The sequence below is a fragment of the Hippopotamus amphibius genome, chromosome 8 (genome assembly GCF_030028045.1).
Source record: "Hippopotamus amphibius kiboko isolate mHipAmp2 chromosome 8, mHipAmp2.hap2, whole genome shotgun sequence".
Lineage (NCBI taxonomy): Eukaryota > Metazoa > Chordata > Mammalia > Artiodactyla > Hippopotamidae > Hippopotamus > Hippopotamus amphibius.
In genome coordinates this window covers 88,131,952-88,241,243 of record NC_080193.1, presented here as the reverse complement: position 1 = coordinate 88,241,243, position 109,292 = coordinate 88,131,952, and the positions used below count along the sequence as shown (strand labels likewise).

The window sequence follows — 109,292 nt, the reverse complement described above, 5'->3', positions numbered from 1 at the left end:
AAAGAGCAGGAGCCGCAGAGGGTGGTGTCTGCCTGATGACCACCTTCCAGATCTTTCACACACAACTGAGGGGCGCAGCCCAAGTCCCGCCTGGAACTCTAGCTTCAAGAGGGTCTCAGGACTGTAGTTTTTAACTTTTCCAGCCTCTTCAGTACAGGAAGCCAACCACAAGGAAAGTGGGTTGGCATCGAGATCCAATGTACCATAACACAAGCCTGAGACGTCAACAAATTCCAGTCTCAAGGAGGCCCAGCCCCAGTGGGAAATTTCTGCTGAGTCATTGAAAACTGAAGTAGAATTTCTTCTGTCCGTGGGGATTTGAGTTTGAGCCTATTAAAAAAATCACGTCATCACCCCAATTAAAATCCATCCATGGTTCCCCTGGGTCCTGAGGCCAGGTCTGAAGCCCATACTGTGGCTTAGAAGACTCGTGTCCTGGCACCCTGCCCTCCACACTCCCCCACCCCCTCCACCCTTTCCACAGCTGAGCCCGAATTCTTTGTACTTCCCTGAGCACATTATGCTCTTTCCAGCCTCAATACTTTGTACTTAATGTCCCCTCTCTTTGGAACACCCTCTTCAACAACTGGCATCTCAGAGAGCTTGCTCTTCCTCAGGACTCAGCTCAAATGTCACCACCTCTGCAAAGCCTTCCCTGACCTCTCTGGGTGAGGGTGAGCACTTCCTCTTGTGTTGTCCCCATCCACACCCTAGAACTGAGCACTCAGGGTGTTCACCGTGTTGTAGGCCCGACTTTCTCCCCAGCCAGCTGGAGACCCCAAGGAAGGCACAATCCCAGTGTCTAGCACAGAGGTAACCAAGGTAATGCATAAATGTTTGTTGAACGAGAAGAGACTGGAATAGGAGGAAGGGAAGGGAAGGAGAGAGGAGGCTACAGGGCTTTCCATATTGAGAAAGCTGGAGAGAATTAGGTGGGATGCCTGATTATAAGGCCATGGCTCTCAAACCCACTTGTGCAGGCATTCACCTTCAAGAGCTCCATAAATGCAGACAATGGGGGCTGGGCACTGAGGGTACCAGGATCTCTGTCATAATGTCAACCAGAGCAGACTGCTGCCTTTCCCAGTGTGCTGCTCCTTCAGACACCAAGGGTGCACTGCCCAAGCCACGTGAACACCTCTATGCTGCCACTGTGGGTGGGGGGAAGTCTGTGTGATGTGGCTTGGGACTGAGGCTTTGTAGCAGCTGTCCAAGAGTGTCAGTGTTCATGGTCTGCAGCTCAGTTAATGAATTTATAGGCTAATATCACATCAAAATCTATGAAGATCTTATATATCCAAAGGCTGGACTATTATTCAGCCATAAAAAAAAGGAGTGAAGCACTGATTCATGCTACATCAGGGATGAACCTTGAGAACATTGTGTTCATGAAAGAAACCAGACACAAAAGACCACATCTTGTATGATTCCATTGACATGAAATGTCCAGAACAGGCAACTCCATAGAGACAGAAAGGAAGTTAGTGGTTGCCGAGAGAATGGGGAGTGATTGTTAACAGGTATGGAGTTTCTTTGGGGTGATGAGCGTGTTCTGGAGTTAGATAGTGGTAATGGTTGCAGAACTTTGTGAATATACTAAATGCCACTGAATTGTACACATTGAAAGAGTGAAGTTAATGGCATGTGCATTATATCTCAATTTTTAAAAATCAGTGAAGATCAGTTTGGTAAGATTATTATAGAAATAGCTGCCAATGGAAGCCATATCTGCAGAGGCACCACGGGAAACTGTGAGGCAGCAGTTCCCTGCTGTGCATCCATAGGGGCTAACATCCAGCCTCTAACCAAAATCACAAATGCAGAACCAAAACAGGAGCTCAGAGGATTGGTGAACTAATGATGTCCTTGTGAGGATTAATCAAAGAGCAGGCTATTTCCCCTTACATTTTGATGAGGCACAGCCTCAGAGGCTGCCCCCAGAAGTGACAAGTGACATGTTGTGCTCTAAAAGATACGAGCTGAAGAGCTATTAACGCAGCAATGAAACCTTGCCCAGAGGTTGCTACTGGAAAGCCCACAGACACGGCTCTGGGAAGAAAAGAGTCAAAGACTCTGACTCAAACAGAGAAAAACAAAATATAGCATAGTCAAAGAGGTTTTCTCTTTATACCTGAGGTTCTTTAAAAAAAATCTTTCTTAAAGATGCTTATTGAAATACAGTGTACCTACAGAAAAATGAATATGCCATAAGTGTACATGAAGTTCTTTTGCTTATCTTGGGAGCTGAAAATAGCCTCTATCAGTTTATATTCCATCACATTGCTGGGACAGGACTTTATTTATTTACTTATTTTTTGCTGCATTGGGTCTTCATTGTTGCGCACGGGCTTTCTCTAGTTGTGGCGAGCAGGGACACTACTCTTCATTGCAGTGCGTGGGCTTCTCATTGCGGTGGCTTCTCTTGTTGCAGAGCATGTGCTCTAGGCGCACGCGTGTCCTCAGTAGTTGTGGTGCACGGGCTTAGTTGCTTCAAGGCATGTGGGATCTTCCTGGACCAGGGATCAAACCTGTGTCCCCTGCATTGGCAGGAGGGTTCTCAATCACTGCACCACCAGGGAAGTCCTGGACAGGACATTTAATGTAAATGGAAAAATTACTTTCTTTGGCAATGATTCATTCAAATACATATAATAGCTATAGGATACAATATTATAAATCAGCTATGCTTTAATTTAAAAGCCCAAGATTTAGAAAACACACACACACACACACACACACACACACACACAAATAGCTATAGGATGGATGTGATATAATACATGGGCTCTTTCCCTTGCAACCTTCTCTCTGGAGAGTGAAAGCATCAGCCCTGGTTTGAGGGCTGGCACAAAGGCCATCCGTGGCCAGTGATGGGGCACATTTCCAGGGCCTGGGGGCTCAGGTACTCTGTAAGTCACAGTGCAGGGATGTCTCATTGAGGCTCCCTGATAACCCACCTGACTTTATAAGGAAAGAAGACTAGGACTTAGGATAATTGCAAAAGCGTAGACATTAATTCAGCACAGCGGCGATATCTTTGACTGAAAAGAATATACACATCTTGCTACTCTTATTCCTACTAATCTGAATTTGTTGGCCAAATTAGGCTCCATATTTTTAGGTATGACTTTGAGAAAACGGCTTGTTTTCTTAAACAACTAGGCGGCACTCCTAGGAATAAAAATAGAGTATCCAGCATTTTCTGGCTATTCATATAAATGCTTATGTATTATAAAAGTTTTAGCCCTGAATGTATGTAGGCTTGGGAATATGAGTTTATTTTCAGGTCATTATTTATGATTCCGCTCTTAGTATGCATGTCCAATAAAAACTTGCACAATTTTCTTCATGGAATGGACCATAAATGACATTGTACTGAATTATTCTGCATTTAAGGATGTTTGAAAGAAGAGTGGTGAGAATACTAACAAATTGTATATCTTTTATGTTGTGCCAATGCTCTTAGCTGGTGCTTCTTACAGATCTTAGTCATAACAAATAATAGATAGATCCAATAACGTGACAAATGATTTTACTAATCACGAGAATGAGGCATTCTTATTTCTCAGCACGCTGTCCTGCTCATCGTGTTATTAATCATAAATCTCTAATTTCTACAGAAAATAAATACAGTTGCCCAGGTCCCACCCCCAAGTCAGGAAACTAGTATTTCTAGGAACCAGGGGCCCTGGAATTTGTATTTTATAAAGCTGCGCAGGCGATCCTGTTGCACATCCAGGGTTGAGCACGACGGAGAAGCAGGGAGAGGAGAGATGGGTGATGCTGTGGAAGCTATGGGAGTCTAACCCGAAGGCCACGGAACCTCGGAGGGACCTCAGAGCCCAGGGGAGGAGCTGGAGGCATGATGCCTGGAGAATTTGATCAGCACAGGTTCACGTGCGTGAGCAGACGGGACTCATGGGATGGCGGGGGCGGGGGAGGGGGGGGGCGGGGTTCACGCATTCTGAGCTTGGGTGGGAGTGGTTGCAGTTCCCTGGCAACTCTTGGCTTCTCTTCTAGCAGCCATGGCCAGAGGGCTGGGCAGGAGCTAAGGGCTGGGCTGTGGTCAGAGCAGGGGGTCTGAGACAGGGGGGTGGTACGGTCCCTCACAGAAGGGCCTGAGGGGGTCAACTGCTGGGTCTTCTGGATGGGGGGGTCCAGGAGGGTGGATATTTATCTGTTTTCAAGGGGAGCAGAAAGGGGAAAGAGTGCCTTCCTCAGGCTGCCCTTTCCACCCACAGCCTGTGCTGTGGCCGCCGAAGTTCCGTTCACACAGAGCCCCCCCGGGCACCGCCTCGAAGACTGACCCTACCACACCTTGCTTAGGGGTGGTGGAGACAGCCCTGAGGGCACCCCCATCCCATCCTTTCACTTGAACCCAAGACCCAGGACCTTCCCAGGTAGGGCCAGAGCAGAGCCAGCACTGACCCACGGGTTATGGCAAAACTGGAAACAGAAGTTGAGTGTCCGTGAGAAAATGCCCTCCCTTACTGCCCGACTCATCAAGCACAGGTGGCCCCACTGTTGCGCTGTGAGGTAAATGGGGTGGGATCATATTTTAGAAATATGAACCTACCCTCTCCCCCCGGATGGCGGACCTGCAGTGTCCATTATCACAGGGGAGGGAGTGACACAGCAAAGCCCAGTCTTGGCTTTGGAATTTCAAAAGCCTGACTCAACAGGGTAGGTGGCAAGAACCCAAGACGCATACAGTGGAAGAATATGTGATGGGTTGGAGAAAAAGGCCCCCTCTTTCCCCACTGTGTAAAGATTCCACAGGCTGGTGGGCATTGGGGAAGTAAACAGACTGTAGGTATTTGGGAGGGCGCTGAGAAAAGGTCCTGACAAGGGAGCCGTGTCTGAAGTGAGAGGGGAGTGTGATAAACACCCCAGAGAGGGTTGGAGATGAGGGTAGAAGAGCCCTGGGCTCCATGTTTCCTGGGTAGAGGCTGGGACAATAGCAAAACGCAGGGTAACCAGATCACTTGCTGTCCGTCTCAGAAGACGGGCTTGGGAGAGCCCAGAGGGGTGCAGGGCCAGGACCTAGAATGTCCTTATGCCCCAGGAGCAGGCGGGTCCAAAGAGGCTTTGTGGCAGGGAGTGGGGGAGCACCTAGCAGGGGCCATGTCCACTGGTGACCGACCAAGCGACGACCACATGGGGATGGGGCTGTTTCAGCAGGTGCTGGCATAGATGGATGATGATGGCTGAGGAACAAAGCCTTGTACCACCTAAAGCCCCCCCATCACTGAACTGAACCCCAAGAAAAAGCGGGAGCAGAACTCCAAATTGACTGAGATTAATTTCTACCACCTGGTGAAACGGAGCTGATAAAATAGAAAGTACATTCACTGTTAGAAAAATTATGTTTCTTACAGATTCGAGATTATGGACTGAGTTGTACTCAGTATGTAAGTAGCATTTTCTTTATAGTTTTGTTATAAATAAAAGTTGAAAAAGACATTTCAGTGGAATAACACTCCACAAGCAAAAGAAATGCCACTTGCATCATTTGTCAATTACAGATTTTCCTTTGGGTGTTTTTGAATCCAGAAAGGACGGGGATCTTGCCACAAGTTCAGATCAAATGACCATAGTAATTTCCAAGTGAAACTTATAAAATCTAAGTTCACGGGTTGTTCTTTTTCTTTCTGTTTTCTCAGTGGGTCATCCTTAGTGACAGGCCTTCCCAGGGGACTGAGAATACAGCTCTCTGGCGAGAGCTAAGGATGAGAAAGGAGGGGGGACCCCACTCCAACAGGCCGCTCTACAAAACTGCTGCTCCGTGGGGACCCGCAGGCAGCCCTGAAACGCAGTGCTGGGGGAGCAGGAGGGCAGTGGCAAAGTTGTAAGGAACCACTAGGGCAGTTTCCATGGGGGAAGCACAGCTGGGACTCCCAGGAGCTGGGGGCGCTGGTGCCAGGTAGTCCAGAAGCCGAGGACTCCAGAGCCCCTGCCTGAACCCATGGACTGGGGGCTCCCCACCCCACCGGGGCCAGGTACAGGAGAACGGTGTGGGTGGCACGGAGCAGTTAGCCCTGGGGTAGTCCTAGTGCCTCTGGTTCTGAGAGCTTCAGGCTTGACTCAGCTGTTCTCCTTAATGTCATCATCTGCAGTGCACCGGGCATTCCTGAGGACTTCTGGGAGCACAAGCAGGGCAAGGGCAACTGGGGAGGGCTGGAGAAGCCTGTGAGAGAAAGAAAGAGGAAGATTAAACGGGGAGGGGGAGGTAGCCTTTCCCATAGGGGAACCTCAGTCTTGCCATCCTCTGCCAAGCAGGGGGAATCTGTGCCCCCGCCCTCTGCAAACTCCTAGCAAATGTGCTACCAGGAAAGAGTCTGAGATCATGTAAAATTGACTGCGATGAGTACTTAGAGAAAAGCTCTCTCCTTTCAGCCTTAGTTCTCACCAAGTGTGGAAAACCCATTCAGCCCAGGTTTAGTAACTGGCTTCCTTCCAGTGGAAGTCGGTCCAAGCAGGCGGGAAGTGAATTGTGAAAGGACAGGTTAATCTCCCAGGAGCCCCTGAAGTCACATCACTGCCCTTGCTTTGACTCCAGTGCCTGTGCACCCCTCTTATGAGGGCCTCCATCACCTCAGCTGAGAGTGGGACAAAGCAGTGGCCCTGCAGTGAGTCCTGACACTTGTAGTTTTCACGAGGTTGCTCAGTTCTGAGCTGGGGCACTCCCATCCTCAGGGAGCCCCAATCTGAGATCTGGGTGCCCAGGGAGACTGAGGGGCTGGTGCTGAGGTCAATGGCCCGGGGCAGAGCCTACCTGAACAAGAGCCAAACCAGCAAATGGGGGTGGGGGGAGGTGAAGGCCGAGTCCCCGGCTCCCTTCACTGGCTCCCGGGTGTGGCGGGTGGCCTGAGAGTGAAGACTCCAATGTTCTCAGGACCCGAGGGCGTCAATGCCAGCAGGGCTGAGCACCAGGGCCTGAAGGAGGTCAGAGAGGGACACCACGCCCAGGAGGTGCTGGGTCTCGTCCACGAGCACCAGCCGGTGCACCTGTGGGTCCACAGAGGCTCAGTGAGGGGGCAGCGCCATGTGGCTATGGCAGCCATGAGGCTGGCCCTGAGAATCAGGGGCAACAACTTAACATAACTGGGGAAGCAAGAGAGTGTCTTTTAGAAACCAGTTAGCAGTGGCTCTGCCTGCCCTGGGGTGGTCAGCCGGCTGCAGCCCTTGGCCCGGGGGCCCCAACGACAGGACCAGTCACCAGCCAGCGTGGACACCAAGAGCTTGGCCATGAGATGGGAGGACAGGGCAGGTGCTGATGGATAGGGCTAGCTGGAGCTGCTCATGAGAAAGACTGGGCCCCATGTGTTGGGAGCATGTACAAAGGGATCTGGGGTACCTGCTCCCGGGCAATCCGGTCAATGACTTCCCCCAAGGTCTCGTGGGGCTGGCAGGAAAGGACTCCCTCCAGACACAGTGTCCTCTGCCTCAGTGCTTCTCCCACACTCATGTCCAGGTGGTTGTACGTTTGTTGGGCCGCCAGGTGCTGGGCAGGGAGGGAGAACCGCTCTTAGTCAGCCCTCGGCCAGGCTGCAGCCCCACAGATGTCTCCCCCTACATACTTGTAAAGGCCCCGCTGGTCCACAGATACTGCCCCCCATCGATCCTCACACCACAGCCTCCCGTGACACCCCCAGCTCCCCTCCACCCCCCTAGACACTTACAATCACATCAAAGCGGGAATAGAGGCCCACGACCTGTCCTGCAAGGGTTTGGGGGGAGCAGGGAGGAAGGTGACAGAAAGACAGGGGAGACAGGTCAGGACCAGGATGCTGTGCAAGGTCCTGGGGCAGGCTTTCAGAATGAACTCCTCCACATCCTCCCTACTCCCAGGTCGCTGGCTTTATAAGGAGGCCTCAGGCTGCCACCACCCTGAACCCATAGATCAAACAGCTTAGCCGAGAGAGCCACTTGACACCATGCCTCTTGACGTGACAAGACATAAGTACATGGCATTGCCTCTGAAGTAGTCTAGTCTCAAATGTATAGCCTGAATCTGATGGAGCCTTTATATCTAATTTCCAGTTTACAGGAAACACAGGAGTAGAGGAACAGTGTAAAGGCCACCTGCAGAAAGCAAACAGACAAATCTCTGGAAGTGGGACATTCTGCAGGACAATGGACCCAGGCTTCTCATCATCAACGTCACGAAAATTAAGGGGGGGAAAGAACTGTTCTAGATTAAAAGAGACTTGAGGGACAAAAGAAGCAAATGCAAAGCATAGACCTTAATTTGATTCTGACTTGAACAAATCAACTAAAAAAATATTTGGGAAAATATGGGGAAATAAGGCTAAGGATTGGATATTAGATAACATTAATAAATTATTCATAATTTTGTTAGGTGATATAGGAAATATACTTATTTTAAGGGATGCAGATGACGTGTTAAGGGTTAAATGACATGATTCTATAATATAAGTTACTTTAAATTACTTCAGTTAAAAAAAAAACAACTGATTATGGCAACCTGTTAACCGTAGTTAATCCTGGTGGATACGTGGGGTTTGTCATACAGTTTTTTCCTACCATTTTTATACATTTGAAATTTTTTATAATCAAAAATAAATTAAAACACTTCTTGATTTCCAGCTTCATTATGGTGATTTTTAACTGTGAAGCGGTTTACAGCCGTGGCTCCTTTAACCCTTTTTCAGAGCAAGACCTTGCGGTCCAGCTCAGAGAGGCTAAGCAACGGATCCAAGGCTCAAAGCAGGCAGAGGCTTCAAGCCGTGACTCCCTCTTGGGCCGCGAGCTGATGTCACACAGACTCCCGCTCCCCACAGTCCCACCCCAGCCAGAGCCCCCATCTTGGGTGTAGGTACCAGCTTCGTTGACTACAGGCAGCGCAGACACGCGCCGGTCCACAAAGATGTCCAGTGCCGTCAGGATGGGTGCCGTTTCTAGCACCACGGCCAAGTCTCGGAATGTGCCAATGCCCAGATCTTGGATGGTGCGGGAGAGGAAGGAGGGCCGGGGCAGCAGGGTGCCCTGCTTAGGTTGGGGACGGGTAGGGATCAGGGTGGAGTAGCCCCCAGAGGGCTCCCGGCTGCTCCCTCCCCAATCCCTAGGGCTGAAGACTTCTCCGCCCCTCGGGTTGTCCCCGAGGCTGCACCCAGGCTCACAAAGATGTGCAGGAACTTGAGCAGCCGCTTGTGTGTGAGAATGTGGAGCACGGCGCCTGAGACTGGGTCCAGGACTGGCAGGCGGTGGATCCGGTTCTTGATGAGGGTGTAGACGGCTTCGAACAGGCTGCAGAAGTGGGAGCAGTGAGCCTAGGGCAACCTGGGGAGAGATGCCCTTCATCCCAGCTCCCAGAAAGGAGGACAGTGTGCCAAGGCTGCTTTGTCTGCAGTCCGCTGAGGGTGAGCCCGTGAGTTGAGAACTGAGGAGCTGGGGAAGGGGTCTGTGCAGGGCCAGGAGGCTCAAGTGGGTGGCTGGGGAAGCTTACCTGTCACTGGGAGAGATGGCGACCAGAGGCTTGAAGCATCCTTGAAGGTAGATCTCTGCAGGAAAAGCCAGAGTCAGGGCAAGGGAGCTGGCCATCCTGCCTCACCCAGCAGCCCCCAGAATATCTCCCCTCTCTCGGGACCCCTGGGTTCCCTCTCACCTTTCCCCTTCTCCCTCCAGGAAATCCCCAGTGCCCATCCTCTACTTGAGTTCCTTGGCCCCATCCTCACCCACACACCCTCAGCCCCTTTCCAGGCCCCCACTCACCCCTCCAGGTCTCAATCTTATGTTCTTCAATCTCATATATCTGGACCTAGAACATCAACAGAACTCTCGAAGTCAGATGAGGGCCCCCTGAACTCCCTCCACCCCAGCCCAGACAGGTGCCGCCAGGACCCCCAGCCCACGCCTCACCAGGGGGGACCTGTAATAGCGGTGCAGCACCAAGATGAAGTCTGTGATGGTGAGCATCCCTGCGGGGTGGGAGGGGGAGGAACGGGGTCAGCCTGGGCCTTGTGGCAGGAGGCAGGTTGAGGGCTCAGTCCCCCTCCCCCACCCTGCCAGTGTCCTCGGACTGAGATAAAAGTGGGGTTTTGGAAAGAAGAGAGTAGGGCAGCTCCTCCCGTGCCTGAGAAATGGGGTTCTCCCTTTTACCCTTCCCCTGTAATATCTTTCCTTCCCGCCCCATCTTTTCTATTCTCCACGTTTCTTCCTCTTCCTGTCCTCTTTTCCTACTTAGCACCTACGACATGGGACCACGGGGTAGTGGAGCTGGAGGGGGCAGCTGGTCACAGCTGTCCCACACATGGGGCCTCCCCGCCAGCACCACGAGACCAGGATCGGCCGTTGCCGCCTCTCTGGGCCCTGCTCTGCTCAAGCCTGCGGTGCGTCAGAGCTCGGCCCCAGAACCGCCCCACAAACTCCCCGCTTTGCCTTCCCCACCCCTCCGCCTCTATCTCCCCAGCCCCTCCTCACCCACAAAGCTCTGCTTCTTGCTGTCCCACAGAGGTGCCGCCCGGACGCCATTGGCCACCAGGGCGAAGAAGGCCTTCTTGATCTGAGCGCCGGAAAGAACAGTTGAGGGTGAGTTGCTCACTGCCCCTCAGGGTCCCCTGTCCCAACCAGGGTCCTTCCACGGGGCCTTCTCCTGGGACCCCGCTACATGAGCCTGCCTGGCCCTCGACATGACCCTTGTCTGCACATTTGCTACAGAAATAAGGCTGCTGGCGGCCAGAGGCGCTGCGGTGACCCCTTACCAGGCATACCAGGGTGTGGGAAACTAACTCAGTGTTTCTACGCCAAAGTCATATGTGTACAGAAACACGCAGGATAGTTTTTGCTAATCTAAGTACTAGAGGTGTCATTATTCACATGATAATTACAAAACATTTTTCTCTAAATCAATTTTACATTGCCTCATTTTGGCCTCATCCTAAACAGTACTATCTATACATGCTGGTTGTATTTTTCTAATCATATCACAATAAATACAAAGCTACTAAATTAAATGTATTTGTCCATATACCGCTAGAATCAAAGAGTGAACTGTGGACCGTACGTACACCCTGCTTCTACTCTACACTACACACTGCTCCCCTATGCATGGCGAGGAGAAAGGGATCAGGCGTTTAGCAGCTTAGCCTAATGGATGAGTGGGGACCAGAGCTCATGTTATTTTTTTCTTATCAAGAGCCCCCTGCTCTTTGTCCTAAGCCACCCTGCACTGTTTTTCATACAATTCAGGGTGTGCAAATGCTCCCCACTCATCCTGGGTTGGCCCAGGAGTCCTCTGAAACTTGTAGGGTAAAGCAGGCCTTTCTGTTCCCATTTTAGAGATGAGGGAAGTAAAAAGACCAAATCCATATCCTACAGATACAGAGTTGCAGAGCTGGGATGACAACTAGGGGGTGTACACAGAGAGCAAAAGTCTCCGTGGTACTAAGAAGGAATTCTGGAAGGGGCTTGCAGCAGGGCAGGGCTGGCAGGGCAACCCGGGGGGCTGTGAGGATGGAGGTGGGGCAGAGCTGCGGCCTCACCTGCAGCGTGGTGTCGAAGATGACTAGCTTGGAGCTGGTTGCCATGGCATCGTAGCAGGTGTGCTCCTGCATGAAGTGCATGTAGACCTGGGCCCCCGGCTTCCGCAGCTCGTCATCCCAGCCCAGCCTGGGGAACGGCACCTGCGGGGACGGGCATGGGGCCGGCCTCTCTTCCACCAGGCCGAGCTCAGCCCCCCAGGCTGCCGTGGCTGAGAACGCTATGCCCAGATCCAGATCGTCTGCGCTAGAGCCGGAGGCTGAGGCTGCACTGTCAGGGGGGAGGATGTCCCGCTCTGCTGTGGGGGTGCCCACCCCGGCCAAGGGAGCAGCCTGGGCCAAGGATGTGGCCTTGGGGAATGCGGCCTCCAGCCCGGTGGCAGCAGCTGGCCTGGACTGGGGACCTGTTTGGGGGGGGAGAGGACAGTAACTCCATCTTCCAAAGCACTTTCTCATCTGTGAGGATGTCTCTGTTGCCGCTCACAGCAGCCTTGGGAAGCCTGGATGCCGAGGCCGCCATTTCGCAAGTGAGAGAGCTGAGTCTCAGAGACGCACACCAGACTGTGGCTCGGTCCTGAGCTGGCCGTGCTGGGCCCCTGGACCAGCAACGCAGTCGTCCTCTTCCATGTGGGGAGACTGAGGCCACGCGTGAGTGTCTGTGTTATGGAGGGCAGAGCCTGGCCCCAGGTTCGGGGACGTCCCACTGCCCCCAGTCCCACCTCCCCAGAACTGGCCTTGGTCTTACCTTCCCCCAGGCCTGGCAGCTCCCCTTCCTCTACATCCTCCTGCTTTGTCCATCTCGAGACCTTGGTGCCCTGTTCCCCATGACTTCTTCCTGAGCTGGTGGTCATGGCTGGTGATGGCCATGAAGTGCTATCTCCTTGCTCTAAGAAGCTCATCTCTGGAAGGGGGAATGGGGCCTGTTTGGTTAACGCAGAGTAACACAGCAAGTCAATTACAGTGTTATGAACAACACTAATTAATATTCGCAAGCTTCCAAAGGCTTTTTCCTCTAACATGTTTCTCATTCACACCTCATTGCAATCTTATAAGGGAGGCATCACTGTCACCCAACAAGGGACCTGAGAGTAGAGAGGTTAAGCAGTTTGCCACAAATCACACAGCTGGTAAGTGGTAAAGTCAGGGAGGTCCAAGTCTTCAGACTCTAGATCCCCGCTTCCTTCTTCGGAAAGAGGAAGGAGGAGGTGAGGGAAAAGAAAGAGGAAACAAAGAGGAACAGAGAAGGAAAAGGAGAGGGCGACAAAAGCCAGGCTAGTGGAGTGGGGGAGACTGGAGGCCTAGAGACATGGGAGAAAAGGAAGAGGGAGGAGAGGCTGGGCCCATAAGGAGGGCAGCCCCACCTACCTGGATGCTCCGGTCCCCCGAGGCGGCTCCAGGTGGGGCGCTGTGTGGAGAAGAATGGCTGAAGTAGTGGGGAAAACGCCCTACACTCTGAACCACAGGGAACTCCCCTTCCCATCACACATACACACACACACACACACACACACCCCACAAACACATAAACACACACAACCTACCCAAACACGTATACACGCTCAGAAACCCACATATTCAAGCCTTCCCAGACACGCACAGAACCACATAGACGCGCACAAAGAATATCCACATGCAGACACCCTCATGCTCGTATACACAGAAAATCCTGGCCAAACACACCCCCACGCACGCACACGCGCACACATCCGCGCGGTGGTGTGCGCTTGGCCCTCTGGCCTCCGCTGCTCCAGCTCCCGGCCCCCCTGGACCCGGGTACCCTGCGCGGCGCGTGCTCCAGCTCCGCCGGCTCCATGAGCAAGTGCGCAACACTGTATCTGGGCAGCACTATTCTGGGCCCGGCTCCTGGCACCCTGCCCTCACGGATCGGGTTCTCTCTGATTGGGTGTCGGGCAGCGGGGAGGAAGGGGTCCACCCGTCCAGCTGCTCCAGCCCGGCAGCCTGGGCGCCGGTGGGGAGGGGAGGGGTGCACATGGCATCTTGATGCCTGGTCCTGCGCTGCCTCCTGGGTCTCCAAGGGCAGGAGAGGAGGACCCCGCTGCGAGGGAAGTGGCTGGGAGCATTTCAGGGGCCCTGGGGTGGGAGGAGGTGGGCTCTCAGAGTCCTGGGTTTTTATTCTCTGAGGGCCTCTCTCATCTTTGTCAGGGGCCAAAGGAGGAAAAACAGGCCGGTTGAGCTTAACTCTCTTCCTTGTACAAACTTCGGTGGTGGGTGGGGTGGTGGGTGGTGCTGGAGTTAGAAAGTTGCAGCCAGCTGGGAGGCTGGGGATAAGGGGTTTGTGGTGGTCCCGAAAGAGTGGCCAATGTGTGTCCAGATGTCTCCAGCTGAGTCCCAGGAGCCTGTCCCTCTCTTTGGTAGAGGAGTTGGAACTGGATGGTGTGGGCAGGTGGGGAGTTGTGAGAATGGCCTTGAAGGCGTGCCGTGGGCTTGCGTTTGTCTACAGTGTGAGAAACACCTATTTCTTCCTGTGACGGTAGATCCAGGTGTGCAGAAGCCCCAGTCCCCCCATCCTGCTGTGTGTGCTCTCCCCACATCTCCTGGTGCCAGCAGGATCCCAGCTGGCTCTGGTGGCTGCCCACCCCCCTTCCTTGGCATTCCTGGGGCCTGAGTCAATGTCCACATCGGGAATGCTGACCCAGCTGCTCTAGCTCCCCTCTCTGCCCCTCCCTTCCTCTCCTCCTTCCAGCCTCTTCCACCCAGTCTCACCACGGAGCAAACAGACACTCGGTAGTGGGTTACTGGATTTCTCGTTGATTTAATGAACACATTTCCCATTATCCCTCAAAACCCCTGTACTGCTTATGGGGACAGTGAAGGAGAACAGAGCAGGCAAGGGGCTTGCCTTTTATGTGTGTCTTGGATAGTACCAGATGCGGGTGCAGCTCTCCTTCCTCAGGGTCTCTGTGGCCTGTTCCTGTCTGGTCCCAGATGATGGAATATCAAAGGCGCAGCCAATGGGACACTTAACATGGGGGAAAAATCAAGTGGCCCACCCCTGGAGACACGTGGTACCTCGGACCCGAAAAGCCCCACCCTCTTATACTCCGGACCACCTTCACAGCCAAGCCAGAAGCAGAACAGGCCCAGCTCATACCACGGTCTTCTCCTGCAGTACCCCATTCTCGCTGCCACCTCAGACATGTTCCACCTACAGGACCAGAAGCAGGGGCTCCGCTTTAAATAAAGTCCCCCTTGATTTCATCCCCCTCATTGCACTGACCTCGTTATAGCCACGTTCTGTGTGCATATTTCAGTGTACACTGAGCTGGCACCCACATAACTATTCATGTGTGAATGCCTTTTATCTCTTAGTAAACAGTGGGCACCTTGATGACCAAACGATATTGGCTGGATGTGATGGAAAATCTGTTTTGGGGTCGGAATGACCTGATTAAGATCCGTGCTCTGCCATTTCACCTTGGAAAGCAGTGCTTGTTTTTTCTGAGCCTGTTTCCACGAATGTAAAGTGAGGATAAAAACAGTCTGTGCCAGAGACTGCCAGTTGCCTCCCAATATCTATTTCTCTCTTCTTCTTTTAGTAATAGAATCATTTGAATTTTAGCTAGAATGGCTACCTATATTAAAGACCTAAATTCCCAACCCTTGTAGTTAAATATGGCCTTGTGACTTAATGTGGTCAATGTGAGTGGTAGTGATGTGAAAAACTTCTAGGTCAGGTCTTGAAAGAAAGAGGCATGAGTTCACCTCTTCCTTTTCCCCTTCTGATGGCTGGAATGCTGATGTGATGGCAGGAGCTAGAGCAGCTATCTCATAGCCAAGATGGAAAATGCTTGTTAAAGGTTTCAGAGTCAGCCTACCAGGTTTAGATTGTCTATAGACTGTTACACGAGAGAAATAAACGTCCCTGTTTAAGTCATTCTTAACTTTGCTGAGTCTTTGTTACAGCAATCAAACACGTATCCTAACTAATGCAAAATTTGGTATCTGGAAGCGGCACTGCTTTAAAAGCCTAAAACAAGTGACATTGGTTTGGAAATTGGACTGCAAGTAGCAAACTATTGTACACTGGTAATCTGGGGACCATTGCTATGTTACAGCAAAGCATGTGACATATCTGTCATCTATGATGCCTTGAAATGTCATCATACACTAACAGAGCCTGTAACTCATGGAAACTCATCTGTATTGGCTTCTGCTTGCTGCTACCAGCAAAGTCCCACAAGAGAAATGCACTCGGGCAGTGAGTTATAAGTGGTGGTTTGGAAGAGGCAACCTTAGCAAGGGCTGTACCTGTGGGCCCAAACCTTTCTCAAGCACACCCAGTTCTGTAGACAGTGGAAGCCAGCCCAGTGGGCAGAATAGGGACGTTCTCTTCACAGCCAAGCATATTTTTTCGGATGACCTCAAGGTAACCACCAGCAGTTTGAGAGAGAACAGGAAGAACTCCAAGTCCAGAGTACTCAAGCATAAAATTGGTGAGACCATTGTCTGTGTTTACACAAATATGAAATCGATCAGATGCCTTGGGAGATTTTGAGGGAGTTACATTGGCAAAGAAACTATAAACCTGGTCAGCAAAGATTGGTTTGACCCCCCCCCATTTATCCCTAGCCCCCCAAATCTGCACCAGCAGAAAGAGGGCTGTGTTAGCTGTAAGGTCTGCAACGACGGTCGTGGTCTCAAGGGCGGCCAAGGGGATGTCGGATGAGAAGTAACTTCCCAGGAGGCAATGCCGGAGGCCGCAAAGGAGAGTAGAAAGTTTCCCTCCCAGAGAGCAGGACCAGGGGCGGCTGGATGAGCTGCCCCAGAACGTAGTCCACTGTGGGGAAGCCGCATTGCAATTCCTGTCCAACTGGATTTAGTGACTGCTAAATGTCAGGTAACTGCCAGGTGTTTGCCATTCCTTCCTGCTCTGAAGTGTATCCTGTTCCTGCTCCACTGTTATCTCAGGGAGGCAGAGGGCCAGATTGCCTGCCTTTCGGTTCACAGGGCTCTAGACTCGGAGGATCCCATCCATACCCAGGCCCGCAGAGGTCCTGGGCCCTGAGCTGGAGCTGTGTCCTGATGGAGCTCTGCCTCCCCTTCCTTCGAGGGGTGCTAGAGTGTGCTCTTTGTGAGCGTGGCCAGGCGGCGGGCTCTGGCAGAGCAGCATCTGTCCTCCCCTTCTGCCTCTGCTAGTAATTCCCCACAATTTTAACGAAGTACAGGATTATATTTCCCAGTGTCCTTTGCAGGCAGCATGACCATGTGACTAGGCTCTGCCAATGGGATCTGCGCAGCAATGTTCTATGCAAACTTTAAGGGTGCCCTTAGGAGGAAAGGGCAGATTCTCCTCCTCCTCCTGACTGGAATTACGATATGGTGGTGGGAGTTGGGTCAGCCATTTGAACCCAATGATGGAAGATGCAGGTTGAAAATAATAGAATCTCCTCCATTCCCCATCTCTGAACTGTCATTTTATAAAGAGAAATAAACTTCTATCTTGTGTAAGATAATCAAAGCTTTGCTATAGCAGCCAAGCCTCTCTCTGACTGATGCATTTACATTGCGGGATCAGGGTAGAGTTAGAAATTACAAGTGTATATAAGGATGCGTCACATTTATGCAGAGCTGAGTATCGACTAGACACTGCAAAACACATTGTGTTCAGTATCCCATGTAATCCCTCACAACCCTATGTGGTAAATTCTTTTATGATTGTGATTCTACAGATCAGAAGATCAGGGCACAAAGGGATTAAGTAACTTGATCAAAATCTCAGAGCTAGTGAGATGAAGCCCAGGGTCAAACCCAGTGTTTCTGCACGAGCACCACTCTCTCAGCCACTAAGCTCAATGTAAATGAAGCACAGGCCTGGCAGGTAATATATGCTCAGTAAGTGGTTACTATAATGATTACCTCGCCACCTGCTTCCAGTCCCCCTAGACTTCCAACTACAAGATTCTGAAAGCAGGAAGGCTGGGGGCTGGGGTGGGACGGGGGCTCTGACTCTCCAGTAGTCACTTCACGGCGACATCAAGGTTGGGATGGAGGAGGGCTCAGCTGGGGCAGACGCCCGCGCTGTCTCAATCACCACTAAAATCATAGCGATTTTCCCGTTGTGAAAAAGGAGCTCCCACACCTGCTCTTGTGGCCAGCCCAGCTCCACCCATCCTCTTCTGCAGCGCGAATCAACAGAAGGTACTGGCTTTGGTTGGGAAATGAATACTCCTTGGGTGTTAGAATTTTGATTCTGGTCATGGTATCAAATTTCTTGAAACTCCACTTCTCAGCTTGCTCTCAAAACTGGGTATAATAAGGACACTGCCCTCTGACCCTAGAGTGAATTTGGATGCCATCTCTGGGTAGCTGATTTGTCTGGGACGTGGGGTTGGGATCCTGTTTGTGTTATTTTTATATCAGAAGGAGTAAAGCAGCTTGAGGAGGCCAAGAGAGTAGCCTCGATGAGACCATAACCGATAAATCACAAAGGGGGTCCCCCATGCCAGAGTGGTTGGGAGGCTGTGAGATCTCCAGCTCCTGTCCTGTCTGTGTGTGGCTGAAACCTAGTAGCATCTATGCCAAGTGTCCCAAGGAGCTGGACAGAACCAGCATGTTGTTACTGCCGTCTAGTCTGCCCCACAGACCCCATTACGGAGCCTTTTTCTGTCAGCTGTTGGAGATTGAAGTGGACAGATGGTGCTTCTGTCTACCCAGGATCCATTTCACCCATCTTTTGGCAACCCCCAAATGTTCCTTCAGGGAACCACATCTCCTCCAATCTCAGAGCACCTGATTTTCAGAGGAGATTAACCATGGGTTCCAGGAAGTATACATCTGACTCAAACTTAGCCAATGAGCACATCAAATTCCCCTGGCCACAGTGAGGGGGGCATTGACCAAATTAGCCCAATAGGGGTGAACCCTGGAACTTTTGCTGAAGATAATAGGAACTCTTTCCCACTGAATTTGGAGCTGTGAGGATGTAAGTATAGAGATTCTGCTACCATGCAGAGTGGAGCTGCTTGAGAATGAAGACAAAACAGAGGGCAAAAGAACCACGACATGATGAGAAAGACCAGGTCCCCCTGACATTCATTGAGCCCCTGGATCAAACTGTACCTGAAGACCTTCCACTGGGTTTTTTCTGTTACATTAACCAATAGAACCTTTTTTGTTGTTGAGTGCAGTTTGAATTGAGTCTTCTGTCACGTGCAGCTGAAAAAGCTCTAATACCAGAATTAACAAAGAAACAAGACCTAGAAACTTGCAAAATCTTTTGGGGGTAATGTTCATTCACTGCACCTTCCCAAGAAAAAGTGCACATTTGAAAATGCTATTAGAGTAATTAACAGGGTGTCAGGGGATAGGAGGTAACAAGGTACTTTGATAAAATACAGTAAAAGAAGAATTGGAATGGGACAAATTTAGTGAACGAAGGTCTCCTAAAGAAGGTGAGTTTGGATATGGAAATAATCATGACAACAGCAACTATTTGTTGAACCCTAGCTATGCACTAGACACCAGGTTAAGCAGTTTACATATGTGGTGGGATAATATTTTGAAATAATATCCAAATTGAGGGGTACTTCTTTCTACCCTATAGCCCTTTTCTCATTCAAGTTAGAGCTTCCTTGTTTATTGTCTCAAGGAAGAAATGATACAATCTAAAGAAGAGCATCTTCTGGCTTTTGAGTTTCAAAAGTGAGGTCTTCTGGGAGGAAAGGGAATACTTTTGGCTTAAACAAAAGATTTGAGCACTTTGGCAGGCTAGGTTATTCAGAAAACATATTCCACTAAAAACAATTAAAAATGGTGAATAAGATGTAAGGAGTATCTACTGAAAAGACAAGCTAGTAAAGACCAGGACCAACTGAAAGGAAAATAGGCACACAGTGAAGTCAGTGAGAAAAGAAGTGGCTTTGCTCTAGGGCATCTGCCAGTTATCGCAAGAGCCATATGGGGCTAGGGAGGCCAAGGACCTATACAAGTTGAGAGTATGATAGGAGATCCCATCTATAAAAAACTGGAATCTCAAAGGACCACATCCTCAGAGTAAATGTAATCCAGAAGCAAACTAGCTTTTACATAGATTTACAGTCAAGGTTTTCCTCATCTGAATGATTCAGAGAGTATCAAAGTTCGAACTTGGTTAAAGGTGTTAGTTCAAGTAATGACCCCAGGGCCTGGCAGAAGCAAACCACAAATGTTCACTGGAAAAAGTTACCTCTTCCAAAGGCACAAAGTATTCCAGTGACATCCAGCACATAGTTGAAGATAATTAGATACGCAAGGAAACTAGGAATTGTGAACAAGAGCCGGCAGAAAATACACGTAGCATGAATAAGCCCATAGGAATTTGAGAAACTGAAACTATCAGACACTTTATTTATAACAAATGCTTCTTACATTTAATAAAATAGGAGACAAGTTTGCAAAAGCATGGAGCAAATGGGAAACTATAAAAAGCAGCAGAACACATTTTTTAAAAAAGCAAATAGAACTTCTAGAAATGAATGAAAAACACAGAAGTGAAAGCAAAAACTTAACAACAGATGAAACACAGCTGAAGAGAAAACTGAATGTTAGCTTAGAAGTTACCCAGAGTGTAATACAGAAAGTTTAAAAATATGCAAAAATACATATGAAAGAGAATGAGAGACATGAAGGTTAAGTAGAAAAGCCCAAAACATATTTAAATAGAGTCTCAGAAGGAGAGCAGGGAGAGAATGGGGTAGAAGTGCTCTTTGAAGAGATTAGTTGATATTTTCTGGGACTGATAATAACAATTCCTAGATTCAAAAAGCCTACGAGTCCCCAGGAGGATAAATGAAAGAAACCCACACGTAGAAACATCATAGTAAATGGCAGAAAACCAAAGACAGAACAAAATTGAAAGAATCTGAGGAAAAAAGGTCACTTTCAAAGAAATGACAGACTAATAGCTGACTTCTCAGTAGAAAATGGAAACCCAGAACTTAGTATTTTCAGAGTGCTGAAAGAAACTTCTGACTTACAATTTTATAAACAGAAAAAATTTACAAGGAAGATTAAAAAAATTTATTTTATGACAAACAAAAACAGAGAGTTCACCTCAGTAAAGGTAATTTCTAAAAAATATGCTTCAGAGAAAAAGAGAGTGATCCTACATGTTAGATCTGAGAACTAACAAGGAATAAAAAGAAAGTGGTAAAAATGTAGATACATCTAAATGAATCATAACTGCAAAAAAAAAAAAAACACATTAAGAATTATAATGTCCTGTAAAGGTTAGAATTAAAATACCGCCAACCATAACATACAAGTCAGAGGTGGTGAAAAAATGGAGTATTTGAAAATCCTTGTGTTATCTGGGAAGAGGAAAAAGTTTTGATTAACTTTAGATGTTGATATATTAATCATGCATGCTGTAATATGTAGAAGAAGCCCTGAAAGAGTAGAAACAGAGTCAGTAAATAGAAGGAGGCAGATATGAGAGAGAAAGAAACAACAGAACACATGGGACAAACAGAAAGCACAAAAGATTCAGAGAATAAATATGAAACAGAGTGAGACCTGTCTAGCCCCAAGAGGAGAGAAAGATCTGTTGGTTTGGCAGGAAGAGAAGAGTTAGATGGGAAGCAAGAGTAAGCAGATGTGGGTCCCTGAGGAGGGAGAACCTGTCCCCTGCCTCCTCCCCCTGGCTGATTCGTTTGGTATCTGAGAGCAGAGGTAGCCTGAGTCTCAGTTCCTGGGTAAAATTCAAAGCAGAAAGTGTTACATGGTGTATGTGGGGAGATAGGCCCTCAGGTCACTTTACAGAATTTCCCCAAACCCCACATGATAAGAGCAGCATCCCTTGGATTGCTTGAATCTTAGCATCCAATATCCATGCAGCAGGAGACCAAGCCTTTGAAAGTCACATGACGTTTCCTTTGACCTAGCCTAGCACCCACACAGCGAGAATGTTTACTGTGTGCCCAAGAGTGGGACAGAATTGGAGAGATAGAGAGAGAGGATGAGGATGAGGGACAGCACGACAGCAACATGTGTGGCCCATCAGCTAAGGACCAGATGGTGTGATGGATGCCTCAGTGGATGCCAGGGTGGACAAATGATGACTTAGAACCAATACCTACTCTCACACCCCAACCTCAGCCTCACACGAGTACTCAGGAACTTAGACACAACCCCAGGGGAGTCGTGGAGACCCTGAATTCACTGAGATTAAATTTCTCAGAAGGCAGGCTGTATCAGTAAGTATCAGGCACAAGTAACAAAAAACTCAATTCAAATTGGTTTAAACAAGATGAAGATTTATTGGTTCACCTAACAGGGCATCCAGGGGCAGGCTGGACTTCCAGTTACTTTGATCCAGTGCCTCTGTTATGCTTTCCCTTGACTGTCTTAGCTCTGCTTTCCTCCATTGTCAGCTTCAAGTACTGAGGTGGCAGCAGCAGTTCTGGACTCCTTATCGATGCCCAGCAACATCCAGAAGAAAAGAAACCATCTTTTCCTGTACTTTCTTTTGAGAGAAGGAAACACTTTCCAACAGCCCTCAGCAAACTTCTCTTTGTATCTCATTAGCCCAAACTGAGCCACGTACTCATTCCAGAACCAATTCCCGTCACCAGGAGAACACGTCTGACTTAAGACTAATCAGGGCTGGGCTTCCCTGGTGGCACAGTGGTTAAGAATCTGCCTGCTAGAAACAAAAACACTGGTATAGAGAACAAACATATGGACGCCAAGTGGGGAAAACGTGAGGTGGGGGTGGGGGGCATGAACTGGGAGATTGAGGTTGCCATATATACATTACTAATAAGAAAAAAAGTATCAAATTGTACACTTTAAATATGTGCAGTTTATTATTGTATGTCAATTGTATCTCAATAAAAGTTCTTAAAGAAAAAAAAAAGCAGCAGCTAGCCTCAGAAGGGGCAGTCCCTCCTCAAGCAGCACACTTCTTAAGAGGTCATAAAATCAAGCATTATAAAAAGAGGAGCTTGGACTTCCTAGGTGGCGCAGTGGTTAAGAATCCGCCTGCCAATGCAAGGAATGTGGGTTTGAGCCCTGCTCTGGGAAGATTCCACATGCCACAGAGCAACTAAGCCCATGAACCACAACTATTGAGCCCATGTGCCACAACTATTGAAGCCCAGGCACCTAGAGCCCATGCTTCACAACAAGAGAAGCCACTACAATGAGGAGCCCGCGCACCGCAATGAAGAGTAGCCCCCACTCGCAGCAACTAGAGAAAGCCCGTGTACAGCAACAAAGACCCAATGCAGCCAATAAAATAAATAAATTAATTAATTAATTATTTTTTAAAAAGAGGTTTTATAAAAAAGACCTCACACCAGTTAGAATGGGCATCATCAGAAAATCCACACACAGTAAATGCTGGAGAGGGTGTGGAGAAAAGGGAACACTCTTGCACTGTTGCTGGGAATGTAAATTGATACAGCCACTATGGAGAACAGTGTGGAGGTTCCTTGAAAAACTAAAAATAGAACTACCATGTGACCCAGCAATCCCATCGCTGGGCATATTCCAGAGAACACCATCATTCAAAAAGACACATGCACTCCAGTGTTCATTGCAGCACTATTTACTATAGCCAGGACATGGAAGCAACGTAAATGTCCATCAACAGATGAATGGATAAGGAAGATGTGATACATATATACAATGGAATATTACTCAGCTGTAAAAAGCAATGAAACTGGGACATTTGTAGAGACATGGATGGACCTAGAGACTGTCATACAGAGTGAAGTGAGCCAGAAAAAGAAAAACAAATATTATATATTAACACATATATGTGGAATATAGAAAAATGGTAGAAATCAACCAGTTTGCAAGGTAGAAATAGAGACCCAGATGTAGAGAACAAACATATGGACACCAAGTGGGGAAAGCAGGAAGGGTTGGGGGAAAATGAACTGGGAGATTGGGATACCAAATTGTACACTCTAAATATATGCAGTTTATTGTAAGCTAAAAAAGAAAAAAAAAGAGCCCAGGATGCAGAGGTAGGGGTTGGGGATCAGAGTGCAGAAAAATAAACACATTTCAGGAAAAAAAATTATATGTTAAAATATTAAATACAAAAATAAATAAATAAATAAAAAATAAAAAACACGATTAATGCATTTCACAGTCCTCTGCCAAAAAATAAATATGAAAATCTTATTCTTTGAGCCAAGTTCATAAGTAATGAAAGAAAAATGCTGATGTTTATGCACAACATTTGAATTACATTTTAATACAGCTTGCAACATTGGACACTGTATGAGGGTGATCACAGCTTGATTAATCAGAAAATAGGAAAATACGTATATAAATAAAATCTATTGAAAGACATTAAAAAAAAAAAAAGAATCTGCCTGCCAATGCAGGGCACATGGGTTCAAGCCCTGGTCCGGGAAGATCCATCATGCTGCAGAGCAACTAAGCCTGTGTGCCACAACTACTGAGCCTGTGTGCTACAACTACTGAAGCCTGTGCACTGAAACAAAGAGTAGCCCTCGTTCTCTGTAACTAGAGAAGCCCACCTGCAGCAACCAAAACCCAATGCCACCAATTAATCAATTAATTAATTAAAAAAAACTAATCAGAGCTCATCCTTGACTGCGGTCAATTCTCCCAGTGGCATGACTGCTACAAAATGAGGAGGAACGAAATGGATATCGCAGAACAACCACAAGCACAGTCCTCCCCTTTATTTGCCCAATATTCACACATACCCTCTGTGCTGTGTTACACACAACTTCAGAAATGCCCATGCTTAACAAAATGCACTCACGTCCTTCTAAAAAAAAGTACCACCCAAACTTCATCCCATTATGTATCCAGGTGCAAACCCAGCACCTCTGGGAGAGGTGCAGGCCTCTCCATCAAGTCAGTTTCATGTGCACGCGGATTTAAAAGAAACCAAGTGGGGGAATGATGTGATAGTTTCTTGTTGTGTGGCCTTTGGAAAACTCTAAGCCTCAGTGTCCTCAGGTATTAAATGAGAATAATACTGTCTGCTATGCAGGCCGTGTTACTGATTTAAACTAAATAATGACAAAAGTAAACCAACACGAGCTGTGTGTATTCATTTCTCACCTGCTCATCATCATAAATGTGCCACATTTGCAGCTGATATGCCAAAATCACGGAGCTCAAAATGATGCCCTTTGATTTGCAAAAGACCAGTTATTTTCCCCTGGTATTAACCCCCTCCCCCTAACTCCTTCTTGGAGTTGGAGTCTGTTTCACACACAGTCAGCTCTTTCATGCTGGGCTACAGTCCCACCACCCTACTGCCCTCCATACTTGCCATCCTCTCCACTGGCTGAGGCCACCCCACTGTCCACATCGCTGCCTGTGCCATTTCCTTATTCCTCTGACCACAGACCTCTGAGGCTTCTGTCTCTCTCTTTGGCCAACAGAAACTTTCCATCTACTTCAGATCAGCTGTTTCAAAATGGGTTCCCATAGTTGATTCCCTTGTATCAGAGCCTTCTCCTTCCCAGAGTCTCAGGCTGTGGAGTGCAGACTAGATTATGGTCAAGTATAGCCTCACTTCCAAGCTGGATTCACAGCATCCTCCAGCATCCCGGCCCTGCTGTCCAGTACAGCCTCCTCTACCAGATTTCTTTCACACGCTGTGACTTTGCCTCAGGGGCTCATGAGCTCTATCGCTTTCCCCACGGACCCTTTCCCAGTCTACCTTCTTCAGGAAATCCCAGCCCACCAGCTGCACATGTTTAAATGCCAATGACAGGTCAAATTCTCTCCTGCAGAGCCCCTTGGTAGCATGCAAACTCAAGGGATATCTGTCCTAAGCAGCCCTCGTTTACCTAGAGGCACAGAGGACCTCTGAGAAAAGTCTGGACCTCAACAGAGCTTCTGCTCTGCCCAGCCAAAAGTGTCACACTGTGTAATTTTCAGCAAATCACTTACATTCTTTGAGCCTTGATTTCTACATCCCTAAAATGGCTCAAGTAGTACTGAGAGGGAAATCTATAGCACTAAACACCTACATTAGAAAAAGGGTGGAGGAGAGGACCTGCAGCTGCTAGCTCCCAACCCAGCTTCCCTGGCCAGCGGCGTGACGGGCTGCAGGAACTCCGCTGCCACCAGCGTGGGCATGGGCCAAGGCTCTGCAGGAGCAGCTCAAGATAGAACAGAAGAATCGATGACAAAAGATGAGAAGAGGAGAAACTATGGAGGGGTGTATACTGGTCTACCATCTGAACCTGTCAATTTGGTGTCCAATCAAAGACGATACACAAAATTAGAAGAAAATAATACCATGACTCAATAATCGAGAGCCTGCTCATCAAGATCTGGATGGCATTTTTACTGGGTGGGATGTTATAAAGTGCACAGACATTTCCAAGGAAATTCTAAACAGTGGCCCCGCCCCCCCACCCCGCCAAATTCTTAGTTTATAGTTAAAACCATGGGTACATATAGGATGTTGTGGTACTAGAAACAAAGTAGTTAAACAATACACTCATGTATGGAACTTTCTGTGGTCCACCTGCGGAAGACAAGCTTACAAACAGCGCTTGCCCAGCCAGCCACTGTGTCCCAGCTGCATTCTCACCCTGGCCAGCCCCACAGCGCGTGAAGATTGTGTCTTTTCACTGATACGCTTTTCATAGTTTTTATATGACAAAATCCTTAATCTTTTTATAACTGAAAATAATAAGGCACTATCAATGAATTACCCAAAGTCATATATTGTCTGTTCCCTTTCCCTATTTCAAGTTTTTAACTACTTCATGTTAATTTTTAGCTGTAAAATTGTTGAATTGACTCTTACTGTTACCTCTGTCCCTTTTTTACTATTTGGTTTTCAGCTTTATTTAAATGTCAGAGGAGTTTATTAGGAACAAAGTATTACATGGCAATACTTAAACTGCTGAGCTTTGAATGCCATATGGATATTTCGATTAACTTCCTATTTTCTTTAGTCAAAGGCTTACTTAACCACAAATACTTCATAGCCATTGAGTCTCCCATTCTACCTATGTATGATCAGAGCATCTCATCATGTTAATTCTACACTAATTTCAAGGACTTGTCACTGATGGTTAGTGGGATATTTGGAAAGTTCTTAATTTGATAACAATCGTGTATCCACTTAGCACTGCAATGGAAACACCCCAACCTACCACTATATTTCAACAATTAAAACATTTCTCTCTTAAAGCAAAGAAGGGCTTCCCTGGTGGCGGTGTGGTTAAGATTCCCTCTGCCAGTGCGGGGGATGCGAATTTGAGCCCTGCTCCAGAAGGATCCCACATGCTGCGGAGCAACTGAGCCCGTGTGCCACCATTACTGAGCCTGCGCTCTAGAGCCCTCGAGCCACAACTACTGAGCCCATGTGCTGCCACTGCTGAAGCCCGTGAGCCTAGAGCCCGTGCTCTGCAACAAGAGGAGCCACCGCAATGAGAAGCCCATGCACTGCAACAAAGAGTAGCCCCCCTCACCTCAACTAGAGAAAGCCTGGGTGCAGCAACAAAGACCCAACACAGACCCTCCCCCAAAAAAAAGTGGGGAGGAAGAAGATGGAAAAGATATTTTTAGTGATACAGAAAGATATTCAGGACACACTGTTAAATGGAAAAAACAAGATGCAGAGTGGTGTACATCGTATGCTAGCTGCCTTTGTATACGAAAGGGAGATTGGAATATACATTTTTATTTCTTGATTGTGCACAGAGAAGCTCTGATAGGATACATGAAACAATAAAAGTGGTTGCCCATGGGATTTGGCAGACTATGGGCTGGGGAATATGGAGGAAAGAAAGTGGGGTAGATGGGAACAAAGTGGAAGGAAGATCTCCATGCATATTTTGTAGAACGGCCCTGATTTTTTGAAACTTATAATGTGGTACTCATTCAAAAGAACAAGACATTTTTGTTTTTAAAAATGTAAAGCATAGGGCTTCCCCGGTGGCATAGTGGTTAAGAATCCCCCTGCCAATGTAGGGGACACAGGTTCGAGCCCTGATCCGGGAAGATCTTACATGCCGTGGAGCAACTAAGCCTGTGCGCCACAACTACTGAGCCCACGCACAGCAACTACTGAAGCCCACGTGACTGGAGCCTGTGCTCCACAACAAGAGAAGCCACTGCAATAAGAAGCCCATGTACTGCAATGAAGAGTAGCCCCTGCTCTCTGCAACTACAGAAAGCTCATGAGCAGCAAGGAAGACCCTACGCAGCCAATAAATTAAAATAAATGAATAAAAATTTTTTAAAAAGTAAAGCATAAAGATAAAAACAAACAAAACCATAATCTCCCCACCAGATAATCCCTGATGACATTAAAAAACAATAATATACACACATTGTTAGAAAATTCCCAAGCAGTATACAGAGGTATAAAATTGAAAAGTAAATCTCCATTTCCCATTGCCCCAAAGGTAGTGCCTGTTAACAGTTTCTTGCTTTTTCTTCCAGAAATTTACCCATTTATAGCATTTATCCTGGTGCACTGTTCTTGTTTTCTTCGTGAACATTATGTCTTGACCCCATCAGTACATGTAGAGATCTTATATTTTATGGTAGTATTTGCTATAATATAGGTAATTGTTTCCCCATTGATATTTAGATTGTTTACAGCTTTTTAAAACACCATTACCAGTAACATACTAATGAGCTGTCTTATTTAAACAGCTTAAAATTTTAATATTTATAATTTGAGCTCATATGAAGTAAAAAGGATGCATTTGAGTCTTCTGTGGAACATGATAATTTTCCATGATGCTGCATTTCTTTTCCTCAAGTACTTAAAACTATTTTTGTGAGGGGCAGGGGACAGACAGAGAGAGAGACAGAGACAGAGACAGAGACTAATTTTCAACACCCACTCAATAATGGAGGCTCCTAAAGGAAGGCAGTGCTGGAATGGAATGCTGCTTTTGAATACCCACTGGTTGGTCTTTAATTGCTATTAGCCCAGAGAGATAAAGTGCCCTGCCCAGAGTCAGGCTGGGACACCGCCTGCCCTGCACCCACCCAGAGCTCTTTCTCCTGAGCAGCCCTGCCCCTCCAGTCAGTCCCTCGGTTACCGCATCTCTGTTGGCAGCTGTCACTCTTCCTGTGCCACTGTGGCTCTCTCCGCCCTTTACTAGGTGGGTTGAAGGGTGCCTCGAATCTGCTCCTTAGGGTCTGGCGCCCTCTGCTGGCGTTGAGGATTCAGCACAATCGTTAAAGCCCCGCCCCACCTGCTCTGAACTTAGAGCTCATTCATTCCCACCCCCAAAGTCATAAGAGGAAACAGGCAGCAAGTGGGAAGTGATTCGCTCCAGAAAGCAAAGCAAATACACTTCTCCAACCAGAACTTAGGCCTTCTGACCCTTCTTCCAGCACTATTTCCAGCACACCATCGTTGGAAGGAATGAAGACGTAGGAGTTGGCCGACTGGACTCCCAGGCTGGGAAAGTCCGGCTTACACACATGTCCTCAGGAGCTCCCCAGGCGAGCCGAGGCAGGGGAGCTCTGGATCGGAAGGACTGAATGTTGAGCTGGACTTGTCCACTGCTGTACTCTAGAGCAGTGGCCCTACTGCCCTCTCTGGGATGCCTCATTTCTCCCAGCAGAGTGTGGATGGGTTTAATAATGCCCTAGGCATCATTTGCAGCTTCCTTCACAGATTTTGTCATATCCATGTGCCACTCAGACTATAATTTACTTAATACTTTTTTTTTAAATTCCATGATTCTGAACATTTTTAATAAGGTAGTAATCAATTTTTAATTTTAATTTTTTATTATTATTTTGGCAGCGTCAGGTCTTAGTTGTGGCATGCAGGATCTTTCACTGCGGTGCACAGGCTCTTCGTCAGGGTGAGCAGACTTCTCTCTAGTTGTGGCCTGCGGGTTTTCTCTTCTCTAGCTGTCGCGCGGGGGCTCTGTAGTTTGCGGCATGAGGGCTCCCTAGTTGACGAGCTCGAACTCAGTAGTTGTGGCACGCGGGCTTAGTTGCCCTGCAGCATGTGGGATCTTAGTTCCCTGACCAGGGATTGAACCCGCATCCTCTGAATTGGAAGGCGGAGTCTTTACCACTGGACCACAAGGGAAGTCCCAATATTTTCTTTAAATTGTCTCATTTTAAACTTAAAAGTCTGAGGAGATGCATCATCTTCCCCTCGGTGATGACCCATAGATGCATCTGATTCCCTAGGAATTGTCTCTCAGTCCTTATTGTCTTCATTTAGTGCAAGAAGACTTGATCCTCACCCTGAATTCTGAACTCAAAAAAAAACCATTACTAGGAAATGAGAACCTGGTATCTTTCAGGTACTGACCTTGCTCTGAGTCTTCACTATGTTATTTAATCCTCATTACAGCTCTGTGAGGGATAGCTATTATCCTCATGGGAGATCAAGGCACAGACAGGCTAGTTACTTGCCCAAGGTCTCACAGCTGGGAAACAGTTGAGCTGAATTTGATTATACTCTACTTCCAAAGCCAATTGATGTAAACTTACTTGTCTTTTGAAATTGAAAGTAAAATGACGCAGGGACTTCCCTTGTGGTCCAGTGGTAAAGAATCCATATTCCAATGCAGCGGACACAGTTTCTATCCCAGGTTGGGGAACTAAGATCCCACATGCCTCGGAGACAAGTAAGCCCACATACCACAACTACTGAGTTCACGTGCCTCATTGAGAGATCCAGCATGCGCAAACTACAGAGCCCCGCGCCCTGGAGCTCACACGCCACAACTAGAGAGAAGCCCACGTGGCTCAATGAAGATCCCGCCTGCCGCACTACGACCCGATGCAGCCGAAGAAAATAAATACATAAATAAATATTTTTTAAAAAGTAAAATGTTGCAAAACTATAGTTAAGAGGTAATGACCAAGGCAACATCTGTACTATGGTGGGACTCACTGTGCAGGCGAAAGGCAGACAGCAGATATATGAGTACAGTGGGGTAGGCCATGTGTGACAGAGGCACGGGCAAGGTGCAAATCCCGGCATGTAGGAGTATAGGAAGATCAGAGAAGGCGTGGGCCATAGGTCCCAGCAGTGGCAGCAGAGGGGGGAGATGGATTGGGTGAGAGGAGCATGCCAGGACCTGCTTTTCTGATGCCGTGGGGAATGTCACTGACACTACTGAGTACTCTGGGGCCCCTTCTGATCCCTTACAGGGCATCCAGTAACATTTATCCATGGGAGCTCTTCTCGAGGGGGTGGAACTGCCTGGGGCCTTCTCCTGGGGTAGCGCCAGGTCACTATGGGATAGGCAATCAGGACGGGGGTAAGGGTGCAGACAGAAGCACAAGCTGGACTCATAGTTCTACAGCTTGATGACTATGACCTTGGCCTCAGTTTCCTCATTTGCCCAATGTCCCATAGTAAACACAGAGATGCGCTGTGTCTCCCTTTCATGGACCAACTTGCTGCCCATCTGTGGGGAGCGGGGTCAGCCATCTCCAGCCGTCGGCTCCTCGAGGGTCCGCTGCAGAGAGCCCACTCTCCCCTTCTCGGGGCTGGCCATATGTCTGATGGCTGAGTGAAGTAGGGGTGGAGAGGCCCAGCCATTCTAACCCGGTGAGGGACACTCTGGTGGGCGAAACTCGCTCCAGGGCTGCTCAAGGCTCCCGCGTCAACGGAGGCTTTGCGGAGCCTGCGTCACAGTTCCACTTCTGCCTCTGCCCAATACTGTCTCCGTCTCCTCTCTTTCACAGGGGTTGATTCCAAATAAGACCTTTGCACCCCATACTCCATCTCAGAATCTGCTTCTGCAGAGCCATATCTATTTTACATACCCAGGGCCAAGGAGGCAGGCCACCAGTTTTGATGAAAAGAGGCTGGATGTGAATCCAAATGTGAGAATTGTCCAGCTCATTGGGACATCCCTTCTGACCAGTCCAAGAGTCATTATTTGGTGGAGTCACTGAAGGCAGCAGGAAGGTCAGGCAGCAGGGTTCGGTGACAGCCTCGCTGCATGATCTGGCCCTCATAGAACCAGGGCAAATCACTTGAAGACATAAGGTCTGAGGGGCAACTGAAGGAGGCTGCTTGAGAGAGAATTGTGCTGAGGAAGATGGCTGATATTTCCAGCACTGCATCACCTTAGGAGCTCCACAGACATTTACTGAACACGTGTGAGAGCTTGTGCCAGGAGGTGAAAAATTTTGGAGAAAAGCCTCAGGGAATGCCTCTAACCCTGACTGTCCCCAAGAGCTGTTCCCCAGCCCCATGGGCTTTGGACATTTTCCAAATCAGTTCTCTCCTTATTTGATTTCTTTTCACTGAATAGCTGAAGCGTCTATAATAAAAACGAGCTTCAGCCAAAGGGCAAATAAATAAACAAAAAACTCAAAATGCTTCTTCACTATTGAATAACATCGACTACTTCTCAGATTTGTTAAATCCTCTTCTGATCTTTATTGCTGCACCCACTGTTTCTACTGCATAGTCTTTATTATGAAAACAGCATTTTGGGTGCTCTTTTTGTCACTTGGCATCATTCTATAGACACTGTTCTTTGTTTCAATACAATGAACGTATTTGCCATTTTAATGCCTACACAATATTCTATTTTATGATCAGATCATAATTAAACTACACCCTATTGCTAGCTAAGTACTGCATAAGCTTCTAGATCTTCACCGACATAGAAAAAAGTATTTCTAATTACATTTGCATGCATAGAGTAAGCTCCTTTTTCCCTCTTAGGTAACTTCCACTGGATATCACCCCAGAGGTAAAATCACGCAGGTATATGATCCGTTCCGTCAGCATGCCCTCTGGAAAGCATGGTCAAACTTATAGTGTCACCAGCAAAACACAAGAGTTTTCGCCACACCTCTGCCAGTTTTGAGTTTTACTCCTTCTAAAATTTTGTTTTTATTTTAACAGGTTGATGTTCTTCTTGGTTCTAACTTTTAATTTGCATTTCTGTTTATAGAGACCTTTCAGAAAGTGTTTTCTCTCAAGGAACAGTGTCCCATCTTGCCAGGAGATGGCGCTGTGACTCTGTGCTTAGGCTTCTTTAGCCACCCTGTGCTGTTCTGGGTGGGCTGTGTATATGCAACAGGAGAGGGGATGTTAAGAAAACCTCTGGTTCCCCCTGGGGCCCCAAGTTCCCACCTGAGTTCAGAAGACCTGGTTTTGGTGAGGAGGTGACACCCCACCTGCTAAGTCTGAGTTGTCCTGCCCTGCAGAGTATCTATCACCCTCTCAAAGTTCAACAGAACTCAAGTTCATGAAGTATCCACTGCAGGCCAGACATAGATCACACCCTAAAACTCACAAGAGAGTGGAGGACAAACTCAATTCTAAATGCTGTACTTCCTATAAAACAGCTGCAAAGTGCTCCCTGTGATTGGGAATTGAAAAGATGGCATCCAATTACAGGTTTTTGGAATCTCGGAGGACATGGGGGCTGAGCTGGGCCAGCTGGGGCAGGAGCCAGCTGAGCAGAGAGTAGAGAGGAGGGAGTGATGGCCAGGGATTGGGGGCCTGACCAAGAGCCTCTGTCATCCTGGAGCTCTGGTGGAGACCACCAGGAAGATGAGGCTGGGGAGACCCCCAAAGTGCTGAACTGTGGTGGGGCCTGAATGCCATGCCAAGAAGCATAGACTTAGTTTTGTAAGAGGTGTGCTCATGGAAGTGTCACAGCAAGAAAACGGCAGGGTCATCCACATGCTTTAGCAAAAGCAGCCTGAGGTCTAACTGATTCGGTGGTCTTCCTCGTGTGTTCTGTGGACACATCGTCGTCCTCCTCCTCCTCTGACTGACTCCCAGGAGTGGTTGCTATGGTTGCCCGCTGCCCCCTCCTGGACGTGCTGTCTTTCCCTGGCCTCTGTGAAAGCACAATGCTCTGCCTCTGTGGCTCCTCCTCGGCCTTCTTTGCAGCTTCTTCTCCTTCATTCAGCCACGAAACACATGAAGGCTGCTCTCACTCTGCACTCTCCCCTGGGCGATCATGGCCTGCTCTTGGCTTAATTACACCCTATCCCAGGATGACTCAGCCCCAGCCTCCCCTTTGAGCTCCAGACGCATATATCCAACTGCCTCCCCGACAGTTCCTTATGAATCTTATGAAAGCATCTTTAATCCCAAACTCTCCCACTCAACCTCGCCTCATGATGGTCCTCTCCCAGCCATCCTTGAGTGGACACACCACTGTTCATCCTGGTGGACGAGTTAAAAATCTCAGAGGCATCCTGGCCACCTTCCTCTTCTTCACCCTATTTCCAATCTTTCCCCAAGTCCATTGACCCTACTTCCTCCACAGCGGTCAGTGCTGTCTGCTTCTTTCCTCACCTCTGCCATTCACACAGGAGGAAGCTACAGAGGCTTTTCCAGGCCACTTAGAGACACTGCTGAGTCTCCTAACTGATATTCCTGCTTCCACTCTGGCTCCTCTTCTACCTCTTCTTCACACTGTGGCCAGAGCCATCTTTTCAAAATGTGGAACTGACCATGTCACCCACTGTCTCAGTGAAATCTCTACTGTTTCCCATTTCTTAAAAAAATTTTTTTAATTAAGATAATACAGAAAAGAACATAGAACAAATGTACAGTTGACCACTCTTGAAACCAATTGCCATGAAAGGAGGCAGAACCTTGCCAGCCATCCCACTCCATGTGCCCTCAAAAGAGAACTACCCCCTTCCTCCACCCCCAGAGCAACTACTAACCTGACTTTCACAGTAAGCATCCACTGATGTTTCTTTATCATCCAAGCATGCATCCCTAAATACTAGAGTTCCCGAAATACTTTGCCTGTTTGCTTTTTTAATTTATTCTCCTGTAATCTAGACATTCCCTTCCATCTTTCTTTCTCCCTTTTAGAAAAGTATTTGTCTTATAAATTCCCATTGCTTTTTTTTTATAAATTTATTTATTTATTGTCTGCATTGGGTCTTCATTGCTGCACACGAGCTCTCTCTAGTTGCAGCAAGCAGGGGCTACTCTTCATTGTGTTGTGGAGCACAGGCTCTAGGTGTGTGGGCTTCAGTAATTGTGGCACCTGGGCTCAACAGTTGTGGCTCAACTGGTACAAGAGTGTAAAGCAATTATATTCCAATACAAAACAAATAGTTGTGGCTTGTGGGCTCTAGAGCATGGGTTCTATAGTTGTGGCACATGGGCTTAGTTGCTCCATGGCATATGGTATCTTCCTGGGGCAGGAACCGAACCTGTGTTCTCCTGCATTGGCAGGTAGATTCTTAACCACTGTTCCACCAGGGAAGTCCCCCCATTGCTTTTTACATTCCTACAAGGTTTTGCTTGGTCTGATCACACCCCCCCCACACCCCTACTCCCAGTCCCTCCAGCCTCACCTCCCACTAGGCTGCTTTCTATTCTCTTGTCAACCCCAAGCCAACATGATTGGGTGTTCCCCATCCCCACCCTCGCGCCTTCTCTATATCCCTGCAGGGCTTTTACAAGGCTGTTCCCTCTGCTAGAAATGCTCTTCCTTCCCTCTATCTCCCAGTTAAACCCCAACTTATTTTTGTATCTCACTTGGAGGGTTCCCTCCTCGGGCCTTCTCCACCTTCCCTGACTTGATCAAGCCTCCTACCTGAGCCTCTTACAACCCTCTCTCTTCTCCTCCACAGCATAGGTCAAGGTTGTGATTTTTCCACTTGTTTGTGAGATGATATGATGAACAACCACGGGCTCGATGAGGGTGAGGGTTATGTGTGCTTTTGTTCACCATTGTCTCTCCACTATCTAGCTGGGTGCCTGGCACACAGTACGTGTTGGATGGACATTTTGCTGACTGCTGTCCAGGGAGAGATAGCCAGCAGACACCAACATGATTAGGAGAAAGCCTGGGTCTGGAGACCCAGATGGAGGAGGCCTGACTCCCTGAGAGGTGAGGGCTGAAACAGTGGGGATAGGTGGTGTGACCTGGAGAAGAACAATGCAGTGAGAATAGGATGGGGGCTTGTCTCCAGAACCCCCGTGGCTATGCCAGGGTTCTTCTGCCCACCCCACACCTCTAATGCAGGATCCAGGCCTGGACGGGGATGGATGGAGGGGGTCCTGGGCCCAGCCACTCCCACTCGGGGCCACTGGGGCTGAGCTAAGTGGAAACAAATGTTCCCTGGCTTCCCCCCAACCCAGTCCTGGTGGGCGAGCAGCAGCCCCTCCCTCTCAGGCCCTGCTCCACACACCCCCCCCCCCGCCCCCTCATTTCATCTCCCCTGGGTTCTTTCTCCCTTTGACTGATGGAGTGATCGGAGGGCTGGGGGCGTGGATGGGGTTGAGAGATGTGAGGCAGGTGGGCTGTGTGGGGAACCAGGGCCTGGGGTGGGGACAAAGGCCCAGAGGGAGTCTCAGGGAAACTTGACCAGCAAGGCAGGGAAAGACTGGTTAAAGCTGGGAGCTAGGCATTCAAGTTCCCACTCTGGGCTGGAAAGGCGCATTGTCATGAATTCAGGTGGGCTGGGAAAAGCTGGAGCAGAGCATCTGGGATTCAGAAGGGCGAGGAAAGTGATTCTCTCTTTTTTCTATCATCTTTTTCCTTCCCTCTGTCTCTCTAGTGGGCTGCCTTTCCTCTCTCTGTTCTCTTGGGACCCAGAGACCCAGGGCCCTGAGGAATTCTCAAGTCCAGTCACCACCCTAAAGGAATGAGAATTAGGTCCCATTGCTGGGGAAGGAGAGAGGGAGGATGGGGGTGGGGGAGGAAGGAGAGAGAGAGGGAGGGGATTGGGAGGGGAAGGGTCACAGGCCCGAATTCCTGGGCTCCTGCAGCTTCAGTCATTCTGAGAAACAAAGAAACAGAGAAAGTGATTTAGAGACTGACACAGAGACCGAATTATGGAGATGGGAGAGACGCGAAACGACACACAGAAAGACAGTGAGAAAGAGAATCCAACAGACAGAGGGCTCTGCTTTCCCCTGCAGCGATTCTGATGTTATCTACCTCCAGCTGCCTCTCTCCCCCTCCACAGTCCCCACCTCTGCCCCTCCTTGCTCTCCAACCCCTGTCTTCCCAGACACCCCTATCTCTCCTTCTCTGCCTCTCTTTTGCTACGAGGCCTAGACCTAAAGCAGAGAGATGGGGGAAGACGTGGAATGGGCCCAGAGGACAGAGAGGGATCAGAGTGGCACCACCCCATTCATGCTGCAGAGGTGGTGTGTGTGTGTGTGGGTGTGGGTGTGGGTGTGGGTGTGCGCGTGCGTGTGCATGCCTGTGATCTCCAGGGAAGCAGGCATGTGTCTCAGCCTGAGCCAGCCCACCTGTGTGTCCATCCATAACTATGGGTGAAAGTTATCCAGCACTATCTAGGAGAGGTGAGGGCGTCCTGTGGTTTCCGTGGGGTTATCTGGAAGCCTGCGCCCAGCTGTGGGGGGTGTAAGTGTACATGCGTGTGCATGCCTCTTGATCTGTCTTTGTGTGCCCCTGTCTCCATCTCCTAATTTCCCAGCCCTGCTTGTGGAGGGTCTTCTAAGGTGACAGTGATGGACTGAAGCCTCAGGAACATCTGAACTCATCTGTCTGAAGGTTTGAGGGCTTAAGGGCAAAGTCATTGCTCTAGCTCTGACCAGATGCCAGCCAAACCCTAGATGGGGGTACAGAGAAGGCAGAAGGCAGTGGGCAGAGGCAAGGTTGCCCTTGGAACAGAGGCCCTGGGAATTGGGGCTTCAGGAGGCCTGCCCATCACAGACTGCAGCCCATCCCTCCCCTGCCCCCGTGCTTCTGCAGGCACTGTTGGGCCAGCTGACTCTGGAATGGGATTCTGGGGTGCTTTGGTTGGGGGAGGATGAGGGCTTGGGGTGTCCAGGGATGGCTAAATATTCTGCAAGGTCTGGCCAGAGAGAGTACTGCAGGAGGGGTGGGGCCTTCTGTGTGTGTTTGTAGGAAAGGTGGGGGGTGGGGGCAGAAAGGCCGCCTGCGGGGGAGAAGGCTTCTTGGCAAACGCCCCAGTTTCCTGAGCTGATCCCTGCTCCCTGCCACTGCTCCCAATTCTGTTGTTTCAATAACATCATTTTTATCCACCCCACAGAGAGACTGTGTCTTCGGAGGGGGAGGTGAGGGGCAGGGCTAGGGCATGAGGGGGGTGGTGATGGAGAGAGGCTGGGGTCTAGAGGCAGCAGGGGCTAGATTTGGGGCGCTCCCTCCTCAGGCAGAGGCAGGGCGGTCCCAGAGCCCTGGTCCCCTGATGACAAAGACAAATACATTAAAATTCTTGCCTCAGAGAAGAATGCAGGATAGGGAGAGCGTTTCATAATCTGCAATAACAGTAGCAGGCTGGGGGCGAAGGGGGGCGGGGGTTTGGAACCCAGGCAGTGGTTCCCAAGGGGTTGGTCATTGGCCACCTGCAGCCTCCAGGGACCCCCCCCTCCCCAGAGCCCTCCAGCCGCCTGTTCAGCACCATCTGGCCTGAGTGTGTGCCCAACCTGGGTATGTCATTGAGTGTGCAGAGTCTAGAGTTGGCACTGCCCTGCAGAAACAGCAACTGTGTACAAAATTGAGAGGTGCAGGGGCTGTGCCGGGCATCTGGATGCTATTAAAGGCTAAAACGGGAGGGGCTGCACTTGGGCCACGCCCCCCTGGCTAGCTCCCTCAGCCACTAGCCCCCTTCTCTAGAGCGCTCCAGCACCCTCACCAGAACTGTCCGTACCCAGTACAAGGAATTAGACTGACTCAAACTGAACCCCAGGGCCCTGGGGCGGGGCTCCCAGTAAACCCAGGGGCTTCCCTATGTGCCTAGGCCAAGGTTTCTCCACTTCTTTTCTCTTCTCCACTTGCTCATCCTTCCTTTCCCAGATCTGCCTGCTCCCCTGGGAGAGGCATCTGTGGTCTTTCATTGCATCCCCAGCCCATCTTGATCCACTTGTTCCCACACTCAGAATCTTGCTTTCTTTCAGCTCACCAGGGTGTTTCTTTCTCTTATCTCTCTCGGCCGTGGCCTCATTCCCCAAGTTCAGGTGCTACCCCCTGCCCCAGGAGACCAGGAGCTTTCCTCTAGGTGCCTGAAGTTTCTGCCACACGGCTTGAGGTCCTCCATCTGTCCTCTCCACCCAGGAGCAGCTTGATGGCTGCTCTGGATATTGGTGGTAGAGAGACTGGTCCTTGCTGCGGAATGTCCTGCACCACCTGTCCCTCGGCACCCCTGGGGCACACGGGGCCAGAGGGAGGAGCAGGGACTACAGCTCCCTGCCAGCCTGCTTGGTGTGATGAATGGAGCTGTCCTTCCTCCCCACGGGGCCTTTGATCTCCCCCCCCCCCGTGGGGAGGGGGCCAGGGGCATCAAAGACATTTTTGTGGCATTAGAGAATCAGATAAACGCCATCTCACCTGCAGCTGGCCCTCCTACCCCCTCTGGCCCCGGCCAAGTTGGGGGAGCAGCGGTGAGGCAGGGATCCACGGACCCACGAGGCCTGGCTGCAGCGAGTTCTGACCCTTCACACTCCTGAAAGACTGCAACCTCCACTTTGTCACTCGCTTACACGTGCCACCGCTGGATCGCAGGCCATAAAGAGGTTCCTCTTGCCGTCTGATCTCCCCTCAGCACCTCCTCCCCTGAACGCTGGCCTGATGAGGCGGGTGCTGGGGAGCAGAGCGGAGGCCGAGGGCTTCCTCCCGTGCGCGCAAGGAAAGCCTGAACGGGGGGCGTGCGGCGCGGAGGCGGGGTCTGGTAAGAGGTGACCCCTCCGGGGTGTGCCCATCGAGCCACGAGTTCGACACCCCTACCCGGAGCACCCAGCGCCCGGGGCCGACTTCCTCTCCTGGCCCCCGCTCCAGCATCCCACTCCGCACCGCCCCCCAACCCAAACTCCCTCATTCCTGGGAAGTTTTCTCTCTTTACAGTCAACAAACCTGTCAAACGTCTCCCTTCCAGCCCGTCCCCCATTCCTCAGCTCCTCTTCCTTCCCCCTCTTACCCTTCTCCACCCTACTTCCCCGCCCCTCCTGCCCCCGACTCCGGGCGGCGGCAGGGGGCTCCCAGGCCGTGAGAGGCGAGGTGAGGGGGCGAGGCAGGCGGGTCCCCCAGCCACGAGCGCGCTCGGGCCCCGCCCCGGGACCTCGCTCCCGCCCTCCGCGGAGCTCCGCGCCCGCCGCCCCGGGGCGCTCGGCTCCCTCCCGAGAGTCCCGCCGCCTGACTGTCGCAACTGCCACCCCACGGCCCCCCTGCCCCCCGCCCCCGCCCCGGCCCCGCTCCCCTCCCACCCCCGCCCCCGGCTCTGATTTCTTCTCCCGAGCGAGCTCGGCAGGAGACACAGGCGCTGGCTGCCCTGTCCGCTCTCCGCCTCCGCCGCGCCCTCCTCGCCCGGGATGGGCCCCCCCGCCGCCGCCGCCGCCGCCGCAGCCGCCGGAGCCATCGCCTCCCGGCCGCCGCCGCCGTCACCGCGCTCGCCCTGAAGCCCGGGCCCCCGCGTGCACCGGCTGGCCCCGCAGCCTCGCCCCCTGCCCGCACCGGCCGGCGGTAGAGCTGTCACGATGCAGCCGCCGGCGCCCTCCCGCCTGGGGCTGCTGCTGCTGCTGCTCCTGTGTCCGGCGCACGTCGGCGGACTGTGGTGGTGAGTGCTGCGTCTGGCTGTCCCCGCGGGGCTCCTGGAGCTCGAAGGTGGGGACCTCGGGACCGACAGTGGGGCTCCGAATCGCACTCCTGCTGCCTCTCGGCTCTACCTGTGCGCAGAGCCCAGCCCCCCAGCAGCTGGAGACGCGAGAGGGAGGTGCGTGCCGCTCCTGCCAGCCTCCTCCAGGGGCATTTCTCAACTGCCACTTAGACGTGCCCACACACCCCCTCTCCCCCCTTACATCCTATTGTATTTACTTCTCCTGTGCCCCACCCTCCCACTCCAGGTTATGCGCTCCATCCAGGTCACCAAGGAATTGGCAGATGGGTAGGAAAGATATCGGGGAGATGGGCGAGATTTGTAGTCTGAGATCCGAATAAAAGAGTGTGTGAGGAGGGCTTTGGATTTAGGGGACGAGGGGCTGGATTTGGGGGAAAGAGAGGAACAAGGTGGGTAGCCACTGGCAGGGAGAGCCAAACAGCTGCTTCTTCCCCGCCCCACTTCGCCCCCAAACCCACCAGCTTCTCTCTGGGCTCCTGAGTGGGAGGTAGGGGCGGGAAAGGGAGCGTAAAGGGGAAACTGAGTCAGAACCTTGGCTTTCTCTACTTCCTCCTCCCCGAGCAAAGAGAAGGAAAGGCAGGAAGGGGGACCCAAGCGCCTGGCCCTTCCATATGCAGGGGCCATAGATGAGAAAATGTGCAGTTCGGGACGTACTGGGAACCGTGAAGGGTCCTGGTGGAAGGGAGGGAGGCCTGGCCAGCCAAGGGATGGGGACGTCTTCCCAGACCCAGCCTCTCGACTTGGTCCTAGCTAGAGCAGACGCCTAGGCAGCTAAGGTTGCAGTAACTTCGAGTCTTGCGAGGTAGATAAAGGCTGGGGAGGTGGGTGCCCTGCCGGGACCGCTCAGAGATCCGGATCCCGCAGACTTTTTTCCTTCTCGGTCTCAGGAGCAGCAAAGACCCGCCCGAAATAGTTGTGTTTAGGGAGGAAGGACTTGGACAATACCGCTGGTGCAGCAGCCAATCCTAAGAAGCCAAGGTCTTGTCTATTTGCATATCGCCAGGTCATTGGCTGGATTCTCTACCCTCCGCTCCTCTCCCACCCCCGGATTTGGAAGAAGGGGTGGGGCAGGCAGATCCCTCTCTTCTAAGATAGCTGGATGCCCACACAGGGAGCTGCTGGCCACGATCCCACTTCTATGATGCGGGAGAGAAGTCCCTCAGGGTGTCAGTGAGGGGGCAAATCGAGGAAAACCTAGGTCCCGGCTAGGGAACACGCGTCCTTCGATTCTGACTTAGAATAATGTAGTAGCAGCTTTGAAATAGACAGACCTGAGATCTAATCTCCCCCATTTGTTAAGCCTGTGACCTTGGGCAGGTCACTTCTTCTTAACTGTAAAATAGGGAGTTAGTCCCCCTAACTGGCAGGCTTCATAGGAGGATTAGGTGGGATGACCTGCAACATAATCTGACATTGGGAGGTGCCCTTAAATGTAAGTCCCCTCCTCAGCACCCCAGGTTCTGCCCAGAGTCCCCATGAGTGAAAAGGGGGATTAATTTAAGTTTAGAATCCAGGGTCCCCAGCAAAATTTTGTAAAGGGATCTCTATCTCTTGTTCCCCATACACACCTTGCCTAACTTTGCCCTTTCTCAGGGTCTGGGGACAGGGCTCTCTCCCTGATGGCTGTTGCCTACATGTGCCACCCTCATCCAGTTAGTCCCAATTTTCTCATCCTTCCAGTTAAAAATACCACTTCCTCCATGAAGCTGTCCCTCTGTCTTCCCTCCCTTATCTTCTCTGTGCTCCCACTGCACTCCACGAATTGGGCAACTATACCAGTTATGCATTTTACTGACAACTCTCTCCTCTTGGGTCTCTTTTCCCTACTCCTGGAAGGCCGAGCCTTTGTCTTTAGGGACCTAAAGACTAAAGACGCTGGGGAAAGTTTTTTCTTTTTTTTTTTTCTTTTCTTTTCTTTCTTTCTTTCTTTCTTTCTTTCTTTCTTTCTTTCTTTCTTTCTTTCTTTCTTTCTTTATTATTTTGGGGGGGGGGTACACCAAGTTCAATCATACAATAAACTGCATATATGTAGAGTGTACAATTTGGTATCCCAATCTCCCAATTCATTCCCCCCTGGGGAAAGTTTTATGGAGTGTTGCTGAGTTCATCTCTCCGGGGCTTGTATCCATGGGGGTTCCTTTGTTTTGGAGGTGCTGCTGGGTGGGAGCCACGCCAGAGGGAGAGAGACCTGGTCCCTTGGAGACCAACCCTGAAGCTGGAAAGCAGGGAGTGGGGGAGGAGGTGAGGAGGGCAGGTGTGGGAGAACACAGAGGCCTTCATGACCACAGCTGCAGGGCGAGCGGGGTGAAGAGTGAGGGGTTGGGGTGATAAGGTGTCTGGTGACTGCCTCACTCAGATGCTTCTGAGAGACTCCTGTCACTCCTTGCCCTCACCCCTGAGGCTTCACCTTAAGTAAGAGCTTCTTCAGCAGCTTCCAGGCTGCTCCCTGATGTCTAGGACTGGTTTGCTGGACCTCTTCTCTCTGCTTCTCAGAGAAGCCAGGCCAGAGCTCCAGCAGTGGACAGGAAACCAGCTGGCTTCACAGCAGCCCACTGAAGTCCACACTGACATTCTAGCAGCAGCCAGGCTGGAAGGAGACAGGACCTCAGGAACTCTGAGCGACTGGACTGTCCTGGTTAGGAAACAAGGATCCTGGAGGGGAGTGGCCCAGGTCCTGGAATAGGCTCAGGGACCTGCTCCAGGTCCCAGAGAAGTTTCTCTTCCACTTTCTTTCCCCCTCCCCCATCTCCTGCGATGCAATGCATGCTTTCTAAACTCTGCCTCTGGCCTCTGTCTGTCTCTCTCCCATCTGTAACCATATCTTTGTGAATCGCAGAATCCCAGATTCCAGGACACTGGCCAGGCTCTCTTGAGGTCATCTTGTCCAGCTTACTGCCTCCAGGCCATCCAGCCTATGCTCTGGCCCCGACAGATCCTGTTCTAGTCATCAGCTCCCACCCCTCCCATCCTGCTCCCTGCCCCCCTTCCATCCTCCCCCAGGAAGTTCTTCTCAACGTCTGACCCATCTTTATTTATACCTTCAATCAGTGGATGCAGAAAATAGCTCACTCTCACAGAATAGCCAAATCAATCTCCCTTCTCCCTTCCTCTTTCCTTTTTCTGTTTTATATTTTCTATGAAAGAAACTAACCTCCCCTTGTTCCACTAGGAAAAGCACCACTCAGTTTCACTCCCTTCCCCCATCTCATCTTGCCTTTCGGTGGCCTTCCCTATGGAAACAGGAACCAGACACCCAGGACGGCCTTATTTCTGGTCCCTCAGGGAGACAGGGAATGGACCCAGGCTTCTTCCCGACACCCCGGTTTTCCAGTTGTGACCCCCACCACCCTTTCCTATCCTCTCTTTCTCCGGGCCTCTGACCTTTCGTAGGCACTCCTGTTATTGGCCCCCATGGGCTCAGGATGGGATGGGGGTGGGGTGGCCATCCAGTCCCCCCCCCCGCCCCCCTCCCCCCCAGCCTCCCGCCTTGGCAGCTTCCCCTGGAGGGAGACAATGGGGCTGTGAGCAGAAAAGGGCAGGGGCAAAAGGAGGCCGACTCTATCCAGGCCAGAGCATGCCCTGAGCCCACCAGAGTCCTGGCACTGTGACATTTCCTGGGGGGTGCAGCCCCCTCCTGCCCCATTCTCATCGGAAGCCAGGAGTTGGTGGGGGGAGGTCAGTGGGAGGCTTGATCACCAGGGCCCAGCAAGGGGGATTCCAGAATGTGTACTTTGATGGAGAAATGCAGCTGTGGAGGGCATAAGGCGAGGGAGGGGTGGGCAGCCAGGCTGCGGTCAGGCTGGCAGTAGGGCTCCCAGCCAGCCAGAGCAGGAGGCACTGGGGAACAGAGAAGCTTGTCCCTGGGGACTGGAGAGAGCGCCCTCTAGCCTGTGCCCTCTAGCCTGAGCCATCCTTCCTGCAGGGGGCGCCAGGCGGGGTAAGATTTTGGGTGCTTCCCCTGGACTTCCTAGGGAGGAGCTCAGGGAGGGAAAGGTCGCTGGGAGGGTTCTTCACCCGCTTTCCACCTGGCCTCTTTGGCTGGTTCCTCCAGCTCGGAGCCCTCTGTTTAATCCAGAAATTAGATCTAGAAAGGACTTAGAGATCATCTGGTTCAATCTTCTCACTTACAGTGAGAAGTCTAACAAAATTCAGGGACAGGAGGTGACTTGCCCAAGGCCACCCAGAATGCAGGGAGCTGAGGGTTGGGACCAGGAGTCCACCTCCCTCATCCTTGTGTGCAGTGGGGGTGGGGGTCAGGAAAGGGGTATGGGGCCTTCTACAGGCCCCTTCTGCTCCCCCATCCCCATCCTCACATGGTGCTCCCCATCTCAGTGTGGGAGAACAGAAGGCACATGATGGATTCTCCAGAGGCTATTCCATGGATGGCCACTGTGTCCCTGCCTTTGCCTCTCACAGTCCTGACAAGTAGGAAGCCCTGTTGTATGGTGAAATCATTCAGGGCAGGGAAAGCCCCTGCCTCTCCCAAGAGCAATGAGAAGGGGAGAAATGTGAGGAGGTGGGAAGGCCAGCACCCAGGACAGGGCAGAGAGACCCAAATTGAGCTGGGGTGGTGGAGTGCGGTGGAATGGGGTGGCTGGTGGGCGGTGGGGAGGCAGGGGTTAATGGAACTGGGGCATCACTGGCTTTGATGTGGTGGTTGGGGTGGGGGTAGGGACTGGGGGAGGGGGAGCAGTAATTACCCAGTTAGACAGAGCAGGACAGGACAGGCGGGCCGGGCACAGGCCCGGGCCTAGCCGCTTCAGCAGCCGTCAGGCAACATTTTTCTGCCCCTTCTCCACCACCCGCCTCCCCCATCCCTGTGCAGCCCCCACCCACGGCCCCAGGGCTCAGGGCTCCCTCTGCTGGCTCTTGGGAGGTGAGGGTCAGACTAGAGTGTGGGGAATGAGCGTGGGGAACTAGTGGGGGCTGGCTGTGAGACCCTTCCGCCGAGCAGACGCCAAAGCATCTGTGATCCTCTTGGCCTCAAGAATCCACCGACCAAGGGGCGCTCGATGGGGAAGGGGAGGGGTCCTGGAGGGTGTTCCTGGTCCATGGGCTGGGCTGACAGGGGTGGAGGAGACACTGGGACCCAGGCTGAGTATGACAGAGTTGGAGAAAAGCGTGTTCTCAGGAATTTACAAACGCTGCCTGATTGCCGTGCACTGTGCAGGCCCAGGAGATGATCAAGGGTGTGCATGGGAAGATAACACACTTGTGGAAGCCCGCTCTCTGGACAGGCTCTTTTCACATGTAACCTGGGAAGTAGGCAGATATTATTATTTATTTCCACTTTACAGCTGAGGACACTGGGGCTCAGAAGGTTAAGTTTCATCATCCATTTGACAAGTGATAAGTGCCAGCTTCCCCTGCTAGAGACTTGCTAAGGTCACAGAATCAGCAAATGGCAGATGCTAGATCCAAACCCACGTCCAATGGCTCTTCAGACCCCTGAGTGTGTTCTGCTAATGACATTATACTTCTTCCTGAGATCTTTGTTTTGAATGAGTTTACATCTAACTGGAGAGATAAGACAAGAAAACATGACAACATAATTATGCCACTGGCAGGATAACAAGCACCCCCCGAATGAGTGACACCTGGAGTGATGCGGGGGTGAGGTCAGTGAGGGCTGGGGCCCAGGGGAGCCTCCTTAGAGCAGGTGGGATCTGAGGTGAGTTTGGAGAGATGCTGGATGAGATTTTGATCACTTAAGGGTGGGGAGGGGGTGGCTCTGAGTCTGGAAATTTAGTGGTGTAATCTGGGATGGATGCAGAGTTAGCCAACCTGCTCAGAGTGAGGGCTGTGTGGAGGATGGTATGCGAGGCCACGCGAGGTACCAGGAGACCTCAGGTGGTTGTTTCCTCCAGTGCCTTTGGTTTTTGAAATATTCACCTAAATTTCTTGCAGCGGGGATCCCTCCATTGAGTGGCCGTGATCAGTCACCTCTCCTCTCATCTTGCTTACCTGTACAATAAGGGTGAAGTGGGTGGAGTTGGACTAGATAATCTCTGACATTCTCTCCTGCCCTCTGAATCCAGGGATGGAAAGGTAAGTTAGGCCAGAAACACATCCAGAGCTTAGATCTACAGATGTTGCCAGTAGGAACTGGCTGGCCCCTGATGGCACCTCACTTGGCTATTTATTCTACCAACCAAGGTCCCTGGGAGGGAGATCTTGGCACAGGCCAAGCCAGCTAGAATGGCCAAACCCAGGCTTGTCCCTTCTTGTCTACATCCTGATTTCTTTTAGGGCTAGCCTTGTTTTTTTACGCCCAGGAGTGGCTATTTGTTTAGGATCTCAGATCCTACATATTATATAATATGTATTTCCTACCACCACTGTGCTCCAGCCACCCCCTACCCCTACCACCAAACATGCAGATGCTCCCAAATGGGCGCATCCTCTCTGGGCTGATCTCAGGCCAGTGCTAACTCAGAGGCCCCTGCAGTAGAGTTCATTCCCCGAGGAAGCCGAAGGGAAGGAAGGAGGGTAAAGGAAGAAGGGAGATGGAGGAGTTACTTCTTGATGCAGATGGTGTTAAAGTTAGAGGGGATATTCAAGCCTCTCTTGCCAACTCATTTTTCTGAAGCCCAAAGAGGGAAACGACTTGCCCAGAGGGGCTCAGCTCATCCAGGGCTGACAGAGACCAGGGTACAAAAGCGGGTTCTGGTGTTTTGCCCAATGTTCCCCTGCCAGTCCCCTTCAAAGTTTCCTTTCCTGTGACTTGAAGATGGGAGTGAGGACAGGAGGGCAGGGAACAAGCTGGTCCCTTGGGATTCTAGCTGCTACTATTGCCCATCCCTCCTCTGAGCGGCTTGTAAACAAGTCTAGTTCCCAGGCAGCCAGCCAGCCTGGGGAGCAAGACCCGGACCAGAAACTGACTCTGGGGCAGCCCCTCAACCCTGTGCAGAGCCAGCCCCACCTCCTGGAGGGCCCTACCCTCCATGCTCCTCCTGATTCCTCTCCTATCTCAAGCTCCTGGGAAAAAGACAAGGTCAAGAGGTTTTTCCCTTTCTTGCTTGTGTACCCCGACCCTCTCCTACTTTCCTAGCACAGCAGAAGGGAGGGGAGAGGGATGGGGCAGAGTAACCTTGGGAAGATAAGGCCAGTCAGCCTTGGGAAAGTACAGAGTTATCAGAGGGCAGGATTGAGGAGGGGAGAGTGGGGAACATAGCAGCCTGGGGGTGGGGTGGAGAAGATGGGTTTGCAGACTCCCAGGTGGAGTTCTGGACATGCAGGTGGCAGAAAAGGAGCTGGACAGCTGAGGAGAGGCCCGCTTCCCTGTCTCTGATCCCGTTAGGGAAAAAGAAAATGTTTCAGGAAGCTAATTAGGAGTCATGAAACCATATGTGGACAGGGGTCTGGGCTCAGTGAGGACCTTCTCCTTAGATGACTCATTCATCCATTCAAAAACTTGTATTAAATGGTATTCATTGTAATCATGCATAACATGCAAATTTTCATTAAAAAGTTGGCGGGAAATACAAATTTAAGCAGTTAAAAATCTGCCATTGGAGACAAAAGAAAATGACAGTCTTAACTCTCAAGGTGCTTGCTCCATAGTCTTATCTACTGACCTTGTACAACCATGTTGGAAGCTTCCCCCAATCCTTTTTGTAATGAAGTGGGATAAGTAGGTAGAAAGGGGAAGGATAGACAGATGATTGATAGATAGATAGATAGATAGATAGATAGATAGATAGATAGATAGATAGAAAGAAAGAAAATAGATAGATAGATAGAGAGATAGAGAGAGAGAGAGATAGAGAGATAGATGACAGATAGATTACAGATAGAGACTGATCAACTTCTGAAAGTCACTGGGCCACTGGCAGCCAGCTTAGGTTTTCCTACCCTTGGCCCACTGCCCCCCTACCCCATCTATCACTTCTCCAGCGATGGGAAAGGTTTGGGGCTGGACCTTCCCAGGCTACAGTTGGAACACAGTGATGGGCTGGTCCTCAGCATGGAGGAAGGAAGGTCTGGACTATAGGTCTCTCCACTGAGGAGAGAACTTGGCTCCTGGACTACTTGGGTAGGGGTGATGACAACGACCTGATAGGGCAGTGTGTGTGTGTATGTGTGTGCATGTGTGTGTGTGTGCGTGTGTGGGGGGTGGGGGGTAGGAGTCCTTTAAGGGCTGAACTTACACATCTTCCTGCAACCACATCTTGAAGCATCTCACTCCTCAGTGTTGAGAAGTTCTACCTTAAGACCTAAATTCCTGCTGCTATTTAAGCCCATTACATCTCATTGTTGTGGGGCCAGAACATGCCTGGGCAGCCCATACTTGTGGAGCAAATGGGGACAGTGGGGCAGGTGTGCACTAAAGCTAAGTTGAAAAGTAGGCCACCTTGACCTTTGGCACCTATCTACCAACATTTTCCTCCATGTTTTCTATCTCTTGGTGCTGCTTTTTCCCACCTAAAATCTTATTCTGCCCTTTGCTAAAGGATTTTTGAGTAGTTTCAAATTACCCTCAGCCCCCAAGTGCTCTACCCACTCATTCCTACAAGACAGGGATCTCAGCTAAGTGTTCAAATAAGAGCAATCCAATGAAAGTGGTTCCACCTAGGTGTGAATACCTAGCCAACTTACCCTTCAGGGGTATGGTGTATGGCAACCAAATGGCCACACTCTCCTCAGATGGAACAAAGGCTGAGAATGGAGGGATTTCTGAAAGTGTGTGGAACTTCCCATGAGGTCTTTACCCACCAAGCCAAACAGTATCCCCTTCCCCAATCAGTTATGTTACGCAAGCTTGGCTTGCTGCTATCCTGCTCTGGGAAGGTCACAGACCCTGGAGCAGGAGAAGGGTCACTGTCACCTACTTCACAACAATGCTTCAGAGACTCAGACCCCAGTTCCTTCCTCTTGCTCTCTTATTCAGGGAAACAGGGCATATCGGGGTGGGAGGGCCCACTTTAGAGATCAAAGCCTAACCTTGCTATTTTACAGAAGGAGAAATTTGGGCTAGAGAGAGGGTGTGACTTTCCTCCTAGGCTCCATTCCCAAGCCACTCTAACATCCTGTGGCTTTCCATATCTCTGGAATCACCCCTACCTTTCTAGCATCAGGGCTGATCAGCTGATACACATCCAGCTTGTGGTCCACTAAGACCAGAGTCTTCTCTCGCACTGCCTACTTTTCTTTGGTATCTCTCTACGATATATACTTTCTTTTCTTTGACAGCTTTCTTGATATTCCTTCGGTTAATTTCCTCCTTGTCTCCCTTTTTGGGCCTGGCCTGTTGAATTTTAACTTTGGTCTACCTCATGCCAGATGCCTTCACCTTAAGTCAAATTCCTATAAGGATTTATTAATGAAGATATACACAGAAGGATAATACTGAATCTTTGATCTATAGCAATTTCAGTCTAGAATCTAGTTAAGGGGGGACACACACGTGGAATTGTAAGAGAACCATACAGGACAATCTCATTCTCAGTTGGGGGGTGCTGCTGGGGGCAGAGGCATGTCACAGCTTCTGGTTGTGGGCTGGGCAGGGCAGGTCTCCCTCCCCCCTCAGCCAAGCTCTTTGAGTTACGACCCTGATCTGCTGTTCTTTGCTTCCCAGGGCCGTGGGCAGCCCCTTGGTCATGGACCCTACCAGCATCTGCAGGAAGGCACGGCGGCTGGCAGGGCGGCAGGCTGAGTTGTGCCAGGCAGAGCCAGAAGTGGTGGCCGAGCTAGCGCGGGGCGCCCGGCTAGGGGTTCGAGAATGCCAGTTCCAGTTCCGCTTCCGCCGCTGGAACTGCTCCAGCCACAGCAAGGCCTTTGGGCGCATCCTGCAACAGGGTCAGTGTGGGGAGGAGACCAGGAGGGGGCTTCTTTCTCCGCGCTGAGGGATCAGAGGAGAGGGTGGGAGTCTGGGGAGGCTGCCTGAGCCCCACTTCTCCCACGGGCCAAGGGCACCCTGCCCTGATCCTGTCTCCCAGCCCCCCCACCCTCCGCCACACTACCTGGCCCACCGCATTCCCCCAGGACCCACCTTGGGTCCTGCTGTCTGACTGCCCCTCCCCGCCCCCGCAGACATCCGGGAGACGGCCTTCGTGTTTGCTATCACGGCTGCGGGCGCCAGCCACGCGGTCACTCAGGCCTGCTCCATGGGCGAGCTGCTGCAGTGCGGCTGCCAGGCGCCCCGCGGCCGTGCCCCGCCCCGCCCCCCCGGCCTGCCAGGCACCCCCGGGCCCCCCGGCCCCGTGGGCTCCCCTGATGGCAGCGCCGCCTGGGAGTGGGGCGGCTGCGGCGACGACGTGGACTTCGGGGACGAGAAGTCGAGGCTCTTCATGGACGCGCAGCACAAGCGGGGACGCGGAGACATCCGTGCGTTGGTGCAACTTCACAACAACGAGGCCGGCCGGCTGGTAAGTCTGGGCAGCGATGTATAAGGCTGTGTGTGTGTGTGTGTGTGTGTGTGTGTGTGTGTGTGTAAATATGCGTGAGTAGCTTTCAAAGGATGTGGGAGAGTGTGATCTGTGTGGAGCACTGAGTTTGTGGAAGTTGTGGGGAAGTGAGGGTGTGAGTGAGGGTATGCAGTGTGGGAGTTTGTAAATGTGTGGGGGGGAGCCAGTGTGGCCGTGGTGGGGGCAACTTGGGGAGACTGGCTAGGGGCCTGGATGGGCATGTGGGGGGTGAGGTGGCCAGACAAGAAGAGGGAGTTACTTGGCGGGCCTGGGAGGGCCTGGGGCTAATGCCAAGTGGGCAGGGTAGAGCGGGATCACTCAGGGAAGAGGCCCCCAGGGTTTAGGGACTTCAGGTAGGGAGGACATACCTCTAAGATAGGACAGGTGGGGCAAAGCTTGGGGTGGGTGGGGAGCTGGCTGCTAGGGCAGGGGCAGAGGAGGGAGACAAAGACTGGGGATGAAAGGAAGGATAGAAGCGAGGTAAAGGTATGGGGTCTGGAGACAGGGGAGCCAGGAGAAGTGAGGGAGGCCTGGAAACCGACTAAACAGGCCCAAGGGACAATGGGCTTGGAAAGGAGTGAAGGACAAGGAGTAGATCCTGATGGTAGGAGGGGGTCAGGCAGAGGCCAGGAAAGCTGTGATTGAATCTGGGCACTTAACTGGCTGCCAGGCAATCCCATACCAGTCCCTGTCCAGAGCCCTGGCAGCCTCTCCCTTTCCCTCTCTGATGAGGAGGGCCCCAGGAGCTCCTGTTTAGGGACAAGAAGCAGTCTGAATCAGATGTTTCCTGGAGGGGGTGGGGGGAAAGCGAAGGGGCCTGGGAAGGGAAGAGAGATGTACAAGTCTGCAGATCAGGTTGGCCCCTGGACTCTGAGCTTCCGGAAATGATCTTCCTGGGGCATCTGACTCCATAAATCTCTAGTGGGGTCTTCAACCCCAGCTTCAGATATAAATAGTAAATTTATATTATAACCTAGGACTCCTAGGTTCCAGGTCTCAGTAGTACATTCACAGTGGGCCCTCCCACGCTCTATGCCTCAGTTCTAGGGTGTGCTAGGGATCCCCCCCCCCCGCCCCCCACCCCCAACATCCAATATCTTCTAGGGTTTTGGCCTGAGGCGTTGGGCAGGGGGGTAAGAGGGGGACCAGAGAGGAATGTCCAGACAGGCCCACATACCTGTCGGAGAGGGTTGGGGAGGGGTGGTGGAGACAGAGCCCAGGCGGCCTGCTCTGCCTGGGGCCCTAAGGAGCAGGAATGAGGGGGCTGGCCTGGCAGGAGGAATAGGGTGCGACAGCTGCCACCTTCCCCCTCCCTCCAAGGAGAATCTCACCCCTGCTGTCCATTCTGCTTTCTCCCCCATTCCCTGGCTTTGGATCCTGGAATCTCTAGGCTGCATACTGTCCCCCACTCCCCACTTCTACTTCGCCATCATTTTTCCTCCTCCTCTCCGGGCTGTCGGGCCTTTGATTTCCTCCTCCCCACTTTGTGCTCTCCTGTTTTTTATTTTTTGTTGTTTTTTGGTCTGCTCTTTTTTTTCATCCGCCATCCTCCCCATCTTATTTTCTGTCGGTCTTCTGGGCCTTTCCGCGCCCCCCCTTCTGGATGTGTCCCCATCCGCCGGCTCCTCTGCTCCCCGCAGGCCGTGCGGAGCCACACGCGGACCGAATGCAAGTGCCACGGGCTGTCGGGCTCGTGCGCCCTGCGCACCTGCTGGCAGAAGCTGCCCCCGTTCCGCGAGGTGGGCGCGCGGCTGCTCGAGCGCTTCCACGGCGCCTCGCGTGTCATGGGCACCAATGACGGCAAGGCTTTGCTGCCCGCCGTCCGCACGCTCAAGCCGCCGGGCCGCGCTGACCTACTCTACGCCGCTGACTCGCCCGACTTCTGCGCCCCCAACCGGCGCACCGGTTCGCCGGGTACGCGCGGCCGCGCCTGCAACAGCAGTGCCCCAGACCTCAGCGGCTGCGACCTGCTGTGCTGCGGCCGCGGGCACCGCCAGGAGAGCGTGCAGCTCGAGGAGAACTGCCTGTGCCGCTTCCACTGGTGCTGCGTAGTGCAGTGCCACCGCTGCCGCGTACGCAAGGAACTCAGCCTCTGCCTCTGACCCGCCGCCCGGCTCCCCAGAGTGCGCGCAGAGCCGCCTCTCGCCACCTGCGGGACCTCTGGGCGCCAGCAGGGGGCGTTGCCTCGCTCCAGCTTCCCGTGAGAAAGTCCATCTCCCAGGCCACTGGAAACTGTGAGCGGTGGAGCTTGAGATGTACGCCCGCTCACTGAGGCCCAGGGGCACCGGAGGAACCCCCAAGAGGCACTCCCGGGGGCTTCTGGGGGAGTCTATACAGACCTTCTCTCTCCTCAGCCCCCAGATAGAAACCAAAGAGCCGGTTTCTAGGCCTCTGGAGGCGAGGCTCCTCGGAACTGCTGGCCATGGGGTGGGTGGGTGCGTTTAGTATCAATAAAAATATTTAAACCAATAGGACTGGGCCCGCGGTTTGGGAGGGGGGCTGGTCTCCTGCGGGCTGCCATGGGGATGGGCTCTGAAAGGAATGAGTAAAGGGAGATGATTTTGATAGAACTAGCCTCTCAGAGGTCAGCACCCTGGGTCCCTATCTTTCCCCTACCGGACTGGGCTCTCCTGGCAACAGTAGTGAAGAGTACCATATGTCTCCCTTGGCATTCTTCTTGTTCACTCTAGTACACATCTAGGGCCTGGATCTGCAAGCTGGGGGAGAACTAGGATCCCTCTTTAAAGGAGCAGACTGGGAGGGTCTAGGGAAAGAGGACCAGAAGCCTCTGGTGGCGTACTCAGTTCTCAGGTTAGCCCTTGTCCTAATTCTGGAGGGGTGGTACACCTTTATCTGTCTTTCTGTTTCTGTGGCCCCCTGTGGAATTCGAGGGTAGACTTTTAGGGCCACCTAAACTCATAGGATTAAAGCACTGTATAAACTGTAGAATGTGATGAAAATGTTATGAGTAACAGCAGACTTTGTTACCATCAAAACTAACTTCACCCCCATTAGCATTGAAAAAGCTGCCCAGAATGGCATTTCCAGTCACACTTAGAGGAAGATGAAGCAAAGTTGTCCCAAGGTTTCTCTCAGCATCCAACCACATTTCCTTCTTTCTGATTCCTCTCAGAAAGCTGATGGTGAAGGTAAAGGGATAGAGGAAGGATTTGGGGTTCTGGGTTCTCCAGACACAAGACACAGAACCAGCCAAAATTCAAGGGAAGAGGAAACAGACTCTACCTCTCAATGGGACAGTGTCAAAGAATATACCCTCACTATAATCTATCCACATCCTAACAGAATTCTGGGGAGGATTTTTTTGAGATATGCAAAGCACTTAGCATTTGACACAATAATATATGTCAAATTTGTGTTTACTAAATGGTCGTTACTGTGAGAAAGGGGATAAATAGCTGATGCTTTGCAGGCATCAGGCAGGCCCTGATTGCAAATGAAGATACCCAACTGAAACTAGCTTAGGTCAAAGGGAATTAATTAATGGCTCTTATACCTGGGAAGTCCAGGGGTAAGTCTGAATTTAGGCACAGCTGAACCCAGGGGCCCAAATTATTGATGTCATTGAACTCTTTCTCTCTCTCATCTCCTTCCCTAACCCCCATCACCATGTCTATTGTTTCTGCTTCTCTCTGTCTCTCTTTTCATACTGTCCTTATTCTCTCCTGCTGCAGATAGACTTCCTCTATATGGCAGACTTATGTCTACATTCTTGGTGTTGCCAATCCAAAAAAGAATGGCCTTCCCAGCAGAAGTCCTAAGGAAGCTGGGATCAAGTCAGCCTGGCTCACTTGCCTATCCCTGAACTAATAACAGTGTCCAGGAAAATGTACCACCATGACTGGGGTTGGCAGCCCCGCTAGGAGCACAGGGAATGGGGGCACAGGGAGAAGAGCAGAGTTCCTCCAATGAAACAAGGGGAGGGGAACTCATTCTGGATGTGACAGACTCTAACCATGGTTTCCATTGCATCTGCCTTCCCCTGACAAAGGCCCAGCATCCACCTGTATGACTTAGCCTGGTTCAGCCCTCAAAAATCACATGGGGGCCCCAGAGTGAAGCCTGTATGGGGAGGGGGTATCAGACTGCAGTTCAGCGGGAAGGCATCTGAGGCCTTCCCTTCCTGTCCCGTCCCTTCCCTTCCCTTCCCTTCCCTTCCCTTCCCTTCCCTTCCCTTCCCTTCCTTCCCTTCCTGTCCCTCTTCCTCCTGGCTCCCTCAAGTCAAATACCTGGGCTTCAGGGAAGTGTCATGGAGAATCTGGACTCAGAGTCTCTTGAACCAAGGGGGCTTGGCTAACTTACCAAGTTTGGGGGAGTGGAGAGTGGAACCAGAATTGTGGGCCACATGGTGGAAAAATGAAGCACTATAAGAATAGGGTTTTTATTCAAAGCTCTGCCTTCCTCACAGCTCCCTGGCTGGGTACAATACTTAGTTTTTTAAAAGTCTCCTGCACTTCTCTCAGAGGCCACCAGAGGGTGCACAGAGCCCAGCTTCCCTATCAACAGGGTCCACAGATAGGACCTGCAGGGCCTCAGGGAAACTCACAGAGAGTTGTGGGCAGGAGAGGGTAGGATGGAAAGAAAGTAAGGAGACCCACGGACAGCTTGGGTCAAGCTGCTAGGGTTCCAGACTGTCTGAAACCTCTGGGCTGACCCAGATTTAGGGCTGGGATGCCTGCCTCTGTCTCTACTGGCAGGTTCTGGGTGAGGGGGTGGTGGTGGTGGTGATATTGGGTGTGTAATGCTGGATATCCTCCTCCATGATGCTAGAGATGGAAACTGAGGCAGTTGGCAGAGACTGACACCACCCCAAGCAGGTTAAAAGAATGCAATGGAAGTAGCACGATACAGTGAAAAAAGGCCCAGTTTGCTAGGTTGACCTGGGTCGAGTCAGTTAACCTCTCTAAGCCTCAGTTTCCCCAGCATGAAATGAGGGTGCCTGATAGCACACTGTAAGAGTGCTTGCAGTCTTTAAACTGGCACTCATGTGTTAGTGTCCATCTTCTGTGACCAGTAGAGTCTGGGAACTCCAGCAGGAGTCTGGGAGCTGTGTTCTGTGAAAGATGAGAGTGATGGCCTGGAAGGCACCATTTTGACCATTATCCTGGTCCTCTTTAAGCTTAGAGATGGCTCTGCACTCTTGCACTGCTGCCTGGGAGGGGGGCTGGAAGCAGAGCTCAGAAATGCCCCATCACCACAACAACCCCCTTTGCTCACCCAGCTGCTCAGCCCCAGGCACAGTCTGAGCCATCGAGGTCCCCCACTGGCTGAGTGGTGGGGGACATGTGTAACTGGGAAGGTGGGGGAAGAGCACAGAGGCACTCCAGATGTGTGCGTGACCACATCAGGAACAGCTGGAACACAGGCAGATGGGTGGGGAGGCTGGGAGGAAGGCCCAGGGTCAGCCCAAGGCTGAGGGCTCAGGAAGCATTTCCCCTTCCTTTCAATGACCTAACACATAGGAGTCTGGGAGACTGGAGCTGCAGGATCTTCCCCTTTACCTTGCTGAGGGGCTGTGGTCCCTGAGGCCTGGACGGTAGGAGAAAGAGCTCCCTTATAAGTCTGGGGCTCCTTCCCTCTCTTCTTCACGGAGACAGCCTTCTCCAGCAGAGCAACAGGACCAAGCCCTGATGCCGAGTTGGGCTCAGCTGGGGTGGTGAGGGTCCCACCTGTTCTCACCCTGGTACCGCCCTAGCCCTCCCTTCCCTGCAACCTCCTACAGAGCCGCCACAGCTGGAACCATTCTCTGCGCTGCCTTTCATCCCTGGTGCTCCCCCACCCCCAGTGGCCCCTGTAATTGTGGTCTCAGGCAGCGGCTGCGGGGGCTGGGGCTGGGCTGAAGGCCAGAGCCCAGGGCAGGGCCAGGGCGGGGCCTGGGGTGTGCTGATGGGGGCTTGCCCATGGCATGGGTCCTACAGGGCTGGGGCTCCAGCTGCAGACCCTCTTTCTGGGCTTCATCTTCACACATGCCAAGGCCATGTGCCTACATATGCCCTCACCTCCCTGGGCTGAGGAGAAGCACTCCTCATGACATCAGGCCAGTACCATGCTTGAGTGCAAGCAAGGCTTGGGGATTGTTTGCTTCCTGGGGTTTTCAAGGAAAGGGTCTCTCCCTCTCCCATATACTTCTGTATTTCATGAACAGTGGAGGGTAGAGGGGCAAAGAGGCCATCCCTCATCTGATGGAGGCCGAAGGGGGAAAAAAAAATCAGCCACTCAACCAGGTCAGTAGTATTTCCCAGATGTGGTCCTCATGAAAATCACTTGGGACATTGGTTAGAAATGCAGACCCCGGGGTCTTGCCCCTGGAAAGGCTGATTCAGCTGCAGGGGGCCCAGAGTCAGAATTTCCCACAACGGCCTACCCCAGGGGATACATACGATGTATCACACATGGGAAATGTGGAGCACTGGATGCGGAGTAAGGAGGTCTGCAGCCTGGATTATGAACCCATTCCCTTATCACATGGGGCCTGTTCCTAAGCCTTTCTGGGCCTCAGTTTCCCCAACAGCCAATGGAAGTATGATTCCCCACTCTGGCTTGTCCCTTCTGGTGCCCTCTCCCACTCTGGGCTCATGCCTCTTTCCCAGGTTGAAACTGGTCCTGCCCTGACCCTCCCCAAACTCTAGATGGAAGCTGTCCCAGTCCCTGCAGCATGGTGGGGGAGAGTGGGGAGGGCAGGGGTCAAACAAGGCTCTGGCTGAGGCAGACTGCTTCTTGCCCCTGGCTGTTTTCCTGCTGTCCAGCCAGACTGCTCCCCCCACTGCCCTACCCCCACCCCCAGCAGCCTCAAGCCCTTAATTCCTGACAGCTGCAGTGGCTGCTGGCAGAGATGGGGGAAAGGAGGGGGAGTATGCCGTCAGCCTGCTGTTGCTCAGGCTGCCCCCACCACCTGACAGTCTGGGGACAGGGAAGGCCCCACCCCTCTCCTTCAGTTCCCCAGGGATGGGCAATTCCAGGAATGGGCCCCTTTTGTCTCAGAGCCCAGAGGCTCTGGTAGTTTATCCTTAAACCAGGAGGGGCTCTCTTCAGAGAGAGGGAGTCATGAGGCTGGGAGGGAGGTGTATGTATAGAGTGGGAGGTTTGTGCCCATTTTACAGAGGAGGATGTCAAGGCCACAGTGGGAGTAGGTTTCACTATCAGGGCCCAGGTTAGAACCAGAAACAGAAGTTGGAGCCTCTGTCCCCAACCCTCTGGCTCTCAGGCCCTTACCTAAGTGAGCCCAGTGTTCAGCTGGGGTGTGAGTACAGAAAGGGATCCCAGAGAGGAGTGGGCCTGAGCCAGGAGGCTGGTGTTGGGGAGCTCCTAGAGGACCAAGTACAGCTGGCAGGGCCAAGGTAAGACCTGGAGCATCTGCAGGCAGGGTCTGGGCAAAAGTACTCCGTGTTGGGGCCGTTTCTGCTGTGTTCAACTGGGTTTGGTTCCAGCTCTTCCACTAACTTGCTCTGTGACCTTGAGTAAGTCATGACCCTCTCTGAGCCTCAGTATCTTCTTGTGAAATAAAAGGGGACAAAATAAGATGACCTCAAAGCACACTTTTAGGATTAAAAGGCGCTCTAATCCCTCCTCCTAGGGTGTGCCACCCTAGGGTGCTCTGCTCCCAGACAAGCATTCACTGGCGTCCCAGTACTTTTACCTTCATTGGCTCCTTGACTAGATGAGGTTGGGCCCCATTAACCTCATTTCACAGAGGCAGAGGGTGGCCCAGTGTCCAGGAGGCACCTGTTGAAGGTCACACAGCGAGCAGGAGCAAGCTTCAGAGGCTGCCCAGCCGCTCCGCAGGACCCCACACCACCTCAGCAGCCACGCCCGGGAAGTCCCTCCTGCAGGTGGGGAGGCGAGCAGAGGGCCGGCCCCTCCTCTCCAGCCCCTGCAGGTGTGTATATGGGGCGGGGGGGGGGGGGGGCGCGGAATGGCTCCCCGGCAGCTGCGGCTCAGCCAGGCGCACACACCTCGCAGCAGCAACACACACCTTCCCACACAATCCAGCGAACCGGCTCGCTGGCACCGCCCTGCGCCTGATCGCACAGACCCCAACACCTCTCCTTCCCCCCACCCTCCGCACCACGGCGCCCACCCCGAATCCCGAGCGGACACAGCGGCCTCGAGACGAGTACACGCCTCTACCCCCTCCCCCGTCGTTGTGACGTCACGTGGGGTAGAGCCCTGAGACACGCTGGGGGTGGGGGGGGGGAGGAAAGGGGAGGCGGTGGAGCTCCCCGAGTCGGGACAGTCACTCACTCTCTAGGCGGTGGGGCCGGGCACAGACAGCGCCGCCCCCCCACACCACACCACACCCTCGCCCGCCTCGCACGCCCTCGGAAGCGCAGGCTCACCGCGCTGTGCTGGGGGGCTCCCCGGGCACCCCAGCCTCTCGTCCCTAGCCCACAGCACCTCCGGGCCCCCCTTACCCTCGAGAGGCACCGGGAGTTGTTGCAGGGGGGCATTGGGAAATTCCCCGAACCCCTGTGCCAGGAGGTGCCCGGTGCGCCCGCCCGCCCCCCCCCCCCGAGGGCGGTGCCCGGGGGCGCTGCCCCATGGAGCGGGGAGGCGGGCACCGTCTGCTCTCGGAGCCGTGACCCGAGTCGGAGCTGTGTGTCGCAGCCGCCCCGACCCCCGCGGATCATGCGCCGTCGCCCCTGGCTCGCCGGTCCCACCGGGCTGTGAGCCCCCCATTCCTGGCCCATCACGGCCCGCGCGCGATGGGCAGCACCCACCCTTGCCCCTGGCTGCGGCTCCGACCTCGGCCCCAGCCGCGGCCCGCGCTCTGCGCGCTCCTCTTCTTCCTACTGCTGCTGGCTGCCGCCGTGCCCAGGTGAGCCTTCACCTTATGCCCCGCCCTCCTGGAGAGCTGGGACCCCCAGCCACAGGGGCCTGTGCGCTTCTGCTGGGGCAGGGGACCCTGGAAGGAGGGAGGGACGGTGTTGCAGAAAAGTGCTGGTGACCAATGAAAGAGTACTTTCACAGGAGGGGGTTGAACTGGTGACAAAATAAGGGCAGTCCAGGGAGACAGGGCAGTGCCCTGGAGAGTGATGGCTGCTAGATGGGGAGATGTGTGTATAGGGGAGCACGTGCCAACCTGGAGTCCCTGCTATGCTGGAGGAATGCACCCCAGCCCCATCCCCGGCCCCAGGAGTAAGCTCAACTGCCTTACTCCAGCTTGGAGATCGCCCCCAGGCAGGGGCAGGGGTTGAGGGCCAAAAGAGGGTAGCCCAGGTGAGGTCAATGAGAGATGGCAGGGAGAAGGGTTCTCAGGGTGTGTGTGTGTCTGTCTGTCTGTGACCGAGTGAGCCCAGAAAGCTGTGTTGTAAACAGCAGTCTGTGTGCCGTGTGTGCACGTGTGTGAATGTGAGGGCTCATGGATGAATATATGTTAAGATGAACATGTGTGTGTACTTGTGAGTGTCTGTGTGTATGTATATAACTATGTCTGATGAAGTGTGCATGTGGGTAAGTGTTCCTGCATCTGTGCGTCCGCCTCAATGTGTGCAGAAGTGTGTCTGCATGAATGTGACTGTCTGAAACATGCCGTTGGGAGTGGTCCCTGGGAGAACGCTGCGTATGAGAGCATCTATGCCTGGGGATGTACTTATGAAACACTGTGTGCGCAGGCATACGGGATATGTGTGCATCTGCATGTGTTAATCTATGTGGGTGTGCAGCTGGGGGGGTTGTGTTGGAGCGGATGTTGGTGAGAAGGTTGAGGAAAGGAGAATGCTTTAGGGGTATACTGATGGGCTCAACCTGCGAAAGCAGGGGTTGGAACAGAGGAATTATGGCCTTTGGGACAGAGTGTGTATAGTTAGATGGAGCCCTCCCAGCCCCCCAAAACACTCACCTACCCCCACCCCACATGCCTACAGGTCTGCACCCAACGATATTCTGGGCCTCCGCCTCCCGCAGGAGCCTGTGCTCAACGCCAACACAGTGTGCCTGACATTGCCGGGCCTGAGCAAGCGGCAGATGGAGGTGTGTGTGCGCCACCCTGACGTGGCTGCCTCAGCCATCCAGGGCATCCAGATCGCCATCCACGAGTGCCAGCACCAGTTCCGGGACCAGCGCTGGAACTGTTCTAGTCTCGAGACTCGAAACAAAATCCCATATGAGAGTCCCATCTTCAGCAGAGGTAGCTGCCCCTTACCCTTGACCTCTGCCCACACCATCCAGCACCTCCACTCCAGAACCCATCTGCCAGCTGTCCCCTAACCCACTCCCTCAAGCTGGCAACCTCCCCAGGTGCTCATCTGCCAGCAGTGCTGCTCTCCTGCCTCTTCGTGCTCTGGGAAAGTCCATGAGGGTCGAACAGATGGGGTAGATGTGGCTCCAGGCTGGGCTGTGTGGGATGAGGGTGGCAGGTGTCACACCTGAGAATCGAACTCCTGAGTTATCCTGCCCTGAGACTGACACCGCATATCTCAGGCCCAGGAAATATCCACATCTGTCACCTGCCTTAATTTACCCTCTACCTAGTAAACAGCATTTAGGATGGAGAGCCTCTGGCAAAGTACCCAGAATCAACATGAAGAGGGGTCAGGGACTTTTGCCAAATGGTGTAGTTGAGGGAAGCCTAGGCAGGTAAAACTGTACTTCTGCAGAAGCTCTTCCCGGTGGGGTACACCACCAGCCTCTGTGTCATCCTTGATGCCCCCCCAAAACCCTCCCTGAATCAGAGGCACTAGGTGTGTGCCTGCCTCCTGCTCAGCAGGCCTGACAGCCTTGTAATTCCTCTTCCCCTCACAGCTCAGAGAAGCTGCAGCCCATTATCTGTCCCTCTCTATGGACTTCTGGGTGACCCAGGGCCCACTCTGACAGTCTCTAGAGTGGCTTGAGCTGGAGATGGCAGGAGGTTTTGTCTTTCATTTCCACTCACACCCGCCTCCTGCCCTGGTATCTTAGGCTTTGACTCAGGTCTTTTGGGAAAGATGGGGGTCCTGCCTCCTGGATGGGCCTAGCTGGATGTCTCTCTCTCTTCTGCTCAGCTGCTTGGGACAGTGTGGGGACCTGGCTCCTTGGGACTTCTACAGTTCTCAGGTGACAGTAGAGGAGGAGGGTCACCCCTGTATCCTGTGGCCTCGGGGACCAGAAGCTTCTGGGAGAGTTAGACTCTAATGTATCCAAACTTCAGAAAGAACTCAGAGTCAGGGGCCTTTCCCTTTCCACCAGGACCCTTCCTTGCATCCCCGGAGCCCCCAAGTCAGGGGCCACCCCAGCTTCCCCCAGCCCAGCCCCCGGCCGCCCGCCCCGCCCCCGCGCGCTCTCCCTCCTCCCTCCTCCGCGCGCCCGGGGCGCTGTTTCTCCCCGGCCGAGCCCAGCCCGACGCGTGTGGCGGCATGCAGCCGCGAACTAATCCCCGCGGGCCGCGGCAGACGACTCCGGGCCCCAGCCGCGCGCCTCTCAAAGAGGGCGCCCCCCCCCCGCCCCCCCGCCTCGTCCCGCGGTCCCGCCTCGCCCGCCCCGCTGCCTCCGAGCCCCTCCAGCCGTCTGCCCAGAGATGCTCCCCGCGACCACCAGCGGATCGGCCAGCTCAGCTCCGGCCCGGCGCCCCGCCCCGGCCGCCCCCGCTGCCGCCTAGCTCGCGGACACGAAGTGACAGGCCCCTGCATCTCTCCTGCCCCGGCCGGGCCAGGCCGGCGCTCGCCGCCGCCGCGCGCCCGAGCCGGCTCCGGGATTCTAGGTCACCCGCGCTCCCTGAAGTCCGGTTCTCTCTCTAGCGCTCGGGCGCCGGGCGTGCTCCGGGTTCCGCTGGCAGGGGGCTCGGGCAGGCGTTGAGGTTCTCACCCCTGCCGCTTCGGGTGAGGCGAGGTGAGCTCTTCATTCCTCTTCCCGGCCTGGGTGTCCCGTCTTTCCCTCTGGTCCTCCTGTCCCCTCTAGACTGAGTGAACCCAGGTGTCCCGATTGCTTCGCCCGGATGAGGCCCGTTCGGGCTGGTGGAGGTCACGGGGGCTTTGAAGCTTGAGGGCGAGTTAGGAGCGATGGAACCCCGGGGGGTTGGCATGGTGCCAGGCGCACCCGGGTTCACCTGCAGTTTAATAAGCGGGAGGTGAGCTGGGGGGACGGGTAGGGGGAGAGGTGAGGTGTGGATGGGGGAGACTTGCCGGGGCTAGCCGGCGCGGGGCGGCGCCCTGCGCGGGGAGGGGGCGGGACAGCGGCTCCTGGGCTCCCGCAGGGAGGCAGGGCTGCTTCCTTTGGCCTCAGAACACCGTCCTGCCTCTGTGGCTTCTGCCCGCCCCGCCCCTGCAACACCTCAGTTCTACCTCTCGCTCCTCGAAGGGGCCTCTGGGCTTCTGGAAAGAAATTTCTGCCCCTGCCCCAGGGCCACTGTTGCCGTGGCCTCCCTCACTCCACACTCTTGTGGGATCATTTTCTTGGTCCGTCTTGGCCCATCACCTCAAGGACTAGCTAAGTTTGAATCCCACAGAGCCAGTCTTGGTGGTAACCAGCCCCTGGACTGGATCCTTCCCCCCATCTGCCTTCTTTTCAAGCCATAGGTTGTCCATCATGGGGTCAGGTGACACCAGTTCCCCCCACAGTGGAATATCAGGATGTTGACCCCTCTTCTGATCCAAGCTGCCAGTGGGGCTCTCTTTAAGGTGCACTCTGCCATGTTTAAAATTCAGAGACTGGGACTGCCCTGGTGGCCCAGTGGGTAAGACGCCACACTCTCAATGCAGGCTGCCTGGGTTCGATCCCTGGTTGGGGAACTAGATCCCACATGCATGCTGCAACTTTAAAAAAAAGATCCTACATGCTGCAGCTAAGACCCAGCACAGCCTAAATAAATAAAATTCAGAGACTGCTGGGGGGAGGTGGTCCCCTAGGTCCTGAGATGGGTTAGGCTGAAGGGATGACATTCTAATGTAGGAGGGAGAGGGAAGGGTGGTTGAGCACCTGGAGTGGGTGCTTGGGAAGCAGGATATACAATAGGGCTTTACCCAACCAAGGAGAGGGATGTGGGGTGCTGGAACCTCGGAGTTGGGGGACAGGGAGAGGGGCCTCTAGGGGGCTAGGAAGAGTCCTAAATAAGCTGTGAGAGGGCCCCCAGCCCAGGGGCAGTTATGACAAGTGCTGAGGGCACTGGTATCCCCAGCTTTCTGTTCTGGGGACCCATAGGGTGGGTGCCTAAATGGGTGAGATGCTGGACAAACATTGGCTAGAGGGGGTCTCTTCATTGTGAGGACTAGAGAGCCCCTCCATCTCTTACTCAGGATGCAGGGACCAGAGGGAGATTTGAGGTAGGGGCTGCTTTGGGCTGGACTTGGTCACTGGAGTGAGAGGGGATAAGAGGACAGGGAGAGGCTTGGAGGAAGGGAGTGAGTAGATTCACACAGTAGATACTGGAGCATTCATGCAGTTTAGGTACTGCCCTCCCTAAGGTCAAGACCCATTCGGAATGGATGGAAAGAGGGGGTGTGAGGCTCTGCAGTAAGCCAGGCTCCCAGCCCAGGGCAACCCAGTAATTTGAGAGTCCATCGTCTGCTCTCCAAGGCCCTGGCACTTTGTCTTCCACCTCCCTTTTTTACATTCATCCTTAGGAAATCTTGGTTTTTCGCCTAGATCTCCAGGCTTGGGGTATGTGGTAGTATTCAGATGGGGAGACTGAGGCACAGGCAATCATATCCCAGAATCACCTATGGTCCTCTTATTCTAGTGGCACCCAAATTAGCCAAAACACATTAAGTACTTGCTATGTGCTGGGCACCGTTCTAAAGCACTTTATCTGTACTTTAGGATCCTCAAACAATCCCCAGGCAGTAGGTCCTATCATTATCCTCACTTTACAAATGAAGCTAAGAGAGGTTGGGTAATTTGCCATTAGTCACACAGCTTGTACGTTAGCTGTAGAGCCAAGGCAGGCCAGCTGTCTTTAGAGATTGCACTCAACCGCTTGCATACTGCCTCCCAAGCTACAAGGCCACCATGATCTCCAGCCATCTACCCAGAGGTGAACTGGCATAATGGCAGAATAATCCAAGAAGTGGAACTGACATGACATGCGCATGCGTGCACACACACACACACACACCTATCCATATTTGTGCAAATATGCAGCTACATCTAGTGTCACCCCTAAGTGTTCCCACATGTACACACCCTCTCTGTCTCCCTTCTCTGTCTCAACCTCTCTGTCTCCTCTGTCTCCCTCCTCTATCTCTCTCTCTCCCAGGCACATGAGCACACATAGATTATATGTGCACAGATTATTTGCACCAAGGGAATGGAGACCAGACCTCTCCCCTTTCCTCCCTCTTTGACTTGACTGGGCAGGGCTCAAGCTTCTCTAACCCCTCCTGATTCCCACTGGCTCCTGAATCATCTCTCCTCCACACTTCCCTACCCTCCAAACCTCCTCCCCCAGCCCCTTCCTGGCCGTTGGCTGCGTCCTGTAGCAGCAGCTGACTCCACTTAGATGCTGGCAGTCCCTGTCCCAGATCAAAGGCAGGGCGGCTAATTGTGCGTCTTAACAAGCCCCCCACCCCCAATGCTCCGGGCAGCCCAGCTGGCCAAGGTCCCACCCCTCTCCCCCTCCAGCTGGCCAGATGGCACAGTGCCTGCGTCTGCCCCAGACAGTTGGGGCCAGGACCGAAACTGGGGCCCTAAATGGGAGCTGGGGGAAGACCCAATAGGCTGGACTTCTCTGAGGCCTGAATGCTTGGATCAGAGGGTGACCACACACCCCCTTCCTGGTCACTCCTACAGTGGCTGCAACACGTGCCAGAGGCCATGGGATGGTGTCTTTAGCTGCATGGGGAAGGTAGGGGTGTTCTCTGTGGTCTGTGGGCTACATTTCTCCAGAGTCCTAGTCTAGGCCTGCCCCTGAATGTAACAGAGCCTGGAAGATGGTGTTTGGGTTGACCCAGTACATACCCCTGACTGACATCTTGCTCTTTCCTGGTGCCATGCATAGACAGGCCCATAGGACTGGGAACTGAACTACCTGAGTTTCTTGCTCAGCAGCAGGTCTTCCCCAGAGCCAAATGTCCTTCAGGAGAAGGTGGCCAGGCCTGCTGGCAGAGCTGGGGCTGGGCCCAGCTCAATAATCCCTGCGACCTTGGGCATCTCCCTTTTGCACAGTGTGTGTGTGTGTGTGTGTGTGTGTGTGTGTGTGTGTGTGTGTGTTGGGAGGGGTGCTTTCTGAGGTCTGGGCTGCCTCTGGAGGTCTCAATATGGCCATTTGTCCTAGCAGCAGACTGATGACTCCCCCAGCAATAAGTACTCAGGGTTTCACAGATAAAAGGCAAGGGATAAATACAGGGTGTGTGCCTCAGCTTGAGTCTGCCTTCCTTTCCCTTGGGCCCCACCTACCAGAGCATTGTCTACTCTTCTGCAGCTCTCACCGATTCTAAGCACCCCCTTTGAAGGCTGCTGCCCAATCCCTGTTCCTTCCTTTCTGCTCATAGCTGGGCTTTTTATGGAAAAGGTCCTAAGATGTCATGAGCTGGAATGAGAAGCTAGAGAGGGACAGTCTGCTTCATGGGCTTCTGGTAGCCCAAGTAATTTATTCTCAAATGGGCCATGAGCTGCTGGGCTCTGGTTCTGACCAGGGAAACAAGAACAAGGAGCAATAGCCTGAAATTGCAGCAGTAGTGGGTGAGGTCGGACAGCAGGAAGAACTTCTCAATAATATCAAGTGTTTATGTAGCCCTTATTAGGAGTAAGGTATTATCCTAAGCATTTTAAATTTACTAACTCATTTAATTCTTGGAACAACGAGACAGATAATAATAACCCTGTTTTACAGATGAGAAAATTGAGGCACAAAGAGGTCAAGTCACTTGGCCAAGGTCATATAGCTATTAACAGGTAGTAAGTGGAAGAGCCAAGATCAAAACCCAGGCAATTGGACTTCCTAGGTGGCACAGCGGTTAAGAATCTGCCTGCCAATGCAGGGGACACGGGTTCGAGCCCTGCTCTGGGAAGATTCCACATGCCATGGAGCAACTAAGCCTGTGCGCCACAACTATTGAGCCTGTGCTCTAGAGCCCGTGAGCCACAACTATTGAGCCCATGTGCCACAACTATTGAAGCCCATGTGCCTAGGGCCTGTGCTCCACAACAAGAGAAGCCATTGCAATGAGGAGCCTGCACACCACAATGAAGAGTAGCCCCCACTCACAGCAACTAGAGAAAGCCTGTGTGCAGCAACGAAGACCCAATGCAGCCAATAAATAAATTAAATAAATAAATAAATTTATTTTTAAAAAAACAAAACAAAAAAACCCAGGCAATCTGGCTCCAGAGTTCATACTTTGAACTACTACACATCTTTTTTTTTTTTTTTTTTAGGCTAGACAGGGAGAGGAGGACATGGCCTTGTGTTGCAGAGGGAGAGCATTAGGGGTGGGACTAGGTTAGGGTCTCTGTCCAGTTCTGGTTGGCTGGGGTCAGTGAGGCCTCTATGTCCTCCCAGTCTTTGATACTGATGTAGAAGGACCCAGTTTTTTCTTCTGAATCTCTGGTCTCTCCCAAGACGTCAACCTCCAGCTGGGTTCTGGGCTTCCCCCACAGGTGTCTATGACACGGTGGATTCTCTTCCTTGTGTGGGAGCTGTTATTGCCACTGCTCGAACTCTCTCAGGTTCAGAGGCTGGCCAGTGACCTGTAACAGAACCTGCCCCTTGCTGTTCCTTTCTCAGATGCAGAATAAGGAAGAAGCAGCTTGCAGGTCCAGGAGCCTGACCCTCCTCTGCAAGTAGGCCGCCCCCTGCCACAGGCCCAGAGGATGACTCAGGCTGGGAATGCCAAGGAGGAAAGCAGTGTAGACAAGTCCTAGATTCCTGAGAGTGGCTCATCAGGGAGTCTTTGCACCCCTGAGCATCTCAGGAAGATATCTACCTTAGCTAACCATTCCTTCTCAGTGCTCAACACCACTATGTGCTTAACCCCCAGCAGCCACTGGGCTCACCTCCAGCATCCCTCTAACGACCTCTTTGGCTGACCTAGACCGACCACAGGCAGGGTGCTGGGTGATGCCCTCTTTTGAGCAGACTTTCTGGGATGTCCAGACAGGGAAAGAGAAAATTCTGCTGGCTCTTTTCTCGCACTCTTGGCTCGACTCTCGCACCTGACCATCAGAGAGTGTTCTGTGATGGGCGTAAGGGGGTGACTGCAGGCAAGAAATCTTGGGGCGGGAACTTTAGGAGGACACCATCTCCTCTTTTTGCCCATTAACATCTTCTGGGGCCGCGAATTCCATCACTGGTAATTTATTTTTCTTGGGTTAAAATTTGCCTCTTTTCTGCAGGATTATCGTAAAATTGCAAATATCATATGAGAGGTAACAGCTTAAGTCCCTGTCCAACAGGAGAGATGTAAACACAAATTCTGAGCTTGTTAACGGTGAAGCAAGGGAAACGAGTTCAAAATGGAGAGCTTGGGGCTTCCTAGGTGGCGCAGTGGTTAAGAATCCGCCTGCCAATGCAGAGGTCACGGGTTCGATCCCAGCTCCAGGAAAATCCCACATGCCGCGGAGCAACTAAGCCCGTGTGCCAAAAAAAAAAAAAACGGAGAGCTGTGGGGGAGACGTCCCCCATCCCGTGAAGCGTGCGGAACTTCCGGTGTGATTTTTGCCCCCTCTTTGAGTCTATGCCCTTGTACCAGATTTTCCCACAACACTGGACCTCTGCTTCCCCTCAGTGTGGTGAGACGGTTGGGCAGAGGGATGGGATGTGGAGGCTCCTCAAAGGCTGTTTTCTGCATCTCTACGCGCAGGTTTTCGAGAGAGTGCCTTCGCCTACGCCATCTCAGCCGCCGGCGTGGTGCATGCGGTATCCAATGCCTGCGCCCTGGGCAAACTGAGGGCGTGCGGCTGCGATGCGTCCCGACGCGGGGACGAGGAGGCCTTCCGTCGGAAGTTGCACCGCCTGCAACTGGAAGCGCTGCAGCGCGGTAAGGGTCTGAGCCACGGAGTTCCCGAGCACCCTGCCCTGCCCCCTGCCAGCCCCGGCCTGCAGGACTCCTGGGAGTGGGGCGGCTGCAGCCCCGACGTGGGCTTCGGAGAACGCTTCTCTAAAGACTTTCTGGACTCCCGGGAACCTCACAGAGACATCCATGCGCGCATGAGGCTCCACAACAACCGAGTGGGGAGGCAGGTGAGAACCCCATCCCCTGGGCCTGCTCCAGACCCCTCTGCCAAGGGTCCCTCCCTTCCCCCAGCCTTATGTCTCCTCTGCGGACCACACGGCTCTCTCTAACTCAGCAACTTTCTTATTGCCCCTTCCCAACCCAGTTGTCAAATGTGTATTGGAGAGCTATTGTGTGCCAGGCATTGGGCTAGGCCTGGGGATGTGGTGACAAAACAGCCCCTGTCCTGGAGTAGCTCCGCCCCTGCAGAGCAGCCTGCTCCTCCCATTTCCTGCTGTGAGTAGTGGAGAGAGCTCTAGACTGCAGTCAGGGACCTGAGTCTAGGCCTACCTCTGCCACTCTGTCTCTTCCCCTGTAAAGTGAGAAGGTTACACTGGATCATTCATAAGTCTCCCCAGCACAGATGTTCCATGATTCTGTTTTCCTATGCTGAGACCCCCCTCCTCTCCCAGGCTTTCTATGCAAAAAAAGGGATTCCTGCAAAGGGAGATCCCTAGGGGCCACTGTAGTATTATGTTGTCATCCTCTTTTCTCCGCCCTAACCACCACCCCCCACCTTGAATGTTCATACTGCCTTAAAAACTGTTCATTTGTGGGGGGTGGGGGGGAGTGTGGAGAATAAGAAGAAGGAGAAAGAGGAGGAGGAGAGGGAGGGAGGGAAGAAAGGGAAAGTCATAATAGCCTGCATTTAATTTATTGAGCACTCCAGAGTCTGGAGCATTTTCCTACATATTAGTCTAATTCATCCTTACACCTACCTATGAGGGTTTTGTTATTAGCCTCATGTTCAGATATGGAAAGTGAGGCACAGTTAGACTAAGTAGCTTGACTAAAGGTGATGCAACTAGTGAGAAAGTGGCAGAGGCAGGATTCATCCCCAGGCTGCTGAGCCTTGAGCCCTTTTGTTCTATAGTGTAGTCTACACTAAGATGCCTCTCTGGCCCTCATGGTGGCTCTGCACCCTCTTTTCCTGTCTACTCTGCCCCATCCCTTCTCTCGGCCCTGCCCAGCCTGCTCAGGCCTTGTTTCTGGCTTCCCCTCACTCTGGCTGGCACTTTCTCCATCTCACTCCCCTTTCTACTGGCTTCTCAGCCCAGGCCAGTTCACTTTCTTCTTCCAGAAAGACTGGAGCTGATTCAGCTCTTCTTCATGACTTAGAGGTGAGGTAAACTGAGGCATACCCACCCTCAGGTCACATCCAGCTCCCACCCAGTCCTGCCCTGTCCATGCAGCTCTTTTCCCAAGCTTCGATACTATCCCAGCCCATACCAACAGTGCCTCCTCCTCCTCCTCATTAAACTGGTTAATTAATGGCTGCTGCCTGTGGGAAGCAGATGTTCTGGAGCTGTTGGCCAGGGAAGGCACTGGGCTGCTTTCCACGTGGTGCTGACGCCACAGGCTGCACATACAAGCTGAAGAGCCCTTTAAGACTTGGAGGAATGGTGTCCCCTCTCTTATGTCCCTACTGCCCAGGCTTGGGGGACCCAGATCATTGCTTTGTGTGTTTGAAGTGAACTGGAGGGGGGAGGTGAGCAGGGCAGTGGGGAGGAGGATGTGGCCAATTTCCTGTGGGGTCTCTGGTGAGGATAATGTGAAGGGGCTCTTTGGGGGGAGACTCAGACTCAGGAGGGCAGGCTGAGAGCCGGGCAGGGGGTGGGTAGGTTGTATTCCTGTAACTAACTCCCTTGGAGGCCTGAGAATCTCTCTCCACTTTCGTTGCCCTGGGGGTCTGGCTCTTTGGGTTCCCTTTGGTTCTGTATTCAGGTAGAGCTTTTGGCCCCTGTTTGTGCTGTTTGCTAGGAGGAATGGTGGCACTCAGCATTGGGCAGAATAAGTGCCAGGCACTATAATGGGGGGAGGGGAAGGGGAGTCTTCCCAGCCCCTGGCCCTCTCCTTAGGCTCCCTGCAAAGTGCTGCAGGGCCCAGAGGCGGAAAGGGGCTTTCTCAGACTCCCCACAGCCTCCGCTTACAGCCTGGAGTGAGGCCAGAGGCTTTGGGGCTGGGATGTAGTGGGGCCAGCACACCCCTGCTCCTGGTCCCCAGTGAGGGTTGGAAGGAGAGGGAATTTCCCTGAGGATCTGGGATCCCCCCTCAGGAAGTAAGAGCCTCCAGCCCCAAGAGCCCCCTGCAGCTGCTGGGAAAGGTGGTGGTGGGGGGGGGGAGCAGGAAGGAGGGAATTCCCCCAGGGTCTGCCCGGGTGGGAGGTGGATGCCAGAGCAACAGAAGAGTAGGCAGAACTGTTCTCCTGACTGCCTGGTTTAGGAGCTGTGCCACCCACCCACCCACTTCGGGCCTCAGCTTTTGCCTCTGTTCAATGGGAGTTGGTTTCCAAAGCCTCTGAGATTCTCACAGTCCAGTGTCTGCGTCGGGAGGAGGGCAGTGGGGCTGGCGGCGGGCGTCACCCCTCCCCGTGCCTCCCTCTGCAGGCGGTGATGGAGAACATGCGGCGGAAGTGCAAGTGCCATGGCACGTCAGGCAGCTGCCAGCTCAAGACGTGCTGGCAGGTGACGCCCGAGTTCCGCGCGGTGGGGGCGCTGCTGCGCAGCCGCTTCCACCGGGCCACGCTCATCCGGCCGCACAACCGCAACGGCGGCCAGCTGGAGCCGGGCCCCCCGGGGGCACCCTCGCCAGCCCCGGGCGTTCAGGGGTCACGGCGCCGCGCCAGCCCCGCCGACCTGGTCTACTTCGAGAAGTCGCCCGACTTCTGCGAGCGCGAGCCGCGCCTGGACTCGGCGGGCACCGTGGGCCGCCTGTGCAACAAGAGCAGTGCGGGCCCCGACGGCTGCGGCAGCATGTGCTGTGGCCGTGGCCATAACATCCTACGCCAGACGCGCAGCGAGCGCTGTCACTGCCGCTTCCACTGGTGCTGCTTTGTGGTCTGCGAGGAGTGTCGCATCACCGAGTGGGTCAGCGTCTGCAAGTGAGCGGACGGCTCCCCTCCCTGAGCCTGGTCCTCTGCGGCTTACGATCTTGGCGGGAAAGCGTCACCTTGGTTCTTGGGAGTGGAGGTTGGACCACAATATCTTATAGGAACCTCCCAGCTCTGAGATTGTCAAGGCTGCAATCATGGGACAGTTCAGGCCTGCCTGGACCCCCACTCACTTCTGTGGGCTCCAGGACCGATTTGCCTCCCGGCTCTCTGCCCCAAGCTCAGACAGCTCCATTGGGCTGAGGGTTGCCCCAGATTCTAGGGCAGTGTCAGCCAGGCATCCTCTGGGCCTGCCTCCTTTTGTCTCTTCACCGCTTCCCCTGGAGTGGGAGAGAATGAGTGGAAGCTGATGAGTAGGGGGAGGGGAAATGGACATCACTGAGCTGAAGTGATTCTGCAGAGGCCTCAGACACCCTCCCCCACCGGCCTCTGCCCCTCATCTTTCATTTAGCACATATTTATTTTGCACTCTTTGTGGCCTGGCACTCTGGGGGGAATGAGAGGTGCTGGGGATACAGATGTGAATAGGAGACACAGCACCTGCCCTCTTGGAGTTTACATTCTGGCTGGGGAAGATGGACAATAAACAAGCAAATACACAAACAAGGTCATTTCAGACAATGCTATGTGCCGCGAAGAAAATAAAACAAGGCGCTGGATGTAGAGTGATCTGTGGGGAGTGGGGCCCCTTTAGATAAAGCTACTGGTCGGAGGGAGACCTCATGCTGAGACTGCATGATTAGGAGAGCCATGTACAGGTTGAGGGTAAGGGCTTTCCAGGCAGAGGCCATGTGAATGCAAAAGCTCTGAGGTCAGAAAGATCTCAGGAGGAACAGCAAAGAGGCCAGTCCGATTGGAGTGAAGAAATCAAGGGATAGATTAGCAGGAGAGGAGCTATGGGGGGTGGGGGGAGGGAATGATCACATGATGTGTCCTTCTAGGCCAAGGTAAGAAGTTGGGATTTTATGTAGGAGAAATGGGAACCTTCAGAGGGTCTTAGGCAGGCAAGTGTCATGGTCTGATTCCCACGTGGACTGCTGTCAGGGGAACTGAATGACCAGGGACAAGTTGACAGCAGGGGGCCAGTTAGGAAACTACAGCCATCTTCTAAACCAGAGACAAGGCCTGGACTCGATGGAGGCAGTGGGGAAGCTGGCAAGCAGCTGGATCAGGAGCCCTGGATGCCAGAGCTCTAGCTGTCCACCTTGTTCCTGAGCCCTGTGCCACAAGCCAGGACGAGTGTCGGCCAGCAGCACCCGTCAGCAGAGACAGGAGGCACTCTGAGAGGAGTAATCCTGGGCAAGACCCAGCTCAACCCAGCCAGCCCAGCGCCCCAGGGAGCAGGTGGGGCTAGGAGGTGTGGCTGGGAGAAGGGTGGCGGGGGAGGGCTGGGAGACTCACTGTCTGGATTCTGGTCTCTCTGAGTCCAGGCAGGGGAGGCAGGGTATGTAAGTAAGGCTGGGGGTGGGGGGACATCCTTCCTGGGCCTCTTGTGCCCCCAGATCCCCAGCTCAGGGTGCCCCTTGGTGGGTCAGTCAGCCTCCCACCCATACTGCCATAAGAACACTGCTGAGCTGGCAGCCTGGGTCCAGCGTTACACTCTCCTTGGCTCTCAGATCTGATGTTTTTCTGGAACAGACCCTCAAGGAGGAGGTAGTGGAGAGGGAGCTGGGGTCAGGATCTCAGGGAAAGAACACTTCATCAACTTCATCCAGGCCTCCTGCTGCTCACAGCTGAGAGTTCTGCTGCCTGCCTCAGTTTACCCCAGAATGGCACTCTTCTGGATGAACCAACCAAGGATGAAGTCTTGTTCCTTTTCCCAGCTGCCAGCCTACATGCATCCCCATACTTCCCTGGCCCTGACTCATGTTCCCCTACCCCTGGGTAGGGGTGAGAAGGAAGGAGGCTCTCATGGTGATGCACCCCTGTAGGCCCACCACCTGGGAGATCTGCCCCCACTCGCTTGCCCTCAGCTCCCTTCCCTCCAATCTCCTGCATCCCAGAAGCTCCCAGACATGCCTAAGGCAGCAGGGCATTTTGCATGCTCAGCTCTGCTGCCTCTGTAGAGGACAGGGTTTCTCTCCCCATCCCCCCAAAGACAGCCCCACAGGCAGGAGGGTGAGAGTCCCCCTGGAGGAGGGGTGGGCAGGAGCAGCCAGACACACCTGCCTCATTCCTTTCCTCTTGTTCACCCAGGAGAGAGCTGTGGGGGCTGGGTTCCCTGCCTCCTCCCTTCCTCCCATTCAGGGTAGGAGGGAAGGGAGGGGCAATGAAGGCCTTGAGGGGGGCACTCCCACCCCCCAGCCCCCAGCAGTGTCCACTACGGCATTAGCTGTGGCTTCAGCCTCCTCTGCCTTCCAGGCTTTAGGAGGACAGATTGAAGATGAGAGATACAGGATGAGGGTTGGGATAATGAGGTAGGAGCTGTAACACTGCAGAGTGTGCTGCCTCTCTAGAGGGAGAGGTGGGCCGTGGGGTGGGGCAAGGGACTGGACACCAGGTTGTGGGGGACATATCCCAGTCAAGTCAAGTCATGCTGATGCGTTATATGCTAGCTTTACCTGTAAAGGAAGAGAGGAAAAGTTGGAGAAAGAACAAATAGGGTGTTGCCCACCTGCCATCCTCTCTCTGGACCTGAAGCTGACTAGAGTTGGAACCAAAGCTGAACCCCACATTGAAAAGGGGTGTGTGTGACTTGGTTAACCCTAAAGGGAGATGTGGAGGTGATAAGGGGTGGGAAAATGGGGCCCAAGAGGCACTGGGCTTATGCGCTCTGGCTGAAGAGTGAGGCAGAAATCAATGTGCTGATAGGAAATAGGGGAAATTGGGCTGAAATAAAGTGGGATGGTGGAAGTAAATGGGAGGAAGAACTTGCCAACAGCTAGGAGAGGACCAAGGTTCAGATTTGGAAATAAGAACAGAAGGTGGACCAGAGTTCATTCAGAGGGGGAGAAAGCCATCCCCACCCCCAACACATTTCACCTTGATGGACATTGGGCCAATTCCTTGCAGGAGATAAAAATAGCATGGAGCCTGGCTGGTCCCAAAGGGAAGAAGGGAGGGAAGTAAGAGAGAATGAGGTGGTGGATAGATGAGCAGGCAGTGGTGGGGTTAAGGATCAGGGAGAGGCAGCCAGACTGGGGTGGGGATCAGAACCCAGGTATCCTGCTTTTCTGTCACCCAAGGTCCCAGGGTCGGAAAAAAGAGGAAGGGAGAGGCAAAGGTACAGGCCTGGCAGCTGTAGGAGGGCCAGGTAGGTGAGAAGCAAGGTGAGGGGCATCCGGGCCCTCCCTCGCCTACCTCCGAATTCATGCGCCCCCAGCTAGCCCCCGGCAGGGGGCCTTCCACGTTGGAGCTTGGCCAGGCCCTAGTCGCGGTCTCCCTCCTCCGCTCCCACCCCCCCCTTCTCATGTGGTTGCCCGCAGCTGCCTGCGGTCGCCCCAACCCCTGCACTCAAGGCACGGGGACTTTCCAACAGGGGAAAAAATGACTTAATGAGAGTGGGAGCCGGGGGCGGGAGGGACAGGTCCCTGTAATCACCGCTCTGCTGTGGGGCCTGCGCGCCTCCGGGCCCTTCCCTGGCTTCCTGCTGCCAGCGCCCCCCTCGGGCTCTGCTGGGGGAGGGGTCCGGACTGGCGCAGGGGGATCCCTTTTCAAGTTCCAGGCTTTTGGGGGCCCTCCGGCTGCCTTTGCTCTTTAGGCTTGCCCTGCGTGGAATCTGGGACGCCCCATGATCCCTCTCTGGACTTTGTCCTTGAAGTTGGGTGGTGACAGTCTTTCCCAGGAGCCAGGGTCCTCTGCTGGTGGATTAGAGGGGTGCGGGATCACGGGGAGAACCCTTTGCCGCTTCGCAGCTGCGCACTTCCAAACGTCCCCGGTTGCTGTGGCAACCAGGGCAGTTGAGGTGTGTCCGCGGGGCTGGGAGGCGCCCACCCCCCCTTTTCTCTCGGCCCTCCGGGCCAGGCCGGGCCGCTGCTGTGAGCGGGGGTGGGGGTGTGCCGTTACCATGGCAAGGGTGCGCTAGGAGGGCACATTCTTCCCCAGGGTGGGAGCGCCCTAGGGATATGGGGGGGGGGGGTGACGGGGGCGGCCGAAAGGGGAGGGGAGAGGGTCAGAGCAAGGGAGGAGTCTCGGACAAGACGCTCCAGGACTTCTGGGGTTGGGATGGGGAGTTTGGAATCTGGCCTCCTAACCCCAGCTCTCCGGAGACGTCCCGCTCCTCTCGCCTCCCTCTCGCTAGGGTTCAAGCCCCTAAACCCCGTTTCCAGGGAAGGGATCCGAACTACCAACCCCGAAGGTCTTTTGGCTTCCTCCGAGGTCGGGCTCGCCGAGCTAAGTGTCCATCCATCCCCCTGCCCCGCAGAGGACGTGCAGCCCAGACTGCGACCCGAAGCCCTGCAATTAAGCCCCTCGCCCTTCCCTGCGCCGCCCGCCGGTCCTCTGCCAGGCAGGGCCTGCACTGCCAATTACAGCATGCACGCAGCAGCTGATTACTCCGGAGTCCGGGAAGCGGCCGGGGGTGGGGACCTTAGGCAGGTCACGGGGGCGGGGTCCCTGGGGTAGTCCCCGGTCAGGGGTCCTTAACTGGAGCTTCGGGCTGCGGCCCTCCAGCCCAACTTCTCCGCTCCAGCCAATATGGGGAGGAGGGTCTACTCGGTGCTCAGTCCTGCTCTGCCTCAATTTCTGCCTCCTCAAATGCACACTGCACCCAGGACAGAAAGAGCGCAGGGAGGGTGTGTGTGTGTGAATACGCAAGAGCTCAAGCCCTCAAGGCAGTCTCTCTTTCCCTCCGCAGACGGTTGCGTGGGTCTCTCCTGGCCCGACGTCCCGCCCGAGTGGACCCGGCTCTGTCCTGCTGAGCTAGCCCCAGGGCCGCTGACAGCCGGTACCGCACTTTTCTGGGAATCGAAAAACGGCGCCCCCTCTGGGCGGGAGGCTTCCGCACTTCTATCCCACAACGCAAGGCAGTCTGGGAGCCTGCAGGGCAGTGACGTGGGGTATTCTGCCACCACCTTTGCCTCTCTGCCATCCCGTCTTCCCTCTTCCCTCGCCTGCGGGTCTGCAGGGGTTAGGGTAGAGCTCGTCTCCCGTGGTCCAGCTTCCCACATCTGGCCGGCAGCTGGGACCCGCTCACTTCGAACCGCTGTGGACCCGGCGCCCTCTGTTGGTGCGGACCGCGGCGCACGAACTTTCGGGCCTGGACCTCTCGCTGCTGCCGCCCGCTTGGGGTCTCCCTCCAGTTCCAAGGATTTCGGGTTCCACCCATTTGGCGCCCCTTGCCCTTGGGTAGACCCCACCCTGTGCCTCACGTCGCTCCCAAATCCAACTCCTTAGGCCCTTTTCTGTCCGCCTGCCGTGGCCTCACTGACTTTCTTTCCTCGGTCCCTGCGTGCTTAAAACCTTGTCCGGAGACCTAGCTGTCCCCTAACCTCCCATCTTCCCTAGTCGTCCAGGCCTCCACCGCAAGTACTGCGGTTCGATCTCTCGGCGCCCAACATAAGAGTCCGCAAATAGGAACGTAATTACGTAAATCGCCGCCCATCTGTTCAACAGAATTCCTCTCAGTGCCCTTAGAAATGAGGTGGTTTGAAGTATATTTAGGGACTGAGACTGAGCGTTTGCTCTTTATCTGGGGGAGGGGGTATGCAAGATACAAAATAGCACAGGGAAGGATCCCTTCTTTATTACAACAAAAAATTATAGATGTGATTTGCATTTTAAAGTCTGAAATAGGCAGCAAAATGCTAACAAATTATTTTTGGATGATGGAATTATAGGTGGTTTAAAGTTTGTCTCTATTTTATCTACCTTTTTCATTTATCTATAATGAACATACATTACTTGGGCACAATAATAATTTCATATCCAGAATATTTTTGCCCAAAATGTGAGCATCGATTTACATCATTAGAATATATTAAATTTTAAAAAGAACCCTTTTAAAACTAGGAATTAGGGAGACCTCCTGACAAGAGCTAATATGATTATGTCATTGGGATTTTCTTCTTAAAATCATAATGCTTTGTAGGGAGAGCAGGCTTCCAACCTCTAAATTTCAGGGCCTAGGGAACTGAGAAGTTGTTAGAAGGGTCCACAAATCCACACGCATATCTGCTATTGTGAATGGAATAGCTGATTTATTTTCCATTGTACTGCATATGTATAAAGATGCTGTCGTTATTAACAATATAGAAAATAATTGTAACACCTTTGCTCAGTCTTGATCCTCTTTGATCTCTTTGCAACACTGCACATCATTAAATGTCCTCCCCTTAGATATATTAAAGCCTTTGGTTCATGTGTTTGATGTTGCACTGCCTAGTCCTCCTCCCATTCTCCACTACCTCAGAGTTTCCATTCACTCTTTCCTTGTCTTTTTTCTTTTTATTTGGTGTAACAGAGAAGTTACAGCAATAGGACAAAGAACTTTCCCCTCCCCTGAACCACTTGAGAATAAGTTGCCTACACAATGCCTCACCCTAATACTTTAGTTTATACACTTTAGTGTATAGTCTCCTATGTAACCTAATACACTACTCACAGTCAGGAAATCAACATTGATACATTAACACTAACTCCCAGACCTTACTGAACTTTAATCAATTGGCCTAATGATGAAAGGATCCAGTCCAGAATTATTCATTGCATTTAGTTGTCATGTCTTTCCAGTCTCCTTCAGTCTGAGACAGTTCTTAAGGTTTCCTTTATTTTTATGACCAGGATGATTTAGAAGACCACAGACGTATTATATTACAGAATGTCCCTCAACTTGGGTTTATCTGTTGTTTTCTCATGATTAGATTCGGGCTACACAGCTTTATGCAGCAATATTACAGATGTGAGTGTTTTACTCATTGCTTCACTATTTTGATGCTTCGAATTTCCCAGACTCGGCCAGCTGCCAGGCTGGCTTCTGTCACCACAATTCTTTGAGTACTTCCTTACTTTCTGGCACAACAAGATGTTCCAGGCTCATCTTGTACTTTCTCTGCTCAAGTTCTGTAATCAGCCATTTCTCCAAGGGACCTTTGTTTCCTTTAATGGAGAATGATATTCAGAAATCAAGATGTGGGTGCCAGGTGTGCTCATTGTTCTTGGGATATCAGTGCTTCCGGGCCTCTTATGGAGAGCGCTAGGAAATTTGTGTATGATTAAACACACACACATTATCTATCTATCTATCTATCCAGCTATCTATCTACCTATCATCTATTATCTATCTATCATTCATCAATGTATGTAGAAAACCATGTGTTCACACAATACCTTGAATTCCCATCCAACACTACAGGCTTTATTCTAATTTTCTCCCTTTTTATTTGTGCAACTTCCTTCTCCCTTCTTGTTGGATTAATCCCTTTGTAAGTAACCTATTCCTGGCTGCTGCTGCCACCCTATCCACTCCCCTTGCAGACATCCTCTTCTCCCATCTTGGCCTTGATAACCTATGCCAGCCAAATGTCCACCCTGCCCCTACATGGATGCTTCACTTTGGTTGGCCCCACTTCATGGCTTTTCGGCCACATTACTCAGAAAGGCGGGCAGGCAGGAAGGCTGGAGACAATTTTGCTCTCTTTTTAAAGTTTGGATATAATTCTTAATCCTTCCTATTCAGTAAATGCCAACTGATCTTCCTGTCAAAAACTCTGGAGGCATTGGACTCCTTTATTTCTCTGACACCTCACATCCAACCCATCAGCAGATCTTGCTGGTTCTCCTTCAGTTTATACCTAGAGTTTGGCCACGTGTCACCTCCTCCATCATTACCATCGTGGTGCAAGACACCATGGTCTCTTCCTTGAATGCTGCAGTTGTCTCTTAGTTGATCTCCCTGCTTCTGCCCTTACAATCTCCCAGTATATTCTATACACAGCAGACAGAGTGATCCTTTTAAAGTATTAATCATGCAGTGCACCTCTTCTGCTCAAAAGTCTCAAGTCTTCCTAACTCACTTCCTAACTCAGAACAAGAGCCAGAGTACTTACGATGACTTGCAGGGCCCTACAAGATCTGGCTCCCTACCACCTTCACCTCACCTCTTTCTCCTCTGCCCTTATCCATCTTTTTAAGCCATACTGACCTTCTGGAAGTTCTTTGAACAAAACAAATTGTCCAACCTCAGGGCCTTTGCACTCATTATTCTCTTTGCCTGAAATATGTTTCTGCTAGAAAACCACATGGATATTGCCTCTCTGCATTCAGGACTTCACTCAAATATCTCTTTCCAAGAGGGGTCTTTACAGAGCATTCTAGCTAAAAGAGCAGACCTTCTCTTACCTTTACCTTGCTTTATTTTTCTTCGGTGTATACATCACATACTTGATGTATTTGTGTATTTGTTTACCGTCTACCTCTGTGCTCTATAATGGAAACTCTGTGAGAGCTGAGCCTCTCTCTCTCTCTCTTTCTCTCTTGCTGTATGTATTTCTATGGCAAGAATGGTACTGAGTACATAGTAGGTACTCCATCAGTGTAAGTGAATGTATGAATGAATGTCTTTGGGAATGACTACTGATCTGTCTTTAGGACCAGCCTTCCTTTTAGAATCTTTCTTGAAGTTCTGGTAGCCAGCTAAACATGAACTGCTGTGTGTCTGTGGCACCACAAACTAGAGTTTTATTAAGGCAGTTTCATGATATCATGTATGTGTTTGTTAATATAAGGAATGAGGTTTTGTTTTCTTCACTGCTCTCTTTTTTTTTTTTTTTTTTTTGGCTCTTTATTGGAATATAATTGCTTTACACTCTTGTACCAGCTTTTGAGGTACACCAAAGTCAATCAGCTGTATTTATACACATATCCCCATATTCCCTCCTTCCCTCGACTCCCCCCCACCTTCCCCATCCTGGCCATCTAAGGCATCACCCATCATCAAGTTGATCTCCCTTTGTTATACAGCAACTTCCCACTAGCTATCTATTTTACAGTTGGTAGTGTATATATGTCTATGCTACTCTCACTTCGTCCCAGCTTCCCCTTTGCCCCCCACCCCCCCAACATCGTGTCCTCCAGTCCATTCACTGCATCTGCATCCTTATTTTTGTTCTGTCACTGGATTCATCAGTACCTTTTTTTTTTTTTTTTTTTAGATTCCGTATATATGAGTTAGCATACAATATTTGTTTTTCTCTTTCTGGCTTACTTCACTCTGTATGACAGACTCTAGGCCTATCCACCTAACTACATGTAGCTCCATTTCATTCCTTTTTATAGCTGAGTAATATTCCATTGTATATATATATGCCACATCTTCTTTATCCATTCATTTGTTGATGGGCATTTAGGTTGCTTCCATGTCCTGGCTATTGTCAACAGTGCTGCAATAAACATTATGGTACATGTTTCTTTTTGGATTATGGTTTTCTCTGGGTATATGCCCAGTAGTGGGATTACTGGATAATATGGTAGTTCTGTTTTTAGTTTTGCAAGGAACCTCCAAACTGTTTTCCATAGGGGCTGTACCAACTTACAATCCCACCAACAGTGCAGGAGAGTTCCCTTTTCTCCACACCCTATCCAACATTTGTTGTTTCTAGATTTTTTGATGATGGCCATTCTGACCGGTGTGAGGTAATACCTCATTGTGGCTTTGACTTGCATTTCTCTGATGATTAGTGATGTTGCACTGCTCTCTTCTTAATGCCTAGAACAGTGTCTGGCATACAGCAGGCACTTAGTGTTTGTTGAATGAATGAATGAATGAATGAATGAATGAACGATTTCCACCTCAAACTAGTTCTCCCTGGCTTGCTTTTTCTCTCTGTAACATTATCGTTTTCCTAGTTCCTAAGGCTCAAAACTCCTGTCAACTTGGACTTCTCCCTCTCCTTTCTTTTCCATATTCCATGAGTGGCCAAAACCTGCCCATTCACTTGCTCCATCGGCACTGTCAATATTACAGTTCATCACACACCTCAAACATCACAACAGCCTCCCGACTGGCCTCTTCAATCCATCTCTATCAGATTTTTCTATTTTTCTTTTCCATAAAGTGTTCTGATCATGTCGTTTCCTCTGGCTGAAGCTTTCAATGCATCTTTGTACCAATTAGGGCTCTTAATTGCAAACAGTAGAAATGGACTCTGGTTCACTTAAGTAGAAGAGGAACTTACTGGAATGATATCGGGCAGCTCAGAGAATTGACAGGAAGCCTCAAGAATCAGGCTCGGGAAATAGGTAGGAATCAAGAGAAGCTAGGCAGCTGGAAGCTCATTCAGGTCTTGCTCAGGAGCAGCCTGATTAGGGGGCTGCTTCCCCTGGGCTCTTGGCTGCCTCTCACACAGCCACCACCACCCTGCGAACTGACTGGTGCTATCTCTAGGATGAATCATAAACAGTCATTTGCTTCCTTGGGTAACTTGCTGAAGAGTCAGTGTCCTGAGTAGGATCACCGATTTGGCACACTGTTGAGGTCATAGTTCTGTGACCTTTCTGCCAGAGGTCAAGGGAGTGAGTATCTGACTTCTCATTAAGACATCCACTAAGGAGGATACTCCAACACAGGAAGAAGGTTTAGATGTTGGGCAGCCTAAGAACCCTCTGTGTACCCACATACAGGTTCCTGAGTGTGTCACTGAAGCCCTCCACCATCTGCCACAAGACATCACCTCTAGTTTTTTCTCCCTTGAACACCATGTTCCACTGAAGCAGGACTACATGCAGTCCCTTGAGCTGATCCTTCCTGCCTCAGCCCCTTGCAGCAACTGATCTCCAAATATGGTCCCTATTGAACCACACTTCCTGATATTCATGCCTAAGCATTATCTCTTCCCCTTGAATTTGGGCTGGCCCTGTGATTCATCTTCACAGACAGCATGCTGTGAAAGTGACACGGCATGACTCCCAAAGACAGGGCATAAGAAGTCTTGCAGCTTCTGCCTCAGCCTTTTGGAATGTATACTCTAGAGGAAGCCAGTCACCATGTATGAGGTCTGTCTACTCTGAGACAACCATGCTATGAGGAAATCTAAGCAAGGCACATACAAAGGCTGTGTGGTGAGAGAGGAATTCCTGGCTAGTCCCCATCTGTTTCAGCTAATTCAGATGAGATGCCAGACATGTGATTTTTAAAAAGCCACCTTGGATATCAAGCCCAATTGAGCCTTCGGATGACTCTAGCCCCAATCTGCATCTGACTGCAATTGCATAAGAGACCCCAAGTGAGAACTGCCCAGCTGAGTGTCCCATAGGACTGTGAAGATAATAAATTGTTATTTTATACCACTAAAATTGGGGATGGTTTGTTCTACAATAATAGAGAATCAAAACAGCCCCTTTGTGGTACGTGTTTTGCTTTCTCTGGAATGTTCCCACACTCTCCTATCCTACCCATGTAATACTCATATCTCATTTCTGCATTTGTCAAAATCCTTCTGCCTAGTATGGCTCAGGGTAGAGGAAAGAGCCAGGCTTTGGGAGCCAATCTATGCATCAAGAGGGGTTGACTCTTAGTCTCACTGTCCCTGTGACCTTAGACAAGATAATTTCTCTGGACCTCAATTTCTGCATCTGCCATATGGAAATAAAAACACCTGTCTCCTGGAGTTCTTTTGAGTACTAGACAGAAAATATGTAAAATATCTATGCAACATGTCCATTTTAGTCTCATTGAATAGAGGCCTTCAGGAGATACCCAGCTTTCTAGACCTGCATCAAATGGCACTCCCAAAGTCTAATTCTTGTCACTTACAAACTATACGGTTTTGGACAAATCCTTTAAACTTGTTTGAGCCTTACCCTCCTCATTTGTAACCCAGGTTTGATGATAATATCTGTGTAATGGGGCTTTTTGCCTAGGCTAGGGACTGGGCTGTCTCATGGCATTAGGCAACACTGCCCCCTTGAGACAGAACACCCAGAACCCTTAAGCCATATCCCTTAACCTCTATGACATAGGAATCCTTTGGAAGAGAACGAAACCATGCCCACAATTGGGGTTTGGGCATGAACAGACATGTCTAGTGGGCCAGGGATTGTGGTGGACACCAGACCACAGGAAAGAACAGCAGAGGCTCCGAGAGCTCATCACCCTGAGGGAGAAAGGGGTTTCGATGGAGGGGGGAAGTGGTGTATTGAACAGATCAGTGGAAATAGTGTTATTTGGAATGGTGTGAGGCTGGACACGACCATCTTGTGGCTCAGCCCATCCCCATCTCCCACTCTCCCAGGGCCTTCCTGGTGGAGAAGGTAAGATCTGGGGTATAATGGCAAAGACAGGGGTTACCAGAGGCACACATATCTCTACCATGGGAAACCCTTATGAGAAGCAGCAGCAGCAGCAGATGTTTTTCTACCTCAGAGAGGGAAAGCTGTGCCAGGAGGCCATGGGCACAGGGGCCAACTATATAATTCCAGTTGCATCCTGTGCAAAAACAGGAAAAACTAATTTATGCTGTTGGAAGGCAGAATAGTGGTTACCCCTGCAAAGAAGGAGTGACTAGAAGGAAACATGAGGGGGATTCTGAGAGCTGGTTCATTTTATAAAAACTTGAGTGCGCTAAAGTTTGTGTGCTTTTCTGTATCTTACTTCAATAACAAGTTAAAACACACACGCACACATCCCTGTGTGGAAGATAAGCAGTCATTTCCCACTTCAAGCCCTTTGACGTGTAGCCACATCAGATAAGAGGGTAAGAGATTCGTGAGCTGGAGGCAAGGACCACCTAGTATCTGGCCAGACATTTCATTTCTCCTTCCATTCATTCACTTTTTCACTTATGGTTTATTAAGCATCTCCTAAACATTGAACACTGTACAACATGTAGGGGGACAAAAAATTATTAATAGCAGTAGCTTCCATTTATTGAGTCCTTTTTGGAGTAGGTCCTGAACATACAGACAACTCACAATAATCCCATGAAGTATCATTATCCACATCTATCAGCGAAAGAGTCTCAGAAAGATTTAAGCAAATTGCTCAAGGTCACACAGCAATGAAGTGTCTGGATTTTCATATGAACCTGAGTCTGTGTGAACCCAAAGCTGGGACACTTTTCACTGAGCTACGCTCTCCTCTAGGAATCTAGGGGAAGGAGGGATCTGTTCACAAATTGTTCTACCACGGTAACCGAAGCTTTAGAGCTGGAGTCAGACTGGCTGGGTTCAAACTTTGGTCGCATCCTTTTCTGTGACCTTCAGCAGATTCCTTCACTTTTGAGCCTGTTTCCCCATCTGTATAATGAGGATAAAAAACCACGTTCTAGTGAACGCCTAGAAGAGGCAATAATTAATATTTCTGCAAAACTCGACCAGGGCCACAGTCAGGTATGGGCACGGGGTGGAAGGCAAGTCCCTGCTGCTCAGCTCCTGATCTGAACCATGAGGGCCCAGTGGACCTTTACAGCCCCGTTCGTGCTGATTGAAAACCGCCCGAGCGAAGAGCCTGCGTCCCAAAAGACACCCAAAAGGGCCATCGCCGCAGACCCCCCAGCGGGACTAAACAGGTTCACTCGGCAGGCGAGAAGACGTGATATCGCGAGACCTGGCGGGACCAACGGGTTTCCAGGCCGGAAGTGAAAGGGGCGGGCCCGAGGGCGCGCGCTCCTTTTGAAACCTGCGGAAGGAAAAAGTGGGCTGGAGGTCGCTGTCTTTTCTGGGAATTGGTCGAGCGCCACAGAAAGGGAAGTTGGGTCAGTAGAGACCTCGACGTGGGGTTAGGCCGGGAGCGGCCACAGCTTCATTCATTGGGCAGCTACCTGGGGCCGGCAACGCACCGTGAGCCGCTGTGACAGAAGCCCCTCCTGGTCTCCCCAGAACTCAGCCCGGGCTGCTGCACCTCCCTCCAAACGTGAATAAAGTTCCCTCCCTTTGGCTCAGCCTTTTAAGGAGCCTTTGTGGCCGCGCAGGTGGTTTGTTCCGACACTAACCACACTTCGCTTCCTGGACGCCCACTTACCCAGGCCCCGTCTATGGCCATGGAAGGGATCTTAGCAACGTGTTTACACGATCATGTTTTTATAAAATTAGCAAAACTAAGATATTTTAACCCACGTCTGTTAAGACAGCTGTCTCTTTCCACTGGGACTCTCCTGTCCCGGAGCATTGAAGTAACTAGGGCATCTTGGGGCAATTTTAAGTAGGGTCTTCTTGTGACTAGGGTTTGAGTGTGTCTACTTGGCCTGCCTTTGGGTTCTGGGTTGTACAGAGTCCAGATGAGAGGCCCAGTAAAGATAAAAAGGACAAAGTTGTGTTTCTGAAGTGCCTCCAAATCTCGGATGATGGTAGCCTCTTCTTTGTCCTCCCATCCACCCCTCCCAGTGATGACAGAAGGCAAGAGAGAACCATCAGAAGAACTGCAGCCGTGGGTCCGTCCTCTGTGTCAGGGTAAGTGTGGAATCCTTGAACAGAAACAGAATCAGCTGGTGAACCGGCTGTGAGTGAATATGCATGCAAACATGTCTTTGTTGTTTCTAAGCCAAGTGTATTTTTGGTCTGTTTCCCTGGAGACTGGAATAAGGAGAGGCTTTACCAAGTGTAATACCAGGATAAGTCAAAAATCACCTGCACTCTGGCTGTAGAATTTATTTTAATTAACTTTTAGAGAAGACAAATACATCATTTTTTGACATAATCTCCTTGCTTTTCAAGCCACTTTGTCCATCTGTCAACAAGCTTTCATATTCCCTCATTAAAAAATGTTTTATGCTGAGCTGTGAGCCACGAATGCACCGCTGTCTTCACTTCATCAGAAGCGAATCTTCGTCCTCGTAGGGCTGCTTTCAGGGGGCCAAACAAGTGAAAGTTCGATGGAGCAACATCAGGACTATAGGATGCTTTAGCATCTCCAAACGAAGTTTTTGCAGAGTGTCGACAGTGTGGGCAGAAGTGTGTGGACGTGCATTGTCATGCAAGATCACAACGCTCTTGGATAGCAGTCCTCTGTGTTTAATCCGAAGTTTAGGCTTCAGCTCTTCAATAAGCATCTCACTGTAACGAGCACTGTTGATTGTTGAACCTTTTCCCTGATAATGTTCCAATACTGGCCTTTGAGAATCCCAGCAAACTGTAAGCATCAATTTTCCAGCTGATGGTTGACTTTTGAACTTCTTCTTGGTTGGTGATTGAGGATGTTTCCATTCCATACTCTGCCGTTTACTCTCAGGCTTGTACTGATGGATCCATGTCTCATCACCAGTAATGATTCTCTTTAAGAAACTTTCACCTTCCTTAGAGTATTGGTCCAAATTTTGTTTGCAGATATCCAAATGCTTCTGTTTATGCTCTTCTGTGAGTTGTTTCGGTACTCATCTCACACAAACTTTTCAAAACCTGCGTCTGTCATGGATTACTTTGTTTTGAGGTGTTAAAGCATCCTCCCTATAGTCCTGATCTTGCTCCATCAGACTTTTACCTGTTTGGTCCCCTGAAAGCAGCCCTACAAAGATGAAGAAGAGAAGACAGCAGTGCATTTGTGGCTCGCAGCTCAACCTAAAACATTTTTTAATGAGGGAATACAAAAGCTTATTGACAGATGGACAAAGTGGATTGAAAAGCAAGGAGATTATGTTGAAAAATGGTGTATCTTTTCTAAAAGTTAATTAAATTCTACAGCTACAGTGCAGATAATTTTTGACTCGCCCTCTTATGATTTTGCTGACTCCAATTCCTTTACAATTCCCCAAATTAGTCATCCTGTCTCTTCACCTGAACTGATTTTGTCCAAGGTCACTAACTTCTTTGTTGCTAAACCTAACTTTTCAGTCCTAATCCTAACAGACTCTCCTTTGGTACCCATGCTCTTTTCAAATGAAAATCCTATCCACTTCTACTTAAAATCTTTCAGTGGCTCCCCTTTGCTTTTAGGATTAAGATCCAATTCTCCAACCTGCATGGTCAGACCTAGACCTTTCCAGTGTCATCCCAGTCACACACACACTGATCTTTCATTTCTCCAATGGGCCATCCTCGTTTCCTGATACAAAGCTTTTACATATGTTCCTTCACCCATTTTATATATGCCTCAGTTTATCTGTTAACACCTCAAAACTGTAGGACAGTAAATTTCTGTTACTTAAGCCACTCAATTTATGGTACTTTGTTATGGCAGCTTTAGGAAACTAATACACTTACCAACACTTGTTATTTTCCATTTTAAAAATTATTATATTGGACTTCCTAGGTGGCGCAGTGGTAAAGAATCTGCCTGCTAATGCAGGGGACACGGGTTCGAGCCCTGCCCTGGGAAGATTCCACATGCCACAGAGCAACTAAGCCCATGCGCCACAACTATTGAGCCTGTGCTCTGAGCCCGTGAGCCACAACTGTTGAGCCCATGTGCCACAACTATTGAAACCCATGTGCCTAGGGCCCCTGCTCCACAAGAGAAGCCACTGCAATGAGGAGCCTGTGCACCACGATGAAGAGTAGCCCCCACTTGCAGCAACTAGAGAAAGCCCGTGTGCAGCAACGAAGACCCAATGCAGCCAATAAATAAAACAAATAAATAAATAAATAAATTTATATAAAAAAATTATTATTATAACCATCCTTTAAGGTGTGAAGTGGTATCTCATTATGGTTTTGGTTTGCATTTCCTTATGCAAGTGATCTTAAACTTACTTTCACTTGCTTATTATCCATTTGTATATCTTCTTTGGATAAGTGTCTGTTCAAATCCTCTGTTCATTTTTGAGTTGGATTATTTGTCTTTTTATTATTGAGTTTTAGGTGTTCTTATATATCTAGAAAGAAGTCCTTTATACATTTTGCAAACATTTTCTCTGCGCAGGGCGTCTTTTCACTTTCTTGATGGTGTTCTTTGAAGCACAAAAGTTTTTAATTTTGATGAAGTCCAATTTATCTATTTTTTCTTTTGTTGCTGTGCTTTCAGTGTTTTATCTAGTACCATTCCGTCTTGATCTAGCTCAAATGTTTCTTCCACAGGAAAAATAGCATTCCTCTGATGTATGCTCTCACAAAATCTTCTTTGTAATTGCAAATTTATTGGAGAGATTGATTTTCTTTCCCTCTAGACTGTGAACTCCAGGAGAGTAGGGTCTGAGTCTGCTTTCTGTCTTCCGATTGTGACCCCAGCAGAGTGCCTGCTATGTAGCAGGTGCTCAGAGTTGAATGAATAAATGCGGACTTGACTCTATGGACCATTCCCTGCGTGAAACACTCTTCGTGTGGTCTTGATAACATCCACACTTCTGCTTCTCCTACTTCTTGGCTGCTCCTTGGGCTGCTCTGCTGGTTCCTCTTCCTTTACCCATCCTGTGGTCATAGGCCCTCCTCTCTTCTCACCTTCCACACTCTCTTTGGCTCTGCTCCCAAGACTAATTACAAGTTCAGAGCTAATGATCTCAAGTCTGTTTCCTACCTAGATGGTTCTCCTCAGCTGTAGACCTTCATGTCCCACTGAAAAAAAAGTGTATGCTTTTTGCTGAGTGGAGTGTCCTATAAATGTCAATTAGGGTCAGGTTGGTTGAGAGTGCTATTCATATCTTCTATATCCTGAGGAATTTCTGTTAACTTGTTTTGTAAATTATTGACAAAGGGGTATTGAAATCTGAATATAACTGTGGATTACTCCTTACAGTTCTATCAGTTTTTGCATCGTGAATCTTGGAGCTCTGTTTTTAGGTACATAAACACTTAGGATTGTTTTGTTCTTTTTTTTTTTTAAGAGAATTTTATTTTATTTATTATCTTTTGGCTGCGTTGGGTCTTTGTTGCCATGCATGGGCTTTCTCTAGTTGTGGTGAGCAGGGGCTATTCTTTGTTGTGGTGCACGGGCTTCTCATTTCGGTGACTTCTCTTGTTGCGGAGCACAGGCTTTAGGAACTTGGATTTCAGAAGTTGCAGCACACAGGCTTAGTACTTTGGCTCATGGGCTCTGGAGCTCAGGCTCAGTAGTTGTGGTGCATGGGCTTAGTTGCTCCACAGCATGTGGGATCTTTGCCAACCAGGGCTCGAACCTGTGTCCCCTGCATTGGCAGGCGGATTCTTAACCACTGTGCCACCAGGGAAGTCCCCATTATGTTCTTTTGATGAAGTGACCCTATTATCATTGTAAATTACCTTCTTTATTCTTGGTTATATTTTTTCTCTGAAATCTTCTTTGATATTATTATAGCCACTCTTTCTTTTAGCCACTCTTTCTTTAGCCACTCTTCTTTCTTTATTTACATCTTTATATTTAAAGTGTATTTATTTTAGGAGGCACATAGTTGGGTCTTTTTTTTTTTTTATCCAAACTGACAATCTCTGTCATTTAATTACTTCCGTTACATTTAATGTGACTTTGATATTGTTAGGTTGGTTATCACCTTGCTTGCTATTGTTTTCTATTTGTCCTATGTGTTCTTTGTTCCCGTTTCCTCCTTTTCTGCCATCTTTCAGATTGAGTACTTTTTAAGATTATTCCACTTTATTTGCTTCATTGGCTTGTTAGCTATAATTCTTTGTTTTTTAGTGGCTGTGTAGGGTTTATAGTATATGTCTTAAACTTATCACACTCTATGTCTTCAAGTTCACTAATCTTTTCTTCTGCTGTCTAACCTGTCACTAATTCCTTTCGGTGTATTTGTCATCTCATACATTGTAGTTTCATCTCTAGATGATTGGTTTAGTTCTTTTAAAAACTGTCTTCCATGTGTGTACTTCTGAACATATGGAATATAGCTATAATACCTGTTTTAATGTCCTTGTCTGCTAATCCTAACATCTGACTCAGTTGTGGGTTCGTTGGATTGATTTTTCTCCTCCTACAGGTGTTATTTTTCTGCTTCTTTTTAAGTTAGCTAGTCTTTGATTCCGTGCCAAACATTGTGAATTTTACTTTGTTAGGTACTGACTTATTTTCTATTCATTTAATTGTGTTTGAACTTTGTTCTGGGATGCAGTTAAGTTACTTGGAAACAATTTGATTCTTTTAATTCTTGTTTTAAATTGGGCCATAACGGAAATCTCAGCAAATTTTAGAGGATTGAAATCTCTGCAGATTAGGCTAGAAGTCCATAATAAAAAATAACAAATTCCAGTTTCTGGGCTTAGAAGTCACCACTCTGTCCTAACAACAAATAAAAAGCTGAAAAAAACTGAAAAGTCAACAACTCTTCTTAGAGTTGTAAGAGAAGTGAGGTCACAGGGCAAACCGCTGCCCCCCAAATTGGAGGGACTAACAGGCCAGTGCAGAGAATCACAGTTCACTGTAGCAGAAGGCTACGAGCTGAGACCTCTGCAGGAACCAGTGCTGGGGTAGGAAACCTGAACTATAATTGATGAATTGCTGGAGGCTCAGTATGGACAATTCTGAGAGTTAAAAACTCCAAGAGGACTCAGTCATTGAGAGGCCTCCACCCTTTTATGAGTTTTACCTCCTGCAGTTCTACCAGGTTCTCACAGTGGATCCCCATGTGCTTCTGGCAGGGGAGAGGGAAAAGGAACCATTTTGGAAAATACCAGAACATTCTGTTCTTTTTAACAAGGTCTGTCCTCAGGAGAAACTAACCAGAGCCTAGCCTGCTGGGATTTTATCAAAGCTTAACTGACCTGAGGAATGGAAATATCTAAACCCAGCTGGCTCTAGCCTTCCCATTGGGAGAAAGGAAATACTGAACTCCAGCCGCCCTCTAGCCATTCAGTCCCACCTAAGGGGGGTAAAGGAGAATGAGAAGCATGTGTGAAGTTCACAGTCCAGAGTCGTAGACTCACTAAAGGATTGAGACCTAGTCATAGGACTGTAACATGCTTTCCCTCCCCCTATACCTTACACCATATTACTAAAGCCTATTTACAACAGTTTCTTTTACCCAGTACATCATGCCTGACAACCGAGAAAAGATATCACAAGGCATATTAGAAGACAAAAAACACAGTTTGAAGACACAGAGCAAGCATCAGAACTAGACTCAGATGTGGCAGGGATGCTGGAATTATTAGACTGGGAATTAAAAACAGCTATGATTAATATGCTAAGAGCTCTAATGGATAAAATAGACAGCATGAAAGAACAGATGGACAATGTAAGCACTGATGGAAATTCTAAGGAAAAAAAACAAAAGAAATGCTAGACATTTCAATAAAAACAAAACAAAACAAAACAGTTCTATGGAAATAAAGAATGCTTTTGATGGGCTTGTAAGTAGATTGGACATGACTGAGGAACAACTCTCTGGCCTTGAGGATATCTCAATAGAAACCTCCCAAACTGAAAAGCAAAGAGAAAAAAGAGTGAAAAACACAGACTACCCAAGAAATGTAGGATGACTACAAAGGGCATAACATACACATAATGGGAATGCTAGAGAAGAAAGATAAAATGGAACAGAAGAAATATTTGAAGCAACAATGACTGAGAATTTCCCCACGTTAATGTCAGACATCAAACCATTAGATCCAGTAAGCTCAAAGAACACCAAGTAGTATAAATGCCCCCCCAAAATCCCACTACACTACTCTTATTTTAAAACTACATAAATCAAGATAAAGAAAAAAATCCTGAAAGAAACCAGAGGGAAAAACACCTTACTTATAGAGGAGCAAAGATAAGAATTATATCCAACTTCTCCACAGAAACCATGCAAGCCAGAGGAAAGTGGACTGAAATATTTAAAGTATTGAGAAAAAAAACTATCAACCTAGAATTCTGTACCCTGCAAAATTATCCTTCAAAAGTGAAGGAGAAACAAAGGCTCTCTTAGACAAAAAAAAAAACTGAAGGAATTCGTTGCCAATAGATTTGACTTGCAAGAAATGTTAGAAGTTCTTTAGAGAGAAGGAAAATGACAAACCAGAAACTTGGATCTACATAAAGAAAGGAAGAACACTGAAGAAGGAATAAGGATAAGTAAAATAAAAACTTTTATTTTTTTAATTCTCAATTGATCTAACAGATAATTTATTTAAAATAATAGCAACAATGTGTTGACTATATGTATATTCTTATGCATGCTTATAAAAAAGTAAAATGAATGTAAGCAATGATAAAGGGATCAGAGGGAGGAATTAGGGTTATTTTGTTATTATACAGTATTCACACTACCTGCGAAGTAGTTTAATGTTATTTGAAAGTGGTCCTGAATTAGCTATAATGTATATTATAAACTCTAGGGCAACCTCTAAAAAAAAAAAGTTAAAAAAAAGTATAATTGATATACTAAGAAAGGAGAGAAAATGGAATCATAAAATACTGAAAATCACAAAAGCAAAAAAATAGTGGAAGACAAAAAATAGGGACGAAGAATAAGGGTGACTAGAAAACGGTAACATGTGATAAATATTAACCCAACTATATCAGTAGTAATCATTTTGGACATCAAAGCTCTAAATGCACCAATTAAAAACCAGATGGTCAGAGTGGATAAAAAAACAAGACCCAACTATATGTTGTCTATGAGAAACACACTTTAAATATAAAGACACATATAAATTAAAAGTAAATGGTTGGGGTGGGGGGGACTCGAGGTGGGGGAGTCAAGAAAGGGAGGGAATATGGGGATATGTGTATAAAAACAGATGATTGAACCTGGTGTACCCCCCCCCCCAAAAAAAATAAAAATAAAAATAAAAAATTAAAAAAAAAAAAAAAGAAAGAAAGAAAAAGTAAATGGTTGGAGAAAGATTTACCATGCTAACAATAACCAAAAGAAAGTAGGAGTAGCTATATTAATTTCCAATAGAGCAGACTTCAGAGCAGAGAAGGTTATCAGGGATAAAGAGGGGTATTAAAAAAAAGAGGGGTATTACATAATGATAAAGGGATCAATTGTCTAAGAAAACATAAAAATCCTTAACGTGTATGCACCTAACAACAGTGTCAAACTACATGAGGCAAAAACTAATAGAACTGCAAAGAGAAGTAGATAAATCTACTATTATGGTTAGAGACTTCAGTACCCCTCTATTAGAAATGGATAGATCAAGCAGGCAGAAAAATCAGTAAGGATACAATTGAACTCAACAACACCATCAAATAACTGAATATGATGGACATCTTATGGACTTCATCCAACAACAGCAGAGTGCATATTCTTCTCAAGCTCACATGGAACATTCACTAAGATAGACCACATTCTGGGCCATAAAATACATCTTAACAAATTTAAAAGAATAGAAATCTCACAGTGGAATTAAATTAGAAGTCAATAACAAAAAGATAGTTGGAAAATCCCCAAATACTTGAAGATTAAACAACACACTTAAATAACACATGGGTCAAAAAAGAAATCTCAGAATAGCCAACACAATCTTGAAGAGAGAAGTTGGAGGACTGACTGACACTACCAGCTTCAAGATCTACTGTAAAGCTACAGCAATCAAGACTGTGGTAGCAGTGACAGAACAGACAAATAGATCATGGAACAGAATAGACAAGCCTGATATAGATCCACATAAATGTAGTCAACTGATCTTTTTTTTTTCTTTTCTTTTTAAGATTTTTTTTTTGATGTGGACCATTTTTAAAGTTTTTATTGAATTTGTTACAATATTGCTTCTGTTTTATGTTTTGGTTTTTTGGCCGTGAGGCATATGGGATCTTAGCTCCCTGACCAGGGATCGAACCCACACCCCCTGCATTGGAAGGAGAAGTCTTAACCAGCCAAGGAAGTTTCCATCTGATCCTTGACAAAAGCACAAGGGCAATACGATGGAGAAAGATAGTCTTTCAACAAATGGTGCTGGAACAACTGGACAAACCATGTGCTAAAAAAGAGTCTAGACACAGACCTTCCACCCTCACAAAAGTTAGCTGAAAATGGGTCACAGACTATTTTTTGTTTCTTTTTATCTTTTTCTTGCTTTCTTTTGTATTGATCAATATTTTTTATTCTGTTTCCCTCATAAGTTACACATTTATTATTATTATTATTTTGTTACCCTAGATATTACAGCATACATCCTTGACTTAACAAGGTCTCCTTTATTTTTTAATTTTTAAAATAAATTTAATTAATTAATTTATTGGCTGCATTGGGTCTACATTGCTGCTCCTGGGTTTTCACTAGTTGTGGTGAGCCGGGGCTACTCTTCACTGTAATGCGCGGGCTTCTCATTGCGGTGGCTTCTCTTGTTGAGCACAGGATAGGCTCATGGGCTTCAGTAATTGTGGCACATGGGCTCAGTAGCTGTGGCTCACAGACTCTAGAGCACAGGCTCAGTAGTTCTGGGACACAGGCTTAATTGCTCCTCTGCATGTGGGATCTTCCCGGCCCAGGGATGGAACCCGTGTCCTCTGCATTGACAGGTGGATTCTTAACCACTGCACCACCAGGGAAGACCCAAAGTCTCCTTTAAATTAATACTTTTACCTCTCTCTAGGCAATTCAAGAAACTTACAACACTTTAATTCTGTTTAGCACCCTCCTGGCTTTCATACTATTGTTTATTCTAATATAAACCTCACAATAGATCACATTTATTTTTCTGAACAGTCATTATTCAATGAAATTTACCTACAAATTTACCCTTTCTGCTGCTTTTCATTCTTTCTACATTGCCCATCTCTCTGGGAACTTGGTTCTGCAGGTCCTGGTTGCCTTGGTTGTTCTTTGATGTCATCAAACAGCTATAGTTTGTGTTTTATCTAGCTGTAATATTTGTTTTCAGTGAGAAAGTTATTCTGATACTAGCTACTTCATCGTAGCCTGAAACAGAGTTTCTTTTCTGGGTTCTTAATCTTTCCCTCAATTCTGGCTCTTTCTGCCTAGTGTGAAAAATCATGTATTCACAATTCCCTAAACTTAACCAGCCGTTTCAGATCTCTGTGCCTTTATTTATGCTGTTTCTTCTGCCTCTTGTCAACATCCTCCTTGTTTTTATGGCTAAGAGTCCCCTTAAGTCTCACCTCATATTGACTCCTCTGACAAGTTTTTTGGAAGCTCACCTCCACCCTTGCATCTTGGGTGAACCTCTGTTCTATCAGTTATCGCATTGTGCTATAACTGTTTTCCTTCCTCTACACCAGACTTGCAGAGGCTACTATAGGGATTCCCACACTTAGTACAGTGCTTAGTACGGTACAAGACATTTTTTGAATGAATGAATGAAAAGTACATCCTGCAGATAATCCTTCTCAAATCTTGTACTAGTTCAGCTCCTCTGATTGCAAGGGATGGAGACACCCTCCCCACATAGATTTATTCTGATGGGATCAGTTTATTCTGATACCACCATTTACATCATCTACATATGGCAAGACAATAAATATTTTACAGGAAACCAAGAACAGTTAATCCTTATGTAGCCTGGGACATAATTTGCCAACTAGAAGGTGATTTAGGACCTTAAGTAAAGCTTGTGACTGGGTCCTGTTAGCATGCCCACAACATCAGAAATGCTTCAGTTCCCTGCCATCAGGGGGACTCCGCTTGTTTCTTCCTTTGATTCGTCTGTGCTTTCTGCTGGCAGCCAGTCTCTTCAACCTGTTCTCTGAATATCATTTGCTTGTTCGTTGATTTTGCTTACTCATGGCTTCTGCTTCTTTGTAGCCTGAAAAACCTCTGCAACCTGCCCCCACTTTTTGTGTTCACTCGGTTTCTCAACCTGTCATCAGCTTCCAACTTCTGCATCTCCATTTCAGCTCCTTAAGAGAGTGAATCTGATTGGTTCATTTAGACATGGTCAATTCTCTTGGCAAAACTCTTGTGCCAGGTTACATCATGGTCATCATTCATTCGTTTGTTTGCCTGTTTAACAAATATGCACAGGCCTCTGGCTCACTTCTAGATAATCTATCATAAGGTAGGTGCCCAATTGTGGGCTAATAGCTGTGGTTAGGGTAGAGTGGAGGACGAAGTCATAAAGTGGTAACAGTGTGGAGATCTATATGTAATAAACAGTCTCAGGAAGGGGCTGTGGTCATACCATGCATTACAAGCCTTGGCCAGTTCAGGAAACAAATTCCGGCAAGCCTTTTGGCAGAAATCACCAAAAATAATTCAAAATTGAGAACCCTGGTGCTGAGGGAGTGCTATTTTATGTTACTGGTGAGTAAGAGTGTCTTTTGTTTGAGACATGAGTACTGAAGGTGACAGAGTTAATTTGGGGGAGGAAACAGTTTATTTTAAGATGAAAACTAAAGAATTGACTTGTATTTTGGCCTGATGAATGGTTGTCCCACCTTTGCTGCAGAAGCACCTATAAGGTCAAGATTCCCTAAGAAATTCTGTCCTCTAAAACCATGAGATACATCTTGATCTGGAAGATGTTCTGAGGGAAGAAACTTAGAATGTTTGATTTTGAACGTGGATTAACTGCACAGTTCAAAAATTTTAATGAACTGATCTACAGAGTAGTTGTTGAAATGATCTTCCTGGGTGCTGAATAATCTCAGCCCCAAATGGGGATTTGACATTGACATGTTCTTTCCTATAAACAGATCCAGCTTACTTCCTCCTACCTTTCCTTCCTCCCTCCCTCCTTTCTTTCCTTCCTTCCTCTTTCAAAATGTTTCTCTTTTTTCAAAAAAATCAAGAAATACATCACATACACTTAAATGTATTACATGAATATGTATAGTTTAAAGATTAATCATCCACTGAACATTCACGTACCCACTATTTAGGTTAAGAAACAGAATATTATGAGGATTCCATATGCTCCCTGTGGGCCCTTCCGCAATTGCATCCCCCTCTCTCCTCCACAGAGACAACCTCTGCCTGTCTTCTGTGTGAGTTATCTTCTAGTCTCTATAATTTTTTAAAAATATTTCTCCCAGGACTTCCTAGGTGACGCAGTGGTTAAGAATCCACCTGCCAATGCAGGGGACACAGGTTTGATCCCTGCTCCAGGAAGATACCACATGCCGTGGAGCAACTAAGCCTGTGTGCCACAACTATTGAGCCTGTGTGCCACAACTACTGAAGCCCGCACACCTAAAGCCCGTGCTCTGCAACAAGATAAGTGACTGCAATGAGGAGCCCGTGCACCACAATGAAGAGGAGCCCCCACTCTCCACAACTAGAGAAAGCCCATGTGCAGCAACAAAGACCCAACGCAGCCAATAAATATATTAATTAATTAATTAATTAATTTTTAAAAAGTGCAAAAAGAAAAACAATTTAAAAAAAAGTTTTAAAAAAAAATTTCTCCCAAAGCCACATACTTTTTTTTTTTTTAAGAATTTTATTTATTTATATATTATATTATCTGTGTTGGGTCTTCCTTGCTGCACAAGGGCTTTCTCTAGTTGTGGCTAGCAGGGGCTACTCTTTATTGCAGTGCACAGGCTTAGGTGTGTGGGCTTCAGTAGTTGTAGCTCATGGAGTCAGTAGTTGTGGCTCGAAGGCTCTAGAGCACAGGCTCAGTAGTTGTGGCGCACGGGCTTTGTTGCTCCACAGTATGTGGGATCTTCCCGGACCAGGGATCAAACCTGTGTCCCCTGTGTTGGCAGGCGGGGGATTCTTAACCACTGTGCCACCAGGGAAGCCCCAAATCTCTATAATTATCCTTATCATTTCTAATACCTCGGTATTCCTTTACCATATATTGTTTTGTTTCATAACACAGGTACATGCACAAAACTGGATTAGTAAGGACAGTATATCGTTGCCTCTTTAGATAAAGGTCCTCAGGAGAAGGTGAAATGATGGTCTCTGGGTCACAGGTAACCTCATGTTCACTGAAAGTTTACAGGACAAAGTCACACATTAGTCTATGGGAAATAGGACTCATCAAAATTGACCTACATGGCAGGGTGAAGTGTGAGCCAAATACTGGACATCAGGTAGGGATGTAGTCAGGAAGAGTGGGCAGCTCTGTGTTTTGTGATCTGAAGTTCCTATGGCCTGCTTCCAGCTCTAGGAGTGGGTCAGAGCAAAACATTTCTGTGAGAGTGAAATAAATATCTTCAAATAATGCAGGCAGGAGGGCATCAAGGGAAGAGCAGGAACTTCATCCACATGTGGTCAAGACAAGCCTCCTGGTGATGCTCCAAACACCAGAACCAACTAAAGGTTTATAGTCAACCAGAAGGGCTGTGGGAATAAGCCCCTCAAAAAGAAAAGGCGAAAAGCCTTCAGCATCTGTGACGATGATGGTGATGATGGTAGCTGAATGCTTACTCTGAGCCCTGCATGGTGCTAAGCAGTGTCCATGATTGTCTCATTTAATCTTTATAACAATCCAGAGAAGTAGATATTAATATAATGCTCATTGTCCAAATGAAGAGATTGAGCCTCTGAGAGTTTCTTAATTAAGAAACTGGCCCATTGTCACACAGGTGGTAGATTGCTTCAGATATTTTCCAGGGATCAAGGCCACATTATTTGCTGGGAGAGAGGTGAAGAGACCAGCACAGTTGGTGAACTGATAGGCACATGCTTGTGCTAGTGGCAATAATAATAAAAATAGGGGAATTCCTTAGTGGTTCAGTGGTTAGGACTCGGTGCTTTCACTGCCAAGGGCCCGGGTCCAATCCCTGGTCGGGGAACTAAGATCCCACAAGCTGCTCGGCCAAACAAACAAGCAAACAAACCAGTCAGCATTTACTGAATGTGCGCCAAGTACCTGACATAGTTCTAAACACTTCTACATGCATTAATTTGAGATGAAATAAAACCCAAATATACAGAACTGGCACACGAGGGACCAAGCTTGAGACTTTTGGAAGACTTAGAAATACCCTCTGGCCACATCAAATAGGCAAAAAACAAAAACAAAAAAAAACCTAGCTGTACTGTAGATGTTTCTTCTGATCAGAGATATCCATCTATTCAAAATTTATTTATGAAATCCCTCTTGTCTCCCAGGTACTGTTTTAGGTACTGAGGACATAGCAGAGAACAGAACAGGCTCAAGGAGAAGAGGAAAGTTCAGAAACATAAAAAGAAATAAAGAAATATTCAGAAGCATCTGAATTTTTGACCCTCTGATCACCAGAAAAGGAAAAAGGGAAGTACTATTACATTTGCTACTGATACTATAAAACTGCCCTTGCCTAATTTCATTTCAGCAAGCCTTTCCTGTGAACCGGTAATGTGCCAGGCACCATGTGCAGGGGCACTGGCCCAAAAGTGAAGAAGATGAGGTTTCTCTCCTTGAGAAGTGCAGTGTGGGAGACAGAAAGGTAAGTGGATAATTATATTACAGATGATTCGTGCTGTGACTGAGATGTGAACAAAATTCTATAGGAGCAGAGAAGAGTGACTAATCTTGCCTGGGGGTGTCAGATAATGTTAAATGGAGGAGAGGACATTTTAACTGGGTCTAAAGGAGGCTAGGAGTTGGCCAAGTGGAGATGGAGAGAAAAGACATCTAGGGAGGAGTCATCTGTGGATAGAATGACCAAGTTACAGTGCTAAATTCTGAAATATGGACTGCGCATGTATGGCCTGGACCCCTCAGACCGTGGTGGGGTAGGGTAGTCCACAGGGATAATGATTTATTGAAAAGGAGAGTTGAGGCTTGTGTTGCTACTGGCTAAAATGACTGAGTTGATAAGCAACCCACTGACAGTTTCTCTATGCAGAAACCATTCAGGCATCCGCCAGTTTTTCCACTCTATGTTTAAGCTAAAGTATCAAGAAGACTTAAAGCACTGCTGTACCTATTTGGGGAGGGCAGTGTAAACTGGTACAGCCCACATGAAAAGCAGATTGGCAATAGCTATAAAATTACAAATGCTGCATGTATCTTCTGACCAAGCAGTTTTACTTCTAGGAATTTATCTTCAGTTGCACTCACTCACACATGAAATAACTTATGCACAAGTACTCATCACATCCTTGTTTGTTAAAGCAAAAGATTGGATACAAATTGAATGTTCACCAAGAGGAGAGTGGTCAAATAAATTATGGTATCTCTTTAAAATGGGATACTATTCAGTTTAAAAAGAAAACAAAGAATAAGGTAGCTCTTTATAGTCCTGTTTGGCATGAAACATTGTCAAATGAAAAAAGCAAGGGGCAGACCATTTGTATAAAATGACGATGGAGAGAATTCAAGTCTTCCATGGAGTGTTCCAACGGTTAAATTAAAGAATCCTGGGCTGCCCTGCCTCCAGACTCCTTGCAATATGTGACAAGAAAGGTCAGCTGAGAAGGAGTCTTCTGTGACTTGTAGCCAAAAGCATCCAGACACAACTCTGAGGTCTGTGGATACCTTTGTGTTTGAACCAGGAATAATGCAGAAGAGGGAGTTAAATCTTTGACTTGCAGAAATTCTCCAGTTGGCTCCATTTTAACTCCAGTGGGCATCCCCAAGTGCTTCCTCCCTCTGGGTATTCTGAGCTCTGGATCTCAGAGCAGCCAGTCATTCACATGATGCAGCTGTGGGGGTTTCTGTGCAGAGATGCAATCTGGCAGAATTCAACCTGCCTTCTTTTAAAATACAACCTCATCAAAGCAAAGACACTGAAAGCCTGATAGAATCTATTTGTAGGTGGGGGCAAGAGGGCAATGCACTGGATGCTAGAATCAAACCTTATAATGAGGAATTCAAACAAGCCCTTCTCTGCCCGCAGGAGGACCCAGATGATCCTGACTTGCCATAGTGACTGTAGAGCTGAGAAGTCTCTGGATCAAGCCACGTGGTCTGAGAACTTGTCCACACAGCTGAAATTATCCTGTCAGTATCATCCAGACAATTTTGAGGACTCACTGTCACTCACTTATTCTTTCAAGAAAGTTATCTCTCCCTGGCACTCTGCTAGGTGCTAGAGATACAATGGTGAGGAAACTGACATGGCCTTGCCTTTACTAACTTACAGTCTAGAGGAGGAGATGGCAGTTAGTTGAATAATTATCAAATAGGTGTACAATGACAACTGAGCTTAGCATTGTAAAGGAAATGTTTGTGGTGGGTGAGAGCGGTTAAGAAAGATACCTATATTAGAATAGGATCAGGGAAGGCCTACCTGAGGAAATGACACTTGAGCTGACATCTGAAGGATGAGTGAGAGTTAATTAGGTGGTATGGGAGAAGAGCATTCCAGCAGAAGGAATAGTTCCTGCAAAGGCTCTAGGGTTAGGGGTAGCATAGAACACTCAAGGAATTGGAAGAAGTCCAGCATGGTTGGAGGGCAGAGAGTGAGGGGGGTGTGCTGGGAGATGAGGCTAAAGCCTGGAAAGGCAAAACCAAGGGACGTGTAAAGTATTTTTATAATAGCAACGGGAAACCATTTATCATACAGAGTGTTAGTTGTTCCCCAATATCCACTTTCCCCTCCGTTCTTTTAGTATTCAAGCCCTAGAGTTTTGGCTCAGTACGTTCAACTCTCAGAGTTTTGGCCACCCAGTTAAAGACTGTTTTCCAGACTCCTTTGCATATAGATTTGCCCATGTGACCAAGTTCTGACCAATGGATTGTGAGCTGAAGGACAGGCTTCCCTTTCCTCTTATCTTCTCACTGGCTAGAATGCACACATGATGGTGGCAGCTGGAGGAGTCGTCCTTGACCATGAGATGGAAGTCATATGCTGAGGATGCCAAAGCAACCAGATAGAGGGAAACTGGATCCCCACCAGTGTGGAACAGCTGTAGCAGCCCCAGACTGTTAAACTCAGACTATATGTGACAAGTTGATCAATTTCTAACCTATTTAAACTACATTTTTTTTGGTCTTTATCATAGAAGGTACACCTGTATTCTTAGTAACTGTTCCAGACTGAATGTTTGTGTCCCCTCAAAGTTCATATGGTGAAATCCTAATACCCAGTGGTATTAGGAGGTGGGACCTTTGGGAGGTGATGAGGTCATGAGGGTGGCGCTCTCATGAATGGGATTAGTGTCTTTATAAAAGAGGCTCCAGAGAGCTCTCTTGCCCCTTCTATCATGTGAGGACCCAGTGAGAAGACAGTCATCTTTGAACTAAGAAGGGGGCTATCACCAGACACTGAATCTGCCAGCACCTTGATCTTGGACTTTCCAGCCTCCAGAACTGTGAGAAATAAATGTCTGTTATTTAAGCCACCAGCCTGTGGTATTTTTGTTATGGCAGCCTGAAAGGACTAAGACAGTGACGCACCACTGAAGTGTTCTAGGTGACAGAATCAGATTTCTGTCTTGAAGTGATCACTCTGGCTGCTGTGTGGGAGGTAAAGGCAGAACACTCAGAAGCCTTTGCAACCCCCATCAAGGAGGATGGTGTCTTGGATCTGCAAAATAGCTATGAAAATCGGACTGGACTCCATTAGAACACCTTTCACCTGGTGTAGTGGAGAGCATGGACTGTGGCCTCAGGGAGAGCTAAATTCTGCTCCTGGATCCACTATTCTGTAGCTGTGACCTTGGACGAGTTACTTAGCATCTCTGAGTCTTACCTGTAAATTCAAATTGAGGTTCTTTTTAGGGGCTGTATGGTTTATTTTAAGATGGCCTTCAGACTTGAACTGCAACATCAGCTCTTCCCTGGGTCTCCAGCCTGCCGACCTACCCCTGAAGACTCTGGACTTGCCAACCTCCATAATCACTCTTTCCTTAAGATAAATCCCCTTGCCAACTGTCTGTCTATCTGTCTATCTATCATCTATCTATATCTATCTATCATCTATCTATCTATCTATCATCTATCTATCTATCTATCTATCTATCTATCTATCTATCTATCTATCTATCTATCCATCCTATTCATTTTGTTTCTCTGAAGAACCCTGACTGACACAAGGGTAAACTTTCTATTGGTTTATAATATACCTACAGCAAAGTGCACAAAGATGAAGGGCACAGCTCAATGAATTTGTGCAAAGTGAACACACTTCACCACCATCCACAAGAAGATATAAAACACTGAAATTCTGTGAAGATAGCTGTGGCAGAGGCATAGAGTTTCACTCTAAATCCTTGTGTAAAAACAGACATAACAATTAGATACAAAACAAAAAACCCATGGATGACATTTACAACAAAACTAGATGGCAAGGTATCCCCACGAAGCCCCAGATACAAGTGGGCGAGGACAAGGCAACAAGACAGAATTGACATCTATGCAAAAGAAAGCAGAGAGAAGTAGTGAGCTTCGGATGAAACTGAGAAGAGGAGGGACGTAAAAATAACCAGTAGGTGTTCATGGGTCACTTTAAGAAAGCAGCAGAACCTGGGAGGTGTTTTACCTAGTTCAGTAGTGGGTGAGTGCAAGCAGTCTGCAGGAAGGTGTGAAATAGATGGGGCACTCTAGCCCTAGTGAACTCTCAGGACAGCCAGCCATCAGGGCTCTGCCAGGACAGGAGCCCACGCTGAGAAGAAAGTACTTGGAGAAGAATCAAAAGTGGGCAGGATAGGTACAACAAAGATAAAGACGAGACAAGGCTCAGACAAGAATTGGGAGGGGAGCAGAGCCAAGAAATCATAGAAAGCATGCTGCCACATTTCTTATTACTACATGAAAATAGCTGGAAAGGGAACTCTGTGAATTTAGATGACTCATTCTGACCCATCTTTCCCTCTAAAAGTTTAGGATAATTAATTTCATGTAGAAATAAATGGAAAAGCATTGAGGCCAAATCAGTTACAAGGTTATAAGAAAATAAGCAGAACCATAATAATAAGCATAACCTACAGGCAAAGAAAGCATGCCAGAAAGACATACCCACAGGGCAGATAAAAACTGTGACCTTAACTATTTAGAAAGAAGATAAAAGATGTTTAATAATAAAAATATGTTTAAAAGACATAAAAGGACATGATAAATCAAAGTTAGAGACAGCCTGAAATGAGGTGACAAAACTCAGAAAAGAATTAGAAATGAATGAAAAAGTAATTTCAGAAGGAAAAGCTAAATTGCAAAAACACTAGAGTGAATTAACACAGCAGATAATGCCTTAAGCAAAATAGAAGGTAAAAAGGAAGAAAACATTAGAAATTGAAATTTTAAGAAATGAAAAGGATTCAAAGAAAAAGAGAAAACTCCGAATATTGAAAATAGGCAAGTAAGACTTAACACACAGTAAATAGAAATCTCTGAGGAAGAAAATCAAGGCAAGGGAACAGAATGGATGCCATGGGAAGGCCAGCCCTCAGGAAAGAACTGAGACTTCCTGCGAACAGCCACATGAATGAGCTTGGGTGTGGGTCTTCCAGCCCCAGTCAATGACTGCAGTCCCCTCTTTGTAAACCTTCATTATAATCTCAGAACCATCCAGCTAAGGCTCTCCTAAATTCCTGACCTCAGAGGCTGGGCGATAATGTGTCATTTCAAGTTGCTACATTTTGGAGTGATTCATTTTTTATTTTTTTTTATGCAGCAATGGGTAACTAATAGAATGGGCATTAGGAAAGTGTCTGGTATGGGGCTATTTCAATATATCTGCTAAGTGCATCCTAATATATGCCTTACAGTGAACATATATGCATTTTTGTAGGTTATATACCTAGGAGTGAAAATGCTGGGTCATGGGATAGACATATATTTAGCTTTAGTAGGTACTGCAAAAGTGTTTTCCACAGTGCTCATATCAATTTACATTCTCACCAGCAGTGTTTAAGAGTCCCTGTTGCTCATATCTTACTACCACTTGATATTTTCTGTCTGTTTCATTTTAGCCATTTTGATGGGTGGTAGTGGAAACTCACTGTGCTTTTAATTTACATTTTCTTGGTGTCTAATGGGGTTTAGCATCTTTTCGAAAGCTTAATGGCCATTTAGACTTTCCATTTATAAGACAGCTGTTCAAGTCTTTTACCCATTTAAAAAATTAAGTTGTCTATCTTTTCCTGATTGATTTATTCTTTTTATAATTCTGGGATTCATTTTATATTCTGTAACCAGTGCTTTGGCAGATATATAATATTTCTTTTCCCACTCTTAGGGTTTTTTTTCACTCTCTCAGTGATGACTTGATAAACAGAAGTTCTTAATTTTAGTGTAGTCCAGTTTATCAATCATTTTTTCATATGGTTAGTTATTTTAAATTTTATGTCCTATTAGTGAAATCTTTGCCTACTCTAAGTCATGAAAGTATTTTCTTAAGTTATCATATAGAAGCTCTATTTCAGGAATTCCCTGGTGGTCCAGTGGTTAGGATTCTGAGCTGTCACTGCTGAGGGCCTGGGTTCAATCCCTGGTTGGGGAACTGAGATCCCACAAGCTGTGCAGCCAAGAAAAATTTTTTTTAATTTCATAAGGAAGCTCTATTCAGTCTATCATTCATTTAGAATTGATTTTTGTGTATGGTGTGAGGTAGAGATTAAGACTTACAATTGCTCTGGTACCATTTATTGAAAAAAAAATCTTCCTTTCCCCAGGGTATGAGAACTTTATCATAAATCAAGTGACCATAAATTTGAGGATCTGTACATGGAGTTTGCTCCATTTGTCTATCCTTGCACCAATACTATGTTGTTTTAGTTATTATAGACTTATAATAAGTTTTGATATCTGGTTACCTGGTAGATAAGCTTTCCAACTTATTTTTCTTCCATATTGTCTGCTATTTTGGCTATTTTATTTCCATATAAATTTTAGAGTCAGCCTGTCAATTTCCACTGAAACATCTACTGAGATTTTGATTGGGATTGCATTTAATCTATTGATAAATTTGGGGGAAATGGACACACTATTGAGTTTTACAGTCCATTAGTAAGTTTTTTTCTCTATTTAGGTTTTCTTTAATTTTTCTCAGTAATGTTTCCTAGTTTTGTATGTAGAATCGTGAATATTTTTCATTAGGTTTATTCCTAGGTATTTGATGCTTTTTGTTGCTATGATAAATGACATCATTTTTAAAATTTCAATTCTAATTGCTATTGCTTATATATAGAAATACAATTGATTTTTAAATATTGACCCTTATATCTAGTGACCTTGATAAACTCTTTTGTTAGTTTTGTACATTCTTCTTTTTTACTTTCTTCATGCACAATCTTGCGGTCTCTAAATAAAGTTTTCTTTCCATCTTTATACCTTTTATTTCTTTTCAGTTCAGATCTCCAGTGTAATGTTGAATAGAAGTAATGATAGTGACATTCTTGTCTTGGTCTTAATATCAGGAGGAAATCTTATAATATTGCACTAGTAATTATAATACCTGATGTGGTAGTGGCCCTGCACAGGTGTCTGATCCTGTGAGGAGGGTATCTGCATGAGAGAGTGACCTGGCCTGGGGCCTAGGAGCCTGAATAGGGTGAGAAGGACATCCCAGTAGAAGGGTGGTACCATACAGGGTGTCAGAGCCGAGGAAGACTAAGGAGGGCATCTACATGTTAGGCAGCTTGGTGTGGTGTGCTGGTGCCCCAACACAGGGAGGGAAACATCCATGTGTGGTAAGAGGTATTAGACCCCGGGAGGGCTAGGGAGAGCTTTTACATAAGGGATGGCCTGGCACAGGGTGTCAGAACCCAAGTGGAGTTAGAAGGACATTTATGGAAGATTTGCAGAGGAGGGAAAGTGGAGGTGACAGGAGATTGGTAACTTATACAGAGATGGATACAGTCAGGAAATATATTGAGGAAAATGGGAACCAGGTTTCTTACTGCTAGAGAAAGAAGTTACAAATATGAAAAGAAGTACAACTAGAATGAATACTGGAATGTAAGATTAGAATTGGAATTCTAATTAATTAATTATAATTTAATTTAATTGGCGGTGTGAATTTAAAATTTTCAATATATACAGATTGATATAGGTCTGTGTGTGTGTATACACATGCATATATTTCTTAGCTCTGTCCATTAAGATGATCTAGCAGTAGCCACACCCCAATAGCAATGAGCATATCTAGGATCCAGATCTTGGTTTCTATGCCTTTCTTCTGCTAAAAGGAACCAGAACTCCTTGGAGAAATGGTTGTTTCCAGTCCTGAGGCAGGAAAAGTACAAGATGTGCCTAGAATTTCCTATTGTACTAGAAAATAAAGAGGTGTTCAAATAATAATATCCATTCTGTCAAAGGAACATAGAAAATAGCTGGGAGGGGCTCCCACTGGCCAAATCTGGGACAATTTGGACATTGAAATAAATGACAGTTATAACACATTGAATGAAATAGGAATCCACGAATTCATATGGCATAAATTAATTAATTCAAAATTTCATGACAAATGGGATATTTACATAGTCCCAAAGTCCCTTGCCAAGGGCATAAGAGTAACTTTATAGTTGTGATGCTGGCAGATATACTGGGTGGGCCAAAACCCCAAATGAACTTTTTGGCCCACCCAATACCATCGTAATCAATGACCAAGATTAAAATAACAGTAAAGAGACATGTGGAGTCCTGAGTTGGTTTCTGAAACTGAAAAAGGACCTTAGTGGGACAATTGGTGAGATCTGAATAGGATGTGTAGATTATTTATTAGTAATGTATCAATGTTAATACTCTAATTTTGATGGTTGCATTGCAGCTGGGAAATATACATTAAAATATTCGTGGGTGATGGGGCATTGTATTTGTAACTTACTCTCAAACAGGAGAAGAAAAAATATTCTTTGCAATGTGGAAAAAGAAAAAAGGGAGCTACAGTTATTCTGGACTCAGGAGAATGTTTATCTGGAGTCCTGATACATGAAGTAGGAAGGGCAACACCATTCCAGGAGGAGTAAAATCTTACCCAGAATGAGTGCTTTTATTGTAATCTATACAGGTTCCAGCTGTGAATTCCTTGAGGGTGGAGCCTGTGTCTTATTTAAAGGGGTAAGGGTAGATATTGTGGGGCCTGAAGGTTATGTAATCTCAGAGCCTGTCTTAAGAAAAAGATTATAAAACTATGAGTATAACATTAGGCAAGAATGTGAATATTTATTTAGAATGAGAATATAAATCATAACATTATAAATTCTAATAACTGACAAATACCACAGATATCACAAAATCCAGAAAAGTATAACATAATTTCTTTGTTAGTTAACTGCTTGACATATCCCTCTATAATACTTTTGTACCACATTTCTTGGCTGCATAGTCTGTGATCACATCTTTATATGACAACAGTTTTATAATATCTGAGTCTAAGAAAGAATGGAAAGATAATTTAGTCTTTCCTCTAGCATGGGCAATCAAATCACTTAAAAAAATTATTCATAGCTTTAAAAAGTTTACTTTGGCTTCAAAACTCATTGATAATGTCATGTCAGTTTCTACAATTTTTACCTAATTTGGAGAAACTGCTACCTAGTTTCTTTCATATGTGAGTTGTAGGATTTTAGGGCATAACCAAATATATTCCTGACAAGAAAGAACTTCCATTTTTGTGTCTGTGAGGACTGAATTCTCCATGTACAATTTTACACATCTGATAATTGGAAGAATCTTCCACAGACAAGCTTCTGGCTCCCTACATTTTGAACTTGGTTTATCTTCCTTACTCACTCACTTCTGGTGCCAAGTGCTGTAGGACATGTCCGTTCTGCAATATGACCTCTGATCTCACATTGCATCATGATGCCGGGTCCATTGGCATGATGTGTGGGCACTAATCATAGTTCTGAAAGACACTCTCACACCAGGATGTGAGATAGTTAATAATTAGTTAAGCATAGAAACACCTGCAGATTACAACTATAGTCCACTATATGGGTTGAGTGACCCTTCTCCCCCGTCCCCTTTCCCCAAAGGTATATCCATGTCCTAACCTATAGAACCTGCAAATGTGACCTTGTTTCATAAAAGGGCCTTTGTGAATATAATTAAGGATCTCAAGATGGAATCATCCTGGATTTTGAATGCCTAAATCCAATGGCAGGTGTCCTTCTAAGAGAAAGGCAGAGGGAGACTTGAGAGACACAAAGGAGAAGGTGATGTGAAGATAGAAGCAGAGATTGGAGTGATGTGTCTACAAGCCAAGGAACGCCAAGGATTAACACAGCCATCAGAAGCTTAGGAGAGGGGCATGGAGCGGATTCTCCCTCAGAGCCGTCAGAAGGAACCAAACCTGCCAACACCTGGATTCTGGACTATGAGAGAGAAATTTCTATTGTTTTAAGCCACCAAGTTTGTGGTGAAATTAACACAGCCACTAAATCCAAACTAAGCTTGATCCCAGAAA

The 109,292-nt window shown here is 49.3% G+C and overlaps 3 protein-coding genes and 1 long non-coding RNA gene across 5 annotated transcripts; 3 read left to right on the top strand and 1 right to left on the bottom strand.

Moving 5' to 3' along the window:
- Window positions 1-5,352: 5,352 nt before the first annotated feature.
- PRKAG3 (protein kinase AMP-activated non-catalytic subunit gamma 3) lies at window positions 5,353-13,314 on the bottom strand. The gene is given in 15 exon segments (XM_057746691.1): window positions 5,353-6,187; window positions 6,776-6,905; window positions 6,907-7,008; window positions 7,358-7,504; window positions 7,683-7,720; window positions 8,844-9,009; window positions 9,144-9,270; window positions 9,470-9,524; window positions 9,736-9,781; window positions 9,883-9,941; window positions 10,444-10,525; window positions 11,505-11,905; window positions 12,247-12,402; window positions 12,867-12,906; window positions 13,279-13,314. Coding segments are annotated over 14 exon segments (1,521 nt in total). The 3' UTR covers window positions 5,353-6,187; window positions 6,776-6,839.
- A 26,414-nt stretch (window positions 13,315-39,728) lies between these two features.
- Window positions 39,729-52,868, top strand: WNT6 (Wnt family member 6). The gene is made up of 4 exons (XM_057746927.1): window positions 39,729-39,944; window positions 49,582-49,802; window positions 50,037-50,371; window positions 52,051-52,868. Exons 1-4 carry the CDS (start codon window positions 39,865-39,867, stop codon window positions 52,510-52,512), a joined length of 1,098 nt encoding a protein of 365 aa, XP_057602910.1. The 5' UTR covers window positions 39,729-39,864; the 3' UTR covers window positions 52,513-52,868.
- Window positions 52,869-58,719: 5,851 nt separating this feature from the next.
- On the top strand, window positions 58,720-72,041 carry WNT10A (Wnt family member 10A). Its single transcript, XM_057746925.1, has 4 exons — window positions 58,720-59,243; window positions 60,292-60,554; window positions 68,137-68,516; window positions 70,935-72,041. The coding sequence occupies exons 1-4, from the start codon at window positions 59,131-59,133 to the stop codon at window positions 71,430-71,432; spliced, it is 1,254 nt and encodes a 417-aa protein (XP_057602908.1). The 5' UTR covers window positions 58,720-59,130; the 3' UTR covers window positions 71,433-72,041.
- Window positions 72,042-84,991: 12,950 nt separating this feature from the next.
- LOC130859294 (uncharacterized) lies at window positions 84,992-102,261 on the top strand. Of its 2 annotated transcripts, none has more exons than XR_009055178.1 (5): window positions 84,992-85,065; window positions 85,694-85,759; window positions 99,330-99,443; window positions 100,839-101,044; window positions 101,731-102,261. It is a non-coding gene; the product is annotated as an uncharacterized LOC130859294 (long non-coding RNA). The 2 variants fall into 2 exon arrangements; XR_009055177.1 differs by having other exon boundaries at window positions 85,009-85,065; window positions 99,127-99,443.
- Window positions 102,262-109,292: the final 7,031 nt, after the last annotated feature.

Bases quoted from the DNA above. Each gene is read 5' to 3' on its own strand.
- WNT6 (XM_057746927.1), top strand. From the start codon at position 39,865: ATGCAGCCGCCGGCGCCCTCCCGCCTGGGGCTGCTGCTGCTGCTGCTC. The intron at 49,803-50,036 runs GTCAGTGTGGGG...CCGCCCCCGCAG, and splicing joins TGGGCGCATCCTGCAACAGG to ACATCCGGGAGACGGCCTTC. The intron at 50,372-52,050 runs GTAAGTCTGGGC...TGCTCCCCGCAG, and splicing joins ACAACGAGGCCGGCCGGCTG to GCCGTGCGGAGCCACACGCG.
- WNT10A (XM_057746925.1), top strand. From the start codon at position 59,131: ATGGGCAGCACCCACCCTTGCCCCTGGCTGCGGCTCCGACCTCGGCCC. The intron at 59,244-60,291 runs GTGAGCCTTCAC...ACATGCCTACAG, and splicing joins CTGGCTGCCGCCGTGCCCAG to GTCTGCACCCAACGATATTC. The intron at 68,517-70,934 runs GTGAGAACCCCA...CTCCCTCTGCAG, and splicing joins ACAACCGAGTGGGGAGGCAG to GCGGTGATGGAGAACATGCG.